The sequence below is a fragment of the Pleurodeles waltl genome, chromosome 7 (assembly GCF_031143425.1).
Source record: "Pleurodeles waltl isolate 20211129_DDA chromosome 7, aPleWal1.hap1.20221129, whole genome shotgun sequence".
In the NCBI taxonomy this organism is placed as follows: domain Eukaryota; kingdom Metazoa; phylum Chordata; class Amphibia; order Caudata; family Salamandridae; genus Pleurodeles; species Pleurodeles waltl.
The window spans coordinates 655,316,789-655,460,967 of record NC_090446.1 but is presented as its reverse complement, the minus strand read 5'-3'; positions in this window follow the sequence as shown (position 1 = coordinate 655,460,967).

The following is a 144,179-nucleotide window of genomic DNA, read 5'->3' as shown; positions in this document are numbered from 1 at the left end:
ACCCTTAAATCTAATACCAATCTGGAGTCAGTCTGATGATTCACAAATGTTTTATTACAACATTAGTAAAGCATTGCAAGGTATATGTTCAATTACTCATACCAATGTATGACAGTTGTTGGGCAGCAGTACACATAGCAGAAGCCAAAATGGGTACACAGATCTGAAAAAAATGAAACCCAAAGGGAACAGTCAATGTCCATAGACAGAGTTTAGGAGGCTGCCATGTACAATGTCCTAAAGTATACTGAAATGTGAAGAGGAACTACAGTATCTTACCTGTGTGTCACTGTAAGTACTGCAGGATAATGTTTGTTCTGTTGTCAACATCTTCTTCCTCTGCCTCCTCTTCCTCACTGTCCAAAGGCTCCACCGCTGCCACAAGACCATCACCAGGCTCATCCTCCAGCAGAAAAGGCACCTGGCGTCTAAATGCCAGGTTGTGCAACATACAGCATGCCACGATGATCTGGCACACCTTCTTGGGTGAGTAGTACAGGAAGCCACCTGTCAGAAGAAGGCACCAGAATCAGGCTTTCAGGAGGCCAAATGTCCTCTCATTAATCCGCCTAGTTCGCCCATGTGCCTCATTGTAATATTCCTCTGCTCTTGTCCTGGAATCCCTCACTGGGGTCAGTAGCCATGACAGGTTGGGGTAACCAGAGTCACCTGCAAATATCGAGCGACAATTGTGAGACACACACTAACCCTTCGGAACAACCCCATACCCAGAGCCCTACTCATACTGTGTGGGGACTTTGAGCTCATCTATTAGCCACACCCAGTGCCTCTTGAGCTGGCTCATCACATAAGGGACACTGCTTTTGCGCAAGATATAGGAGTCATGCAGAGAGCCAGGATACTTGGCATTCACATGGGAGATGTACTGGTCCGCCAAACACACCATTTGCACCATTCATCGAATGGTAGCTTTTTCCATTTCTGTACACCTGTTCATTTCTGCGGGGGGGACAAATGCCACATGTGTCCCATCAATGGTACCAATGATGTTGGGGATATGTCCCAGGGCATAGAAGTCAGCTTTCACTGTGGCCAAATCCTTCACCTGGGGGAACACGATGTAGCTGCACATATGTTTAAGCAGGGCAGACAACACCCTGCTCAACACGGTTGAGAACATTGGCTTAGACATCCCTGATGCCATGGCCATTGTAGTTTGGAAGGAGCCACTTGCCAGTAAATGGAGCACTGACAGGACCTGCACAAGAGGGGGAATACCTGTGGGCTGGCAGATAGCTGACATCAGGTCTAGCTCCAATTGGGCACACAGTTCTTGGATTGTGGCACGATCAAGTCTGTATGTGATTATAATGTGTCTGTCCTCCATTGTCGACAGGTCCACCAGGGGTCTGTACACCGGAGGATGCCACCATCTCATATGCTGCCTCAGCGGTTGGCACCTATGGAGGAGAACGGTGAGCAGAATTTCGTTTACCACATAGAGAGCACAAATGTGTCTGAATTAATGTTACAGAAGCCGTGTGTTAAATCGTGAGTCAGAAAATGTGCCAATATGTGCTTTGACGCAGTTAGGTGCCATTCCTTGTGCTCCCTGAAATGGGAACTGGTGGGCAATGAATATGACGGTCTGGACGGGTGAGTAATTACATTTTTCCCCTGTCTTTACCCTCTAGGTCAGCGCCCACCAGAAGAAGGGTATTTAGTGTGCCATCGCCAAGGAGGTGCGGACTCTGGGGGTCTATCACAGGTGGAGCACCCACTGCCACAAGAGATGGGAGGACCTGCGCCGCTGGACCAAGAAGATGGCGGAGGCCAAGCTGGGGTTGGCCTCCCAACTTGAAAGGGGTGCCCGTCACACCATGACTCCCCTGATGTTCCACATCCTGGCGGTGGCCTCTCCGGAGTTGGATGGGTGCTTGAGGGCATCACAGCAGCCACAAGGGGGTGAGTACAGTTTCAGAAATCTGACATTGCGGGCTTTAGGATCTAGCTGGTTGGGGGATGTGGGCTGTTGGTGCCCCCAGGCCAGGGCAATCATGCCAGGGTAGGTCCCTTGTTTGCAGGCTCTGAGGCACCTCTACCTCAATGGTACAAGTGGGCAACTACTAGTGTGCAGGGTCCTGTGGGTGTCAGGTGTGCAGGTGATGGTGTTAGGTATTGTACCCCATGGGCTGGTGACTACCTTAGTGAGTGTTTGGGCAAGGCTAGTGCATAGGGCAGCTCAGTCTGTCCGCCAACGTTAGTGGTGTTGCTGGCATTGACCATGTGCGTCCTCTGTCTTTCCCCCTTCTTGTTTTGTCACCCTGTCCTTGTGTGCATTAGCATCATCTGGCAGAGGAGCAGAGGCACCGGCGACGGAGGGAGCTGCATCCCACATGGCCCATGAGGGTGAATCCAAGAAGGGTGAACTCACCAGTGGGATGGAGGGCGAGGGGAGCTCCACCTCTAATGGAAGTTACCTGGCGGTGGTGGACACATCTGTTCCCACCCCAACAACAGGTACAGCCGCCACCCCCCCTACCAGCACCACCCTCCCAGCAGCCCCTCAGCATGTTTCCCGTGCATGCTCACCCAGGAGGGTGGGCATCTGCTTTGCCCCAGGCACCTCAGGCCCTGCCCCAGTCAGCCCTGCTACCCTCAGTGAGGCGGCTATGGACCTCCAGAGATCCCTCACTTTTGGGCAGTCAACCATTCTGAATGCCATCCAGGGTGTCGAGAGGCATTTGCAACAAACAAATGCATCCCTGGAGGCCATTCATTCTGGCGTAGTGACCCAACAAAGAGCATTTCAGGCTCTGGCCTCAGCTCTGATGGCAGCTATTGTCCCTGTGTCCAGCTTCCCCCCTCCAACTTCCACTACCTCGACCCAATCCCCTCTACCTCAGCCTATCCCAAGCACACCTTCAGGCCAGCATGCACACACATCAACACACAAAAGTGGCTCAGGAAAACATAAGCACCACACATCATCCCACAGGCACTCACACAAGCACTATACCCATGCGCACATACGAACATCCACTGCCTCCACTGTGTCCCCCCCTCCTCCACCGCCCTCCCAGTATCGTCTCCACTCACACCTGCCTGCACTACATCATCAGCCACTGCCTCCAACACCAGCACACCCATCACAGCACCCCGCTCACAAGTGATCACCACCCCCACAACCATTCACACGTCTCCTGTGTCCTCTCCCAGTGTGTCTGTGAGCCCTCCTCCCAAAGTACACAAATGCAGGCACACACCGACTCAACAGCCATCCACCTCACAACAGTCTCCAGCCCATGCACCTTCACCCAAACTCAGCAGACGTACACCTCCTACAACCACTACTGGTTCCTCCACTCCCACACACCCTCCATCTTCCCGTCCCAGTGTGTCAAAAAAACTTTTCCTAGCTGACATTAACCTCTTCCCTACACCTCCCCCCATCCTTCCCCTAGGGCCAGGATGTCTATATCACAGCACCTCAGCCACCAAATCGGCGTCCGCTGTGGTCCCTGCAAGTCCAGGAGGATCAAAGGAGGCACCCGTCAGAGCTGCCAGTGTGCCACCTACAGATGGGAAGGACCACCCGATTCCTCCACCTGCCAAGGTCAAGAAGGTGCCGGATGCAGCAGGGGAAAGTCGCACCACCCACCCAGCAAGGCCTCATCCCAACACAAAGAGGACAGTGACAAGGTCCCAGCAGTGACTACCAAGATGGGGAAGGGACACAAGAGCAAAGCCAAGTCACCTCAGGGCACGAAGCCTCCTGGTGAGGGGCTGGTGACCACCATTTCCCCAGACAAGCCAGTGACCTGTACCATGGTCACCACCGCCACAACGACCGCCACCTGCACCGCCACGTGCCCAGCCGGTGCCACTACATTGGATGTCAGCAGCATTCCCAGTGGGCATCCGTCCGAGGCTGCAGGTGACGTCCTGGACCCTGGCCACACCACATGAGGCACCCCCACCAGCACTGGCACTGCCAGCAGTTTGCAGCCTAAGTCACCCTAGTATTGAGTGTGGCTCTGCCTCCATGGAGTATAATGCTACCTGTTCCCTGCACATCTTGTGGCTCAGACACCCAGGTGAGAGAATGTGGACTGCCAAACCCCAGGTGCAGCATCACTGGGCACAATGCCCCCTCCAGAACCAGTGAAGAGATACATCCACTCCCCCAATCCTTGGCAGGATGTAGCAGACTGGTCACAGTGCCCCTCCCAGAACCAGTGGAGAGATGCATCCACTCCCCCAATCCGTGGCAGGATGAAGCAGACTGGGCACAATGCCCCCTCCAGAACCAGTTGAAGACGCCATCCACTAGAGAGACTGTGGTTTGGCACTCCCCAGGACCAAGCAGTGGGCAAACCACCCACGTGAGAGACTGCCGCTTTGCACTCCCCAGGACCAAGCAGTGGGCAAACCACCCAATTGAGAGACTGTGGCTTTGCACTCCCCAGGACGTCGCTGTGGGCAGAGCACCCACTTCAGAGACTGTGGCTTTGCACTCACCAGGAAATCGCTGTGGGCATGGAGCCCCCTCGAGGAGCAGTGGTGTAGTACCATCTTCCAGCTGAGGTGCCCCCCTCCCCTTCCCCCTGAGGTGCCTGTGTTTTTTCGACCTGATGCCCCTGCAGTGTTCTCTCCGTTTTGAGGCAGGTGTCATGTGTGGGCTTTGCCCATGATTTTTGGGACCACTGGTCCACAGACTTTACAAGGGACAGTGTACGGCTTTCTGTGCATAATGTAAATATTTGTATATACTGATTATTTTAAATTCAATTGCTATTTCTGAATGTTCCAATATATCACTGGTTAAACTAATTTCCTTTTGTCCCTGCGATCTTCCAGGAGGTGACGGGGTGTATCTGTAATGTTGTTGGATGTGTTAGTGTGTATGGTGTTGTGGGTTAGGGTGGGTGGTGGGGGTGTTGCGTGCCACGTGTGCGCGTCTCTCTCTTTTACCTTCCACCTCTCGGGTGTGCTAGGTGCAGTACTCACTGTCGTCGTCGCCGCCGCCTTCTTTCTACTTCCTGCTGTATGAGAAGATACACCAACAAGGAAAGGATCTGCAATTCGGGCCCATGGCGTACTGGTTCTTCGAGGAGTGTTGAAAGGTGAGTGGTTCCCCTTAGGTGTACTGTTTCCGCCATGCTTTTGATGTTGTTGGTACCGCCACGGAAACGCTGGCGGATTGGCCTCTCATGATAGGGTGGGCCGTACATTGTCTTCCGCCTGTCTATTGGTGGTGACCGCCACGGTGTTTGTTGCTACCGCCCTGGCAGTCGGAGTGTTAAAGTGGCTGGCTATGATGGTGGTTTCCACCGTGGTCATAATCCCATTTTTTTTACTGCCGGCCTGTGGGCGGTGTTACCGCCACTTTAACACCGACCGCCAGGGTTGGAATGAGGGCCTTAGCCTGCAATGGCAGGGCTGAGTGCACTTGGATGTGAAATCCCTGAGGGTGGCACAATCAGTGCTGCTGCACTCAGGGGCCCTAACCCTAGTGCCTCATGCCCTTGGTACCTAAGTGCCATTTATTATGGACTTATAATGGCCACTAAAGGTATTGTCAGTTGTGCCAAGTAATCACAACAGTCTCTTGGAAAGATATCTGGCCCTGGGAACCTGTTTAGCAGGGGCCCAGGGCACTCACAACTTTGAAACCACATCATGTACCAGGAAAAAAGTGGGGGGCTAACCTGTCTCTCAAACGCAAGTGCTAGGATATTGTGTACTGCGTTTCTAGCATTGAACAGAATATACTGATTACATGTCGAGAAAAGACTAAGACAAGCAACTTGTGCAATATATTCCTAGAAGAATATCATGCAAGCAAAGTGAAGTGAGTAAAATGTCATTGCTAAATGCTATGCTAAAAGCAATGTAACTAAAATGAGCAAAATATAAAATATACCATGCAGCAATGAAACCAGGGAAACAACTCGGGTCCAAGAGGTCCTCATGACACTGCCATGAAGACAGACGGTGGAGAGAAGAGGTCAGCACTACTGGAAAAAGCACTGGAATCAAACATCCTTCCTTTATTCCAAAGTATAAAATGGGTTGTACCTGCAGAATCCTCTCCTGGGCAAGAAAATGTTGACATCACCCTTGGATTAATGATGGTACACTACCGCCACAACAAAAGCATATGTCCCCTGGTTTTTCAATGACTGCAGTCATGGCTGAGACCAGGGAGTCAAAAATGGTACTGTTCCTGTATGCAAATCTTCCAGACATACTGAACAGGAACAAAGGGCAGCTAAGCATGATCTTCCCAAGGAGAAGGAAGTTGTGCTTGCAGCATAGCAGGTCATTTTTGCCTGTTCTTACATCGGACACGTCAAAATTACCATCTTCTCTTCAAAGTAAAAGAAGGACAACTACTCCACTTTCTCCACCCCCCCTTCAAATAAAGGTGACTTGGAGTTAACCCATGAGCCCTGCCATCTCCTGAAAATACCAAGCACAAGCATCCCCACCATAATCCCAGCCTACGCTAAACAAACACAAACCCTGCTTAGCTACAGCACATGTTCTTCAGTCTTTGGCTTTATAAGGAAGCTCTCCTTCTTGGTTTACGACTTCCTTATGCTTGGAATGAGGAATACATTGCAGATTGGCTGACATGAAAAATTGACACCCATTTCTATGGGAACAGTACCTGATAAATGAGTGTCCAAGAGACAGAAGACCCTGAACTGATCTAAAGAGGTGGTGTTTGTGGAAAGGAAAACATAGTCACAGTCTCTGTTTGTGGGTGTTAATGGGGGTGGGCGGCATGTGGGGCAGCTAGGGGGTGGCAGGTGGGAGACAGTATTAGTAAAAAGTTAAAAAAGAAAAAACACTTACCTGAACTCCGCGCCCCTCTCCTCTGATGGCTCAGGCAGGCACCGGCTCCCAGCCTGTCCTTCAGCAATCCTGATGCTGCTCAGAAAAGCATCAGGATTGGCTTCCAGCGCCCAGCAAGTACGCTCGCTCCCCTTGCATCTGGGAGCCTGTGCAGGCTCTCTCAGGCTGGAGAGAGCCCTGTGCGCATGTGTGTTTGGCCGGCCCGATATGGCCAGCAAAACACACATGCGCTCTGAGGGGGAGTGCCGTGGGCCCTCCCCTTTCAAAGAAAAGGATGATAAATAAAAACTTATTATCCTTTTCTTTGAAAGGTTTTGCAGCTGCCGGCAGGGAGGGGAACGCTCCTCCGCCCTCCTGGAGGAGACACCCCTGCATGACTGATTCTCTTCACGTGCACTCAGTCCCATCAGGAACTTATGTTTAGCACAAAGAAGTGTGGATATAACGGTCACTCCAAAGCATACAAGCAGTCTACCACTTAAACCCTACGGTGCCTTGGACGAGGTGATCTCGTACAAGGCACCGGTTCCCGACCCACCCCCATGGGCTCCCCACCCACCACCCAGTGGTGGATGGAAGGGGAAGCCCTTCCACCCCAGACCCCCGCACCACCCCCGTGACGTCAGCGCACGATTTTAGGTCAATCTGCCCCCAAGGGGCAGAAACCACTAGGCACCGGGGATTTTTTTTTAGTGACAATGTCACGCAAGGGGAGCGACCCCGTAGGCAAGGGTTGCTCCGGGGGGGGGGTTGGTGGGGTGGGGGGCAAATTGATTTTAGGCCATTTCTGCCCCCCCGGGGGCAAATTGGCCTATTGTTATTAGGCCGATCTGCCCCCAGGGGGGGCAGAAACCTCTAGGCGCCAAGGCAATTTTTTTTTGTGTGTGGTTTTTTTTTTGTATGTTTGTTTTTTTAGAGATGGGGAGCGACCCATTTGGCAAGGCTCGCTCCCCTGGGGGCCAAATTGTATTTAAACCATTTCTGCCCTCCTTGGGGGCAGATCGGCCGATTTTAGGTCAATCTGCCCCCAAGGGGGGCAGAAACCACTAGGCACTGGGGATTTTTTTTGCGCCAATGTCACGCATGGGGAGCAACCCCGTAGGCAAGGGTCGCTCCCGGGGGGACTGGGGGGGCATATTTATTTTAGGCCATTTCTGTCCCCCGGGGCCGGCTGAGCTAGAGGCCAAAATCCACAGGTAGGCACTTTGTAAAAAACACCTTTATTTTCTGTGAAAAAATGTGATGTGTCCACGTTATGTTTTGGGCCATTTCATTTCATGGGCGTTAGGCCTACCCACACAAGTGAGGTATCATTTTTATCGGGAAACTTAGGGGAATGCAGGGTGGAAGGAAATTTGTGGCTCCTCTCAGATTCCAGAACTTTCTGTCACCAAAATGTGAGCAAAACGTGTTTTGTCAGCCAAATTTTGAGGTTTGCAAAGGATTCTGGGTAACAGAACCTGGTCAGAGCCCCACAAGTCACCCCATTTTGGATTCCCCTAGGTCTCTAGTTTGAAAAAATGCACAGGTTTGGTAGGTTTCCCTAGGTGCCGGCTGAGCTAGAGGCCAAAATCTACAGGTAGGCACTTTGCAAAAAACTCCTCTGTTTTCTGTCAAAAATTGTGATGTCTCCACGTTGTGTTTTGGGGCATTTCCTGTCGCGGGCGCTAGGCCTACCCACACAAGTGAGGTATCATTTTTATCGGGAGACTTGGGGTAACATAGAATAGTAAAACAAGTGTTATTGCCCCTTGTCTTTCTCTACATTTTTTCCTTCCAAATGTAAGAGAGTGAATAAAAAATACGTCTATTTGAGAAATGCCCTGTAATTCACATGCTAGTATGGGCACCCCAGAATTCAGAGATGTGCAAATAACCACTGCTCCTCAACACCTTATCTTGTGCCCATTTTGGAAATACAAAGGTTTTCTTGATAGCTATATTGCACTCTTTATATTTCAGCAAATGAATTGCTGTATACCCGGTACAGAATGAAAACCCAATGCAGGGTGCAGCTCATTTATTGGCTCTGGGTACCTAGGGTTCTTGATGAACCTACAAGCCCTATATATCCCGCAACCAGAAGAGTCCAGCAGACGTAACGGTATGTTGCTTTAAAAAATCTGACATTGCGGGAAAAACTTACAGAGTAAAACGTAGAGAAAAATTGCTGTTTTTTTCACCTCAATTTCAATATTATTTGTTTTCAGTTGTTATTTTCTGTAGGAAACCCTTGTAGGATCTACACAAATTACCCCTTGCTGAATTCAGAATTTTGTCTACTTTCCAGAAATGTTTAGGTTTCTGGGATCCAGCATTGGTTTCACACCCATTTCTGTCAATGACTGGAAGGAGGGTGAAAGCACAAAAAATCGTAAAAATGGGGTATGTCCCAGTAAAATGCCAAATTTGTGTTGAAAAATTGGGTTTTCTGATTCAAGTCTGCTGGTTCCTCAAAGCTGGGAAGCTGGTGATTTCAGCACCTCAAACCCTTTGTTGATGCCATTTTCAGGGAAAAAACACAAGCCTTCTTCTGCAGCCACTTTTTCCCATTTTGTTGAAAAAAACTAAATTTTCAATGTATTTTGGCTTATTTCTTGGCCTCCTTCAGGGGGACCCACAAAGTCTGGGTACCTCTAGAATCCCTAGGATGTTGGAAAAAAAGGACGCAAATTTGGCTTGGCTAGCTTATGTGGACAAAAAGTTATGAGGGCCTAAGCACGAACTGCCCCAAATAGCCAAAAAAAGGCCTGGCACAGGAGGGGGAAAATCCCTGGCAGCGAAGGGGTTAAAGTAACATCATAGTCATTGTCAGCTTTGCGGTGGGAAAAAAAGAGAAAGTGCTCTTATGGGTATGTTCTGCAGTGATGTACAAATCCTTCAAGCACATGATCTGGTCCATTTAAATAATGGAAAACGGGGCAAAATGTTGACGATTGACCGCCTTCCCTTTTCTGTGATGAGAGGTGAGGGGGTGCTGGAATTTTGTGTTAAAAATGTATGGCTCCAAGAGAGACCTGTTTTACAGCAGTTGCTGCACTAGAGCTACACTATGAAGGGCATGGCATGTTTGCTATGACAGTGAAAGAGAACACTATGTAGGACATCCATTCACTACAGACACAAGGATCGGATGTTAAAATACAGACTATGTGCCAGGTGAACAAAATATGATAGAAGTTGCAAATCCTGGGAGTCACTGAATCTGTGGGTTTGCGACTGCTGATACAATTTTCCTTGTGTACTAAGCCGATTTCAGAAGTCAGTAAAGTTTTATTTACTCATAAAATGAGTTTGCAAATGGTTTACCTGCGCTATTTGGAAGGAGGTGTTGTCAGCATCCCTTCCAAATAGATATTCATTACTCCATGTATCAATAGTTTGCGCCCGGCATTTCAGTCACAAAACATTGATAAGTTACTGACTTCCAAATGTAGGTAGTAACTTTATTGCTCAAGGCCCCTTTGGGCCCATTTCCCTATGAGAGTTGTGGTACATGTGTCGGGGGACTAGGCATTGGCAACTCTCATTGAAACTGTTCAAAAACTGTTTTTTTATTGTTTTAAAAAAGCAGTCCTCTTTCCTTTAAGTCAAAGCAGACATAGGTATAATGGTTTTCTAACCCTTGCAGGCTGCCACCCTGTTATGGTGACCAATTGTAGAGTCATAAATTGTGACTTGCCTATTGAACATTGATTTGGCAGGGAGGTCTGTGACTCATAACAGTTCCCTATTTTGTGAATCAACCTATAAGAGTACATACGCAGCTTTGCAAAATAGTAACAAAAGGTCAGTACACAATCTGTGACCACTTTTTGCAACCAGTTGTTCAGTACATCTTGCCCTATAAGAGCATCACTGCAAGATTGCTAAGAAAATATTATTACTCGCTGCCACGAAGGCTGATGTTTTTAAAGGTGCCTGCGACTTAGGCTGCTTAGGTAGGGACTGATGGCACTATTGACGCCCATCTTAAAACGGTTAAAAAAAACTTAACGTGGTGAAAAGTGTATTCTCAGAATGGTAGAACGGTAGCAAATCACAACTGTCAGGCCCTCCTAAACTTTTTTTTAAACTTTCAATTAAAAAAAGAACATTAGAGAGGGGGGGACAATGAAGTGGGGTGGGGGTAATTAGGGAAACAGCAGGTTTGAGCTAGGGAAGGGGAGACGTGTACTAAAATAAAAAGCACAACTATTGAGTGCTAAACTTAAAAGGAAATAAGCAAGCATTGGCAAAGCCAATTGGGTGTACTGAAGTGCCAACACATAGAAAGACTGGCATGCATATATACGGTGCACATCCATTATTACATTAAAGGCCAGTATTGATTTATCTGAAGCATTTTTTATATGTTTAAATTGGTGTGCGGCTGAGCGTGTCTACCACCCCATCCTCCACCTAAGTAGCCTTATTGAGAGTCAGCTGTTTTGGCATATTCCAAAGATGTAGCTGGATCCTAGAAACCTATTGCCACAGTGCCACAGTATGATGTAGAACCCAGTTCGCGAATTAACTGCCTTGTTAATAAACTATATTTACCATAATGCATGTCGGGGAATGGTTAACTCTCTGACCTGGCTCATATGGTGCACCATGGAGCATTGATGCTTGTGCAGTTTCAGAGGTGTGGTGTATTACTACTTTACATTCTACTACCATTCTCTACAAAGTTTCTAAAGTGATTTTATTTGCAGCTCATGTGCTGGCTACTGGATTTTTTTAATTAAAACCTGGTAAGAGTATTACAATGACACTACTTACAATTTCGTGAGTGTCATTGCTCTTATTGCATTGCCTTCGTTAAATAAAGAGTATCAACACCTACAAGAAAATCATATTTGTAATAGCTGCTCTGCGTCTTCAGCATAGTAATACTTGTAGTTCCTCGTAAATGGCATCAGCAGAATACTGATTTAGTTATTGTGCTTACATTTCGTCACGTCTTGACAGCACCTGAAGCACAGGCTGTATAACAATGTTTTGCCTTTTCTGAATGGATTTCATGCACAGGTATTGAAGAATTATGCTGCATTTCATTGTTATATTACCAAGCATCGGACTAAAAACATTTCCGTCAATTATATAAATGGAAGAACATTATCTTTCGAATCCAGAGAGATCTTTTCGAAGTGGTCCCAGCTTTTTCATCTAGTATTGCCACTGTATTTGCAGAATGTACGTGGTCTCAAAGTTTAGTCCTCACATTTTCACCACTGTCACTGGTTTCTGTCTTTAAATACATTTCACACTTTCTTTTCTTATGTTTCTTCCCTTCGTTTGCAGGCTCTTACACCTACAAAATACTATTTTGCACAAGGAAATGTTTTGTAAATGCCACTCTGTTTGTGTAATGTTGCTGGAGAGCGCAATAGGTCTGTTAGATCGTTGTCTGATTCAATCATCCTGCCACCATCAGTTTAAAAAAGCTTTTGTTTTCCTCGTACATCCCCGTGCTGAAAAATAAAAAATCAAGCTTCATGGAGAAGATTAATACTCGTGAACCGCTAATGAGGGTCATCAATGAGAAATGGACAAGCACAGGTCGCCTAAGTGCAAGTTGTCTCTCTGTGCTCGCTACAAATACAAGGGAGATATGTTAATTCAAACATCAAGGATGCATATACATGCTCGGTGTTCATCCTAAAGCAACATTGCAACTGTAAATGAGCAACGAAGAAGAAAGTCGCATGGATAAAATCTAAATGCTTTCAGTCGCTCTGGAGCTGTCAGATTGTCTTAAAGCCTCACATTGAGGTCTGACCTAAGGCTAACCTCCTGTACTGTGTGCAGAACATCTGATCTAATTTCATCTCGGGGACACAGCCAAAAAAGTTCATATTCTTCCAGGGGCGGCTCTAAAGGTTGTTGTTTCCTGGCTGAGCCAGCAGCAGAAAAATAAAACGATAGTTTAATATAGTCTTATGTTTCTGCTGCTGGCTCAGCCAGCAGTGCAGGGAGAGGAGGAACTGGGCCATGGGAGGTGGGAGAGGCCAGGAGGAGAGAGTGTGCACCTAGGTGCTTATGTGTAGTTTGGCGGCTGTCTTAAGTCAGCCATGTGGGTGCACCTAGGCTTCTACTCTATCATTATCCACAGACTATAATGAATGTCCAAGGACGAGTTTCAAACCAGTAGTCCAAATTTGCCCCTGGGGTGGCAATCTTTTACTATCACTTTGCCACCCACTTGCAGGTGTCAATGCCGGATTCGTCTTCACTTGCTGGCAATAGCCTTCTATTTTGTTTGACTTTTGAAAAGACATTTGCAGTGGACGCACTCTTCTGCCTAACCAAAGCATGCTTGGGAGTACAGCAGTGATCATGTGGAGGGTCAGCCGATAACCCCTCAAAGAACACATAGATGTGGCTCCTTCTACATTCAGTCTCTGTGTTGGTGCAATGCTGATTACTTTTGCTAAGGCTCTATTGGAACATTCCACTTCACATTTGGCTTAGGGCCACTATGGACTGATCTTCCAGAGTTTACTATGGTTGGACAGGGGGTACTCTTCTAGCTCCTGCCCATTAACTGGAGGCCTGTTGGCGGTGAGAAGCTCCTGGATGAGGCCATGGGTTGCCATGATTTTCTGCAGCTTCAGTATTATCTCTCCTTCTGCTGTCAGCGAGACAGCCTCCTGCTCTGGATATTTTGAATGGTCATCAATGACAAGTTACATTTGTCGGCTTTCAGGTAAGCTGCCAAAACTGATGCTTACTTCATGTCAGGGGATGCTGGGTATCTCATTGATAATGATTGGAGCTGGTGCCTCAGGGCTCCCAGTTACCAGATATGGTTCTCATCTTTTGACTGCATGTACCACCAGTTCATCCAAAATGGGGAACTATACATTTCTCCAGAGCTAACTCTGTTTTTACCATGCCTTGGTGTGAGTTGTCAGTTGTATGTATTACTCACTGGGCTAAACATGTGGAATCACCAGATGGGCCACTCTCATGAGAAAACCCTCAGCAGTAACAGCCAACTCGTGCCGCACAAGATACAGTGAAGTCAAGACATGCTGGACTTCCTCTGTCCTGTGGGTTATGTTGAGAGGTCTCCAATTTCCAGACTGCACTGCTGTCCATTGCTAGTTGCAGACAATTGTCAGGTCGAGTGGCCTCAGTCATCTCTGCTAGAGACACTGGCAGGTTCTTGCCCCATTCCATGACTATGCACATATACCTTTACATTTCCAGTGCAGTCTTCTTATTCGATAGAAGCTGTTGGCTGCCTTGACAGGTAATCAGTTGCATTTGGCATCCCTGGCTTGTTTTCCACGCCTCTCTGTATAGCACCAAACCTGCTATCCAGGGGCCTGTGTAATACTGCAGGTGGGTGAGGTGATCATCCAGGGTCTGGAAGTTCATCAGTATGTCATCACTGACATTCAGCACCCCATGTAGGCCAGCTAAAAGCACTTGAAGAATTTCTTGGAATAGTTCAGGAATGCCTGAAATGCCAAAGTAGGTGTGCTTATAGAGCCTTAGCCCCTCGATATGTTGAGAAAGTGGTAACGTAATTCTGGCACCAGTAGTATTTGATGGCAGCAGGATCTCCGTCCCTTTTTATAAACCAGTTTGACCTGTGATTTCTCTCACAATCTCATCCACCATCAGGATCAAGTGCCTTTCTCTTTTTACTTTTAGGTTCAGAACGTGCACGTCAACACATATCCAGACTTCCATGGGTTCTTTCAATTTTTAGAATACATCTTAGGGCTACTCGGAGTATGGGCCATCAACTTTCTCAAGTATGTGCACCACCTCAAGCCTGCAGGGTTCTTCCTGCACTTGTGATCAGAGATGAAAGGCCACTCTCCTGTGGTGTAGTGTGAGCGGTTGGATGGGCTGGTCAATGCAGAGATGCATCACCTTCCCTTTTAAGCACCCATGTCCTGAATTAGCAGCATGAACTCCTCTATCAATGTCTCAATCCTAGTTGTGTGCATGCTGAATGAAAACTGCAACAGTTGGAGTATCTCTGATGTTTGGCAGCTCAGCAGCATGCCTGTTTCCTCTTCTGTGACATACACTTTGGCACATGTTGAGTTCTTATGGTGTCTGAAGCTTGCTGTGAATCCCCCGCTAGGGGGAGGTATGTGGCATTTTCAAAGACATAAACCCTGACTCGGCTCAGTTAGAGTTCTGCCTTCACTGTCACAGTCTCATACATTCTTGTACCATAATTTTGATGCATGACTGTGTCAACGAGAGCAGTCATTATTTACACTCCCATGTGCACTTGGCTCCACTGCCTGGATATTCCAGGGCACTCATTTCTTTCTTTTGGTGAGTTTGAAAGTTGGAACAGAATGGCATGCCTTCAAAAAATTGTTTTCCTTTCCACAAGTTTAGCATTTCTTCCCTAAGGCTAGGCACTCTCCCGTGTTGGGAAAGGTGCACCGCACCATTGAAAGGTCTTGCTGGTCACCTGAGATTTTTTCTGTCCTCCTACCTTACCAGGAACATTTGGGACACTAGCCAGGTTCTGACTTGAGTGGACACTTTAGTGCTGCATCCTTGTGGGATGCTCTGGCATTCAACAACCTGTTAGAGCACCCCTACATGAGGACAGCATCCTCCATAGTCTTATTTGTTTCTTGCATTATTTGTTCTTTGGGCTTCATGAAGACACTGCCATGGATGAACTGCACCTTGATTTCATTCTATTTGTCTGGGAGGATGCAGTGTTATCCATTTCTCGGAGTCCTGCGTAGATCACATTCACTTCTGGACTTTGGTGGGCATGGCATAGTAGAAACCTCTCATAATTTCAGCCTGACATTGGTAAAGGTTGTCACTAAAGAAAAATGTACTGTCCCTTTAAAAAATAATGAAAGTTAACACCATTTGTGAACCATATTGATTGTCAGGTTTGACAGAATATTGAAAATATCGGCACAAGAGGCCTCACCTACCCATAGAGGTGACATGCTTCATCATCGGGTTAGCTCCTCATTGGGCTGCCGCTGCAATGCCCAAGGGACCCATAAGTAGGGGCTGTTTGTTGGAGATCTTTTCCCAGTATGTGCAGCCTGAGTTTGAAGAATCTCTCAGAAACCCAATGTTGACTGGTAAACCAAAGATTAAAATTAACTAGGGTATCCCCCTGAAATTACATAATTGCAAAGGTCCATTAAAAGTTAAAAACAAAGTGAGAGTATTATAGAAAATAATGTTCTCATTTATTCACGTAAAGGGTCAACATGCTTCTTGCCTTATTTGTCTCAACAGATTTATGGCAATTCTTCAAGACCAGATCACCTAATCTACAAAGAGCGGGGTCCTATACCAAATACATATAGGGGGTGATTCTAAGTCTGGCGGGCGGCGGAGGCCGCCCGCCAGACTTCCCCCTCCAAAATACCGCTCCGCGGTCGGAAGACCGCTGAGGGTATTCTGGGTTTTGCACTGGGCTGGCGGGTGACCGCCAAAAGGCCGCCCGCCAGCCCAGTGCAAAACTACCTTCCCACGAGGACGCCGGCTCCGAATGGAGCCGGCGGAGTGGGAAGGTGCGACGGGTGCAGTGGCACCCGTCGCGAATTTCACTGTCTGCAATGCAGACAGTGAAATTCTTTGTGGGGCCCTCTTACGGGGGCCCCACGACAACCCATACCGCCATCCTGTTCTTGGCGGGCGAACCGCCAGGAACAGGATGGCGGTATGGGCTGTCAGAATCCCCATGGCGGCGCAGAGAGCTGCGCCGCCATGGAGGATTCAAATGGGCAGCGGAAAACCGGCGGGACACCGCCGGTTTTCCACTTCTGACCGCGGTCAAACCGCCCCGGTCAGAATGCCCAGCGGGGCACCGCCAGCCTGTTGGCGGTGCCCCCGTCATTTTAGCCCTGGCGGTCTTGGACCGCCAGGGTTAGAATGACCCCCATAGTGTCCCCACATATCACTTGAACCTAATTAGTGAGTAATATGGCATATGAATTTATAACTCTTGCATGTTGTTGGGAATTATTGCACCCTATTTGAATGGGGTCCCTTGGTACTCGTGGGATCTTCAGCCACTTGTAGCTCTTTGTCTACTGCGCTCAGATGTTGCTTGTGACCTGACCTGTCTTCACGATTCCATATGTTGAAGTTGTCCTGCTTCTGTAATATTTTTGTACAGTTGATGTTTGGGCAGGCGACACACAACTCTGAGCTTCTCTACCTGACATCCCCTGGCTTCCAAGCTCCACTATTTCTCAAAGCAGCAAGCACATGACTTTGACAAGTAAACTAACTAATAGTTAGGAATGGACAGGCTCTAAGCCCACTGTCATTATTTGGTATTTTCCACAAGAGATCTGCAAACTGTAGGAAAGACCTAAAGTGAAATCCTGCAATATCAAAATGGCCTGGATACAAGTAACTTAGATGAATTTATGAATGGCAATTGGTGTGCTCAATTTTTGACTTCATGCTTCAGTTCCAAGATCCCTCATGTTTCCTGACTCTAACTATGTCCTTGTTCAGCATAAAATAAAATCTGCACGTCTGGTGTCAACATATGGAACAAGTTTTTTCATTGCAACGGGGCTTGCATTTGCTCGAGTTGGAACTATTTGCGTTGTAAACTCCCAACCTAACTTTTCTTGCCTGACAAATTAAAAGAAAAAAAAACACAGCGCGATCGCGCTATGTAAAATGCAGCGTGATCGTGCTGAAATTGAAAACAAAAAAACGGAGCGCAATCGTGCTATGTAAACCCCAGAGCGATCGCGCTGAGGGGAAAATTAACAGATAAAGTAGCCCAGAAACTAGGCTCAAAACATCGAGCCTCGTATGTTTCTAGTAGTTTACCAGTGCTGCGTAGGTGGGCTAAACACCGGAAAAGGCATGACGTATGCATGCCTTTCACAAATTAAAGCAAGCAGATTTTAAAGAGCAAGCCCAGGAACCAATGAAAGAGACTGACGTGACCTAGGCGTGGTTTGAAGCCCAAAGAGAGATTACTTTATGGACGGATTGCTTTGCGCTCGCCCACTTGCTATATTGTCACATATGAAAAAAATAAAAGAGCCTCATCATTGTGGATCGGTCATTAAGGGCACATTTAGCTGGTTGCCTGAGAGTAGAACTAGAATGTTCTTTAGTTTCTTGTTATGTCATCTCCTGCTCCTCAGTTATAGAGCTCATGCACATTGATGTTCTAAATGTTATCTTTTCGTTTCTTGTTCAACAGGGATTCGATTCTGCAAGGAAACTCAATGGCACTCTGTAGGAGGCTGGACTGGCTTATAGAGAGTACCAAGGGGTACTTGCACCTTGCACCAGGCCCAGTTATCCCTTATTAGTGTATAGGGTGTCTAGCAGCATAGGCTGATAGATAATGGTAGCTTAGCAGAGCAGCTTAGGCTGAACTAGGAGACTAGTGAAGCTCCTACAGTACCACAAGTGTCACTTGCACAATATCATAAGAAAACACAATACACAGTTATACTAAAAATAAAGGTACTTTATTTTTATGACAATATGCCAAAGTATCTTAGAGTGTACCCTCAGTGAGAGGATAGGAAATATACACAAGATATATGTACACAATACCAAAAATATGCAGTATAGTCTTAGAAAACAGTGCAAACAATGTATAGTTACAATAGGATGCAATGGGGACACATAGGGATAGGGGCAACACAAACCATATACTCCAAAAGTGGAATGCGAACCACGAATGGACCCCAAACCTATGTGACCTTGTAGAAGGTAGCTGGGACTATTAGAAAATAGTGAGAGTTAGAAAAATAACCCTCCCCAAGACCCTGAAAAGTGAGTGCAAAGTGCACTAAAGTTCCCCAAAGGACAAAGAAGTCGTGATAGGGGAATAATGCAGGGAAGACACAAACCAACAATGCAACAATGATGGATTTCCAATCTAGGGTACCTGTGGAACAAGGGGACCAAGTCCAAAAGTCACAAGCAAGTCGGAGATGGGCATATGCCCAGGAAATGCCAGCTGTGGGTGCAAAGAAGCTTCTACTGGACAGAAGAAGCTGAGGTTTCTGCAAGAACAACAAGGGCTAGAGACTTCCCCTTTGGAGGACGGATCCCTCACGCCGTGGAGAGTTGTGCAGAAGTGCTTTCCCGCCGAAAGACCGCCAACAAGCCTTGCTAGCTGCAAATTGTGCGGTAAGCATTTTTGGATGCTGCTATGGCCCAGAAGGGACCAGGATGTCGCAAATTGCGTCAAGAGAGAGAGGGGACATCGAGCAAGACAAGGAGCCCTCTCAGCAGCAGCTAGCACCCAGAGAAGTGCCATAAACAGGCACTACAAGGATGCGTGAAACGGTGCTCACCCGAAGTTACACAAAGGAGTCCCACGTCGCCGGAGACCAACTTAGAAAGTCGTGCAATGCAGGTTAGAGTGCCGTGGACCTAGGCTTGGCTGTGCACAAAGGATTTCCGCCGGAAGTACACAGGGGCCGGAGTAGCTGCAAAAGTCGCGGTTCCCAGCAATGCAGTCCAGCGAGGTGAGGCAAGGACTTACCTCCACCAAACTTGGACTGAAGAGTCACTAGTCCATAATCCCTCTACCCATCCATTTAAAACCTAACCCCAGTCTCCCCAGATGTGAGATCCATTGTGCTGCAATCTATTTTCATCAATAACAAATCTCAAACTTTGAGCGCAGATGTAATGTAAAAAATGCATAATCTATGCGGGAAGTGGTCAAAACACATTACCACTAATATCACCCCTCCACCCTGTCCATGAGACATGCTAATGTTGAAAGTGATACTCACTGATAGGCTGAGGCTAGATAGCCTGTACATTTCTTTTTATAATGCATGGCCCACATAGAATCTAGCTGCAGAAAAAACTTTCTGTCTTGTTTGTGGGTATCTACCAATATTTTTCTCACAACAGATACATTTGTTATATTAAATACTTAGAATATTTGTGATGAAACATATAGAATTCATTCTTGGTTTAGTAAATGACTGTCTACTGTATTGAGTTATTCTTTGCTCTGTTTTGGATTTACCCCTGAGTCTCTCTTCATTTATGTTTCAGAATCCTTTTCTCTGTTTCACTTGCTCCGCTCGAAACAAGAAATCTAATTTCCTGTGGTCTTCCCTGTTAATGCCTATTACTGCAGCTACTTAGGGCCAGATGTATGAAGCATTTTTCAAGTCACACAGGGCGAATCGGGCCATTTGTGACTTGAAAAATGCTATTTGTTACTGAATCGCTGTTTGGGTTTTGTGATTTGGTACTAGGAAGGGGCATGACAAGGGTGTCCCTTCCTGCTACCGAATGTAGATGGTATGCATGCTTATTTTGTGACTGCGAATGCAGTCGCAAAACAATCCCAGTTAGCACCAGTTTCAAACTTAGCAAAAGGGAATGGGTCACCATGGGACCCCTTCCCCTTTGTGAATGGCAGCAAAAATGAAAAGAAAACTTTTTATTTTTGATCTTGAAATGCATCTCGTTTTCCTTTAAGGAAAACGGGGTGTATGTAAAACAATAACTGCTTTATTTAAAAGCAGTCACAGACATGGTGGTCTGCTGTCCCCAGCAGGTCGCCATCCCTGTGAGGGTGGCCATTCCCAATGGGGTCGCAAATGGTGACCTACCTCATGAATATTCATAAGGTAGGTCATTTACGACCCCATTGAGAATCGCAAACTGTGTAATTGACACTGTTGTACATCAGGTTTTGCAACTTGCAAATTGCGAGTCGCTTTGAATCACAATTTGCGGCTCTCAAAATCTGAATTTCGTACATGTGACCCCCAGTCTCTTGGGTAAAACACCTGCACCATTGCAACTCACAGGCAACTGGGAGTGGTGAAAAACATCCCTGTTCGGGTGAGAAGGAAGTAGAGGTTTGGGTTCAGGAATGGGGCGTAATGTAGCACCTCTTCTATTGATCCTAGTACTCATTGATGATTTCAGAGCGGGCGGCAGTACACAGCAATTTCAAAAAGAAGGGGTTGAGATCATCATTGATATAATTTGAGATGTCATTAGTGATGTCATCAATGATGTAACTTAACACATCATAAGTGATGTAATATGTGATCATAATGCATGGTGGTGTTGCAAGTTATAGTTAGCTCAGTAAACTATTACTAGTGAATTTCATTTTTGTTTTAAAATATTAGTTTTTATATTATTACAGCATGTAACTATAAAATCACTTTAATATTTACTTTCTTCTCTGAATTCTTACTTTTTTAAACATAAGCTAAAATGGTATTACCTTATCTAACTTTAAAGTCCCTCTAGCTTGTGTTTTGTTCCATTAATTTCTGAGTTTTTTTTCAATGTGAAGTTATACCTAATTGTAACATCATTTACACCTTTCGGTTTTTCAGGAAATTTCTAGGATTTTTAACATAAAATCAGGTCTTATTATTATACCTAACTATAAGGTTACTTGAACCCTTATTTTCAAGTGATTATCTGTTTTACTTTAATTATATTCAAGGCAGATGATGGATTATGCGGCAAATGCGGCCAATCTATAAATCGCCACAGTAACACAATCGCATAATTCCAGAGGCCATGATTATATTCACCGAATTTCCTAGTTGAGCATGGCTTTGGGCAATTCATGGGTGTGGTTGGCAGTGCAGATAGCCAACACACCACAGACCCTCTCCCCATACTTTTCTTGTTTTTTATTATTTTGTTTTGCGGTACTGCAGCACTCCACTTGTACAACAGCTCAAGCTTCTACAGCAATATTTCGAGATTGCACAAGCTTCAATTCTGAAAACTTGCACTGTCCCTGGTCCCACAGCTCCCATAAGAGTTCCACAATACTTAACCAGGGGTCCTGCAGGAGTACTGCAGCAGTAAAAAGCATTATTTATTTTATTTTTTAGGTCCCTCTGCATCCCATCAGAAGTGCCAGGGGTTCAGGGTACCCCAACCCTGCCCTATTATATGGAATTTTAAATGGGGTCCTGGAATTGGTTTACTGAATCAGCCAATGGGGAAAAAGGTATCTCTCTTAGTAAGATTGCACTGTTTTTTTAATTGGCAACACCACAGGAGTCCCTCCCCAAGTTTCCATATATCACTCTAATTTAAACCCATTTTGTTTAAAGAGTTGAACGGATTTTCACCAAATAATAAAAAACACCCTTTTGGCTTAAAGGTCTAACTTTTTACCAAATTTAATTTCATGCTATCCTGTTCAGCTGTATTTTACTTTATTGCTTCTCAACATTTCCTTTGGAAATTAACAGGGGAAACCATCCTTGACACTTGGCTTGCAAGGAGCAGAAGCTCACTTCACCTATGCCTATGCCTGTCCAAAATACTAAGGGCCAGATTTACAAGAATATGGTGCATCGGTCCTGATGCACCACTTTTCTTGCATCACTTCTGCCCCAACTATCAACACCATGGCTGTGTCCTGTTTACAATATGGAACACCATGGTGGTCATTTCCACAATAGCGTCAGAATTAATGACACTACTGTGGTGCTTTGCTGAATTAGCACCATAAATTATGGCACTAGTGCAGCAAAGCACTAGGGAGGCCCATAGGTAAGTATGGGCGTGTCATTTTAATGCCTGCGTTAAAAATGAAGGAAAGAAATTGCAGTGAAATCTTGTAAATTTCTCTGTGCCATTTTTTGCGGCATCCCTGCATGGGAACGCCCCCCCCTGCATACATTATGCTTGGCACAGGCATAATGTGGCGCACAGGGTTACAAAGTGGAGCAACGCAAGCATTGTGCCACTATAAATATGGCTCATGGAAATGGCCTCCTTAATGCCACATTAGCATTTTAGGCTAGTGTGCACAAGGAGGTGCCAGGGCCCTGTAAATCTGGCCGTAACTATACTCCATTTCATGGCTACTGGATAGATACTGGAGACACTGTGGGCATCTTACAGGCAAGCAAATCTCGCTCCTTGCAACAGGTGCTGAAATGCTTCACTAACCAACACCAGTTTCTTACCATGTTAGACTATCTGGCAGAAAAGTGATGGGGCAATGGAATTCCATGCAATTGATAACTTCCCTTGGGTATTGTCATTGATTGCAACCATGTGGCTCTTCAAACTCCAAGTTACAGGAAACACCATTACCGAAATAGACACTGCTGACACTCCATCAACATAAAAACTGTCTCCGATGCTAGAGACTGCCTCAATGATGTATGCTGCCTTTTTCTTAAGTACATATGACACCAAAATCTTCCATCAGTCATGCATGTCGGTATTTTGCAGGGCATTTTGGTTCTATGAAGCTAATTAGTAAGTTAAAATAACTCACAATTCACCTGCATGTGTATCTGGACGATTGTTGGATATTTGCCCTTTCTGCAAGGCCACCCTGTTTTTATGGCCTTTAAGTCCAACCCTATTTTTGTTGGTTTGTAGAACTGTGCACTTTACCTCAAGTACCAATGATAAAGTGCCGGTGATCTCCCTTTCAACATGATAAAATTGTTATACCCCTAATTTGCATGTTTGACTTACTTATGAGGCCCTTGTATATGGTACAGAGTGTACCCCCGGACTGGAAGTTCAATGTCACTTGTGGACTGCAGCACCTAGTTTGCTATCCACTCCAGTTACAATACAAACATGACTGTAGGCCTACTATGTGTGACCTAGCAGTTGCAGTTTAAAAACTGCAAATTCAACCTGTCAAAGTTTCTATAATTTTTAATATTTGTCAACCCTAAGTAGACCTTTTGCACATAAAACAGGATGCATGATATTTAAAAGTAGTTGTTGAAAATTACCCTCTCTACTGGGTCACCCCAAATGTTTTGCCATCGTACTCAGACTCTCTGCTGGATTTTTGTTTGTTGGACTTAGGACTCTCTGTGCTTTACCACTGCTACCCAGTACTAAAGTGCTTGTGCTCTCTCCCTAAACATGGTTGGATTGGCATATACCAGATGAGCATATTTAATTTACATTTAAGCCACTTGTAAAATGGTATACCCTATACCCAGGGCCTATAAATTAAATGCTACCAGTGGGCCTGCAGCACTTATTGTACCACCCACTTAAGAAGCTCTTTAAAACGTGTCCCAGGCCTGCCATTGCAGCCTGAAGGCAGTGTCCCACTACCATGCCACTTGGCAGTTAAAACCCCTTGCCAAGTCTTAAACTCCTCTTTTAAAACATATAAGTCACCCCTACGGTTAGGACCTAGTTAGCCCATAGGGCAGGCTGCTGTGTAATTAAAAGGTAGGATATGTATTTTTAAGTATTACAAGTTCAAGTAGTGAAAAACTCCAATATTCATTTTTCACTGGTGTGAGGGTTTCCCCTCCCATCAGATAAGAAAGGGGATGCCTTATTAAATTTAATAAGCTGCAATTCCTAAACTAGAGATGGTAGATATATCATGTTTGGCATCTATGAACTTGTAATGATAAACCCTCTTTAATGGATTTATCATTACAACTTTGAAAATGCCACTTTTAGAAAGTTGGCATCTTCCTGCCCTATTGTGCCCGCAACCTAGCTTAGGTCACATGACTGAGTGTAACTGACAGTTGAGACTTTATGATTTCACCCCAGAGATTCACACAATAGTGGGATTAGCAGAGCCTGGACGGGCCTTTAACTGACTTAATGGAGGCAGGTTTATGCACAGCCCCATTTCACCTGAATAGGTCGAGCTTTACCACCACACAGTAGGCTTAATAACCCTGTGTTGTCAGTGCAGCTAGCTAAGAGCCAGAGTGGGGAGGCAGTAAACTCCTAGAACTTCAAAGAACCCTCTTCGAACCTTCTCCCAACTTCTAGAAGCAGGGCGCCCAGGTATAGAAATGGGGCTGCCAGACCCACTGTTCAGTTCACTACTGGACCTGTGGAAGGACTCTCAGAACACTGTCCACTGGTGTGTCTTGCTGTGCATTCTACCAGAGTGCTGCTGTACCTGGAAGGACTCCTTTGCTGCCTGGCACCTGCCTTGAACCTTCAGAGGGCAGCAGTGTTGTGGAGCCCTGCATCTTCACCTGCACCCAGTACTTCAAAAATGACTCCAAGGGCTAGTTTAGCTGGCCTCCTGTTCAGAGCCACATGGACATAAAAAGCTCCCACCTTCTCGAACCCACGCCTATAGCTAGCCTGAGTGGGTCCTGATCCCCCAAGTGGTCTCCATCCACTCCTGGCAACTTGGTTGCAGCGCTAAAGGTGCCTAGGTGGCCATTTTCTAGAACTTAGGACATGCTGTTTTGAACCCTAAACTTTAAAAAGTAATTACTCCGGTTCTATTAATTGGATTTTGGTATTTCTGATGTTACATAATTTATTAAAATTGACTCTATTTTTCTAAATTGGTTTGGGATTTTTATTGTGTTGTGTTTTCTCTGTGTTGCTGTTTGTGTACTGCATAAATACTTAACACATTGCCTCTAACTTTAGCCTGACTGCTTTTTGTGCCAACCTACTCAAGGTTAAGCACAAGTTAAACTAGTGACTTTTTGTGCTTCACCCTGCAACGGATTATGGCTGTTGCTTGACCAGGGCTCACACCTCAGTCAACCAACAACCCAATTTCTCAAAGTAGGGCATGGAAAAATGTAATGGTAATCATGCCCTTACATTGAAAAAAAACACAAAAGGCTACTTTCATCATATCTGGTTGTTCCATAGGATAATACTGGGTTATATTATTACATTTAATACACCCTCCTTTCTATCTTGGATAAAGGAGCTGGAGAAATGGGCAGAATGTGAAGGGACCACTCTGCAAAGAGAGGCAAATGAGGGAATAGGCACATTGGATAATGCGAAGGCTTGGGAATCACTAGTCCTGGCATTGAAGAACCCCCAAGAGGAATAGTAATGAGATGAAAGGCCCACGGGACATAACTGGGAGCCGACAGAGGAAAAGAATGGCGGTCACAGGACAGCTGCTCACCCCCAAGAGTTCAAACGACACACTATACCTACTATCGTACCACACCGGCAGGGGGAGGGTGGTGGGAAAAAGGGTTAGTTGTTCTGCCCTCAGCAATAGATAATTCTGCATCCAAAGTAATGGTGTTGATCATCGATGTAAATGATGCAAAATTGTGGTTAAACTGCTGATGATCTGTGCATTGCTAGTCGGGTATAAATGTCAAATTATGGCATCAGGGATAAGGGGGAATTCGTTGTCAGCTTGCATGATGTTTTGCAAAATCTAAAAAAATATGTTGAAAAAATATTATTACATTTAATAATTATGAAATTTTATATAACTATTAAGGAAAAGGAACTTTTAAAAAGTTGTCATATTCCAGCTAAAAGCCTCTGTCGACCCATTTGAAGTTGTTTTCTGTTGAATATGGCCCTTCCTAAGTGATTTCCCTGAAACCTTTCACTTTTTACTCCCAATTTTTTTGCTGACTCTCTTTACATGGCCTGAGGACTCTGAGCATTTATCCACTGTACTGCAGTGGGAAATGTGCATGCCCTTCCGATCCATACCCATGAGTGCCCTATAAAAAGGTACACCACATGCCCAGGACAGGTACGGCCCTCGCCACTAATGGGACGCTGCACTGATTACCACCCACCAGAGTAGCCTGATCAAAATGTATTAGCCCTGATAGTGCAGGCCTGTGGAGGCACAGGTGCGCCTCTGCTCAGGGTGGCATTTCCCCAACCTTAGCCAACCTTGAGTAGTCCTTCTGCTACCCCCTAGAGAACCCCCTAGAGGGTGGAGCAGGTGGTAGGCAGAATACAGGGCAGGTACACAAGGGCGTCCCATGCCCTGGGAGGGAAGAACCCCCATGTGGGTTTCTCTACCTGGGAGGTCGGCTCTTCCCTGAGGTTTTGCTGACCCTCTTTGAGTGGCTTTAGAGTCCTGGAAGCTTTCCCACTGTAAATACAGTGTGAAAGTGTGAGCGCCCATCCTACATATGTCATTCTCGAGTGGTACCTACCAGTAAGTGCACACTTGAGCCTGGCCCCGCTTACCAGGATGTGCACACTTGCACAATGGTGTTTTCATGTATATTGAGCCTGGCACAGATTGCCGGCATGTGCACATTTGCACACTGGTGTTTTCATATATATACTGAGCTTCGCACAGCTTACCACTATTTACATACTTTCACACTGATGTTTTCATATGTATACTGAGCCTGTCCCAGCAGGCCTGTATGGGTGCTCTTGCATACCAGCATACAGTGTTCCTAAAATTTGTGTCTGGCCTGCCCCTGCAGGCTCGTGCATGTGCCAGGGCACATGTGCCCAGGGACTGAAGAACACCCATGTGTGTTTTCACTACCTTTGAGAGTTGCTTTTCCCTTAGGTTAATATGAGGGACAGTTTACATTAATCCTAGCTGCAATAGAGGATTGCATTGGATCAGCCTCATAATGGGCCTGATTACAACTTTGGAGGACGGTGTTAAACCGTCCCAAAAGTGACGGATATACCACCTACCGTATTACGAGTTCCATAGGAAATAATGGACTCGTAATACGGTAGGTGGTATATCCGCCACTTTTGGGACGGTTTAACACCGTCCTCCAAAGTTGTAATCAGGCCCAATGTTTCTTATGATTGGATTCACAATGACAAACCCTTTCTAGTGGTAAATGTGGCTTTGTCAGTAACGCCATGGAAATGCCACTTCTAGAAAGTGGGCATTCCTATATTCTAAAAATCCTTTTGTGTGCCTTTTTAATTCAGCTTCATTCCTCTGGTGGCTGGGGGAAAACAGATCCGTGCACACCCCAGCTACAACAATAAAACTTGGGCAACTGAAACAATAGACCTCTGCCACTGAGGGCTTGGCTGGATAGATTGGAGGGAGACGTTTTGACACTCGGCCTCTTGGAGCCAGATCATGGCCCCATTAAGGATTAAGATCTACATTCCATGGCCCCATGACAGACAGGACTAAAATTTAGGGTAGACATCAGTGGATCAAAGGGGAACTCTTTGAACTACCCTCAACTTGAAAGACAGACTTCAGTATAACTAGGGGTTTCACACTTTAACAACTTGGAGATACACTTGCAGGAATATGGGCCAAGACCCAATGTGGTGCACTCTGCTAGATGAATCTTTTGTGCACAGGAGTATTTACCGCCCTGGGAAGGGACTGCGCACCCTTCCTGCATCAGGGCTGGCCTGAGCAAACTGCTTGCTGCAGTGTGGCACTCTGAAGTGTGATCTCCAAGGGCTTGTTGGCTTGCCCCCTGTTATTTGTGAAGGTCTCAGGGACATCAAAGACCTCCTGCAAGGGACCTACACCTTCAACCTGTGTTATCTGGAGAGCAGTACCCACCTATACGTCTATGTCATTTGCTGGATTCCAACGGATAGCAGCGGTGTGAACGTAGAACAAAGTATTGCACCCTAGAGACCAGATTTGCCTGGTATGAAGCCTTCAAAGTATTGCCCTAATTCAAGGAGTGTGGCCCTTTATCGTGGGGCCATGACACACATAAGCATCTTGTTGGTAGTGAGCAGATTCACAGGTTTTGGGACCCTGCATGGTTCGCATTTGTTTGAGCCTGCTGTATTTCTTTCATGCAACACCCAACTGCATGTTCATTGTGTGTAGTGTCCATGTTTCTTGTTGTGACCCTCAGATATGGGTGGCATATTTGGAGCAGTGCCGCTTTCTACCTCGTGTGGCACTGCTGAACTTGCATCTGTGAGTTTGAATGGATTTGTCTGGTGCGGCTCAAGTCATTGCCCACCAAACATTGTACCTCATTCGAGGGAGATACGGGATTGGAACTAATTGCGTGTTCGGAAATGTCTGGTGCGACTCAAGTCATCATACACCACATGTTGTGCCTCATTCCAGGGAGGCGCTGCATTGATAACTTTTCATGTGCAAGCATAATTATCTGGTGTGACTCAAGACATCTCGCACCAAACGTTGTGCCTCATTTCAGGGAGGCACTGCATTGGTAACTCTTTGTGGGTGATCAGAATCATCTGGTGTGACTCAAGTCTTCGAACACCTGATGTTGTGCTTACATGCAGGGAGGTGCAGATTTGGTAAATCTTTGTGTGCAACTGGGATGCCAGGGGTGGCCCAAGTCTTTGCACCCAGATGTGGTGGCTCCGTTCCAGGGAACCACAGAAGTGAGTACTATTAGTGGATTGAAGTATCTGGCTTGGCTGGGTTCCACTGTGAACGGCGTGTGTCCTAAGGGGACACTCCCCTCGTGCTTTGCAGACCAGGGCCTGTGCCAGAAGGCCTGTGTAGAGACCCCTGGAGTGAACTTCCCGAGTTGTGGTCAAAGTTCCACTTGTCAACTGTTGCCTGATCAGCCATTATTTCTTTCTTTCCCCTTCTTTGCCCCGGGATCCTGAATAAGTGTAACCATCTGAAGTGGATCCTATTTAGTTTTAATGGGAATCAGGAGTTTAGCTTAGCCTTCTGGCTTGCAGGCTTGTGCCTCCATCACCTACTGACTTTTACTTAGATTTCTATGTTTTAGCACATTTATTTAATAATATCTTACAAGATGACTACATGTTTATAGTTAGGAAGATATTTTAGTTTCACGTTATCAGTGCCACTCTGTAAAGGCATCACTATCAGCGCCAAAGATAAATGAGATACAAAGGTAGTCACACCATGTACTTTCCCACTTTTGTGTGACAGTAACATAATGTACCTTTTCAGAGAATTGTTTATATAATTTATATATTTAGAAATGTATTTGTTTGTATAATTGCCACCCCAAGCATGCCCTCTTATCTATTGTTTGGGAACATACCTGCATCAGGGGTCCTACAAGATCTGCATACATTCGTCTCACACAGATAAAAATACCAGAGGGATTATCTATGCTACACATCGCTTTGATGCAGACCCAGCCTTCGAGTCACCAAGGAGTCTGATCTAGAGACCTCATTCCAAGGTAATGAGGGTTGGGGGGCTCTTCTCATGGACATGGTTCTGGCAAATTAGGTTTAACACACCTAGCTCTCTTCTAGGTTAGAGATTAGGATCATCATGCTAGGATATTAGGGTTTATTTCACACCTGCTTTACATCTCATGTCATTGCAAGATGGTAGGGGCCTTTGTATTCATGACTCTCGTTTTTAAAATTGTGTTTCTTGCATTGTTGATTATCTTAATCATTGCAGCCCACGCAATTTATAGTAGACTGCAGTCATGTTAGTAAAACCTACTGAAAACGTCACTGTATCTCTTTTATGGCCTGTGTGTGACTGAGACATGTTACTCATGTGAGAAAACGGCACCCTCCGTTTAGCCACGACTCCCCTGAGATGTCGTACTCTCAAGTCGATGCATAAAGTCTACCACAAATCACCTTTTACTGTTTGTGTTTTGGTGAGTTACCACTTGTGAGCCAGGAGGGTTGGGCTGACATTTGCATCTTGTTGTAGGATTGGCCTAGCCACCTACATACAAAAATGCTGCCAACCCCAAACCAGCAGACTTGCCTAGAGCAAGAGTCAAACTACGACACACCGGCCGCGAGCAGCCTAGTATCCTGAAAAAGATTACAACAGCTTGGGGCAGGAATTGGTTGAAGGGTGGGTGAAGGTTTGGGTCCAAGAGGAGATCTATGAACTCGTAGATAACTCACCTGACGGTGCTGGAAGCGTGTATGTGCAAGTACATGTATACTAGCCTGTCTGATATCTGTGGCACCGCGTAGTGGTGCAGAGTATATGGGAGTGATTGCCTGGGATCGAATACACTGCAGGGGTTCTGTGCACGTTGTTAACTATTATGGTTGACATTAAAGTTTACCTGTGCAGTTTAGGCCACAAAGCTATTTAAAAAGGGCTGAGATTCTCTGTATGTACACATTGTTGGGAACCAGGATGCATCCTATAACTGTTTCATATTGAATTGGGGTGATCGCTGGGGTGGGACTCATGCTGCCAATGTGGTTGCACCACATAAGGGTGCTGGGAGGAAAAGTATTATTTTTTCTCTTGTGTTCATACTGCTAATGTTGTATTAACACAGCTGGGCCTAAAGCTACTAGTTATATTTCTCAATGTGATTGATGCCCAGATTTCCATGATGTTCATGTTGTGTTAATTAATGTGTGCATTGAACACAAACTTTATTTATGTACACCACATATGAAGTCTCTTTTGTGACGCTCAGTGTAATTGTTGTGTGGTAGTGCTATGCCAATGCCCCTGTGATAAGCCTGAGTGCTCAGTGCCAGGCTGCCCAAGCATGAGTGCAGGCTTTGCAGTGTAATCCCTCACCCCTGACGTGAGTGGTAGATTCTGCCTGCCCTGGGCCTCGTCTCAGCAAACCAGAACATGCCGCCTCCAGCTTTCTGCCACAGATGAAAGCCAGTAATTAGCTTTTATATAAGTGTGAACTGGTGTGAAATGCCTCCACGAGCAAAAATAGGCTGACCTGAATTGCTTCAATGTCCCATCCTGTTTGGCAAGTTTGCTGGTGTTTTTTATATGGCACTGGGTGCGCACTTCAAGGGAAGGAAACAGGATGCCAAAACAGTTCTTGGGTACATACAACCTGGTTTCTGATAACTCAGCTTTGCTTTTGTTTTGCCGGACTATGTCTCTGAGGTTGTGGTGGGTACAGGACCGGTCTTAGACTGGATTTTAGTGTTAGATGTGGGAGAACACTAGGATTACCATAGTACACTCCCCACACACACACACACACACACAGCCTTTTTGCCATTTTGAAACTGCCCAAAGCGGGTAGAGTTAGCCCCCCAGGTACCTTTATCTCATTGTTTAGGTGACCCCTGAGGGTCACTTCCACCAATAGCCCATGTCAAGCATAAATGTGGCATCTCTAGGCTTCCACTTCAGAACACTTGTGGACCTGTGGAAGAACTGAAGAGATCCAAAGAGGACTGAAGCTGCTATCTGACACTTGAGAAGAGCCTAAAAACTGGATCTGATCTCGCGATGATGCCGAGGAAAAAACAGTGAATTCCGAAGGTCATTAGGCTGTTCTTCTGTTAAAGGTACTGAGACACACAAGCTACAAGAAACTTTTCCTTGCAACTGCCCTGGACTGGACCATCCATGGGGCCTATTTTTTGCCTCCCTGTGAGTCTCTAAGTGCCTCCCCTGAGGTATTGGGGGCATTAGAAATGTACTTCTGTGGTGGCTTGGGACAGGGAATCTTTGACCAGGAAAAACCTAGTGTATCCACCCTGTGCTCCATCATGGTCATCGTCAAAATGCCCCTTGGCCCACTGTAACCACTACACATCATTAATACTTTGTTCTTTTTGGCGCTATTTCTTCTTAACTTTAAAACAAATCATATCTCAGGTTCCTCCTATTGGATTTGTTTCACTTTGATGTTTATTAAAACTTTCTCTCTTTTTCTAATTCATTTTGGAAATCGTTATGCAGTTTGACTTGATTATTGTTTAGTACTGCACGAGTTCTTTACACATTGCCTTGTATGTTAAACCTGTCTGCTCTGTGCTGTAGCTACAAGTGGCTTGAGCTCATTTTAATTTAGTGAATTTGGTGATTCACCCTCACAAGGATTGTGGTTATTACATGAGGTTGGCGCATACTCCACTCAACAAACACACCAATTTCTTACATAGGATGGTTTCTCAAACATTTCAACTCATTACCTCACTATAACATAATAGTATCCCTCAGACATTATTGTGCAGATACTAGTAGACTGTTGCATGTTGCACAACATTGCTATGCATCAGGGTTTAGTTAAAGCATAATCCCTGATCGGCAGCCACATTGTGATTGCTGCAGCGGGGCTCAGAAAAGATTTGCAAATGATAATGAGTGATTAGTTAGTGGCTTCTTGTTTCATCCCCATCCACATGCTCCGTTCTGAGACACTGCTGTTGGACTACCATAGTGTCACAATCAAACATATAGGGGGTTATTACAACTTTGGAGGAGGTGTTAATCTGTCCCAAATGTGACGGATATACCACCAGCCGTATTACGAGTTGCATAGGATATAATGGACTCGTAATACGGCTGGTGGTATATCCATCACTTTACCGTCACTTTTGGGACGGATTAACACCTCCTCCAAAGTTGTAATAACCCCCATAATCCTCCGTTCATTTCTACATGTATGCTTGATTTATACATTCATTCAGTCACCTTTAGATATCTAACAAAATTAAATTTATTAACATACTTTACACAAGTATGTACTTGTTTTAGCCTTTAATAATATATAACAACTCACTCTAATCTGCAACGTCTCCCATATGTTTATGGAGACCTACACATGTGTGACAGAGACCTTCAAACTGGGAATGGAAACTGTGGGGGTCATTCCAACCCTGGTGGTCAGTGTTAAAGCGGCGGCTAACCCGCCAACAGGCTGGTGGTAAAAAAAATTGAATTCCGACCCTGGCGGAAACCGCCAACAGAGACCGCCACTTCAACACACCGCCCGCCACGGCGGGACAAACAAACAGCGCGGCGGTCACCGCCAACAGACATGCGGGAGTAAATGTACCGCCTACCCTATCACAACCCAGCAATCCACCACCTTTTCCGGGGCGGTAGCCCCGCCGATAAAAACACGGCAGAAACAGCCATTTCGAATGGAAAACGCTCACCTCCATACACCCCACGAGGAATCTGGACATCATGGAACCCGAACTCCACATCCTCCCAGCGATTGTCTTCCTGTTCCTCTACCAGGAGCACGAACGCTGGCGCAGAAGACAACGGTGAGTACTGCACCTACGACACAGGGGAGGGGGGAGGGAAAAAATTACGGGGACACACATACGCGACACACCCACCCCCACCCTCACCCACTACAACACACACATCAATGCATAGCAATACATCACAGTTACCCCCCCCCAAACCCCCCGGAAGAATGCAAAGACAAAAGGAAATGAATATAAACATTGGAATATATTCTATTACTGGCTTAAAAAGATATCACACATCTAAAACTTTTATATACATAAATTGTCAAGTCCGATATTTGTAGCAGGCATTGTTTGTGGACCACTGGGCCCAAATCACATGGGCAAAGCCCACACAGGATAGCTGACTCCAACGGAGAGAACACTGCAGGGGCATCAGATAACAAAACTACAGGCACCTCAGGGGGAAGGGAAGGGGGGGCACCTCAGCCAGATGAGTCCACGACGTCAAATCCACGAAGGGCCTCCATGGCCACTGTTCCATCCTGGGGAGTGCAAAGCCACAGTCTCTCAAGTCTCTACAGTGGGTGGGTTGCCCACTGTTCCATCCTGGGGAGTGCAAAGCCACAGTCTCTCAAGTCGCTACAGTGGGTGGCTTGCCCACTGTTCCATCCTGGGGAGTGCAAAGCCACAGTCTCTCAAGTCTCTACAGTGGGTGGCTTGCCCACTGTTCCATCCTGGGGAGTGCAAAGCCACAGTCTCTCAAGTCTCTACAGTGGGTGGCTTGCCCACTGTTCCATCCGGGGAGTGCAAAGCCACAGTCTCTCAAGTCTCTACAGAGGGTGGGTTGCCCACTGTTCCATCCTGGGGAGTGCAAAGCCACAGTCTCTCAAGTCTCTACAGTGGGTGGGTTGCCCACTGTTCCATCCTGGGGAGTGCAAAGCCACAGTCTCTCAAGTGGATAACAGTCTCCATTGGTACTGGAGGGGGACTGGTGCCCAGAGTGCTTCGTGCAGCCCTGCCCGACACAGATGCGGGCCTGCCCCTTCCGCCAATGGGCCAGCGGTGCTTGAGACGGCGGTGCCCAGTTCAGCGGTGCTTGAGACGGCGGTGCCCAGTTCAGCAGTGCTTGAGATGAAGGGCCCAGTTCAGCGGTGCTTGAGATGAAGGGCCCAGTGCAGCGGTGCTTGAGACGGCGGTGCCCAGTTCAGTGGTGCTTGAGATGAAGGGGCCAGTGCAGCGGTGCTTGAGATGAAGGGCCCAGTTCAGCGGTGCTTGAGATGAAGGGCCCAGTGCAGCGGTGCTTGAGACGGCAGTGCCCAGTTCAGCGGTGCTTGAGACGGTGGTGCCCAGTTCAGCAGTGCTTGAGACGGCGGTGCCCAGTTCAGCGGTGCTTGAGACGGTGGTGCCCAGTGCAGCGGTGCTTCGGATGAGTGCCCAGTTCAGCGGATCCGCCCATGGCATGGAGGTCATTCGCCACCTGACCTGCGGCTGGCTGCGCCTTCCTGCCCACCTGGGATGGGGCTGGCGGGGCCCTCCTGGGCTGCAGTACCGGGCCTGTTGGTGTCCTCCTGACCACCTGGGATGGGGCTTGCGGGGCCCTCTTGCACAGCTGGGCTGCTGGCGGTCTTGTCGGGCGTGCTGCCCTTCCCAGCCTTCCCTGTTCGCCTGTGGCCCTTCCCCACCTTTGGCGGTGTGCCAGCTGGCACCACACTTCCTGCCGGAGCCATGGTAGGGATTTTGGTCCCTGGTGTTTTAGGCCTCTCGCGCCGGCCACTGGCAATCTTCGCATGTTTTTGCGGGGGTGGGCTGGCCGTGCCTTGGCTCCCTACTGAACTGGCTGCCCTTGAGGGTGGGGGACTCCACAGTCCATGGTAGACTGTCTTCACCGGGCCCGCTTTTGTGTTGGCTGAGGTGCTTGCTGGAGTCCTATGAGATGGACGGGGTGGGGGAGTTGTGGGAAAGAGGTCAAGTTTTGATAGGAAAATAATTTTGGGAAGAGAGGGACGGGTAGGTGTAGTAGGAATGGGAGTGGAGGAAGAGGTTGTGGTTGTAGGAGTTTGAAGTCTGGTGTCTTTGGGTGCAGGTGCTTGGGCTGGAGGCTGTCGTGAGGTGGATGGCTGTTGGGTGGGTGGCTGCCTGCGTTTGTGTAGCTTGGAAGAGGGGGTGACAGACACACTGGGAGAGGACACAGGGGATGTGTGAATGGTAGTGGGGATGGTGACTGCACGTGTGCGGGGGTTCTGGTGGGTGTGCTGGTGATGGACGTAGTGGCTGAAGATGTTGTGCATGCAGGTGTGAGTGGAGACGTGACAGGGAGGGAGGAGGGAGACGAGGAGGAGGGGGACACAGTGGAGGCAGTGGGTGTTGGTATGTCTGCATGTGGATGTTGCTTGTGTGAATGCCTGTGTGATGTGTGGTGCTTATGTCTTGCTGAGCTTCCCTTGGGTGTTGAGGTGTGTGCAGGCTCGTCTGATGGTGTGTCTGGGATAGGCAGAGGTACAGGGGATTGGGTATGGGTGGAGGAAGTTGGAGGGGGGAGGCTAGAGACAGGGACAATGGCTGCCGTCAGTGCTGAGGCCAGAGTGTTGAACGATCGCTGATGGGCCGCCTGACCAGAATGAATGCCCTCCAGGTATGCATTACTCTGGTGCACCTCCCTTTCTACACCCTGGATGGCATTCAAAATGGTAGACTGCCCAACAGTGATCTTCCTCAGGAGGTCAATGACCTCCTCACTGAGGGCAGCAGGGGTGGCAGGGCCTGGGGTGCCTGGGGCGAAGGAGATGCCCACCTTCCTGGGTGAGCGGGCACGGGGCAGACGCTGAGGGGCTGCTGGGAGGGCGGTGCTGGTGCGCTGGGTGGCGGCTGTACCTGTTGTTGCGGGGGGCACAGATGTTGCCGCCACCACAAGGGAGCTCCCTTCAGAGGACGAGTCGCTGTCACTGACATCCGCACGAGTCCCCGCTGTGGAGCTCACCTCGCCCTCCATCTCACTGGTGAATTCAGTTTCCGTTGCATGGCCTGCCATGGCCATGTGAGATGCAGCTCCCTCGTGCTCCGATGCCACTTCTCCTCCGCCTGATGATGCTAATGCACACATGAACAGGAAGACAACAAAAAAGGGAGGTGGGGAAAAATAAAGAAATGTTGAGTGCATGCATTGGCGACACCGTTGGCGGACAGGACAGACACAGAAGACCCCTGCACTACGCCGCGCACTTGGGGTCGACTACGCAATCCGTGGGACATGGCCTACAAGCCTATGGACGACATCTGCACACATAGATGACACAGGGCAATGAATAGCTGTACTTGGCACCCTACAGAGGTGGGGGGCAGGGGCACAGGGCCATGCCTTACGGAGGGGCCTAGCCTACAGATATCGCCCTGGCCTAGGGATACCCACAGCCCTCCTCCCCCACCCAGACACCTCTACTGCGCGCAAAGTCACCAGGATTTGAGTGTACTCACCCCCTTGTGTCTGCTGTGATGTCCTCACGGGCCCATCCAAATTGGGGTAGGCCACCGCCAGGATCCGGGACATCAGGGGGGTCAAAGTCCGACTGGCACCCCTCCCACGTTGGGAGGCCATCCCCAGCTGAGCCTCCGCCGTCTTCCTGCTCCAGTGTCGGATGTCCTCCCATCTCTTCCGGCAGTGGGTGCCCCGTCTGTTGTGGACCCCCAGGGTCCGGACGTCCTTGGCGATGGCACGCCAAATATCGATTTTCTGGTGGGCGCTGACCTATGTGACATGTACAGGGAGAGAAGAATAATCATCACCTTCTGCATGCTCGATGTGAGTGGCCCCCCATCCCCACCCTTGCCATGTGGCACATGCTCTCATCTGTCGTTTGATGCATGCCTCAATCGCTCCCCTCCCCACCATCTTTCATCCACCCCACTCAACACAGGCATTGCCCACAAAGCATGGTCCCAGTGTACTTACCTGTTGGTCTGGAGGACCGTAGAGTAGCGCATACAGGGGGAGGACCCCATCCACAAGTTTCTCCAATTCCTGTGCAGTGAAGGCAGGGGCCCTTTCCCCAGTCGCATGAGCCATTGTCTCTTCCAGACTGAGGTCACAGCAGCACTTGCAGTGTAGGTCCTCTCCTGTGGAAGATCAGGTATCGAGTGATTAAGCAGATAGAAAATGGCGCTCACGCCTGCGGCGGTGCGTACCGCGGCGGTGCGTAGCGCGACCGCCGGCGCACATCGTCATTGGCTCCTGAGACCCATAGGGTTCAATGTTAACCAATGCTGCTTTGCGCCGCGGTCTTCGACTGCCTACCGCCATGGTGTGCCACGCCAGCGCATTGACCTCACATCCCATTGTCGCACTTCACAGGTCAGGCAGCCGCCATTTCAAGGGCCCACATGGCTTAATTTCTACTGCGTCACACATACCTAGGCCTTGCATCGACACTCATAAAAGCCATACAATGCATTGGGAATCGTGTTATGTGCAAGGTGTGGGAACGTACCTGTGGGTTGATTGACTCTGTGCTCGCTGTTGTCCTTCAAAGGCAACGTCCGCTGGGACATGCGAGGAGATGGAGGAATCTTCCCGTGTACAGACCGCTGGTGGACCTGTCGACAATGGAGGAAAGACATGTCATACTGACATACAGGCTTGACCGAGCCACTATACAGGAACTGTGTGCCCAGCTGGAGCCAGACCTGATGTCACCCATCCGCCAACCCACAGGGATCCCCCCTCTAGTGCAGGTTCTGTCAGTACTCCATTTCTTTGCAACTGGGTCATTTCAAACAACAGTGGCCATATCATCAGGGATGTCCCAGCCCATGTTTTCCAAGGTGTTGTCCAGTGTTCTCTGCCCTGCTCAAACACATGCGGAGCTACATCGTGTTCCCTGAGGTGGGGGATTTGCCTACAGTGAAGGGTGATTTCTATGCCCTTGGACATATTCCCAACATCATTGGTGCCATTGATGGGACACATGTTGCTTTGGTCCCCCCCAGCAGGAGTGAACAGGTGTACAGGAACAGGAAGAGTTATCATTCCATGAATGTCCAGATGGTCTGTTTGGCTGACCAGTACATCTCCCATGTTAATGCCAAGTTCCCTGGGTCAGTGCATGACGCGTACATCATGCGGAATAGCAGCATGCCTTATGTGATGGGTCAACTCCAGAGGCACCGTGTGTGGCTAATTGGTGACTCTCGTTACCCCAACCTGTCATGGCTACTGACCCCAGTGAGGAATCCCAGGACAAGGGCAGAGGAACGCTACAATGAGGCCCATGGGCGTACTAGGAGGGTGATCAAGCGGACCTTCGGCCTCCTGAAGGCCAGGTTTAGGTGCCTCCATATGACAGGTGGATCCCTAATGTACTCACCAAAGAAGGTGTGCCAGATCATCGTGGCCTGCTGTATGCTTCTCAACCTGGTTTTGCGACGCCAGGTGCCTTTTCTGCAGGAGGATGGTCCAGATGGTGGTGTTGTAGCAGCTGTGGAGCCTGTGGAGAGTGAAGAGGAGGAAGGCGAAGAGGACGACATAGAGAACAGGAACACAGTAATACAGCAGTATTTCCAATGACACACAGGTAAGAATCCACACCAGCATATTACATTAACTTAAAGACTACTACCTCTCTACTGTCTGACCTTTTCCCCCAGTTTATGGTAACTGTGTTGTGACTTTCCCTTCCAATTTCAGAGATGTGGGCCCCACTGCGTGACATCTGCTTTGTTTCCCCATGGACTACAGCTGTTTGACAGTGGTATGTTGGCATCACAATGTAAATAAACATTTTGGCACGGTCATGTCTAATACATTTGTTCAAAATCACAGCCAGACTCCAGATTGTTTTGTGCAATAAGTGTGTTTATTACAGTGCTCTAAATTGGTGGGTGGTTGCAAATCGGTGAGGGGTGATGGTGGAGGATTGTCCATGGCAGAGTCCAGACTATCAGTATCACAGGTGCATTGTCCAAATGCCTGTGGAAAGTGGAGCGGGCAGTTTAAGGTTGGACAGGGTGTCAATGTGGGACAGTGGGATGACAATCAGGGAGGTATCCTTTCCTGGCGGGGGTCTTGGCATCTTACTCTGTCTTCTTCCTGGATCTCAGGGCTCGCTTGCGGGGTGGTTCTCCTTCTGCAGGGCGTGGGGTTCTGGTGGCCTGTTGGTCTTGTGTCGGGGCCTCCTGTCCACTAGCGCCGGCGGAGGTGGTAGGCAGTTCTTGGTCCATGCTAGTAACAGGGGCCCTTTGTGGTGCCACAGTGTCCCGCAATGTGGTGACTACCTGATTCAGAGCCACTACGATGGTGCCCATGGCGGAACTGATGTTTCTTAGTTCCTCACTGAACCCCATATACTGTTCCTCCTGCAGAAGCTGGATCTCCTGAAACCTGCCCAGGACCGTCACCATCGTCTCCTGGGAGTGGTGGTAGGCTCCCATGATGAAGAAGAGGGCCTCGTGGAGAGTGGGTTCCCTGGGCCTGTCCCCCCCCTGTCGCACAGCAGCCCTGGATACCATGGAACGCACCTTCCCCCGTAGGTCGTTCCACCGCTTCCTGATGTGGTCCCGATTTCTTGGGTGCTGTCCCACAGCGTTGACCCTGTCTGCTATTCTGCTCCATAGCTCCATCTTCCTGGCAATGGTGGTGTGCTGCACCGGTGTCCCGAAGAGGTGTGGCTCTACCCGTACAATTTCCTCCACCATGACCCTGAGTTCAGCCTCCGAAAACCTGGGGTGTCTCTGCTGTGCCATGGGGTGGTGTGGGTGATTTGTGGGGTGGATTGTGTGGTGCTAAGTGTGGTGATGTGTATTGTTGTGTTGTGTGAAGTGCGTGCTAATATTGCTGGGTGACAGTGAATTGCGCGTCTGGGTGCTCGGATCTCTTTTCTCTGTGCGTGTTCACGAATCTCTAGGAGTGGGGGTTTGTGGGTGATGTGGGTGTGTGTTTTATATTGTATTGGGTGTGTGGGAGTGTTGTTTGTATGTGTATCAGGTGTGTGTATTTTGAATTGTCCAATGTGGCTGTGTTTTGTATATGTGTGTGTATTTTGAGCGCATCGGTGTGTACCACCAATGGTATACCGCGGTTGAAAGACCGCCGCGGAGATTCGTGGGTCGTGATGGCATGGGCGTATTTCTGTTGGCGTGACGGTGGAGGTTTGGTCATCGCCAGTTTCTCGCTGGCCTTTGGTGTGGCGGACTTTTGTGGATGTCTGTATTTTGGCGGTTTGCCTGTTGTGGGTCAGAATGACCGTGGCGGTATACCGCGGCCGCGGCGGTGTAATGGCGGTCTTCTGCACGGCGGTAAGCGCCTTTTAACGCTGAGGTTGGAATGACCGCCTGTGTGCCAGGCAGACCTCTTTTCTAAAGCTACCTACTACTATGAAGAGGAAATGAAATACAGAAATAGAAATTCAGCCATCTTCTGTGCTTTTCTGTTCTATCCTTTCATTACAACAGCATCCTCCTTCATCCTGCTGTTCCTTTGTGAGAAAGTAGCCTCTTTCTAGCATGGTTACCCCCACTTTTGGCCTGCTTGTGAGTGTGTGTCAGTGTGTTTTTACTGTGACTCTTGGATCCTGCTATCTAGGACCCCAGTGCTCATAGTGAAAGCCCTATATGTCAGTGTGCTTTGTCTGTCTCACTGGGATCCTGCTTACCAGGACCCAAGTGCTCATAGTTTGTGGCCTAATGTGTGTGTGGTGCCAGTAGTGCTTAACCGTGTCACTGAAGTTCTGCTTACCAGATCTTCAGTGTTTATGCTCTCTCTGCTTCCAAATTAGTCACTATAGTTTAGTGACTTCATTTAACAATTCCATTTGGCACACTGGACCCACTCATAGGTTCCTAGTAGATGGTACATAGGTACACAGGGCATTGGGGTTCCAGGAGATCCTTATGGGCTGCAGCATTTCTTTTGTCACCCATAAGGAACTCAGACAAAACCTTTCACAGGACTGCCACTGCAGCCTGCGTGAAATAGTACACACACTATTTCACAGCCATTTTCACTGCACTTAAGTAACTTATAAGTCACCTATATGTCTAACCTTCATTTACTGAAGGTTGGTTGCAAAGTTACTAAGTGTGAGGGCACCCTTGCACTAGCAAAGGTGCTCCCCGCTGTCCAGGGCCAATTCCCCGGACTTCGTGAGCGCGGGGATATCATTATAAGCATGCACTACATATAGGTCAATACCTATATGTAGGTTCACAATGGTAACTCTGAATATGGCCATGCAAGGTGTCTAAGATCATGGAATTGTCTCCCCATTCCAAATATGGTATTGGGGGACCAATACCATGCATTCTGGGGGCTCCACTGTGGACCTGCAGTACTGCCAAAATAGCTCTCTGAGGCTACAGCTGCTGCCACCTCACAGACAAGGTTCTACCCTCCTGGGGTCTGAGCAGCTCAGTCCCAGGAAGGCAGAACAAAGCATTTCCTTTTGCACGAGGATGTTACACCCTCTCCCTTTGGAAATAGGTGTTACTGGCTTGGAAGGGGTAGCCTCCCAGAGCCTCTGGAAATGTTTTGAGGGGCACAGATGGTGCCCTCCTTGCATACCTAGTCTACACCGGTTCAGGTACCCCCAGTTCCTGCTCTGGCGCGAAACTGGAGAAAGGAAAGGGGAGTGACCACTCTGCTGTCCATCACCACACCAGGGGTGGTGCCCAGAGCTCCTCCAGTGTGTCCCAGGCATCAGCCATCTTGTTTTCCAAGGTGTGGGGATACTCTGGAGGCCTCTGAGTTGCCAGGGCCAGCAGGTGACGTCAGAGACCCCTCCTGATAGGTGCATACCTGGTTAGGTAGCCAATCCCCCTCTCAGGGCTATTTAGGGTCTCTCTTCAAATTCTGCTAGCAAGTTTCCATCAGAAATCCTCTACAACTACTGCTTCATCCTCTGACCTCAGATCAACTGCAGACTGCTCCAGCAACTGCTGTAACTGCAACAAAGTATCCAGAAGGGCTACGTCGACTATGCAACTTCAGCTCTAGCCAGCAACTGCAAGAGTTTCCATGGTGTGCACGCTCTGGGGACTCCCTGTCTTCACCCTGCACCAGAAGGACCGAAGAAATCTCCCATGGAGTGACGGAGTCACTTCCCTGCTCCAGCAGGCACCTTCTAAGACGACGACTGGTTCTCTTGGACTCCTGTCCTGGTGACAAGCGTGCTCCTTGGAACACAGGTGGTGGACCCCTTCGACACGGACTGTCCTAAGGTCCAGCTTTCCAAATTTGGAGGAGGTAAGAGCTTGCCTTTGCCGTTTGCGATAGTACCCCTGTGCACCATGTCACCTTCACCTCTTGAGGCCTCTGTGCACTATGCAAGAATCCTTCATGCACGGCCTGGCCCAGGTCCCCAGTACTCTATCCTGTGACGCTCAACTCGCTGAGTTGTTCTCCGGCAGTGTGGGACCTTTTTTTGTTGTGCTGCAGCAACTGCAATTTGCACCTTCATTGTCCCGGTGTATTGGGTGTCCTCCGTGGGTGCTGCCTGGTCATCTGTGGGTTCCCTCTAGTGTTGGGAGCCCCCTCTGCCTCCTCAGTCCGAGTTGAGACCCCAGGTCCCTCCAGGGTCTAGGCAGCGCTATTTTGACCCAATCGGCAACATTGCTTGAACCAAGGCTTGTTGGACGAATCCAGCGCTGCAACTCGCCTGCATCCAACATCTCTGCGTGGGACATCCTTTGCATCATGCAGGAACCCGCAGCCATCTTCTTTGGTACTCTTCTGCAGACTTCTTCCAACTGGAGAATCCTCTTTTGCACCATCTTCTATGTTGGCAGGGGCTCCTGTCCTTCCTGGAATCTTCTTTGACTTCTGGACTTGGTCTCCTCTCTTTACAGGTCTTCAGGTCCAGGAATCCACCACTTGTTGCTTGCAGTCTTGCTCGGTTCTTTCAATAACTCTAATCACAACTTGTCATGTGGCCTAAGGAAACGTGCATTGCTTTACTCCAACTTTCCTGGGCTCTGGGGTGGGGTATTTTACTCACCTTTGTGGTTTTCTTACTCTCCCAGCAATTCTCTACACACTACACTTGTCTAGGGGGAATTCATGATTCGCATTCCACTTTCTTAGTATATGGTCTGTGCTGCCCCTGGACCTATTTCTTCCTATTGCATTCTATGGTATTTTCTATTGTTTGCACTATCCCATGACTAATTACTTACCTGATTTTGGTGTCCAGTGTACATATTGTGTATAATACTTACCTCTAAAAGGAGTATTGCGACTAAAATGTTGTTGGGCTTGTGTTACTAAAATAAAGTACCTTTATTTTTGGTAACACTAAGTATTGTCTTTTATTGTGTATAAGTTATTTGTAACTATAGTAGTGTTGCAGGAGCTTTGCATGTCTCCTAGTTCAGCCTAAGCTGCTCTGCTACAGCTACCTCTATCAGCCTAAGCTGCTAGAACACTACTACATTTCACTAATAAGGGATAACTGGACCTGGTATAAGGTGTAAGTACCCAAGGTACCCACTAAAAACCTGGCCAGCCTCCTACATCCTTTCACCACCAAACCATCAAGAGTAATAAGGAACAAGAAGTGAGAGCTCTGAGCATCACTGATGAAGAGCTTGAGATCATTTGAGGGTGAGATCCAACACTACAATTGGTTCTTTAAGGTCCAGAGACCCAGTTCTGGTATGTAGCATTGGTGATCCACAGCAAGAGAACAAAGAATTGCTGCCTGCACTCAGAAGACCTCTGGCACTTGACACATTTCAAGATATGGGATGTGCAGGGGGATTCCTGACAGCCATATATAAGGTCCATGGAACAGCCTGGTCTTCCCTCCATGCTCAACTGGAAGCGTTTGAGCAGCTGAAAGCTGATTGTAGGAAAATGCCTCTTTTGACATGGTCATTCCCCACACACTTTTTGCCTGGTTTCTGGTGTAAGTTCAACAGACAGAGCACTGGGTTCCTGCCAACCAGGTCCCCAGTGCCAGATCTCTTTCCTCCAAAACTGCACAGTCATGTTTCTCAATTGGTAACCCCTTTAGCACCCAGTGTGAGTCCCTAGTAAATGGTAACCCTGGTACCTAGGGCATGGGGTACTAAGGAGTGTCCCTAAGGGCTGCAGCATGAATTGTGCCACCCTAATGGACCTCTCACCAAGCACATTTCAGGCGGCTATTGGAGGCTGAGTGTCTTGATGCAGACAAAAGTGAAAACATGACATGGTGCACAGCCTGTATGCCATGTCCCCTAAACACTGCATGCAATATATGTAAGTCACCCCACTAGCAGGCCTTACAGCCCTAAGGCAGGGTACATTATGCTACATGTGAGGGCATATCTGCAGGAGCAGCTATGTCCCTGCTATGTCTTTACTGATTCTCAGGCATAGTAAGTGACGAGGGAAGCCATTTTAAATGCTGAACACTGGTCACTACGAGTTTCCCAACTACATGATGGCTTCTCTGAATATAGGCATGGTCGGTAACAAACATCTCAGATTAATAAATGCTCACTGATGTGTGGGATTTGTTAATAACTCTACCCAGAGGGCTTCTTAGAGATGCCCCCTGAAAACCTGCCAGCTACTAGTGTGTTGACTGACTGGTCCTGACCATTTGAGCACCTAAGACATGTTTTTAGCCCCCCAAGGTGAGAACCAGCACTCTTGAGGACCAGAGACAAAAACCTGCACTGGGCAGGAGTGCTAGCACCTTCACCAGGCAGAATAGACATTCCAAGGCAGGGAGCGTGTAATGCGACCTAGGTCTCTCCAGATGGGGGAGATGACCGACCCCCCTGTCCTGCTCCCACATTTGGCGGCAGCACAGGTGGGAAAATTAGTCAGATCGGGAGGTGTGCCCACTTCATGCCAGTCACACTCCTATTGTGGATGAGCTGAAGTGAACACCACTTTTCAAATTCCTCCATCTTGTTTGGAAGGAATTAGACCACTAGGGTTAAGGTTATGACCACTTCCCAGCGGAAGTGGTCATAGAAAGGGTGTAGTCACCCTAAAGGTGGACTGCCCATTGGCTACCACCTGGCACTCCTTGTAACACACCTAAATCGATTATTTAAGTGCATCCCTGAACCCTAGAACTCAGATCCTGATGACCTAAGAAGAAAATGACCCAGATGAGTTGCACCTGCAGTAGAGGAAAAGAAGAAGCAACTGGCTTGGTAACAGCCCCGCCAACCTGCCTGCTGACCTTGATGAACTTTGCTCAAAAAGATGACTCGTCGTGCAGCTGAGCCTCCAAGAAACCCAGGAGAAGTGCCTGCCTTCCACAAAGACTCAGACTCCTGTGAGCAGTGGATCTGCTCTGCAACAAAGTCTCAAGAAAGGTCTCTCCAGCTAGCAGAGAAGCAAAGACCTGACACCCGAAGTAACCTCTGCACCCGACGTCCATGACCCAAGGTGAAGCCTTCAAATGGTGCCAGCAGGGTTCCCCAGCTGTCCAGAGCCCGAGCCCACTCAGGTTTCAACCCTCTTGGACTCCCCCAAGTTGCCTGCAGCCTCTGCATGCAGGCCCTCTCTCTTGCGGCTTTGTGGTGAGAGAAAACTTGACACCTTCAGCAACCACTGCACCAGTCACCCACAACACAATCTGTGATGGATCACTGGTGCCAATGATATCTCCCAGCTCCTTTGAGCTCTAGTCCACCCTGGTTTCACCCCTACTGGAGTTCCCAACGAAACCTGCAGACTCAACACACAGGACCCCCAAAACGCAAGTGCTCCCGGATGTAGAAACCTGATGCCTAAGGACACCCCTACATCCATCGCCCCTGGGCCCCGGAGAAAAGGACCAAAGGTGCAACTACATCCCCAAGTACTCACGTCTTCAACCTACCTGTTTGTTGTCCCCGACTGGCTTACTAGCCAGAGCCTGCCGCCTGTCTTCATGAAGACCAACTCTCAGAAATAACCATTGGGCACCAGGTGCCTTACTACACCCCTGCACCCGGCCACCACAGTGATGCCTGGAGTGACCTGCTGGTGTGGTTCTGATCAGTGCCCAGTACTTACCTTTACTGTCTGAGATTGGCCTCATAAGTCGCTATTAGCCCTGTGTATGCTGGCCATTGTTTTCTTCCATAGGTTAACAGTGAAAAACTCTGAAATTGCATTGTGTCCATTTTTAAAACTAAAACGTATTTATGCTTGCAAAGTTACTTACCTTGTAACAAAGTTCTTGGGTTTAAAGTATATATAAACAAAAGTACTATGTTTCTAAATTAGTCTTGGATTTATTCTTTAAGTCTGTGTCTCATTTATTGCCTCTGTGAGTACAACAAATGCCTAGCACTATGCTCTGATAAGCTTAACTGATCGCCCACACTACCACAAAATAGAGCATTAGTCCTATCTACTTTTGCCTCTGCAAACCAATTGGGGATCCACAGGACCCTGTAGGCACTGTGCGTTTTTTTATTGTACCATATAAAAAGCCAGCTTTTTGCACTGATTTATTTAATATGTATGTAATGATAACAAAGCTTTCATATGTTGAAACTGTTGCTCATTCATCTTTCAAGTTCAGTGTCTTAATATAATGTCCATGCTACATGTTTCTAATGTTATCCTATCAATCAAATGGACCGAACAGTTGTTTCATTTTTCTTAGCCACATACAAATTAATGAACCTGGCTTTTCTTTGCACTATGGTGCAATAAATAGCTTTGTACTGAACAGGCTTTTTTTGCCCAAAGTAAACCAAAAGCATCAACGGTATGTGACTCTTTATATGGTGCTGTGGAATATTATGCCATTTGCCCTATGCAGCACTGCAGATTTTCACGCAATACTGTGTTGCCTCCCTCCAGTAACTTTGGGCCTCAATATTTAGGTTCTTAGACCCAATACGTTTTTCATTGCAACGTAGTAGCAAGAGGGTTTACCACAGTGGCATACCAACTAGCTTTTAGTATGTGTTTTACTAGTGATTAGCTGATCATGTTTTTAGGCCGGTATGAAGACAATCGTTTATTTTCCCTAAAAGTAATGTTCCATATTTAAAAAATACACAATTCTTATTAATGTGTGCTCCTATGTTTCCGAAGACCAAATTCATCATCATAGCATATGAAATTACAGTCTTTAATATTGACTATAACAGATTACCAAAGTGTGAAATTCGAAATTGAGGGGATTTTTTTAAATTTGAATACATTTGATGATTTTCTCATCTTCCTCTTGTAAATCCTGTATTAAATAAAAAAGTATTCCGAGAAGTTGAATATCGGAAATGTATCTGAACTACTACTCAATTCACATTGGAAGCCAAAATTCTAGTTTACATGCAAAGACCATCCTTAGCTTCCTGAAAACGAGGCCATCGTCTCAGAAATGTGTTCTGTGTCAGTGCATTTTTTTCTTCTTATTGCAAATTGGGATTAAGAGCATTTTCATTTCTGGCATTTGAAGTCTGTAGAAGTAGTTAAATGTGTTGAATTCCTTCTGTTAACATCTTTCTGAAACATTTAGGGACTTATTTATTAAGGGTTTTGTGTACCACGCTTGGGGGCGCAGGGTGAAGCAAAATCTATAATGAGATTTTCCAAGTCATGCAAGGCCACCTTGTGTGGCCCTGTGTAGCTTCGTAATGGTGGGGGTACCAAGGCAATGCAAGTCCCTGCCTTGCATAACTCTGCCCCAGAGAGGCATTCCATGGGTGGAGTGTGGCTTTTCCCACACATTCACTCATGGATTCTAAAGCATTTCAAATTGACCAATACTGGCAGACTGGAAAATGTGTCAGAATGTCCTTTCAATGGCAGGTGTAACAAGGAGAAATATCTTCCACACAGGTAGAAAAAGGAAAAAGCCTTAGATCAGTGGTTCCCAACTTGTGGGCCGGGGACCCCTGGGGGTCCGTGAAGACTCCTCAAGGGGTCCGTGACTGCTCAGAAAATGTCATAATATTAGGTTCCTATCAGTAATGGCTCAGTGGGGGTCCCCGGATTCCAATAATGATTCAGTGGGGGTCCCCGGGCTCCAGTATTGATAAAATGGGGGTCCACAGAAGTCAAAAGGTTGGGAACCACTGCCTTAGATGATTGCTTTGGTGCAGGAAGGTGCTCCTTTCTTCACAAAAACAATCCTGTCCAGAACGCAGACAACCTTGCACCATGCTGCAAGGGTGCCTGCATTGGAGCAGGACAGCAGTTGTGCGCCAGTGGAGGCAGAGAGCAGGAGTGTGCGTGTGCGAAATCCTGATATATATGACGCTTTCCTGCCCTCTCCCTTTCACACAACACAGCAAGATGTATTGCTGCATTGCGTGAAATAATTATATATGTGGCCCTAATTATATATGTGGCAAGGCCAACCCAGTTGTGCATCCTTCTGAAGTTGATAAAATGTGTTGCATTTGAGTACTAGTAATTTCAGTTCTCCTGTATGTACCCCTGTACCGAAAATGTCATTTATTTTCAAATGTTTGCTCATTCTGTAGTTAATTTCCTTCACATCTGAAAAACAAATCTTCTAGCCTCAAATATCTGTTTCTTTATTTTTGTGCTGCCATTTGACTCCATAGGTACAGTGAATGATTAGCTACCCACTTTGGTGGATTCAACCCGGGGTCCATAAGATCTCCAAATGGGCAACCACTGCTACAGTTAACATACAAATTTGGACCAAAGTTCAAAAATAAAATTATACAAATAATAATGGCACATGCAAAACTAAAATCAGCTGCTAAGCAGGCTTCTAATCCTCTCACACGCCCTATCCATAACACGGTGAAGCTGTGTTCCACGACAAGATATGAGCACCTCTCACGTCACTAACGCATGACATCAAAACGCTTCCCACATAGGCTCAAAACTAACAGAACACATTTCGAGAGACACGCCATAGACTGAAGCGACCTACCGTTTGGGTGAGCGCTTCAGCACCCCACATAAAGGTAGTACACGCTGTATAAATACTGGAATACAATGCACGCGAATTAAAACAATTATGTCTATTGCCTTAAGGCCCATACTTCCTTAAATATATCTTTATGTTAATATGACTATCCCACAGTAGAGCCTGTAGCACAATAAAAATCGTCGGACGTGTAGTTTTTTTTCTCCGATCCTTGGAGGGATTGGGAATTTCCATCCATCAGCAAGAATAAAAGGCTGGTTCTGCAGGGTGTGTCAGGCGTGCAACCCTGGAGCTGGAGCAGGGCGCAGACGAAGAACTAATGTTGCAGCCCTCCCAAGCCGCGGGCCAGCTCCGAGAATCAGGCAGCAGGCGCGAGATGATAAATAGGCTTCCCTCCATAGTTACCACGGCTTCAGGCGGACACGCACATCTGCTGTGGTAAAGGAAATCTCAATTCAAGATTCTTCAGAGGATTGTTAGGTTAAGAAAGCTATTTATGTATGCGGCTTATGAGAACTCACACCGCCGGATTCATAAATCATTTTCCCACTCACCACGTGCAGATCAAGACGAAATACAGATTGCGCATGTCTTTATTCACAGAAAAGTTGTGCGTGTGCAAATTGCTCTGTATGTATACACATTGAAATGCGTGCATTCTTTTGACTGCGGGCAAAAGTCCACTTTTGAGGGGTGCAATGCATGTGGCAAATGCATAACAGAGAAAGCTTCATCACAGAGGGGTGTTAGGCTCCAGTGGGGAAGGGGCTATGCTTGCCATCGGCGAGGTGGGGCAGCTTCCTTCTGGTGCAGCCAAGAGAGGCCAATAAAGAGGAGTTCAGCTCAGCAGAGACTGTATTAACTAAGCTGAGAACTTCTAATGAGCGTCTTTTGAATGAGAAGGCAGTGAGCGCCAGACGCGAAAATAAAATGTAGTTTTCCCACGGCTAGGACAAATCCGTCCTTTGTCACTAGGTTCAGGTTTCCATATTCCTTTACTCCTGTCCTGACACACATGAAGATTACATGCAGTCAGGGAACACTCGTTCTCTCTTGCAATGGCTAAGCGCGGACACCGACTGTCATGCCTTTTTTAATGGTGTATTTTCTCGAAATATTTTAGATTTATTGAAAAATGTATAGAAGAGACTGTGAACTTATGAGCAGGTAATGTGTGGGTGATGACGAGGCCTGTGCGTAATAATTATCACCAAAGTATGAGTTTGTGTATATCCTGATTATTGAACTATTCATAGATTGTAATGTTCTGTTTTCCTTATGCTTATACCGACCTCATAATGTTTTCTAGCGAAAGAGGTGGCTTGAGCAGAAATGTATTTAGTAATTAGATGTATTTAGTCATTAGATTTATGCTGCACGCGCTACGCTAGCAAAGTTCACCTCGCAATTTAAAGAAACTGAAAGTAGAACATGACAAGGGAACGGTAAAGAGAATCATTTATGCTCAAAAACATGTGAAAGGCGATCTCGTAAGAAAAAGCATAAAAAAAAATCCAGATTTTGACTCGGACACCCACCTACTTATGACATGCTAAACTACTACTTCTACTTGTGAGATTTATTAGTTTCTCAGAGAAGGAAAAAAAAAAACTTTACCTGGCCATAGTGAAAAGACATGGGGCATATTTATAAGTCCCTTGCGCCTTCTGGTGCCAAAGTAGCATTAGATTTCCTCGCTAATGTGGTTGTAAGGAGGCAATTTTCCCACGCCATATTTACAAAGTGTTGCAATGCATGCAATGTGCCACTTTGTAAATACTTGCACCACATTATGCCTGGGCTAGGCAGAATGTATGCAAGGGAGGCGTTCCCACGCAGGGAAGCCCAAAAAATGGCACAGTGAAATTTACTAGATTTCACTGTGCATGTTTGGCGTCATTTTTAACGCCTGCTCAGGGCAGGCATTAAAATGACACACCCATAATCTCCTATTGGCCTCCCTGTGCTTTGCTGGACTATTGTCAACATGTATGGCACTATTGCAGCAAAGTGCTACAAAAAATGTTGCCACCATTGAGGTATTGTGTACCATGATGCGCCATTAGGGGGACACAGGGTGCACAAGAAGTAGTTCACCAATGCTGATGCACCACTTTCTTGTAAATATGCTCCACAGGCTCCGAGACTACATTAGGCATATTTATCACATATAGTCACGGAGATTTACATTTTAAGATTGTTGTGACTGTTAGGGTAGATTTTGGGGTGCCACGATTGATTTGGATTGAACAAGTGAAAGGAGAAATGGTGACAAGTGGTCAGAGAAGGGTTTATGGATTTATCATGTGACTGAGCTCTTGGATGCCAGGTTGTACATTTTATGAGTTCAACTAAACTCCAAGAGGAAGGAGAAAGCTTTAGGTTGGCATGGAGGGTATTCCAGAGGAGCGACCAAACAGCCCAAAAGATCTGAAATGTGAGGAGGCATATAGGACCTGAGTATGAATAGAAGTAAACATTGACCGAGAATAGGCAGGGTGTTGGGGGGATGGTGCCATGAAAAACTAGTAAAGATAAATAACGTGGTGCTGTCCCAAGAAGTACTACAAACACTGGGGTGAGCAGGTTGCACAGTACAATGTTTGGCCTATCGGTATCCCGTTTTCCACCACCATAGAGATGATAGGGTGTTCAGGAGGACAGTGAGATTGTAATTGTTTGAGCTGGCAAGGCAAATAAGCAGTTGATATTTCGTCCTTTAAAATATGAGCATTACAAAGTTGAGAATCATTCAATGGCTAATAGATCTGAACCAGTGACAGATTTAATTGTGAAGTAGGCACATGCAGGAAGAAAAATATATCATCTGAGAGGCTACAAGAAACCAGAGGGTTAGATAACAGCAAAAACGTAAGTGGTGTGGTGAGAAAGCAGGGGACTTAGCATAGGCATCTGAAGAGACAGAACAGATCTATTTTAATGCTTTACTCATGATGCTCAGGTTAGGGAATTATTACAAGACAGTTGGGGGACAACTATCAAAAACTACAGACCAATCCAGAACAACAAGAATGGAGGAACTCTGAACATGGTGAGCAAAGTTGGAAAAGCTGGTGAAAGCTGGTGAAAGCTTGCAAAATCTGTTTATATGTCTAGGTCGGTTCTGTAGTTTGGAATTGATCAAGATCTTAATGTGGTGGATTACAAAGGATGAAAGATGAGTGTTAGCAGATGAGTTGTAGAACACAGTAATTGACAGGCTTTGGAAAAGAAGATAAGTTGCGATACTATGTGGAAGTTTGTTAGATATAGCGATCCAGCTGTTGTGTTTTGTAGCAAGGGTATGACACTACATATTTAATGTATTCAATGAAGAAGTCAGAAAGGAAAGGCCAGTTAAAGATGGAGGACAAATAGGTCAAGACGTGAAACAATAGGGAACGTTTTTCAATAACTGTGTGATTAAGTAGTTAGACGAGGTGCACAGTGGGTTGGTTCTTTGCAATTGAGTCATTACTTCTGTTAGAAATGCTACAGCAAAGTAGTTGGGTTGAGTGGAGTGGGTGCCAGGTTAGGTGGACGGGCAGTGGAAAGTGTATAAAAAGAGCTTCTTAAATTAAAGATTATAGGGGGGATACATCACTAACATTGAGGAAGATCGAGTTATAGTGAAGTATGAGGGAATAAAGTTAGCCCTCTAACTATCACTCATGACTTGGCAGAATGAACAAACTACCTCAACCTCATATACTTTCTTAAATTCCTGTACAGCTGTAAAACAGGATCTTTATTCTCAGTGTAATGTTCAAGAGAGCGGATGAGTGTAGACGTTTTATTTGATGTTATCAAGTTTTGGGGGCAGTTAGAAAAAAAAACATAAATTTAGGTGCTGTCCCACGTTCTGAGCCTGCACACGCCTCAGCAAATATTTGGGACCCCACCTGCAGTGTTTCCCAACCTGTCCTGATGGCACCCTGTGTGACTGCCTGCCAGCACTTTCCAATCGTGGTGTTTCACACCATGAGTGTGTTCCCACCAGCTCATCCCAACACCTACTGGCATTTGTCTGAGGGTTTGACCATCTGCAGCACCATCTTCTGTTCCAAACTTTCCCAGTAAGGGACATCCTGAAGCGCTGGAAATTATAATGGGAGGGGTGAATGTATAAAACTCCAGTTACTACCCATACCTGGAGTTTTCAAATATTTGCCAGTTGTTCAAGCATTCCTTTACTTTATGTACTAAGCGAAAGAGAACTTTGGATACACTCTTAATCTAAACTGCCTTTCACAATAGGTGTAACATGCAAGAAGCCTGTGTATAGTAACTTTATAGACCTATGAAGCAATTTTCCAAGTTAGGAGCCTGAGGGTTTTCATTGTAATAATAATAATACTAATAATAAGAAGAAGAAGTGGAACAATAGAACATAAAAGCAATAATTAAAAGTAGTAGAAGATGTAGAAGAAGAATATGACTTTAATGTCACAGAGAGTTCGGAAGCTATTAGAATATTTTACCCACTTATGGCACAATTACCTAAGAATAAGCATTACAATTTGGAGCAAAAAATATTCTCTCTCTACAACAGTATTGCCTTCAAGAGAGCTTCCAAAATTCCAAGATATTGATAAGTATTTGTTTACGTAGGCATGTGGTATTTTTTACAGCTCAAACCTACCCCACATCAGCGCTGTGGATAATTATTATAATATTGGTAATAAAATAAATTGTGTTACGTTCTTTGTCGGATAATTCAAGAATGAAGATAATGCAAAGCCGTTGGTGGCGTGTCCTGAAATCACGCTGGACAACCACAGCTTCCGAGTTGTGTTTATTGTCACCTTGTCAGCGCCTGGTCCGAGGAAGCTGTGATAATTGGAAAGGGTTTGCAGAATAGCACTTTGCGCCATTCAATTCCCTACTGACATCATAACACCTAAGCTGAGTATTATCAACGGGTGAGTGTAAAAAGCTCCTTGTATATTCCTTGTGCCAGGGTTCATTAGAAGCTTTTACTGAAACCTTTTATTTTATTGACTTTTTAAAGATTTTTTTTGAGTTCGTAGCATGGTAACACTGGGTGAAACCAATTCCACTGACCGTCAGACTGAACGCTTAGACGGAATCTCCTATGCTAACTTGAAACATGCAGTAAACAGTATCTACTAATATTCAAAAGACTGAGTTTGGTATTTCAGATCACAAATTAAACATTTTGTGCACCTGAAAGATGTCTGTAAAACACTCTTTCATCTTCATATCAGTTTCTTCAATGTAATTTCGACTCGTTTTCACAGATCATCTGTGCTACAATTTGAATGCATTCTGGCCAATCACTATGACTTCTTCTCTGTCTATGCATCCAATGCAACTCTCCTTCTGAATGTCCACAAATACTGATATATCAAATCTATCATATAAATCCTTACATATGCACACTCTATGTATCTGAAAAATTGGAAAGTGTTGTGGATCTTTTCAGTGGCAGGCTTTGCCCCCTAGGTATTTCTGCTGTTATCCATCAAATGGCAGGAGAATCACGTGGCCTTTCACAGGTAAATAAAAAACATGGCAGATCCCTATTAACTTTAACTCTGTCTGTTTCAGCCAATTGCTAGTTAGATAGTGCTTGAAGGATTTGCAGGTGATAACAGTAAACACTCTTCAAACTCCTAAATAATTCAAACATATTATAGGTTAAAGTGCCATGTAGCTCGCTCTTCAATAACATTGACTCTCGTTATTATAACGTATCCAATCCGTAGTAGCTATCTCATGTAGACATCACCCTTCAAATACAATTCAAATATCACATTGCTAGATATCATACTCATATCTACAAGAAAAATAAGTCAGGGTAATTCATTCTCCCATTGTTCTTCATCAGCTTACTGTTCCCCCACTGTACGTTTTCTTCTGTGATTTAATTTAGAAGAATCGTTAACATTAAGAATCCGCATATTTTCACTGCAAATCTTTCTCATTTTCCTACCACACTCAAAATTGTTTTACTAGGTCATTAAATTATCATGCACACTCCTTATGTAATATCTGCATTTGTACTTTGAACAGGGGCAGACATAGTTATTATAGGGTGTTCCCTAAGGCCTGAGGTTTATCTCTACACACTACCACTACATAAGATGATACAGGATCATCTTCCGTTTATTTCCACTCACACAAATGCAAACGTAGTATTGAATTCCTTTCGTGAAACTCTACTCTAGCGTTGTGCAATCAATGAATCAATCAATATATCAATCAAAAAAATCATCCCACAACAATTACTATGATTCCCAAGCAAACTCCATAAAGCAGGCCTGGTGGATACATTTAAATAACAATGCCACAACAATAGAACATGCTACTTTCACGTCGACATTTATAAAGTTACTGGAACAGGGTCTCCAGTGGAATCATCAACCTAATTTCCTCTGGTTACAGCTACTTTCCTAAAAAAAAGATCTACCAAACATCTGGACATATTAACGCTGATTGCATTCCAGAATATAACAGCTTGCTGAAAATCCACTGAGCCCCTTTTCTATGCTTAAGGGTGACATCCAGGGAATAGTAAGCTAAATCTCTGACAACAACCTGATACTAGTAGATTTCTTAAGCCACCTACACATAACCACCACAAGTTAAAAAAGGAGCCCTCCGCAACAAAGCAGAAGAAGTTCAGAAGCTATCACAAAGAATCTTCACAAAATGAACTGTGGTCGAACCCTTGCCATCTATGTCCTTGTCACATTTTCCTTTGCATATGTAAGAGATGCCCTTTTACTGTGAAACCCAGACTAACTTTTGCACAAATGCCACCTAGACCTTCGTCACCACTGTTCCAACTGGAACTGTGAATCGGATAACTCTTCCAGGTCCCCACCAGTAACTGCCTGTATGCACTCATGTCCCATTAATATATCTGTGACCCATCAAGCATAGTAAGATTCGTTTGTCCAGCCATGTCACTCCTGACTCCTAGTTTTCTTTTACCTTCTCCTGTGTTGGTTTATATTACTTTAACCATTTGAATTGTCAAAAATCTATTTAAATTAAAAAACATTAAAATGATCTTGCTATTTCAGAAAATGATCTTGTAATATGAAAAAATACTTTGAGGGAGGCACTGCCTAATTTATAAAAGAATGACTGCTGGTGGCAAAAGCTGTGGCCAGAAGCACACGGACAACTCTAGTAAATGTCAGCACACCGAATAACAAGGCTGTGTAGTCTGTAATCCACCTGATGCCTCTTTAATTCCCTACCAGATGGCCCTTTCCCCTTTTCTCACTCGTGCAGGTCCCTGTTTTGTCCCTTTGTGACGGTTTTGCCGTCTTTCTCTTTCTCCTTATTCCACGTGTGTGTGTTTTTTTCTTTCTTATTCTCAGGAAATGTCTGATTCAGGAAAAATAAGTGACAGTCCCCCAAACTGAGTGTGGTAGGCCCCACAGGAAAATGGGAAACTGTTCAAATTTTGTGAAGAGCAAAAATAAGGACCTTTGTAAAACTTTCTTGGTGACAAAAAACTGCATACGCTAGTGACTCATCTCTTCTGTTCATAGATTTTCCAAGTCATTTCTCTTTTACAATTTTTGTTTCTACAGAACTAAATTTTTGGGGAGTGGGTAATCTAGTTCACAGCTCCTGAAAGAGGCAGGAATGTTCACTGGTCCATCTTATTTAAAAAATCACCGTGGTTGTCTTTTAGTCGAGATGCTTCTTTATGAGTGTAAATCATCAATTGTTTTCAAAGTTCAATATGAGGAAACATAATCTTTTGATAACAGTCTGCCACTGGGTAACAGGAGATTATTTTTTTTAAATACATTTTTGTTTTAATGAAGAAACCGAAGTCTCAGAAAGTGCAAACTTTAGAAAGAATCAAGCAGTGCTGTCCACCAGTTAATCCTTTCTGTCTACTCCTTGAAAATTAGAACAGATGATGATTTTTTTTAGGTCCATGCCTATTTCTTGAATTCTTCGCATGTAATTTCACATGGAATTGATAGCAAGCAGGATTGGTCCTGTTCTGAAGTTGCCTGCTCCATTACATTATTGAAGCACCTGGCCTGTCAGTGCTCTAGGCGCTAGGTTTTAGAAAAACATTCTCAAGCTATCCCTATGTCTTGCAGGATCCTGCCCTAATGCTGATAAATATCACTAGGTCTATTGGCCATAATGTTTAGGCCCAAAGGTATGTCTTCTCGGTTCAAATCGTATTCGGGTCACAACACTGTCAGAATTTCGGCACTCCGTGGGCACTTAAGAGAGAGGCCAGGGTTGAATCCCTCCTTCCTATCCATTCTAAGCTTTTCCCTGGCTGGTCCCCTATGACCAGGTCAGTATGTGTCATGTGTGACTTACAATATTTTGTAAATATCCTAAATGAATGGAGGTCAATGCCTGCGCCGTGTTGCCATTTCCAGCATTACCTGTGGATATACGTGGATGGGAACTGGATTCCGAGGGCTAGCCAAACTCACTTTGCAGTGAAGTCTACAGCTTCATGGCAGAAGGGCAGAGGTGCAAGGGACGACTTGGGAGAGATGCTATTCAATCACACACATCCTACAACTCAGATGGTTGGAAACGAGGATATTTGTCTCGGGTGTCCATCTAAAACGAGGTTTCCAAATAAGACATTTGTAAATTGCTTACTATTTTTTAAAGCTAGAAAATCAATTTACTATGGTTAGCACAATTGTATTGAAAACACATGCAAAAAAGAAGAGTAAAGCAGAAACGGACTTTTCAATTTGTTTGTGTATGAATAAATCTTGAAAAAGAGTCCTTAACTTCACCTTCCTCTCATCCATCCATGAGGGCAAGTTCTCTTGGTAGACGGTAAATGAGTCTTTGTTAGGGTCCGGTGGTCACTATCTTTTCACTGCCTATGAGGCAACCCCTGGTAAAAGCAAATGTCTGACAAATTACAAGGCACCCATGTTTGGAAACAAGAATATGTTTGCCAGTGTTACTTACTGATAATGCACCACTTTGTGATGAACAGTGCATCATCCCGATTGCTTGGTGTTACTAATTTAAGTGCTCTTCTGAAGATTGACAGGTTTACTCGGGCATAGCACTGCCATGATTGTCTTCGGGTCCAATTCCTCTTAACAATTTTCATGTTTGAGTAGCAATTTAACTGGTTTGTGCAAACGAGCTAACTAATTGGAACCATGCATTTTCATACTTTGTCTGCTGCCACCAATTACCACCTTACATCCAATTTTTCATATTCACTGGAGCTCTTAGTTTATTGGCCTTTTCCCAGTCTTCTTCCTGCAACTCTTTTCTTTTGTAGACCTGTGCAAAGCCTCGTGCAAAGTTAGACCTGGGAAAAGTTACCAACACAAAAAGATGATGGAGAGAGTACTGAAACTTTTCAAACACTCACCCCCACTCATAGCTCTCGGTTAAATCCATACTTTTTTACCCACCATGCCACCCCAGTTTCGACCCAGCCACATGCAAATCAGCTTTAACTCTGCTCTCAGTGGGAACAGTCCAGCCCGAACTGGACTGCCAGGTCCTCCCTGGACTGGAAATAGGCATCCTGGGACTGGTTTCGGGGATATCACCCCTCATAGGTCAGGCTAGCTTAAATTCAGTGGCACAGGAGCAAGGGACCCACATCTGGGCATACTCTGGCCACTTAGGGTGACTTTAGCCATGCAAAAAGATGACAGATGGAATGCTGACATTTTTCAAACACTCACCCCAGTCACAGATCTGGGTTGAATCTATCATTCTTTTGCTCACCATGCCACCCCAGTTTGGACCCAGACATTTGCAAATCAGTCTTGACCCTGCTCCCCGTGGGAACAGTCCAGCCGAACTGCCCCGGCAAGGTCCTTCCTAGACTTGAAACTCTAAGTGATCCTAAGTGGCCAGGGTATGCAAGACATGGGTCCCTTGCTCACTGTGCCACTGAATTCAAGCTAGCCTGGCTGATGAGGGTGATACCCCAAAACCAGTGTGGCACGATACGCAAATTAAACAATGGATTTAAGCCAGATCTGTGATTGGGAGTGAGTGATTGAAAAGTTTCAGCAGTCCGTCCAACATCTTTTTGTGTTGCTACAGTTGCCCTAAGTGGCCAGGGTGTGTCCAGGTGTGGCAGTTCAGGCTGGACTGGGCTGATTTAGCCCAGATATGTGACTGCGATGAGTGTCCGAAAAGCTTCAGTACTTTGTCCATCATTGGTCTGGATTGCTAAAGTTGCTCTAGGCTGCCAGGGAATGCCAAGACATGGGTCCCTTGCTTGCTGTGCCACTAGATGTAAGCTAGCCTGGCTGATGAAGTGTGATACCCAAAACCAGTCCCAGGATGCTTATTTCCAGTCCCGGGAGGACCTGGCCAGGCAGGTCAGGCTGGACTAAACCCCTGAGGAGCAGCATCAAGGCTGATTTTTAAATTGCATAGTGAGCAAAAAGCAATGAATTAGACCGAGATCTGTTCAGTTTGAAAATTTTCAGCACTCTGTCATCACCTTTTTGTAGTGCTATTGTCACCTTTTGCAAAGTGGCATAAACACTACACATATTTGCCATTGTACACTCAGCTTTAAGGTCTCAACAAAAGTAAATTATCTATCTTACTCAAGTTTATTTAATTCAATATTGAATGCAATTATAGGTGTATAAAATTAAATGTATTACATCCTGAATTCACCTTTCTCAGTAGAAAATATCTTATCCCTGTTAAACCTGTAAACCTTAGGGTGGTCTTCCCCCAAACTTTATGCCTGATTTGCCTCACTTTCGCTGATCTGTTTTGTTGGCCTAAGGGCTATGGGTACTTTACCAATGTAAACCAGTGCTAAAGTTTGTGTGCTCACTTCCCTAAAGCATGGTAACATTGGTGTGTCCAAAATTGGCATATTGAATTTACTTGTAAGTCCCCAATTAGGTGCACTATATGTGTCCAGGGCCTGTAAATTAAATGCTACTGTTAGGCCTCCAGCACTGATTGTGGCACCAACTTAAGTAGCCCTTTAAACATGTCTCGAGCTGGTCACTGCAGAGCCTGTGTGTGCAGCTTTACTGCCATGTCAACATGGCATTTAAAACCCCTTGTCAAACATTAAATCCTCCTTTTATTGAAAGTAAGTCACCCCTAAGGTAGGCCCTAAGTAGCCCACAGGACAGGATGCTATGTAATTAAAAGGCAAGACATACCTTTAAGTTTTACATGTCCTGGTAGTGAAAACCAAAATCATTACTGTGAGGCCTACCCCGCTCATAGGTTAACAGGAAGGATTCCTTATTACATTTAACAAAGTGTAATTCCTGATTGAGATACCGTAGACCTGTCATATTTAGTACATATGGAATTGTAATGATAGATCCTCTTTAATGGTAAAGTTGGATTCACTATTACAATTTTAGAAATTCCACTTTTAGAAAGTTGGCATTTTTCTGCTCTTAGCCTCATGTCCGTGCAGTCTGTCTCCAATACATGTCTGGGCTGGGTAACAACTGTTTTTCTGCATTTCCTCTAGACAGCCTCAGACAAAGTAAGAGTAGGAATAACTGAGTGGCCATCTGCATGTTTATGAGTCAACCTGGGCAGGATGGGAGGGAATAGCTGACATTTACACCTTAATAGGCTGTACCAAGCTCACACACAAGGACTGCTTCACCCCCTTTTGTAAGTCTGGAGCCAGGGCAGGAATGGAGAACATCAGTGCACTTCAAATAACCCTCTTTAAAGTCACCCCACTTCAAAGGCACCACTGGATAGAAGAACTGGTCATCCGGCCCTACCAAATCAGTACACTTCTGGACCTGTGGATACTCTACCAGGAAGAAGGACCCTTGTGCTGCTGCAGTGCTAGAGTGTTGCTCTTATAGAACTGCTTTTCTTGTGTGCAGGCATGCCTGGTGCTTTCTCTGCCTGGGTGAGAAGGGCTGTACCATCACCACTTGAACGCAAAGTGACTTCATTGTCATGTCTGCTTGCCTCCCGTTCTGAAGTCTTAGGGACATCAAAAGACTTACAACAACTCTACAATAGCACCTGAGCTGTGCCAAATGAGAATCCTCCCTTCCAAGTGGTGGCAATCCTTTTCTGGGCACTTCGAAGTGGGTTTCCCTGTGCTGAACCAGAAGAATTCAAGCATCGCTGCTGTTGAGCCAGTCAGAAGCAGTTGCATCACCAGCTGCGCAGCTTGACGATGACGCATCACCTCCATCCCCAAAGGACTCTCAGACAATGCATCCTTAACTGCGCGGATCGGAATTGACGCTTCACCGGCTCATTGGCCCCTCTGCTCCACACGTCAGGTCTCCGATTTCTTCCATCCATAGGTACTTTTGCAGAAGGACAAGGTTAGTCCCTGTATCCAACCCACGCTCCATCACAGCAAGCTTGACTTTGTCGATTTGACCAGGTCTACAGTGACCAGATTGCCCAGTTGCCGCTTTAAGCTTCTAACCAATATATTGGCAGATTGTTTTAAAAAATCATATCTCTACTTCTACTTATCGAATGTTTGTAATTTTGGTCTTGTTTTGCTCATTAAAATATGATCTGTTTTTCTAACTTGGTGAGGAGTCTTTTTTGTGGTGTTATCACTGTGTTACTGTTTCAAGTGTTGCACACATTCTTTACACATTGTCTCCTAAATTAAGCCTGCCTGGTCTGTGCCAAGCTACCAGCGTGTGAGCACAGGTTAATTTATAGTGTGTAACTGACTTACCCTGACTAGGATTGTGGTCCCTACTTGGTCAGGGTGCATACCTCTGCCAACTAGAGACCCAATTTCTAAAAATCCCCAAATCGAAATGAGTAGTCAAAAGTAGAAATTAATTTCTATTACAATCAACTGAGTCTTCATGTTATTTTAATCTGAGGTGACTAATGAAGCAAATGAAAACAATCCATGGTGTTTTCACAAAATATCCAAACTGTGCAGCAGAAGGAGAAATAATCCACCTCATATTTTAGAAAGCCAGTGTACAATGCAAAGCAGTGTAATTTACACATTTGAAACGATGATTGTTGACACATTCTGTGTGTATTTTAAAAACACATAGTACATAGTTTTCAAATTAATTGAGGTCCAATGTTGCAATATCTACTCTTTTAGACACATAAAGTTAAGGAACAGTAGAAAAACGTGTGCTCATACACAAGGGAGCTTTAGAAACCCATTTACTTAGATTCTTCCATAAAGCAGGCCATGTAGTTTAGTTCACCGCAAAATAATGTAAAATGCATTGATTCGTGACCAATTAAATCAACTTCTAAGTGCCTTGTATCTGGTAATTAGCAATGTACAGCATAACAAGGTTCACTGAAGAGTGATACCATTGACCAATCACTCATATTACAGGACGCACCATGTGGAAGGCATGTATTCTTAGACACTTACTTTCTATGCATAAGGTTCCAATGTTCTAATGATGCCATAATTAGTTATAAAAGGAAATGACAACTTTCTTTTAATGCATGTCAACCAGTGCTGTTGAGAGCCCATGTACTGTCTTTAATGAAGAGGTTGTATGGATACCCGTAAAGGAGAGCCTGTCAAACGTCTGAGTAACAATAACATCGAGGCCTTGCAGTTATTTATGGCAGTTATTTATGGCAAAGGAGCTTCGCCCCACTGGCTAAGAGACAGGGGCTGGAAAATAAAACAATATTATACTATTGTTTTATTTTTCCGCTGCTGACTCAGCCAGCATGTGCAGGGACGGGTGGGGCTGGGCCTTGGGAGGGGTAAGAGGGGAGGGTGAGTGGAGTCACTGAGTGCACTAAGTGAGCAGGTAAGTTTAGTCAGCCTTTACAGGCCATGCAAACTGACATGAGTATTTAGGTTTCTCCAACCCGGCTGTGTTGTACAGCCAGGTTGGAGAAACTGCACAGACTTCCATGCAGTGTCTGAGCGGCAGAACAAGCTGTTCAGACCAATCCTGATGCTGCTCTCATACTAGATATAGCATTAGAGCAGTGCCAGGATTGCATAGGAAGCCTGTGCTGGTGTCCCAGACCTGCTGAGGCACCATTAGAAGAGGAGCAGGGCGGCTGGCAGTGGCAGGAGCAGTTATGTTTTATTTTATTATTATTCTTTGTTATTATCCCCCCCCATGCCGTCCCCTCCCCTTATCATTAGTGGCAGCCACCGCTGTATTATTATTTTTTTTTTACAAATTAACCACTTGTGGTGTGCTTTCACACCTTCCAAGCAGCTTTATGTAAAAGTATCAGAGTTCTTTCCATCGCAGCTGACCTTTTTAGCTCTGCTTATGATTCCAGCTTCCACACTACGGTAGAACCTTTAGCAAAGATCCTTTCCCTGGCTGCTATACCTCTCATTGCACGTAGTATCTTTCTGATCCCCCAAAGGACTTCACGCGCAGCAAACTGAACTCCATCAAATCCCATCCTTCCCCAGATCCTTATCCGTGGAACCCACAGTGCCAGTGTGCCAATTTATATATTTCCTCGCAGCTCTGAAACATTCTTCTGATCTTAGGACTTAAGACAATCTTTTGGGTTTATCATAAACCTGTCTAGTCACTACCACGTTTGTACTTTTGCCAAACCGGTATAACCTCAGTATCATAGTGAACCTTTGGTTTTCATTTTGGCCTTTATAAATTTCTAATTGATGTCTTCAATTACTCCTCATGCAATCATCTCCGCCTCAACACAAACCTTAATGTCCTTTTTCTCCACAAAACATTCCCATCTGGTTGGATGTTCTCATTCTCTTATGGTATATCTTTTCCCATGGTAATTGCTGTATTACTGCTTGCCTACAAATTCCTGAAAGGAAGTGTGTGCCTCAATTTAGACAAATGTCACCAGAGTCTCTCATGTCAAAGTTTAACAACAAGCATTTACGCCTCTTCTGTATCTGTACAGTTTATTGTCAGTTTCTTGTCAATGGTGTCTCTCTCACATTGCCTATCCCAACAGTGTCTCCTGTGGTACTTTACAAGTGTAATTTCTGAAGCGAGTTCTTGAAATGTGTACATGAAGTGTGTACTGAATATAGTGTTTGTGTTTCCTGCTTCCCCGAGTGGTTGCTGCACCATTTTCAATGTATGGCCACCTCTTTATTAGTTCCGCTTATGTAATTTGATAAAGGTCTTTCACCCACCTTCTAATTCCATTTCAGGATGGTACAATGAGGATTATGCATGCACCCTAATGGATTCCCAGGGCACCCACTGGGGCAGCTGTTTGCAATTTATAAAACACAATGATTCATTCATTTATTCATTTCCCACCCTCTCATCTACTAGTAATGAGAGTCCTTTCATGAAGCAGCTGAAACTTGTGTGTCTTCCACTCTTTAATCTTGTCAGTGGTCATGATACTTTTCATCTCAGGTTAGTGCCTGGTTGCCCTGATAGGCAGCGGTTTGAGCTCTTTAAGATTCATTCAGTCATTCATTTCGACTTTTCATTGGAAAGGAACTGCCAAGGTCTGCTACTGCAGTATGTCACTATAATGCTATACACTTCTTCCCATGTATTGTTTTCTTGGTTGAGTTGTCTGCAAATTACTTCTTCTGATGCTATCCTTACATGCCCTTTGCTACATATCCCATCAAAATTCAATATCCCAGGACCTGCTCTTCCCTCTGAAGCAAGTAATCACTTGACACATATATACGTTTTAGTTTTTTTTGAGATTGGAGACTGAATCTCGTAAAGGTCATAAGATATTTTATTTATCGTTAGGAGTGTCTTGGCGGGAAACGCGTCAAATACCCTTATTCCTAATAATGTTGGACAGATATATCATGTTGTCATGGGCTCTCTTTATCACCTAAAGCGGAAAACAATAATTTTCCTCACATATTTCCCACAAGCCCTCCATGACTATAGTATCCAGTATTTCTCTGACACCTTAGATCTTGTGCCCGCTGGTTTAACAAAATGTATCAGGCACATTTCTCCTGTCCATTTCGTTACAATTTCCAGCGAAAACGCGTGATCCGCCGATAAACACTGAAATGGCTGCTTTCAGGTAAAATCGTTTCATGGAATCCCAGGTAGTTTACCACTGGACTCAAAGAAAACCAAGGTCTGTTGTGGCGGAGGAGCGTCGCCCCACTGTTGGAACCAGCAGATGAAAACATAAAGTAAAATGATACTAAATCAATAAATAAAACTGCTTTATTATCATTTTATTGTATTTGTAGGAGCCACAGCCGAGTCTTGAGGTTGGGGCCATCAGCAGCAGGAGGGGTGGTGGGCACAGGGCACTGCTAGTACACATGTTAATTTGGCTGGCCATTTTAGGATGGCCAAACCATCATGCACACTTGGATATCTCCAGGCTGTTGCTTGGAGATATCAACAGGGCTCAGGAGCACATACTCCAAGTCCCTGTGGAGCGTGAAACTAGCCTGCTCCGCCCAATATCAGCACTTCTCTCATGCTGGATAATATGAGCTGAGAGTAGCATATGGATTGGCGCAGGGGAGTGAGGGAGCCTGTGTGCATCGGGATTTGTGAGCTGAAGAGTGCAGTGAGGTGGCAAGTAAGTAGTATTTTTATTTTTTGCCTCCCACTCTGCCCACCACTTTTCCCTGCTAGCAACTGCCAGTGACCAAGGAGCTGTCGGTATGTTTTCTGTTGCACAGCTATGATAGTCATCAGAAAGCTACCTACCTCCCCTTTGTGCTTGTCATATGTACCTTATTTCATGTTCTCTGAAGAATGGAGTCTTAACTGTTGGCCTTGTTAACAGATGTCTTTCTTCCGTCCACAGCAGGTTTCACTAAATTAAAAAAATTCTGTCACCGTTCACTCATGTCTTAACCTTCAGATAATACTTGGAGGCCACCACAACACATTAAATGTGAACCAGACCTTCACTCGTGGGTGCTTTCTATATATTTCTGGTGCCTATATTCTACCTTGTGCTATTTTTCCAAACTACGAGACTGGTACTATCATTTTATTTACTAATTGTCGTATGATTATCACGTGTGTCGATTCTCAAGACTGTCATTGGTAGCAGAAGTGACATCACATTCCATTTGTCCTTAATGACATCACAGAAAGTGACATCATATGACCCCCTGACCCTGATCTTTTCCAGGAAGGCTTATTACATGACCTTAACATCACACTCTCTTCCACCACTTACACTGATTCATATTCATTCTCACTCGCATTGACGCTTAATCTCAGTCATACTCACTCGTAATTAGGGAGACACACCCAGGTTTATTAACATTTTGCACCCTATTTGCTTCACTTTTGTTTTAGCGTGGGATTTACTAGCTAAGATAAGCATTTATCTCTTAAATGGTATCCTAAAATAACGCAAAATTGTGATGTACACTGCTTTGCATTATTTTTCTTCAAGTGGGTGGTCCATATGTAGTGCATGGGCACTCTCATGCAACCACCCATGGGACTTGATGCCAATCCCTATCCCTACATTGGTAGAGAAGAATTTGTGGCAAAATCTTATGACTCCTCTACTGAGGCATAATGAGGAGAAATGTTTTAAATTCTCCTTGTTTTCCAACTTTGCACGTGTGCTGCATTTTATGGCATACATACATGAAAAGCCTCAAAGCATAGTTTTTGTACTGGAAAGGAACCCATCCAGAACAAACCTATGCTTCAGAGAATGCACACACACTTGCACTATGGCACAAGGGTGTGTGCATTGGTGTGTGGTTGCCAAAAGTTCAGAGCGCACAGGGAAAGAAGCAATGCACTATAACTTAGTACATATGGTGCATTTTTTTCTTTCCCTTTGATGCAAGGAAGCACAGCATCTTTGGTGCAGCATTGGCTTGCTTTAAAGCATAGTAAATGTAGGACTGAGTCTCACACAATCTCACTCACTACTTGTCACTGACTCTCACTGACTTTTACTCGCACATGCATGCTTACACATAGACACATGCTCACATATACACACACTATACCTCACATAAACACACTCTCATCCGCCAGCACACACACAACATACATTTAAAACATTTGTACTTACCACGGCTGCCACCAAACACCTCGTTCGATCTATGTGTGCTCGTCTTTTACTGTTACACTAATAGTGAAGAATATTATTCACTATTAGCATAAATAAAAATTGGGCTAGAATTAAGGCATGCAGAGCCACAACTGTGTTCTTGGCACAGATTTTACCAACTTTTAGGCAAGGAGTCGCAAAGGCAGTACCTGGGGTCACAAGGGGCAAGCCACGGGTCACAGTTGTGAACACCAGCAACCGATAATGGTGATTATTGCCTTTGATTGCTTTCATTTTGAATATGAATACAATATCAGAAACATGTTCAAGATCACATGGCTGATTGTAATCCGTTTTTGGCCCAGAACGTCCTTTGTTATCCAAATTCTTGTGTGCCCTCAGTGCACAGTCCACCATAAGAATTTAGATGACTAAAGAGATCACTGTGACTTGAGATTTTATGTAACAGGATGGGATCAGGTGCGGCTCCTCCATAAAGGTGGAGGAGCGTCGCCCCCTTGGCCAAGAGCCAGGAGATAAAAAAGAAAACGATAGTTGACCATTTTTTTATTTTCATCTGCTGGACTCAGCCAGCAGTGCAGGGAGGGAAGGGGCTGGGTCATGGAGGGTGGGACGGGGAGAAGGAGAGAGTGCACCTAAGTGCACATGTGTGTTTGGCAAGCTGTCTCAGGACGGCCAAACACACATGCACACTTAGGTTTCTCCAGCCCACTGTGTTGAACAGCCGGGCTTGAGAAACTGCACAGACCCCAGGGCTGTGTCTGTGTGGCAGTCGGAGCTGCTCAGGCCAATTCTGGTGCTGCTTTCCTGCTAGGTTTAGCTTGAAAGTAGTGCCAGGATTGCTGGGGAGCCTGTGCTGGTGTCTCAGTGAATGCTGGGACACCACAAGAAGAGGAATGACGAGCGCGGCTGCAGGAGTTGGTGGGAACAGCGGGAAAGGTACGTTATAGTTTTTTTTTTTTCATTGTTTCCCCCCTCCCTATCTCGCCCCAACCCCAACACCCCTTTGACATTTTCACCAGCCGCAGCTGGATGCGATTCTGCACAGGTTGCCCTGCCTGTGTTTCATCTTCACTGGTTATTAGCAGTTGTGCAGTCTTCTTGGTATCTGGTCTCACACAGCCCTTCAATGTGTAGGACATTTCAACCTCTGCATTTGACTCAAACCTCACAACACCTTATATTACATCTAACAAAACCTAGTCCTTGCTCCTTGATGCATCCATGCAATTGCACACATTCTGAGAATATGGCCCAGTTGATGTTGTGCACACATTTCTTTTTTATCAAGCAAATCCATAGTTAGGTGGACTACATAAAATGTGTTGGATGCAACAATCTTCACCACTTTCACTGAGTCAAATATTCCCAGTATGCCAAGTTGTGTGCGGTGGTAGTTACATTTTCTGTATTTAAATTAAGGCGTTTAAAATAGTGCTACTCTACCTTAGGCTGTCAATACACCTACAACTAACAAACAAGACCCATGTGGAAATACAACAGTTATGGATCCATTTCTGTCAGGGAATGGTGCACTGGCAGTGCCAACTTTCCTCTACCTGCTTGTACAGCTGCTTTGTATTTTGTACCTCTGTGTCGCCGTACTCTACCGCAGCGTCCCTTCTGTATACCGCGGTTGGGCCGCCGCTCTGAGTATCGGAGCGCCGGCATCGCAGCAGCCTGCGTTTCTGCATGTCTTTTTTCACGGCGCAACCGGGTAAACACATTTCATGCTCCCGGTCGCGCCGCTCTTCCGGCCTGCCTACCTGATACTTGCCCTTCCTTACCTGGTGGGAACTTTATTCTTTATTCCCTTTTTCTTCTTATTGTTTTCCACCTTTACTTCTTTTCTTGTTCTGGTGTCCATGTTGTATTCTTCTTGGTGTTCCTTTTTCCCAGCATGCCTTCTTTCTTTTTACTTTTATACCGCTACCTTTTTCCTATTCTTTCCTATGTGGCTTTCCCAATTCAAGATGGTGTAGCTCTTTCTTCCTGTTTGTTACTTCCTGTCTCCTGGTATTTAAGGCTTTCAGTTCTGATATTCTTTGTGTTGCAAACACTTCCTCTTGGTGGTGATCCTCGCTCCTGATCGTCATGTTTTCTCCAGTTCCTGTTGCTCTGATTGAGATTTTTTCCAATTTTTCCTTTTTTCAATCTTGTTTTTTCCTCTTTTTTTGGAGTTCCTGTGTTGAGGTTATTCCCACATTTTTTGGGTCTTTTCCTCTGGGACTCCTTCTTGAGGGTACGGTCTGCTTAGGCGTTTCCTGTCAAGCAGCACTGTGGCTACCTTAAGGGTCATCCTTATCTTGGTCAGTCCAGAACCAGCAGAAGACCGGGTGCTTTTTCAAATTCTTCATCCAAAGGTGAGAAGCATTGTGTAGATCGTGACAGCCTCAGGTGGTCTTCTCTCCTCTGCCTCATACTGTCTTCATACTGTTATTTTCCGAACAATTTTTTCACTTTTTCCTTCCAAGGATTCTTTTGTTCCATCAGATATTTCTTTACCTCTAGAGTGCTTTGAGTCCACTAGGCAGGTCACACCACCTTTGTCCCTTCGTTTAGCAACTTCCAGGTTGCCCTTCTTTCCACCCTTACTTTCTTTTCTATCCTCCATTCAGACTCGTTCAATACTAATTTCCCACCTTGGAGGAAAGTGCTGCTGGATGCCCATTCCCAGTCACCCTTTTGCTCTTCCTTTGCTTTGTTATCTTTGACTTTCTTTTTTAAACATTTTACATCATTTTATAGCAAAACATTAAAAACACCATAAAGAAAATACAATCCAATTTAGAAGCTGCATGGTTGATGTTCGTATACACACACTTCAAGGCCAGTAATAGCCCATTGTTGACTTACATAAGACAACAGTAGCCGACGCAGCCACAAGAACAAACCAAATCAAGGGTGAAAACATGGTCATTAGAGAATTTTGATTTGTCAAAGCCTAACCATCGCAATTCAATTGTTCATCCTCCACAGATGAAATTTCTAACACAGAAATTCATAAAATCCCTTAGTTAGAAACTGGATTTCTGGTTGGAAGAGGTGAGCACCCTATCCAAGCAGGAACCATAATCCAAGTCAATCTAAGTCACAAATACACCCTAAATTAACCTGTGCTCACCCCTGGGTAGCTTGGCACAGAGCAGTCCGGCTTAATTTAGGAAGCAATGTGCGAGGTATTTGTGCAATAATCCTCACCAGTTTAGACAAATAGGGCTTAATTTAATGGACAAAACAAGCCCAAACGGTAAAATTCCAATATGTAGAACACGATTCATGAAATTGCAAAGGTTAAAATGCAATATACTGCTTAGAAACATAAAACACAAAACAGGTATAAATGGTCGCTCTAGACCGGGTTAAATCCAAATGTTCAGGCTGACCGTGATGGAGCATGGGTAGGATACAGTCCAAGGTAAGTCCCGCTGAAGTTTTAGTTTCTTAAGAACTGGGTCAAGAGTCCCGTTCGGGGGGAAGAAGATCGCCGGGAGCAATGAGAGCATCACTGGCGGTGGTCTGCAGGTGCGAAGGGTCGGTCAGTTGTCACAGATGGGTAGGCTTGAGTCTCACAGTCGTGAGCAGCAATGCTTGCTGTGCGAAAAGATGAGATTGTGGGGGCTCATGCTGATTCTTCGGGTGAGCGGTGCGGTTCAGGTGCGAGCGGGTCCATTCACAAAGAGCCCAAAGGCTTGATTTCAGGAGCCAAAAACCACTTCCAAGAGCCTAGAACCTGAAAGGTGCCTCTTGGGGGTCAGGAGCCTGTTGAAGACTGGTCAAGGAGCTTTGGGGAGCCTGTTATGTTCCTAGGGCTCAGACCAGGGAGCCAGCAAACTAGCCCTTGGAGTCACTCTGTGATCCTGGGTTCGAGATGGAGGTTGCAGGTCCTGTTCTTCCTCTGGCAAGAGGACAGCAGGCAGCGGGGCAGCTCTACAAAGCATTAGCAGCTCAGTATAGTGGCAGTTCTAGTGGCAATACAGCAGTCCTTCTCCCTGACAGAGTGTTCACAGGTCCAGAAGTGTACTGAGTTGGTAATGTCAGAGGTACAGTACTTATACCCAGTTGTGCCTTTGAAGTGACAGAGACTTCAAAGAAAGGTATTTGAAGTGCATAGAGGTCCTCCTATCCTGCCAATAATGGCCCATCAGGCTATGAATGGCCCATCAGTCACACCTAAGCTCCCTTTGGATGTGGTTGTTTAAAGGGAATGCAAAAGGCCAACTGTCACCATACCCAGATGTATATCGGAGACAGGCAAATGCCAACTTTCTAAAAGCTGCATTTTCAGGCCTGCAATTTCAAATCCAACTCCACCAACAGTTGTGATTTTGAATTGTAAGTCCGGAAACACCAAACTTGAAAAGTCTATCTCTTTGCAATTTGGAATCACCCTTAAAATATGTATTAAAGTAATCCTAAGTGTATCCTATGGGAGAGATAGGCCATGCAGTAGTGAATAAAAATGTAAGAGTTTTTCACTACCAGGACATGTAAAGTTTAAAGGTACATGTCCTATGTGTTTTAAATATACTGCACCCTGCCCCTGGGCTGACCAGGGTCTAACTTAGGGGTGACCTATATGTATTGAAAAGGATTGGTTTAGGCCTCCAAGAGGTTTAACTTCTCAGTGCAACATTGCAACCAGGATTTAAGGTATTTTGTGCAGCAGGCCTAACTGGACCTCTGTAGATGGCCTGTGCTCCATTGCACTCGGCCTGAATTTGTGACTTTGTCCAGGTCTAGTGCGAACAGATAACCACAGTTGGAACTTTGTGTTTTTTGGAGCCATTTTTCCCTTCATCTTTAAAGTTGCATATCTCCAGTTCTACTGATTGGATTTTTATCATTTGGTCTCAAATAATGTATTAAAGTTTACTCTGTTTTTCTAAGTTGGTGTGGGATTTTGCTTGTGTTGTGTTTTCACTTCAATACTGTTTGAAGTGTTGCATAAATATTTTACACATTGCCTCAAAGTTAAGCCTGACTGCTTTATTCCAAGTTTCCAGAGGGTTAAGGTTAATTTGGGGTTTGTGTTTCACCATGACAGCGTTTGTGGTTGGTGCTTCAGTAAGGTTTCATCCACACCCATCACCAGGAGCCCAATTTCCAACAATGCCCATCTCAGCCAGATATGATGCCACCATGCCAACATGACAGTTGCCACTGGAATACACAAGTCTGGTAAATGTATGCTGTAATTGCATTGTCAAACAATATTTAAGGTAGTCAGAAACTTTGCTAGGCTTCATTTGCGTGCCCATTGATCCTCAGGGTTTTCCCCACGGAAACCAGTCTACTAGCACGTCTGTGCATGTCACAAAAAAAAGAAGGCATAGGTATTACTAACAATATACTAAAGTTTGGGTAGAATAGTTATTTCACCTTGTGCGATCTTCTCTGCCTCAGAAATCTAAATATTCACTCACTTACACATTCTAAATTTAAAACAGGTCTAAATCATTATGAAGGCAATTGGTCAAATTATTATTTATAGCCTTATATATGATTGTTCACACACATTTAGGGCCTTATTGGAAGCACTCCCTCAAGATACTGATTCCGGAGGCATTGGTAACTCTGGTGAATGTAGTTATATGGATTTTATGAGTGAAACAAAAAAAGAACCTACTGAAGAATAAAGAATTTTAGGTGAAATTAGCAATGACAGTCCTGATTCCCTTGGTTATTCACAATTTACTCATGCAGTGTCAGAAGAACATGCCACCAGCTTTAGTTGGTGAGGTGTCTGGTTGAAACACAACAGATCCTCTTAGTTACATGGGATCTCAGCATTCTGAAGAGCCAGTAAGTCCCGCTACCAGCTCCTCAAAACTAAGGGAATATTTACAAGAAGTGATGCATCGCTGCATTGTGGCAGGGATGCATCACAATAGCTTGTACTTCAGTACGACAATTTCTTACACCATGGATGCATCATATTTACAACACAACACACCATGGCGTAAAGTCCCAGGCTGGGTCAAAATAAAAATTATGCATCAATTGAAGGGATGTTGCATATGCTGCAAAAGTGTTGCACAGCTGATTTGCAGCACATAAAGCAAGGCAATTACAGAAATTCATCACTTTTGAATGTGTAATACTATTCAAAACCTTCAAAGAGTGACACATCTAAAAAAAAGGTTTTCCCCAGTCACAGAAAAGAAAATATGGGGCAGGCAGAAAGCCCAAGCAGCCAAGGTAAGAGCGCCAACAACCCCATCCCCAGCCAGGATGTCCAGGCAGAGTCCCTGGGGAAGCGGAAGGTTAATTTTAGTGAGAAGGAAAATTAAATACTCATAACCGAATTGGCAAAGCGTGAACATCAATTCTTTGTCACATCAAAATTGCCACTAGGGAAGAAAGAGGCCAAATAGAACTCCATAGTCAATAAAATCAACAGTGTAGGGCAAGTCAAAAGGACAGTGATAGGCTGCAAGAAGTGTTGGCATGGCTACAAGAGTAGGACTAAGGAAAAGCTGGTCAGCAACTTGCAGGCAGACATGCGCACCGGAGGAGGAGGACCTGAGGTACCAGAGGAGCTGACGTCCTTGAAGGAGCAGGTAGCATCAGTCCTTTCCAGCCGAGTTGGTGGTAGGAGTGAAAGGACATCACAGTGCGGCCTATGAGGACCAACAAGACACACAGGGTAAGAGGCAGCAAGGGCAATATGAACAAATATGTCAGGTTCAGCAGCACAGCATGCTACATTTCTGCACTGCACTGCGCTGAGTGTAAGGAGTCCTGCTTCACTGTGGCAAATGTAGAACATCAGGACTAGAAGTCTCACAATACCAAGCAAAAGATCTGGACCGGAACACCACAACATGTCAGGAAGAAGGAACCCTATCTACCCTGACTTGGATAATGCATGCCCCTTCCACCACGAGGCTAGTGGGTTTCTAGTGGGGCCTTCAGCCTAATCTCGACTGCAAAGCACATGAATGAAATGTGGGTGTCAGAGGATCAATTCCTCACCTGAAAGGGAGTCCGGTATTGGGAATGTGAAGTACCACCACATAGGACCATGTACAAAACCATGTCCAGAAGGGCACAAGTACAACAACAGTGGCCCAGGGCAGCATAGCGATTGACCATGCTGTGCTGCCCTATGCCACAGGGAAAGGACAGAAATGCTATGTATGTTATAAAAACAGTGCATTCCTGGTCCTTCCCCCAGCACTGGCACACTTATGGCTGCCTATCGTCAATGCATGCACTCTTGCAACATGTTGCAAGGGTGCCTGCGTTGCATGCAGTTTTGTCTTTGTGCAGAAAGGCATACCTTCATGCACAATGACAATCCATGGAGGCATTTATCTCTTCCCATCTGTGCAGCAGAATGCAGCACACATGGAAAGAGTCAAAAAGGAGGAGAAATAGTTATTTCTCCTGGGTAGGTGTTGGACTTTTTTCCTTATGCAGGGTCATCCCCAATCTTTTTGCCTCCTGACTCCTATTTTTTCTGACCTGTCACTGTTAGCAGTAGGACTCTGAGCACTTTATCACTGCTGACCAGTGCTGAAGTGCAGGCGCTCGCCCATCTAAAGTTGGTATGATTGGTTTATACCTAATTGGCATATTTAATTTACCTGTAAGTCCCTTGTACAGTGATATCTCTACACCCAGGGCCTGTAAATTAAATGCTACTAGTGGGCCTGCAGCGCTGCTTGTGCCATCCACTGAAGTAGACGTTCAAACCTCTTCTCAGGCCTGCTGGCGGAAGGCCTGTGTGCGCAGGTTTCTGCCACAGGGACCTGGCATCTAAATTTACTTGCCAGGCCCAGAAGTCCCCTTTTACTACATGTAAGTCACCCCTAAGGTACGCCCTAGCTAGCCCTATGGAAAGGGTGCCATGTATGTAGAAGGCAGAGCATGTGCCATGTTGTGTGGCCTGTCCTGGTAGTGAGAAACAGCCTAACTTGGTGTCTCACTGCTGTGAGTGCTGCCTTCTCATAGGATTGCATTAGAAATGCCCTGCCTTATGTGTAAGGGGTATTGTCTGATTTATGAGGGGTAGCGTAGGCATGTTTGGTATGGTTATAATGGTGATAATAAATGCTGCTTACTGGCATAAGTGTATTTTTTATTACTATTACAGAAATGTCACTTCTAGAAAGTGTGCATTTCTCTGTGCTTATGACTCTGGTGTTTTGCAGCTTGACTCCAATCCACATCTGGGCAGAGTGACAGTTTTGGCTTTGTGCATACTTTTCAGACAGCCTGTACACAGAGAAGGTGGAAGTGTCACAGAGGTGCATATGCATACTGAATAGTCTTCCTGGGCTGAGAGAAGGGAGAGGCGTGGCACACCTACATTTGTAAAGGCTGTGCCCTGGCCTCACACAATAGGGTTGTTTACCCCTAATTGATGTTTGGAGCCTGTGCTAGAGGAGAGGGGGGAACTCCCAGAACCAGCTGTAACTGGTTGGAACCTCCTCTCCCCTTTCATTGTAAAACACTTGAAAGGACTGTGTTAGACCTGACAGCCTTAGGGTGGTCACCCCAAACTTTTTACCTGCCTCCCTTCACTTTTTGGACAAACAGAGGGGAAATCCCTATTACCCCACTGGATCAGGGACAAAAACCATACTGAAATCAAGATATCCAGCAGGGATAAATATGTAACCAAATATCTAAGTGAAAACCTCAATTTTTCACTGAGACATAATTTCTTTATTACAATTAAATCAATACAGTCATAGTGTCAACAAATTACCTGTTCACCTACAGAACTAATGAACAATATATGTAACAAAAACACACAATATCTAATTATATACAAGTACTGCACATAAATGAAACAAATCAACCAACGATTCCTTCAGGGCACCGTAGTACATACAAACTAGGCTGTTTGGCCATCCAGTGGCGAGCAGTCACATTGGAAGGTAGTGACAGTTGTCCAGGGAAAGTATCTTCCATCAGTGAGTGAAGACAATAACTGGAATAAGTGTCCGATACAGTCCAAAAATTATTAAATCCAATAGTTGAGAAATTCCAACAGTCACTCCTTTGAAATTACAGTTGACGCGTTTCGGACGTAACAAATCCGGCCTCCTCAGGACAATGGATGCAGTGCCTGTATTTACAACATAACAGGTTACCTAGACAATTGTGACGCATTACAACTATACACACCGCCAGGTGTAGAGAACCCACACCTGTTCACCAAGATGAATACAAATGTGCACATAGAAAAAAGTTAATTAAATATGAAAAAATTAGAAATTAGAAAAATAAAAGATGAAAAATGAAAAAATTAGACTGAACCAACTAGAGAGCCCATTTGGTTAATTATAGAGATGTATTTGAGAAAAGCTAAATCCGAAAAGTATAGTGAAGAAGAATAGAAATTGTTAGAGGAAAATCTGTTAACAAAATGAGACAGATCAATTTGACACAATAATATAGGTTTAATCGATTTTCAGCTGGGAACAACAGGCAGTCTCAACATAGAGGCCATGACTGAAGTTCAAAGTTCTGGTTCAAACACCAGTAGCATTTATACTGTAAAAACCACAAAAAACTGTGGTGAAGAGTTCACCATTGACGTAAGCAACTACAAGCAGTACAGATAAGATAATGAGGTGCCTCTGGGAAGAAGTGCATGCACTTGTTGGCCTCATGGGTGGGTAAGTTACACTGACGTAATTCACCATATCTATCTTTCTGCACAACAAGAGATTATGGGGGTTATTCCAACTTTGGAGGAGGTGGTAATCCGTCCCAAATGTGATGAATTTACCACCAGATGTATTACGAGTTCCATAGGATATAATGGACTCGTAATACGGCTGGTGGTATATCCGTCACTTTACCGTCACTTTTGGGACGGATTACCACTTCCTCCAAAGTTGGAATAACCCCCAAAATGTTGCGTGCTGCTCATGGTAGCCCTGCCTTGCAAATACTTATCTGACCCTTTACACAATTCCCCTTAACACGATATGAATGACTTGTGGTTTTTAGGACCCCTGTGCTAAGGAAGGATACACCCTTCTGTTCCACCCTGTTCATGCTGAGTGAACATTATGAAAGCAACAGTTGGTGCAGCTTTAAAGAAAAACTCTCATTCTAATGTGGCTGGGGCCTCTTGTGTGTTTCAGCACAGCTAACTTAACAATGCAGCATGTATATATGTTTCCTAACTAATAAGTGTTTGTTTGTCCTAAATATGACCTGCCTTTTCTATTGAACCCACAGTCTGTCTTTTTTTAACATGTCATGTATTAAGCCTTTCACTACTTACATTGGTTTACAACTATCTAGCCTAAAATGCTTGTATTGGGATTTGGGAATTTATGTTTGTTTGTATGTGATGTATTCCTATTCTTCCTACATCAAAATGATATACTAAAAATAAATAAAAAGCTGATAGTGCCACTGTTGTTGCAGAAACCTTTAAAGGTTAATCATTATACTGCAGTGTGTGAAAAATTACATCAAAGGTGAGCGTAGCCAAAGGGATTAACCTGAAGGCAGGTGGATGCATAGGCTGCAGTGGCACTGTATAATCAATAACATAGTGCAGCAAGACTAATACTGTGTGAAACAGAAACATCAAGAAGCTTAATGTAAAAATCTCGGGAAATGAGGCGCGCGCTAGAAATCTCGAGCGCAAAAGTCATAAGAGCGCCTACCTCAAAGGGAGCAAGACCAGCCAACTACATTCCTGGCATGGAGCTTTTCAAGACACCGCGCTAGCAAAGAGCGCGTTTAAATAAACAGACATGCCGTCTGGAAGCCACTTTCGCTACGTTCACTAATAGTAAACATGGAAAAGGTGACTTAACGTGTATCCACACATAAAGCAATAATATGGGGGCCATTTTGAAATGTCATAAAGACATTTAACAAGCTTTGACAAGGACAAAATAACAAATGTAAATGTAACTCACGCAACTTGAAAAGCATTCATTACATGAAGGCACATAAAGGGCTTTAAATAAACACATCCTGTTAGCATATTATTATTAACCATATGTGGGCCAATCACAGATCTACTAAAATAACGAATGAGTAAATTTAGCGAAACTCCTAATCGCTGCAAATAAATTATGCAGAAACAACAATACATAAAAGAAAAGTACAAGAAAAATAGTTACAGAAACTCATAATAAATACATAGGTGGTCATTACAACCCTGGCGGACGGTGTTAAAGCTGCGGTAATACCGCAAACAGGCCGGTGGAAAAAAAAAGGGAATTATGACCGCAGCGGAAACCGCCAACATAGACAGCCACTTTAACACTCCGACCGCCACGGCAGTACAGACAAGCAGCGCGGCGGTCACCGCCAACAGACAGGCGGAAGACAAAGTACCGCCCATAGTATCACAACCCACCAATCCGCCACCTTTTCCGTGGCGGATTCACCGTGGATAAAAACACAGCGGAAACAGCTTTTACAATGGGAAAATGCTCACCTTAGGAAGGAGGCCACCATGGAGCCGGAACTACAAATACTCCCTGCCCTTGTCTTCCTGCTCGTCTACGAACACCAGCAACGGCGGCGCTGAAGACAACGGTGAGTACTGCACCTACGACATAGGGAAGAGGGGAGGCAAAAGTCAGGGGGACACACACGCAACACCCCCACCCCCACTCCGACCCTCGCACATTACAACACATACACCAATGCATTTCCAAACATCATAGTAACAACCCACACCCCCCCCCCCGGAAGAATGCAAAGACAAAAGGAAATGAGTTCAACCATTGTAATATATCAAAATACAGTAAGCTAATATATACAGATATATATATATATACATTCTAGAATTTATACATTACAATTAGTGGTGCAGGTATGCACATATCAATGTCTGTGGACCACTGGGCCCACAAAGCATGGGCGACACCCACACTAGATACCTGTCCACAAACGGAGAGAACACTGCAGGGGTATCAGATAGAAATACAACAGGCACCTCAGGGTAAGGGAACGGGGGGCACCTCAGCCGAATGACAGCACCACGCCAGATCCACGACGGGGCTCAATGCCCATTGATGTATCCTGGGGAGTGCAAAGCCACAGTCTCACAAGTCTTTGCAGTGGGTGGTTTGCCCACTGTAAAAATCCTGGGGAGTGCAAAGCCACAGAATCTCAAGTCTCTGCAGTGGGTGGTGTGCCCACTGTACCATCCTGGGGAGTGCAAAGCCACAGTCTCTCAAGTCTCTACAGTGGGTGGTTTGCCGACTGTTCCATCCTGGGGAGTGCAAAGCCACAGTCTCTCAAGTCTCTACAATGGGTGGTTTGCCCACTGTTCCATCCTGGGGAGTGCAAAGCCACAGTCTCTCAAGTCTCTACAATGGGTGGTTTGCCCACTGTTCCATCCTGGGGAGTGCAAAGCCACAGTCTCTCAAGTCTCTACAGTGGGTGGTTTGCCCACTGTTCCATCCTAGGGAGTGCAAAGCCACAGTCTCTCAAGTCGATAACATTCTCCACTGGTTCTGGAGGGGGACTGGTGCCCAGAGTGCTTCATCCTGTGCAGGGCAGAGGTAGTGGATGCATGTCTCCACTGGTTCTGGAGGGGGACTGGTGCCCAGAGTGCTTCATCCTGTGCAGGACAGAGGTAGTGGATGCTGTTCTCCACTGGTTCTGGAGGGGGACTGGTGCCCAGAGTGCTTCATCCTGTGCTGGACAGAGGTAGTGGATGCATGTCTCCACTGGTTCTCGAGGGGGACTGGTGCCCAGATTGCTTCTTCCTGTGCAGGACAGAGGTAGTGGATGCATGTCTCCACTGGTTCTGGAGGGGGACTGGTGCCAGAGTGAATCACGCTCCCTGTGACGGTCCCAGTTCCGTCACTGTCCCAGCTGCACATGGCCTAACGATGCTTGAGTTGGCGTTCTTTGCCCTGTTCAGCGGTGCTTTGCCATGGCGGTCTTTGCCCTGTTCAGCGGTGCTTGACTTTGCTGTCTCTGACCTGTTCAGCTGTGCTTTGCCATGGCGGTCTTTGCCCTGTTCAGCGTTCTTTACCATGGCGGTCTTTGCCCTGTTCAGCGGTGCTTGACTTTGCTGTCTCTGACCTGTTCAGCAGTGCTTTGCCATGGCGGTCTTTACCATGGCGGTCTTTGCCCTGTTCAGCGGTGCTTGACTTTGCTGTCTCTGACCTGTTCAGCGGTGCTTTGCCATGGCGGTCTTTGCCCTGTTCAGCGGTCTTTACCATGGCGGTCTTTGCCCTGTTCAGCGGTGCTTCACTTTGCTGTCTGTGACCTGTTCAGCGGTGCTTTGCCATGGCGGTCTTTGCCCTGTTCAGCGGTCTTTACCATGGCGGTCTTTGCCCTGTTCAGCGGTGCTTCACTTTGCTGTCTCTGACCTGTGCATTGGTGTGTGGCATGACCGTACCTCAGTGCCCAGCTGGGCTGTGGCTGCCGGGGCCCTCCAGGGCACTGACGCTGGCGGTGGTCTCCGGACCAGTGACAATACTGGTGCCCTCCAGGGCACTGACTCTGGTGGTGGTCTCTGGACCAGTGACGATACTGGTGCCCTCCAGGCCGCTGACTCTGGCGGTGGTCTCCGGACCAGTGACGATACTGGTGCCCTCCAGGGCGCTGACTCTGGCGGTGGCCTCCAGACCAGTGACGATAGTGCTGGCGGTGGCATCCTGGCCAGCGGGAAGGATGGCGGCTTTCCCCGCCGTGCTGCTCCTACCAGACTTTGGAGACTTCTTCTGCCCCTTCACCACCTTGGGAGGAGTCACAGCTGACTCGGCACTCCCCCCGGGACCCTTGTGAGCTGTTTTGCCGGCAGGAGTCTTCCCTCCCTCCCGTCTGGCACTGTCCAACTTAAGGTGCTTTACAGGGGGTGGACTGGCAGTGCTTTGGTTTCGTGTCACACTAGCTACCCTGGTGGCCGGTGCACTCCACAGACCTCTAACACGCACCACTGGTACCAGACTTTTCTTGGCTGAGGTGCTACTACGGGACAAATGAATTGGAGGGGTGGGGGTGGTGGCCCAGAGGTCAACGTTGCTCAGGAAAAGTTTCTGACGAACTCTGGGATGGGTAGCTGGAGGGGGTCTGGGAGTGGAGGAAGAGGAGGTGGTTGTAGGAGGTGTGACTTTAGGTGATTTAGGTGCAGGTGAAGGTACTGGAGGCTGTTGTGAGGTGGATGGATGTTGGGTGTGTGGGTGCCCGTGTTTGTGTACTTTGGGAAGGGGCGTCACAGACACACTGGGAGTGGACACAGGGGATGTGTAAATGGTAGTGGGGGTGGTGAGTGCAGGTGAGCGGGGTGTGGTGCTGGGTGTTCTGGTGCGAGTCCTAGTGCCTGTAGATGTAGTGCATGCAGGTGAGAGTGTAGACGACACTGGGAGGGATGAGGGAAACGAAGAGGAGGGGGACACAGTGGAGGCCGTGGATGTTTTTGTGTCTGTATGTGGGGGATGCTTGTGTGAGTGCCTGTGGGTTGTGTGGTGCCTATGTTTGCCTGAGCTACTTTTGTGTGTTGAGGTGTGTGCATGCTTGTCTGATGGTGTGCTTGGGATAGGCTGGGGTACAGGGGATTGGGTCTGGGTGGAGGAAGTTGGAGGGGGGGAGGCTAGACACAGGGACAATGGCTGCCATCAGTGCTGAGGCCAGAGATTGCAGGGTTCGATGATGGGCAGCCTGACCAGAATGAATGCCCTCCAGGAATGCATTAGTGTGTTGCATCTCCTTTCTACACCCTGGATGACATTCACAATGGTAGACTGCCCAACAGTGAGTGACCTGAGGAGGTCAATGGCCTCCTCACTGAGGGCAGCAGGGGTGACTGGGGCAGGGGCTGAGGTGCCTGGGGCGAAGGTGATGCCCACCCTCCTGGGTGAGCGGGCACGGAGCGAAGGCTGAGGGGCTGCTGGGAGGGCGGTGCTGGTAGGGGGGGGTGGCAGCTGTACCTGTAGAAGTGGGGGGCACAGATGGTGTCGCCACCACAAGGGAGCTCCCATCGGAGGACGAGTCTGTGTCGCTGTTTGCTGATCCGGTGACCGACGTGAAGCTTCCCTCGCCCTCCGTCCCACTGGTGTATTCAGAGTCCGTGGTGTGGCCCTCCATGGCCATGAGGGATGCAGCTCCCTCGTGCTCCGGTGCCACTGTACCTCCGCCTGATGATGCTGATGCACAAAAGAACAGGGAGAGCAGAAAAAGGGGGGGGGGGGACGACAGAAGAAAGACAGGTTGAGTGCATGGCGGACAATACAGACACAGCAGCCCCCTGCACTATGCCGTGCTCTTGGCCTCTACAGATGCAATTCCTGGGATATGGCCTACATGGCTATGGGTGTCATCTGCCCACATAGATGACACAGGGGCATGTCTACCTGTACTTGGCACTCTACAGAGGTGGGGTGGAGTGGCACATGGCCTGCATTAGGGAGGGGCCAGCCTACGGAACTCGCACTGGCCTAGGGAACCCCACAGCCCTCCTCCCCCACCCACACCCCTCCACTGCGCGCAAAGTCCCCAGAATGAGAGTGTACTCACCCCCTTGTGTCTGCTGTGATGCCCTCAAGCGCCCATCCAACTCAGGGTAGGCCACCGCCAGGATCTGGAACATCAGGGGGGTCATGGTGCGACGGGCACCCCTCCCACATTGGGAGGCCATCCCCAGATGAGCCTCCGCCGTCTTCTTGCTCCAGCGGCGAATGTCCTCCCATCTTTTCCGGCAGTGGGTGTCCCATCTCTGGTGGACCCCCAGGGTCCGGACGTCCTTGGCGATGGCACGCCAAATGTCCTTCTTCTGGTGGGCGCTGACCTACATGACATGTACAGGGGAAGAAGAGAAGTCATTACCAACTGCACTGTCGAAGTGAGTGGCCCACATCCCTACCCTTGCCATGTGGCACATGCATTCACAGTCCTTCATGCTCGCAGAACTCTGCCCCATTCCTACTGACATCCAGCCCTCTCCACCCAGCATAGCCCATACAACGTGCTCCCTGTGTACTTACCCGTTGGTCTGGAAGACCGTAGAGTAGCGTGTACTGGGGGAGGACCCCGTCAACGAGCTTCTCCAACTCCTGAGCAGTGAAGGCAGGGGCCCTTTCCCCAGACGCAGTAGCCATTGTCTCTTCCAGACCGAGGTCACGGCAGCACTTGCAGTGTAGGTCCTCTCCTGTCGAAGATCAGGTATCGAGTGATTGAACAGATAGAAAATGGCGGTGACGTCCGCGGCGGTGACGTCCGCGGCAGTGCGTATCATCACCGCCGGCGCACTTCATCATTGGCTCCTGGGACCCATAGGGTCCAATGTTAACCAATGCAGCATTGCGCCGCGGTCTACGACTGCCTACCGCGACGGTGTACAACACCAGCGCAGTTACCTCACATCCCATTGTCCCAGTTTAGAGGTCAGGCAGCCGCCATTTCAGGGGCCCACATGGCTTCATTTACTACTGCGTCACACATACCTAGGCCTACACTCAACACACATACAGGAAGAGTTTTGTAATTGGTGTTGTGTTCTGTGTAGCTGTGGGTACATACCTGAGATTTTGTTGACTCTGTGATTGCTGTTGTCCTTCTTAGGCACCGTCAGCTTGGAAATGTGAGGAGATGGAGAAATCCTCCGGTGTACCGACCGCTGGTGGACCTGTTAACAATGGAGGAGTGACATTTGATCAACACCTACAGGTTTGACCGTGCCACAATCCAGGAACTATGTACCCAGTTGGAGCCAGACCTGATGTCACCAATCCGCCATCCCACAGGAATCCCCCCTGAAGTGCAGGTGCTGTCAGTGCTACATTTCCTTGCAAGTGGGTCATTTCAAACAACAGTGGCGATGGCATCAGGGATGTCCCAGCCTATGTTTTCCAGCGTGTTGTCCAGAGTGTTGTCTGCCCTGCTGAAACACGTGAGGAGCTACATCGTTTTCCCTCAGGTGGAGGATTTGGCTACTGTTAAAGGTGACTTCTATGCCCTGGGACATATACCTAACATCATAGGTGCCATTGATGGGACCCATGTAGCTCTGGTCCCCCCCCGCAGGAGTGAACAGGTGTACAGGAACCGGAAGAGTTATCATTCGATGAATGTACAGATGGTATGTTTTGCAGACCAGTACATCTCCAAGGTAAATGCAATGTTCCCTGGCTCAGTGCATGATGCCTACATCCTGAGAAATAGCAGCATCCCTTATGTGATTGGTCAACTCCAGAGGCACTGGGTGTGGCTATTAGGGGACTCTGGTTACCCCAACCTGTCATGGCTACTGACCCCAGTGAGGAATCCCAGGACCAGGGCAGAGGAACGCTACAATGAGGCTCCTGGGCGGACTAGGAGGGTGATCGAACGCACCTTCGGCCTCCTGAAGGCCAGGTTCAGGTGCCTCCATATGACAGGTGGTTCCCTATTCTACTCACCAAGGAAGGTGTGCCAGATCATCATCGCCTGCTCGATGCTTCACAATCTTGCTTTGCGACGCCAGGTGCCTTTTCTGCAGGAGGATGGTCCAGATGACAGTGTTGTGGCAGCTGTGGAGCCTGTGGACAGTGATGAGGATGAAGCTGAGGAAGAAGACATTGACAACAGGGAGTCAGTCATACAGCAATATTTCCAGTGACACACAGGTGAGAAAATGTGTTTACTATTATATTCACTTTCACACTTCTACCTCTATCCTGTCTGTCAATTTGAAGCAGTATTTGGTGACTGAGTTGTACACTTCTATTGCGGTTTCACAGGTGTGGTTACCAACGTGTGTCATCTGCTTGCTTCCTTCATGGACTTGTGCTGTGTGACATAGGTATGTTGACATTAAAAATTTGAACGGATTTTGTCATAGTCATAGGTAATACACATTTTCAAAATCACAGACTGACTCCAGATTGTTTTGTGCTTCAAGGGTGTTTATTTAAGTGCTCAAAAATGGAGGGGGGTAGTAAAATGGTGATGGCTGATGGTGGAGGAATGTCCATGGCAGAGTCCAGTCTATTAGTCTCACAGATGCACTGCCCATATGGTTTGTGTTATTAGTACATTAGTGAGGAGTTGGAGTGATAGGGGAGGGGGTGAGGGTGTGTGATGGCATGCAGGTAGGGTGGGGGATATGATAGTTAAGATTTAACTTACCAGTGTCCATTCCTCCACCGACTCCTCCGACTCCCTCAGGATACATGATGGTCAAGACTTGCTCCTCCCATGTTGTTAGTTGTGGGGGAGGAGGTGGTGGTCCGCCGCCAGTCCGCTGAATCGCGATGTTGTGCCTGGTGACCACTGAACGCACCTTCCCCCGTAGGTCATTCCACCTCTTCCTGATGTCCTCCCGATTTCTTGGATGCTGTTCCACAGCGTTGACCCTGTCCACGATTCTTCGCCATAGCGCCATCATCCTGGCTATGGAGGTGTGCTGCACCTGTGATCCAAATAGCTGCGGCTCTACCCGGATGATTTCCTCCACCATAACCCTGAGCTCCTCCTCAGAAAACCTGGGGTGCCCTTGGCGTGCCATGGGGTGGTGTAGGTGATGTGTGGGGTGGTGTATGTGTTGATGAGTGTGGTGATGTGTAGTGGTGTGTGTTGTTTTGTGTGTGGAATGTTGTATGGGTGATGGTGTTGTGTGCCTCAGTGTGGTGGGGTTCTCTATTTGCTGTGCTCTCTGTCTGTCGCCTTCGTCTCTGATTTTTGGTCATAGGGATTTGTGGGTGATGTCGGTGTGTGTTTTATATTGTGTTGGGTGTGTGGGAGTGGTGTTTGTATGTTTATCAGGTGTGTGTATTTCGAATTGTCCAATGTGGCGGTGTTTTGGAGATGTGTGTGTATTTTGAGCACGGCGGTGTGTACCGCCAATGGAATACCGTGTTTGAAAGACCGCCGCGTGGATTCGTGGGTCGTGATAGCATGGGTGTGTTTCTGTTGGTGTGACGGTGGAGGTTTTGTTTTCGCCAGTTTAACACTGACCTTTGGTGTGGCAGACTTGTGTGGGTCTCTGATTTTCGGCGGATTCCGATATGTGGGTCATAATAGCTGTGGCGGAATTCCGCGGCCGCGGCGGTGTATTGGTGGTCTTCTGCACGGCGGTAATCGGCTTTTACCACCAATGTTGTAATGACCCCCATAGTCTAAAAAAGCCTCTGCACATATTATTAACAGTACATAACCCATTAGTACCTACTCAAGTTTCATGTATGCACTTTTGAAAAAGCTCGTAATCGCCACATATATGGTACACAAAACCAACAGTAAACAAACACAGTGAGATTAATCAAATAATTATATACATCCCTAGAACTGATTCCAGCCAGCACCGTCTTCTAGAGAGGAGCTATACACATAAAGCAGGTATTAAACCCCAGTTACAACTTAATTAGGGCCCACATTTCAGACAAATCATTTAAGCCCCTCTTGGCCGTCCCAAATTTTTCTATCAAGCGTGCTTCCATTCTATCCAAAACGGAAGCTGTCATACTGCCTGTTTTTGTTTTGTCAACTACATACAGAATAGACCATCTGATATCTTCTGGTCGATGATCCTGTTCAATGTGGTGGTCAACCAGTTGCACCGCACCGCACATCTAATCCTAGACATGTGTTGGAGAATGCGCATTTTCACGGGTTGTATCGTCTGACCAATGTAGGTAAGCGAACAGGGACATGTGATACAATATGTCACATGACGTGTGTTGCAATTTGAAAAACAACGTTGGTGGTGTATTTTGCCATTCAACTGTAACTGCCTACTCTTCTCTGTATACTGGGAAGCGAGGCAATTCTTGCATTGGAAATGCCCAGTGATTGGAGGAAGAGCTAACATGCTTCTTAAATCTGAACTTTTCTTGGTATTAGAACTGAACGGGGCATGTACTAAAGAGTCATAGATGTTGCAACCTCTTTTAAATGCAAACAAGGGTTTATCTAACCCTAAAGGAAGAAGTAACTTCCAGTTTTTTTCAATAATGGCTCTAATACGGTTCGCTTTGGGGTTAAATGTCAGTACACATGTCAGAGGGCAGTACTTGTTTTTTGGTTTGGGGACTAACAGATGTTCACGTGGAGTATACCATGCGCGTTTACAAGCCCCTTTGACTATTTTCTTGGGGTAGTCCCTATTCATCAATCTAGATATCAAAGATTCTGCATTTTGAAAATAGTCTTCTTTAGTGGTACAATTTCGATTTATCCGAAGGAATTGGCCAAAAGGTAAATTCTCCTTAAGAGACCGAGGATGATTACTTGAAAAATGAAGTAAGGTATTTCTATCGGTAGGTTTTTTCTATAGACTCACAGAAATATAGCCTTCATTAGATGGAATCCATAGGTCCAAGAAATTGATCCGTTTACAATCGGAAGACAACATAAAATTTAGATCAGGTGTTAAATGATTGATCCATTGATGGAAGTTAGTGAGAACCTGCAGAACACCTTCCCAGATCATGAAGATGTCATCAATATATCGTAGCCACATTTTAATGTGGTTGTGAAAAGGATTATTTGTATCAAAAATCCATTTATCTTCAAAAACTGTCATCACTAGATTCGCGATTTCAGGAGCGAAATTGCACCCCATTGCTACACCCTTGATTTGCAGGTACATCTCATTGTCAAATGTAAAAACATTGTTTTTTAAACACAACGTAGCCAGGGTAGCCAAAAAAGAAGAGGGGACCTTATGCGGAAGAGTTCTCTGATCTAAATAGATGTTCATTATTTGTAGTGCCTCATTTTGTGGGATGTTAGTGTATAGTGCCTCTATATCTAAGGTAACTAATAGTTGTGTTCTTTCATTGAAAGCACTACCTTCGAGTTTATTGATCATGTGCATAGAATCCTGCACATATGCTTTAGTATTGTACACTAGTGGTTTAAGAAAGAAATCCACATATTGGGCCAAAGGTTCTAGTAAAGATCCGCAAGCGGCGATGATTGGTCTGCCCGGGGGTTTATTGGCGCCTTTATGAATCTTGGGAAGGATGTAGAGGAGGGGAATGCGTGACTGACTTTGGTTTAAAAAATCATATTCTTTCTTACATATCCATCCTTCTCTAAGTGCTTCATCAGTAATGGTTGTAATAGTAGCTTTCAATCTAGGTGTGGGATCCTCTGTTATCAAACAATAATGGTCCCTATTGTTTAGTTGGCAACTTACTTCCGTACTATATTTATCCTTATCTAGTATGACTATACCTCCACCTTTATCAGCTGGCTTAATGATGATGTTGTCATTTTGTGACAAGGAGAGGATAGCATTTTTTTTCTTCCTTAGAGCAGTTAGACTTAAAGGAGATTTTAGTATTGTTGAGTAAATCAATTTCACGGAGAACCACATCTTCAAAAATCTGTACTTCACATGGCATATTAATAGTGTCAGGGCAAAATGTGGATTTTATATGTAGCCCACTGACATTATCTTCAGTGGAAGTCATATCCCTAGTGTTGTCTCGAAAGAAGGCCCATAGCCTTACTTTACGCAAGAACCGTAATACTTCAGTTTTAGTGTCAACAGGGTCTTGAAGTTTAGTGGGGACAAAAGAGAGACCTTTATTTAATACTTCATGCTCTATATCTGAAAGAGCATGGGTAGACAAATTATAGACAGGTATCATGTCTGAACCCTTGTCATTTATCGACTTTTTGGTCACTGATTTTGCTGGTTTTCAGACTCTGCGCACTTTACCACTGCTAACCAGTGCTAAAGTGCATATGCTCCCTCCCTTTAAAAATGGTAACATTGGATCATACCCAATTGGACTATTTAATGTACTTATAAGTCCCTAGTACTGTGCACTATATGTGCCCAGGGCCTGTAGATTAAATGCTCCTAGTGGGCCTGCAGCACTGGTTGTGCTACCCACTTAAGTAGCCCCTTAACCTTGTCTCAGGCCTGCCATTGCAAGGCCTGTGTGTGCAGTTTCACTGCCAATTCGACTTCGCATTTAAAAGTACTTGCCAAGCCTAAAACTCCCTTTTTTCTACATAGAAGACACCCCTAAGGTATGCCCTAGGTAACCCATAGGACAGGGTGCTGTGTAGGCAAAAGGCAGGACATGTACCTTTGTAGTTTACATGTCCTGGTAGTGTAAAACTCCCAAATTCGTTTTCACACTGCTGTGAGGCCTGCTCCCTTCATAGGCTAACATTGGGGCTGTCCTCATATATTGTTTGAGCGGTAGCTGCTGATCTGAAAGGAGTAGGAAGGTCATATTTAGTATGGCTAAAATGGTGATATAAAATCCTGCTGACTGGTGAAGTTGGATTTAATATTACTATTTTAGAAATGAGCATTTCTCTGCACTTCCAATCCACGTCTGGCTGGGTTTAGTTACAGCTCTTTGTGCATTCACTCAGACACACCCCAAGCACAGGATACTCAGCCTTACTTGCATACATCTGCATTTTGAATGGGCCTTCCTGGGCTGGGAGGGTGAGGGCCTGCTCTCACGTAAAGGACTGCCACACCCCCTACTGGGACCCTGGCAGACAGGATTGAACTGAAAGGAGACCTGGTGCACTTCTAAGCCACTCTTTGAAGTCTCCCCCACTTCAAAGGCACATTTGGGTATATAAACAGGGCCTCTGCCCCTTCCAACTCAGCCACTTCCTGGAGAAGAAATGTGTAACCAGAACCTGCATCCTGCCAAGAACTGCCTGGCTGCCCAAAGGACTCACCTGACTGCTTTCTGTGAAGGACTGTTGCCTTGCTGTTGCCCTGATGCCTTGCTGCTCCCTGGCTGTGGTGAAGTAGTGCTCTCCAAGGGCTTGGATAGAGCTTGCCTCCTGTTCCCTGAAGTCTCAGGACCAAAAAGACTTCTTTCTTGCAACTGGACTCATTGGTCGCGAAAATTCGATACACAGCTTGCTAAAAATGACACACAGCCTGCCCCGCGGTGAAAAATTCACCGCACACTGAACTGGTACGATGCAGCCCTTGTGACTTCGTTCCACAAGCCCAGGATTCCACGCACAGACCCCGGGGCGTCGGAAAACCGCACAACCCAAAGAGGATCCACGACAGAGCGCCGTAAATCTACGTACTGCCGTCCTAGCGTGGAAACTAAACTTCCACTCTTTTCCTCCTCTGCGGCCCATCGCAGAGATTTTTCACGCGAACCAGGTACTTTGTACTAAAAGAGACTTTGGCGGAACATGATCAGAATGACCGCCTTTGTTTGCTTTAAAAAAGACTTAAGACACTTTGGGGGTCATTCCGACCCTGGCGGTCCATGACCGCCAGGGCCGGGGACCACGGAAGCACCGCCAACAGGCTGGCGGTGCTTCCAGGGCCATTCTGACCGCGGCGGTAAAGCCACGGTCAGGAAAGGGGAACCGGCGGTTTCCCGCCGGTTTTCCCCTGGCCCAGGGAATCCACCATGGCGGCGCTGCTTGCAGCGCTGCAATGGGGATTCCGACCCCCTTCCCGCCAGCCTGTTTCTGGCGGTTTACACCGCCAGAACCAGGATGGCGGGAACTGGTGTCGTGGGGCCCCTGGGGGCCCCTGCACAGCCCATGCCACTGGCATGGGCAGTGCAGGGGCCCCCTAACAGGGCCCCATGAAGATTTTCACTGTCTGCTTTTCAGACAGTGAAAATCGCGACGGGTGCTACTGCACCCGTCGCACCCCTGCAACACCGCAGGCTCCATTCGGAGCCGGCTTCTATGTTGCAGGGGCTTCCCCGCTGGGCCGGCGGGCGGCCTTTTGGCGGTCGCCCGCCGGCCCAGCGGGAAAGCCAGAATGGCATCCGCGGTCTCCTGACCGCGGAGCGGCCATTTGGCGGTGACCGCCCGCCGCGGTCAGAATGACCGCCTTTATATCACTTTTCAGTGTTATCTCTACATTTACTTTTTGCATCTTTGATTGTTTTGACCTGCAAATATCCAGATAAATATTATATATTTTTCTAAACACTGTGTGGTGTATTTTTGTGGTGCTATATTGTGTTATTGTATGATTTATTGCACAAATACTTTACACATTGCCTTCTAAGTTAAGCCTGACTGCTCAGTGCCAAGCTACCAGAGAGTGGGCACAGGATAATTTGGATTGTTTGTGACTTTCCCTGACTCGAGTGAGGGTCCTTGCTTGGACAGGGGGTAACCTGACTGCCAACCAAAGACCCTATTTCTAACAGACTGAAAATAAGTACAGGGGAATTTTCCCCCACAATTTGGAGACTCTTGGAATCATCTTGGAACTGGACACAAAAGGCTGGAAGGTCTCACCAGGAACCGCCATGGACTGCTGCTGTGCTGAACTGTGACCTGCTTGGTCACAGAAAGGACTTGCCACCTGCTTGCACCCTCTGTGTGCTGGCCTGTTGCTGGGCCCCTCATCCTGCGAGCCTGTTCCTCGGACTCTTGTCCCCCAGGGGCAGGGTGCTGTGGTCCCTGACCCCTGTAACCATCCAAAGCATGAGGAGTGTTCTAATATATGACAATGACTAGCGCTTTGGAAAGCGCTTCACATTTTATGTCCCAGGCGCTTGAGGGGAAGTGCTGCTTCTTGTATCTTGGTGCTTGAGGGGAAGCGCTTTGAAAAGCGATTTACTGCCAGGAAAGACATCACCACCGTGACCCGGGCTGTATTAAAATGCTGCGCCAGAGTCGCACTGTTATTTGTGCCCCCAGGGCACCAAGCAACCTGCAAAATTGAATTTGGAGCAAGCATGCTCCTAGCGGTGCCCCGGAGCGAGGATCGCTCTGAGTTGCGCCCCTGGGACACAAGAAGGCCATTACTTGGGCCCCACACTTCCGTGAGCCGGGAGGAGAGACGAGGACACTCGCGCACCAGACAGGGTGCAGGCGAGTGCCTACCGGCGGCCCTAGGAGGAATGAAGACCTCATCGGAAGTCTCCCTTTGGATCCCAGAGCTGCTCTGGAAGCAGGACACAGGAGGCGAGGGAGAATCCCTCTTCCCTATGCCCTGCATTAGGAGCGTATTCGCTCCTGAGATACAAAAGAGTTTCCCTGACTTTGGCACCCCTCGTGAGGGCCAGTGGAGGCCAGGGGGGCCCTCAGTGATCGCAGGCCCTAGGAGGGGCCTGTCCTGAAAACGGAGGGGGTGTGTGGCACCCCCCCCTCCTGTACAAAGAGTAATGGCTGACCTTGACCCCTCTCATAAGGGCTGGTGGAGGCCCAGGGGGGCCCCCAGCGATCGTAGGCCCCCTGAGGGGTCCTCAATAGTACAGAGGGGGTGCGTGCTGCCCCTCCCTACCTCAGAGCTCACAAGAGGCCCCCGTTTTGCACAGAGGAGCGCCGGGGGCCCCATTTTTCATTCTGCAGGCACTAGAGGTGCCTACGTCTAACCAGGTACTACCCAATGACAATGTATATACAACATAAGTTATTTTTAAAGACTTGATTGATTTATATGTTGCCTACCTGTTTGATGATGTTTCATATGTTTATGCAAATGTTCCTTTTATGGGCATAACATTCTAATATGTTTTTCTGAATTGCCATATGTTTTATAATGTTCCTGCTATGGACGTTATTCATATTTCTATAACAAGTGCTTTGATGTAATAACGTGTTTCCTGACTACTGCTTATATTGCAGAATACTGAGTAACCTGTGTGTTATATGTGACTGCTGCTAGTTTGCAGAGTAACTAATGTGTAACGTTCTGACAACTGCTAAGGTAGCAGGAAACTACTGATAAGCGATGTTTGGTCTTTGCGTTGTGTACAATACAGTATATTTTCACATAACTTGGTGTTGTGTTTCCTTTGTGGTGGGGATAGTGCGTAACATGTGCTGTGTGTGTTGTGCAAACGCTTTACATTGCCTCCGGGTTAGGCCTGACTGCTCATGCAAAGCTACCAAGGGGGTGAGCAGGGGTTATCTTGGACGTGTAACTCCCTTGCCATGACTGGAGTGTGTGGGTTCTGTCTGGCTTAGGTGCATACCATAGCCAACCAGAAACCCCATTTCGAACAGTAGGCAAATGGTTTTCATGCATGTCCATGTTTACCTGTTTTGGAAAGTCTGGAATTAGTCAAAAGCCAGGGGGGTTGCACTGGAAAACCCACCACAATGCCCATGGAATGACTCCCTGACGCAGACCAAGGCAACATAGCTATTTTTCAATGACTTGACTATCACCATATCTATGAGGCCATTTAAAGGCACACAAATAGCCTTTCAGTGGCCTCATAGATATGAGCCTGTCATCTGCGTCGCTGGTGTATCAACATAAGTGTTGCACTGGCGATGCATGTGGCTCATAAATATGCCCCTAGTCACTAGTATTAAACTACATTGCACACAGCTGCACTGATGTGTGGCAGGTAAGCACACAGGTGTAGCCTGCCATGGTAGCCAACACCCTAACTTCTGGTATGTAAAAAACTTAGAGGGTGTGATGCCAGATGCCAGATGCCAGAGAGGTATACAAAGTGAGCTCTGTGTTTTCTCAAACAATAGATGGTGTGTGAGACAGATTGTCCCCTGGCAGTGCTCTTTAATGCAAGTGTGGCTATGCACATTGAACTGTCACTGTGTTTGAATGGTGAGTACATTGCAAAGCAAGGAGGTGAGAAGTGGTGTGTGTACTGCATGGTAGCCTGAGATATACACATGCATTGCTGGGTTTGACCGTGTCACACATCTGTTGCACTTGCGAAGGAATGACATAGAAGAGGTCATAGGTGTACTACATTCAACATCTGATGGGCATGGGGGAAAATGTAGCACATGCCAGGAGGGGAATTGCAGAAGACAAATTGTACTACAATACATATTTCAAAGCAGGAGGATGACAAATAGTAAATTCCGAAGTGGCAGGATGAGCTGGGTTGCCATAACCATGGGCATGAATCTGTAATGGTTTCAGGATGTGAAGTATGGGTAAAGTAGTGTGGCAAACCAGAGTAGGCACCTGTCATGTCATGTATTATCAAAAATACTAGCATGGGTGTATCCAGCCTGAAACATAGCTCGCAAATGCACACAGCCACGTTAGGCAATCAGAAGCGGTGCATTTAAATGTGGCCTCTGGCGTCACATGTTAGTCAATGTTTGATCAGGCTTAGGTCTGTGAAGGACAGTAAGTGGAGTCACTAAGCCTTAATGAGGATTATCAGAGGAGTCATTTACACATTCCACATTCTGGTGAGTGGAGATGCATTGAACAATGTGCGATACTCAGCAGATAATCATTTCTGGCAATGATGAAATAGGTTGAGCGTCAGTGCTAGCTAGCTATATTCCTAGTTTTACTGTGTACATCCCCACAGAGTTCGCACACGCTGGCCACTGCAGAGTAGCAGGTTGCTAGCTGGGTATAGTAGTGACCAATATGAACCTTGGCCACACGAAAGCACAATGTGCATGTCAGACGAAGCAACAAGTCAGACTGACATGATGTAGTGTGTGTATGCTGGCATCAGGATCAAATTGAATACATCAACAAACTTTGTTCACTTTCACAGGCTCTGTGGCCTGAGTAGTGGCCACAGGGAATGCTATGTACACTGGTGACTTTGGGACAGTTTTGGTGCAGTGTGCTTAGTACTGCTGGGAGTACATGGAAAAATGTTAGACATAGCCACCACGAAAGGAAGTGCCAATCAACAAGCTGAATGTGTACCTCAACTCAACACTGGCAGGGCAGGCCAGAAATCTGTGTAATTGTGTTGTAATGTGTGGTATGACACAAACAAACACCCTTGTGAACAATGCACAGATACTCCCATCTTAAAGTCATCTACATTGACACTTCCCCTCAATACATACAAGTAACATAAGTACCACACATCAATGTTGAGTTGAAAACGAATGAGGGATAATACCATATGTGAGCTATATAAATACTGTCAACATCTAGCATTGATCAACATTGACATATATCCATTTTATTGCAGGGAGAGAAATCCTCCTGACCAGCTTCCTGCCCCAGTAGACCAACCTGCTGCTGCTGACATCCTGCCCCCATGAACAATGACACCTTCCAGCAAATTCTGGAATATATTGTCTCACCTTCTCTGGGACTGGGAGGGGCTGACAGCATCATTGAGTCTCCAGAGGAAATGCCAAGCACTAACCTGTTTATCCCACAGAGACACAATGGTGTCTCATGTTGCTTGTCGGGTCTGGTGGTTTAGTGGACTAATGCGTCCACTGGAGGGGCCTGTGTTTGATCTCATGGTCACAGGTGCAGATCCACTCAGTCTTTCATCCAAAATTCTGAGGTCAATAAAATGAGTACCATTGAGTTGGGTAACATTTATTATTCAGCACCAAGAGGCCTACGGGTGAAAGTGCGCTTTACAAATACACGTCATGTTTGTTCCGACCTCCACCTAGAGGTTGCGTGCCTCCCACTTGCTTGCACATGATCAGCACGGGGACGTTCCGGGGAAAGGGGATGAATGATGGAGAGAGAAACACGGACGTCACCTGGTAGGATCAGGATGGCTAGCGGTGGTCTACAAAGAACAGATATCTCCTATGATGAATTAAACATTTAGTCAAATAACACTTTTCATGTAACCGATATACTAAAGCTTCTCTTTGCCAAACCCACAAACTAGGTGTACCTATCAAGTCCCCCTTTCCTACTTTTGATGGCTCTCCCCTCTCCCTAGGAAACAGTATGGAACCTGCAACCAGATATAGGCCCTCATTATGACATTGGCGGTCTTTCCCGAAGACCGCCGTGCTGGCAGCTGCCAAAAGACTGCAGTGGCGGCATGATCCGTCCGTCCAATTATGATACACAAAAACAAAATTACAGAACACAGCCACAATTCTGACACCGTCAGGTCCGAATGTTGGCGGCAGAGAGGTGGTCCCACCACCCACACCACCATGGCAGAAAAAGACTGCACTCCCAAGTATGACCCGCAAATCAGCACAGCGTTCATAGCGCGGTGGTAATCCTTTGGGGGTCGGGACCGCGGCAGCCAAAGTAGACCCTCCACTACAACACAACACCACATTGACCAATTCGAATACCCCACACCTGAAACACATACAGACATCACACACCCACACTATAAAATACACACACACAACCCCTTGCTGTGACAAACAACTGACATACATTACCTGGCCACTCTGAAGATCGCGCTGCACACAGACATCACAGACACCTGCACAGCTCTCACGTATCACACTTCACTTAAAATATTTTCCACTCACATACACATCACACTCACAATGTCCCAACAAAAGCACCCCTGTTTCACCAATGATGAATTAAGGACCATAGTGGAGGAAATCATCAGGGTAGAGCCAGAGATGTTCAAGTTACGAGTCCAGCAAACATCCATGGCAAAGAAGATGGAGTTATGGCAGAGGATCATCAACAAGGTGAACTCAGTGGGAAGCCACCCACTTACAAAGGATGACATACGGAAGAGGTGGAATGACCTAAGGGGGAAGGTCCGGTCCATGGCATCCAGATACCAAATAGCCCTCACTAAGACTGGTAAAGGGCCCCCACCTCCTCACCTGGAGATCACATTATGGGAGGAGAAGGTGTTGCCGAACCTGCACCCTGAGGGTCTCACAGGAATCCCCAGAGGGCTGGAAACTGGTAATTCACCTACCCCTTGTATCAAGTATACCTGTAATACATGCATCCCCATCCCCTGCATGGCCACCCTACCCGACTAACACCATCCCTACATATACACACCCAAATGAACCCAATGCATGAAGCACTACAACTCCCACAATCTGTCACTCTTTAGCCACCTAACAATGCACATTCCCCTAGCATAACTACACCTGAGTACTGGGGCATGGCATATAGCACTCACCTCGCAGCCCTTGTTCAGTACACTAGGCAAATGTGAATAGCACTCCCTGTTATCCACAGGTGCCACTGATAATGTTGTCAGACAACCAGTGCCACGTACATCCAGTTCTCCACCAGATGAAGACCCCAGTGATGACAGCAACACAGGATGTCTGCAACTGAAAGACCTACCTGGCCCATCTGGGCTCTCTGGGCAATCAATCTCCACCAGCCTCACCCAGGACACCATAGAGCCCCCCACAACCTCTGCCACCACAACACCTGTCGCCCACCGTCCCCAAACCAGTGTTTCCAGGCCATGTCAATCCATTGTGTGCCCACCTGTACAGGGACTTGAGTCAGCACCCACCACACTAGGCAATGAAGGTCCTGGTGTAAGTGGGAGTGGGCACGCTGTGCTGGAAACACAGGAACACTTGGCTAGGGCCAGTGGAAGGCACCTAGGGGCCACAGGAGGGGGCAACCCAGAAATCCACCTGCCCATGAGGCAACAGCACACGTCCTGGGAGCATACAACCTATTCCAGGACAAGATGAACCAGATCTTAGACATGCTGGGGGAAAACCTGAGGCTACAGAGGGAGTACCACCAGGAGGCCATGCAGGAGTGGCATGCCCTTAATGCCACCATGGCCTCTATGAAAGGCTTGATGCAGGAGCTCACCACAGTCCTGCGTGAGTCCTCCACCCACCACCAGGCCCTATCCACTAGCCAACCTACTGACCAGCCCTCTACATCTGCTGCAGCTAGTGGGATGGTGGCCAGGCCTGATGACTCACAAGCCACTACTGAGCCACCCCCTGTAGCTGAGGAATCCCCACGCAAACGTAGTCGCAGAGCCAGACATCCTGCAGGGACTGAAGCCAAGACCAACCCCACTGCCACAAAATGAGCCTCTCCAGAACTGTCTCCCTTGTGTGCCACTGAGACACCTTGTTGACTCTCTACTACTATAACCCTATTTTCAAATGCCACATCGATACTGGACCTGTGCTATCAACTGCTTGGTCTTACAGACTGATGTTATTGAACACCATGGTCCCACTGCTTTGCACCCTATCCACCCTTTGGTATACAGAATAAATGCACTTTCACACAAGTTGTGGTGTTTTGTGTTTACTCATTGTAATAGTGCAACAAATGTGTGGAGTGTCACAGAAATTGAGTATTAATACAAAGTGAAGATGTGAATGTATCATACTGACATCCAGTTCCCTGCAGCAAAGTCGGGCCCATATTTATACTTTTTGACGTAAAACTGTGAAAATGCAGTTTTGAGTCAAGAAGGATAGTGCCGGCTTGCGTTATTCCAGAGCGCCAGCCGGACCCCAAATTTATAGAATCCCACAAGCCTATGCAAAAGGTTGGGCAAGCGCATAGAAAAATGACGTTAGCCAGGTGGGGGTGGCGGTACGGGGGAAGAGGGTTTTGCCTCAAAAATGAGGCTAGGCAGTTTAGATGCCTTAAACCAGTCTAGTGTCATTTGCTGATGCAAAACCATCCATACCACATGACTTCTGTATTATAGAAGACAGGAGTCATGTCCACCACCCCACTGGCCAGCACAGGAGACAAGAGTCCCCTGGGTATGGCCATTGCATCCAGCAGGCCCATTTCAGGGCCCCCAATGGCACTTTAATTTTTTTTTTAATACTTACATCTACTTATCCTACTTACCTGGGATGGGGTCCCCCATCTTCTGGTGTCCCTCTGGTGTGGGCGGGCTGTTCCTAGAGCCTGGGTTGGGCACCTGTGGACTCTTTCCCTAGTATTTGACTAAGGAAATGGGTCCACAGGTCCCCTAACGCCTGCCCTGACCCAGGTGTTAAATAATGGCGCTAAGCAGGCTTGGTGCCATTATTTAGGCCCGCCTCCCCTCAGTGCACCATTTTTTGCACCGGAGGATAAATAAGGCGTTAGGGGCTTAGTGTCATTTTTTGGATGGGAATGCCTACCTTGCACCTCATTGATGCAAGGAGGTTTCACGCATCTTAAAAATGACGTTAACTCCAATATTTTGAGGCTAGATGGTTCTAGTGTCAAAATATAAACATGGAGTTAAGTTTGCTCTGAATTTGTGTCAAAATAAATTACGCAAATTCAGCACAAACAGACAATAAATATGCCTCTCAGTGTCCACACATCCCTGGGTCCTCAGGTAGTAGAGAAGGAAGAGAAGTCAAACACCATCAACAGCACTTCTGCAATTGATAGCACAGAAGGTACATCACATATAAATTGCACTGTTGTCAACAGTATTTACCTGCATATCATGAAGGTTAAACAATTTTCAATGCAGGTTTACACATTGATGGACAATCCACTGCTATTGCACACATGACCACAACCCTGTTCAGGTACTATGTGTTGTGCCGCGGCGCGCGGCACGAACCAAACATTCAGCTCGGGCCGCAGCGCGCAGCGCAGAGACACGCCACGCCCCCCAGCCTGTTGTGCACTTTACGAGGCCCCAAATTGGGCATGGGGCCTCGTTACTTTATAGCGCGGCGTGCTTTCAGGAAGGTCTAACCATCCCCCACTCACCTGTTATTGTTGCTTTCTTCTTTTTCTTTCCCTCTCATTGTCCCTCCCTTTATGTTTTTCCTTCTTCCCATATTACCCCTCTCTTCCCAGCATGCCTTAGTTTCCTACTCTCTATGGCTCCTTGTCCATTACGTTCTATGTGTTTTTCCCTATCTAAAATGGTTTCCTTGCACTTCCTGTTGGTCGCTTCCAGTTTTTGGTGTTTAAGGGCTGTGATTCTTTCCCTCCTTGCGCTGCAACACTTTCTGTTTGGATGGTGTCTTCGCTCCTGCTTCCTTGTGTCAGATACTGGTTCACGTCTGTTCCAGTGTTTTTCCTGTTCTTTTTTGAGCTTGTATTAACTTATTATTTTTGCTCCTGTTTCAATAAACTTTCCTTTCTGTAGGTTTTTTCCCCTTTTAGGTTTTTTTTCCCTCTGGCACTATTTCTTAAGGACAAGGCCTGCCCTTGGTGTTTCCATCGCCTGCAGCACCATGGCTACCAGAAAGAGTTGCCCCTACGTGGGCCAAGGCCGAACATTCAGGAACAAGATCCTCGCCACTCGTTCTGCGGACTCTAGGTTAAAGCAGCACGTAAGTCGTGACAGATTGCAGCACCAAATACACCCGACGTCGTCTAACACCATGGATGATTCAGTGGCAGCTGCTGCAGATCCTGATCAATCCCTTCAGGCAACCGGCTCAGGAACTGGAACAATTACGCAACGAGAATGCTGCTGTACGACAGGCTTTCCGCAGTGCAGATGTTCTGATCGTCTCCACCTCAACTCCTCGTTACTCCAGTGAACCAACAAAACTGCGGGAGTTCCTCAATGTATTAACTGTTTACTTTGCCTTCCGACCCACACAATCCTCCCACGACAAGACAAAGGTGGGTTATCTTATCAGTGCTCTATCCGGTCCTGCCTTGGCCTGGGCAACTCCGATGGTATCATCCAATGATCCAGTATTGTCTGATTATCCAGCCTTCGTGAATCGGTTCAAACAGATGTTTAGTCGTCCAGGATTGGAGGCTTCTGCTGAAGAAGCATTATGTGACCTTCAACAAGGCTCTCAAGATGTCCCCCAATATATTAACCGCTTTCGACAGCTTGCGGCCGAGATAACCTGGGTGGAACGAACTCTAATTACTCTATTCCGTAGAGGTCTGAAGGAGGAGATCAAAGATGAGTTAGTACACTCCACCCGAGTTGAAGATCTTCGTTGTCTGATGGATCTAGCTCTTTCCATCGAATATCGTCTCCAAGAACGACATCTGGAGAAAAGAAAGAGCAGAGGATATTCCCAGCCAAGTACTTCACTTGTCTTTTTGCATCGTCAGGAGGAACCTCGCCCTCCCGTCAGAGAAACCGAAGGTGAACCTATGCAGGTGGATACTACTCGTGGCCCACTTTCCGTCAGTGAGCGGTAAGAAAGATGTAAGAAAGGATTGTGCCTGCATTGTGGTGCTGCCGGTCACATGCTTCGTACCTGCCCCGTTCGTCCTCTAAGGCCACCAGGAAATGCCACTTCCCGTCCTCTGTAAGAAGGGAGGGGACGGGATCATCTGCTATACCTTCCATCAGTTCATTCAAGGACAATGCCACTACTTTGTTTATGCTTCCAGTGACTTTACAATTACCTGACGGTCGTGAAGAAAGAACAATGGCCTTACTTGATTGTGGTGCTAGTGGCATATACATGGATAAGTCTTGGGCCACAACACAACAAATACCAACACGACCCAAGAAAGTCCCGGAACAAGTTCATACAGTGGATGGGTCCTTAATATCCTCTGGTCCAGTCGATACTACCACCCTGACTCTAAGTCTACAATTTGGGAACCACCAAGAACACATCTCATTTGACCTACTATCATCTCCCAATCATACTATCATTTTATGAATTCCGTGGTTCATAAGACATAACCCTTATGTAAATTGGGAAACCAGGACTATTTCCTTGTCCTCTCAGTTTTGCCATGAAAATTGTTTTGCATCAGACACATACTGGTCACCCAAGAAGTTGATGCCTACTGAACTCACTACAGGATGTTCTATCAATACAGTTCAAGGAGTCCCTGATCACTATCTAGAATTTCAAGATGTATTCCAAAAACCATCTAGACCTGTGTTATCCCCACATCGAGATTATGACTGTGCAATTCCCCTGGAACCTGGGGCGATTGTTCCCTTTGGGAGAATGTATTCTCACACGGAACCTGAAAAGGAAGTTCTCAAATAGTATCTGCAAGAAGATCTGCACAGCGGTCTTATTGTGCCATCATCCTCTCTGGCGGGGGCTCCTCTCTTTTTTGTACCCAAGACTAAAGATCTTCGTCCCTGTCTGGATTTTCGTGGTTTAAATACGATCACTATAAAAGACCGTTATCCTTTACCCCTCGTCAAGGATATTCTGGAGGCAGTCAGAGGGGCTCAACGATTTACCAAACTAGATCTTCGTGGAGCTTACCACCTTTTGCACATCAAAGAAGGAGATGAGTGGAAGACTGCCTTTCGAACCCCATTTGGTAATTATGAGTATAGAGTTTTGCCTTTTGGTCTCACTAATGCCTTTCAATTTTCCAAAGATTTATGGACTCTGGGCCATATTTATACTTTTTGACGCAAAACTGCACTAACGCAGTTTTGCTTCAAAAAAATTAGCGCCAGCTAACGCCATTCTGAAGCGCCATGCGGGCGCCGTATTTAATCAATGACGTTAGCCGGCGGCGCTGCCTGGTGTGCGTGAAAAAAAATTACGTACACCAGGCAGCGCTGGCATAGGGGGATATGGAGCTTGGGCGCCAAAAAATGGGGTAAGTCAGGCTGAGGCAAATTTTTCGCCTCAACCCGATTTGCACCATTTTTTTCGACTCCCAACCCCCATTGAAATGACTCCTGTCTTAGCAAAGACAGGAGTCATGCCCCCTTGCCCAATGGCCATGCCCAGGGGACTTATGTTCCCTGGGCATGGTCATTGGGCATAGTGGCATGTAGGGGGGCACAAATCAGGCCCCCCTATGCCACACAAAAAATTAAACAAAATACTTACCTGAACTTACCTTAATGTCCCTGGGATGGGTCCCTCCAGCCTTGGGTGTCCTCCTGGGTGGGCAAGGGTGACAGGGGGTGTCCCTGGGGGCATGGGAGGGCACCTCTGGGCTCCTTCCGAGCCCACAGGTCCCTTAACGCCTGCCCTGACCAGGCGCTAAAAAACGGCGCAAAAGCGGCTGGACGTCATTTTTTTTGACCCGCCCACTCCCGGGCGTGAGTTTTGCCCGGGAGTGTAAATACGGCGCACATGCCTCGGAGTCAATTTTTTAGACAGGAACGCCTACCTTGCATATCATTAACGCAAAGTAGGTGTCCACGCTAAAAAATGATGCAAACTCCATGGACTTTGGCGCTAGACGTGTCTAACGCCAAAGTATAAATATGGAGTTAGTTTTGCGTCGGAATTGCGTAAAAAAAAACGACGCAATTCCGGCGCAAACAGAGTATAAATATGCCCCTTTGTGTTTTCTGATCTCTTGAACCATACGGTAGTCATCTACTTAGACAACATCCTTATTTACTCTAGACGTCCTGAACTTCATTCTACTCACGTGAAACAGGTCCTCCAAAGACTCAGGGTACATCAACTGTCCTGTAAACCAGAGAAATGTGAGTTTGATAAGAACAAAGTCAAATATTTGGGTTATCAACTTAGTCCCACTGGAATAGCTATGGACCCGGAAAAGGTACAAGCCATCCTAGACTGGCCTCCCCCTTCCTCTATTAAGGAAACTCAATGTTTTCTAGGACTGGCTAGCTTTTATTGACAGTTTATTTTTGACTTTGCAGAACAAACCAGCCACATTACTCAAACATTAAAGAAGGAGAATTTATGTAAAGGCTTTGTCTGGATAAGGGCGGCTGAAACAGATTTTCAAAGTCTAAAGAAGGCCTTCACTCAGGCACCGATACTGAGACACTCAGATACCAACAAACAATTTGTTGTTGTTACTGATGCTTCTGAAAGAGCTGTCTTACTCCAACAACAAGATGATGCTGGTCTAGAACATCCTGAGTTCTATTTGTCCCATGTACTCTCTGTGTCGGAACAACATTACTCAGTATTAGAAAGGGAGTTATTAGCCCTGAAGACAGCCTGCCTAGAGTGGAGACAATTCCTTATGTGTTCCAAAGAGCCCTTCGAGGTGAGTACGGACCATCGTAACCTACCATGTTTACGTAACTTTCAATGCCAGAACAGTCGTCAGGCTCGTTGGGCCTTTTTCTTCAGTCAATATGACTTTTATGTCACCTACATTCCTGGATCCCAAAACATACAGGCAGATGCTCTATCTCGCCGTTATCCAGATTGTTCTCCTACCCCATCACAATATCTGCTTGAGCCCAGTAAGATCATCGGTGTAGCTCAATCATTCCTGGATGAGGTACAACTGGAATATTCCAACCTTTCTGATCAAGAGTTAGAGAACCTAAACCCCCTAATACGTAAACAGAAGGGGTATTATTATTATAGGAACCTGTTGTTCCTCCCTACTAGCAGAGTAAGAGAAAAGGCGCTACAAATGTACCATGATTCTCTGGTTGCTGGTCATAGAAACATCAAGGCCACTCAGGAATTACTCTCACGATCTTTCTGGTGGCCTACCTGAAAATCGGATGTCGAAAGATAGGTTCAGGCCTGTCCCATATGTGCCCAAGGAAAAATACCCTGTACCAGACCTGCGGGATTACTACAACCATTACCTGTTCCACCTGCTCCCTGGCACACCATTTCTACTGATTTCATGTGTTCACTACCTCCATCAGCAGGACACCGGGTTATCATGGTCACAATAGATTCCTTTACAAGGATGGCTCACTTCACTGCCCTGAAACAATTACCTACCTCTCAAGAACTAAGTCAGATATTTATCCATCATATTTTTCGTCTCCGTGGACTCCCACACAGCATTGTATCAAACAGGGGACCTCAGTACATCTCCCGGTTTTGGAAACATTTCTGTAGGATACTGAATATCAATATAGCATTATCATCTAGTTTCCATCCCCAAACCAATGGACAGACCGAACGTCTCAACCAAGAACTAGAGCAGTACCTTTGCTGCTTTTGTAATTCTTCCCAGAGTAACTGGAACACTTACCTATCGCTGAATTCTCTTACAATAACACTGTCCATAGTGCATCCAAGGTCACCCCCTTTTTCTGTTCTTATGGCTATCATCCTACCTCTTTTCCTACTACTCCTCAGTCTACCTCTTCTCTTTCTGCTGTCACTTCATTTTCCATACGACTTCTACAGATCAATAGATTGATTTGATCTAACTTGCTGAACACTAAGGGATACATGAAGAGAATGGCAGATAAGAAGCACAGGGATGCTCCAGCATATCACATCCAGGATAAAGTCTGGCTTTCTTCAAAATTTCTGCCTTTGCGACTTTCTCAGAACAAGCTTACACCTTGTTACTACGGTCCTTTCCATATTCTTCAGATGATTAATCCTGTCACTGTCCAACTTCACTTTCCTCGTACTTGGAAGATTCATCCGGTCTTTCATGTTTCCCAGCTCAAACCCTATATGCCTGATCCTTACTCTCTGCAGTTTCCTTGTCCTCCTCCCTTGTTAGTGAATGATGTACCAGAATATGAGGTACAGGAAATTTGTGACTCTAGTATCTTTCAAAAACGTCTTCAGTATCTGATTCATTGGAAGGGTTACCCTCTTAGTGAATGCTCTAGGGAAGATGCGACTTCTGTTCACGTCCCTCTTCTGATTCGTCACTTTCACCGCTTGTTTCCGCACAAACCTGGACCTTCGGGGGGACCCACTGTCGCGAGGCGCGAGCCAAACATTCCGCTCGGGCCGCAGCGCGCGGCGCGGAGACACGCCTCGCCCCCAGCTTGTTGTGCACTTTACGAGGCCCCAAATAGGGCATGGGGCTTCGTTCCTTCATAGCGCGGCGCGCTTTCAGGCAGGTCTAACCCTCCCCCACTCACCTGTTATTGTTGTTTTCTTCTTTTGTTTTCCCTCTCATTGTGCCTCCCTTTATGTTTTTCATTCTTCCCATACTACCCCTCTCTTCCCGGCATGCCTTAGTTCCCTACTCTCTATGGCTCCTTGTCCATTACGTTCTATGTTTTTCCCAATCTAAAATGGTCTCCTTGCACTTCCTATTGGTCGCTTCCTGTTTTTTGGTATTTAAGGGCTGTGATTCTTTCCCTCCTTGCACTGCAACACTTTCTGTTTGGATGGTGTCTTCGCTCCTGCTTCCTTGTGTCAGATACTGGTTCATGTCTGTTCCAGTGTTTTTCCTGTTCTTTTTTGAGCTTGTATTTACTTATTATTTTTGCTCCTGTTTCAGGAAATTTTTCTTTCTGGAGGTTTTTTCCCCTTTTAGGGTTTTTTTCCCTCTGGCACTACTTCTGAAGGACATGGCCTGCCCTTGGCATTTCCATTGCCTGCAGCACCGTGGCTACCAGAAAGAGTCGCCCCCTACCTGGGCCAAGGCTGAACATTCAGGAGCAAGATCACTCGTTCTGAGGACTCTAGGTTAAAGCAGCACATAAGCCGTGACACTACGAGACAAGATAATTGTTCCGTCTAACAGTAATTAACTGAGTAATGGATGCTCATTGCAGTTGTACTACACAGCTCACACCCTTGGATGCCAAGTATTTACATCAATTGAAGTCACATGAAGCAGCAAACTATGCCAATGAACATATGATACCAGAATGTAGAAGTCACAAATGTGTGAAGAAGTAGATAGGATGCCTGAAGTATATGCAACACAGACTGATGAACTAGATAATATCACAGTGGGACTGTTGACCTACTTGTCAAACCACTCTTGTATGCACCCATCTAATATCCAAATGAGGTCAATACCTACTCATATCAGGAATGGATAAGGATGTACACCCAACCTGTACTCCAACATGAGAACTGGTAAATGTAGAGATGTACCTATCAGAAGCTTAGCTGAAACACTGCTGGATGAGCTCTGTCCTTGTGCCTACATCTTCCTCATCCCCATCTTCGTCACTTCTATTTCCTCCCTCCTCTGTCACCGGATTGTCCCTAACTCCTTCCTCCTCCAGCAACGGGATATTTGTGCCAGATTGTGGAGCATGCAGCAGGCCAACACAACCTGGCACACCTTCTGTGGTGAGTGCTGCAGGTTACCCCCAGAGATGTGCAAATATCTGAACCTTGCCTTCAACAGTCCGAATGTCCTTTTGATCACCCTTGTCCTAAAAAGGGGCTTAGTTGTACTGTTCATTAGCCCTGGTCCTTGGATTCCTCACCCGGTGGCAGTAGCCAAGAGAGATTGGGATAACCTGAATCACCTGTGGGTAGGGTAAGCTAACATTTACAATCTACAATGTCACATACAGACAGAGTAGGAAGGCTGGGGTAACAGTAATTACGTATACACTCATACACAGTAGGCCCTCACTCTTTGTAGAGGCCCTCACTCTTTGTAGAGGTGCCATCAACCGTGGGACACTGCTATTCCTGAGGATGTACGAATCGTGGACAAACCCTGGAAACCTTCCAGTCACCTGGGAGATGTACTGGTCAGCTAAGCAGACCATCTGCACATTAATTGAGTGAAAGCTTTGACAGTTGCTGTACACTTGCTTATCAGCCCTGGGTGGTATTAATGCAATGTGGGGGCCATCTATGGCCCAAATCACAACAGGGATATGTCCCATTGCATAGAAACCAGCCTTCACACTGGCCAAATCTACAGTATGCTGGAAATGAATGTAGCTTTCCATTTGTTTTACTAAGGCAGAGAAGACATTCCTCAACACATTGCTGAACATTGGTTGAGACATGCCTGTTGCCAATTCCCACTATCCCCTCGAATGAGCCACTGGCCAAGAAGTGGAGGATGAATAGCACAGTTGGAGGAATGGCTGTAGGTTGTCGAATGGCTAGCAGCAGAATCATACTCCAACTGGGTTCACAGCTCCCTAATTGTAGAACGGCTCAGTCGATAGTGGGAGATGATGTGTCATTCTTTCATAGTTGCCAAGTCAACCAGGGGCCGGTACACAGGTGCATGCCTCACCCTCCCCAGTGGTCGGCATCTACACATGGCATACAACACAAGAGTGTCAATTACTTCACTTCATGCTACATGGTCACAAAAGGAGAATCAATATCACACCACTTGTTGCATGCAAAGCACACTTCAAAGTGCCAAGCTGTTGAAATACTCATATTAGTTGCACATACATCTGGGATTTTCAAAGGATGACATGAGTAAGATGTTTGTCTGTCACTGCTAGTCTACAGTAACCATCAATATGTAAGTTTAGCTCCAATCTGTCATGAGGTCATTTTCTGTATCTGTGCAAACTCAATTTATCACATGTCCATGATGAAAATGTGTAGTGACGCATTAAAGCTATGTTTTTGCAAAATGTTACAGTGCAAAATGGCTGCTGCCTGCATGTAGAGGATAGATGTCAGTGAGCTCATTCCACCAGCGTATGCCGTCATGACGGTAGGCAGTCGGAACCGCCGTTATTGATTAACATTAATGTCTATGGCATACAGGGACCAATGACGATTACCACCGGCGGTGACGGTGCAGACCACTGCGGCCATGACCGCCATTTTCTACAGTATATCTCACTTCACTCCTGACTCTCAAGTCACCAAGACCTCCACTGAGTTTGTTGGTGTGTCGTGTTCCTGGAAGCCACAATGGCGCGTGTTATAGGGGATGGGGTCCCCTCCTTCACAATGGAAGAACTGGAGAAACTTGTGGATGGGGGTCTACCCCTGTACTCTAAGCTGTATGGGGCTCCAGAATAGCAGGTAGGTCACATTATGGTTATTTTTGTTGCTACAGGGTGTAAAGGTGTTAGTATATGTATGCAGGATGTTCTAGTGGAGGGTGTAACTACGGATATGATGCTAGGAATGTTGTGGAAGTGTGAAGTCATGTGCAATGCTGATATGTGTACTGTTGGTAGGCCTATGAATGTCGTAGGTTGTTGGATCTATATTAATGTGCCTCTCCTGCTGTGTCTCCCATGCAGGTCAGCGCCTATCAAAAGAAAGGTTTGTGGAAAGCCATCTCCAAGAAAGTGTGGACCCTGGGGGTCCATATCCAGTGAAGCACCCATTGCAGGAAGCAGTGGTAGGACCTGAGACGCTAGGCCCAGAAGAATGCAGAGGCCCAGTTGGGGACGCCCTACTAACAAAGAAGGGGTGCCCATCGGACCATGACCCCCCCTGATGGCCCGCATACTGGTGATGGTTATCGGGAGTTGGATGGGCAAATGAGGGCAACACAGAAGCCACAAGGGGGTGAGATACAGAGTACAATTCCTGTACTGTTTTCTTTAGACTGGAAAGGGTGTGTTAGTCACGGGATAAAGAATGTCTAGTGTAGCTATGACAGTTAATGTAGGTAGGATACAGTTGTGCTGTGAACATGAGTAACTGTGATAGGTGAGTATCTGTGCAACAGGTTGCCATGGCATTTGGACATTGCCAAACTGTAGGATATGACATGGACATACAAGATCTTAAGTTGGTTCCAAAACATATCTTTCCATGTCCATTATGGGTGGCACAGGTAGGTATGACAATGTACAAATGACACTCATGGACTGACTTCTCACTGTAATGATCCTGGATACAAGAGCCATGACAGAGTAGAGTAGTACCTGAGTGTCATTGTTGAGGTTTCATGATTGTGTATGCACGTCAGAGTGTATGCACAGTGGGTGTAAAGAAATGTCTCTTGACGTTGTAGAGAGTGCATTCAGCAATTTTCAAATAGTCATGTTGTTGGCATGTACAAATGTACAATGGGGATTGGTATTGACCCGATGCTCCCATCTTTTTCACCCCTACCCTCCTTTTTGTACTATCCTGTCCATGTGTGTATTAGCATCAGCAGGCGAAGGAGTAGCGGCACCGGTGAGTGGGGAGACTGCTGCCCACGGGTCCCAGAGGCAGAGACCACCGAAGCTGAGGGTACCATTGGGTTGGAGGGTGAGGAGAGCACCATGGGGGAGACTGGAAGCAGATACCACTGATACTGATTCCTCCTCCGATGGAAGGTCTGTGTCAGTGACTGAACCTTCTGGGACCATCCCAGCACCATCCTCATCCGCCACCCCACTTACCAACACCGCCCTCCCAGTAGCTCCCCACCCAGTTGCCTGTGCCCACTCACCCACGAGGGTGGGTGTCTCCTTCGCCACAGGCACCTATGCCCCTGCCCCAGTCAGCCCTGCTGCCCTTAATGCTGAGGCTACCCCTGAGGTCCATCTCTGTAGGGCAGTCAACCATTGTGAATGCCTTCCAGGGCCTGGCATCTCAGATGCAGCAAAGTAATGCCTACCTGGAGGGCATTCACTGTGCCTTGACTGGCCTACAGAAATCACTTCAGGCTCTGGCCTCTTCATTGACGGCAGCCAGTATCCCTAGTACTTCCCTCCTCCCTCCTGCTACCTGTGCCCTATCCCAAAGCCCTTTCCCAGCCAAGCCACACATACAGACATGCACTCACCCAAAGCAACAGTAAAGGTACACAAAGTCAAACACAGGCACCACAAATTACATCACAAGTATGCACACACTCAACACACAAAAGCAGGCACAACATCAGCCACTACCTCCCCTGTCTCCTCCAGCACCTCATCCCTTACAGTCACATCACCACTCACACCAGCCGGCACTGCATCCTTACTCACAGTTCCTGTCACCACTTCTGTGTTGCCCTCAGTCACCACAACAGCAGACACTCATATATGTATCCCATCTGCACTCACCACAACCACCATCACTGACACATGCAGCACACCCACCTTACATGCAGACACCACCATCCACGTGACCTGTCTGACCTCTTCCAGCCTCTCTCCCCCTCCCAAAACACATAAACACCTGCACTCCAACACGCAACATTCCTCCACCTTACACATACATACTCTGCATACATCTGCACCCATATCCAGCACACTTACACGTCCTACAATCACTCCCTCTACCTCCACTCCCAAACCAGTTTCGCAATCCATCCCACTTGATCCTAAGAAGCTTTTCGTTGCCTGCCTTGACCTGTTGTCTGAGCCTTTCCCGCCCTGTGTTGCCTTTTGCCATCATTGTTCCCTCCCCAGGCCAAGTCCCTCCACCTCCAAGTCCTCAAATGACCTCCCATCTACCTCTGCTGCCCCCACACCCACCAAAAAGCCTTTCCCGTCCCCCAAAAAACACCGGCCCCAAAACATAGCCCCAAAGCCCCTGCCCCTCCATCCAGAGCAAAAGTGAAACCCCCACCCCTCCCAAGCCAAAGCCCAAGGACCCCCCTCCCAAACCCAAACCCTCATCCCCACACCAGACCCTTGAGGTGCCTGCCTGCCCATTGATGCCCCTCCCTTGTGGAGGCCAATAGGCTGTCAGGAGTCAAGTTAAGGCCTTTGCTAGGCACCCTTACAACTTTTGGACTTTGGACTGCCCAACAGGCTTTGTTGTGTTTACATTTGTAGAGTCATTTTGTTTACAGGTAAGTTTCCATACATCTATCATGTGCTGTACAATGTGCATTTCTAGGCATTATTTTTTTTTTCAGATTCACTGTTCTTTCTTGTATTTTGGCATTCTATGTATTGTTGTGTATTTGTATTGGTTTGTGTGTGTCTGCTTGTTAGTGATATTGGTGTGGTTATGTACTTTTGATCCGGGGTGTGTGTATGTGACGTGTGTGTTTGGTGTGGCTGTGTTTTGTGTCTGTGTGTGTGTCTCGGTACAGGTGCTGTGTAGCATGTGTGAGCATGTGTGCTTGTTGGAGTCCATGTGTGGTGTGTACGTTGTGTCTGGGCGTGTAACTCTCCACTTCCCCCCTTGTGTGCTCTGCAGGTGTACTCACCAATGGCGTAGGTGTTGGTGGTGGAAGGCGAGGAAGAGAGCTGGAAAGATTTCAAGGTGGCGTTCCATGGCTTCTGCGGAGTCATCTGTGTCCCTGGAGGTGAATGGGTCCTTTTCTACTTGCTGTTTCCGCTAGGCTTTGGGTGGCGGTCATCCCACCCTGGAAATCATGGTGGTTTGTAGTGTTGTAATAGGGTGGGCAGTGCAGTGGCTACTGCCGGCCTGGGATGGCAACCGCACTCAGCGGTGGTCTGGCCACACTGGTGGTACTGTCAGAAAACTGTCTTTGATTAAGTGGGTTGACCACAGTGGTCGTAATATGGCAGTCTGCACCACCGGCCTGGCGGCTGTTCGACAGCCATCACTGGCATGGCAGTACCATTACCGCCAATGTCATAATGAGGGCCATAATGTTTAGCCTTCTATGCGGTCTACTTGTATTTCCACCTTGTTCCCAAGTCAATGTGCCTCCACTGGAAGATCTACCTAAAGTGTTCTAGAAATTCAGTGTACGTCTGGCTCGTTGGGTCTTGGAAAGACTTTCTAAAACACAGTCACACTCACAATCATAGACATATAACAGATGATAAAGAATGAAAATCAATTCTTAATTATTTAGATTTCTCATATCTTCAGGGATTAATCAGCACAGCGTGTTAGTATCGGAAAGAACAGAGTTCAGTGTTTTAACCACACTGACAACACAGGGTTATTATACTAAAGCTCACTTTCATATATAATTGGTGTCATCACAGTTACATCACAGTGACACTTGAATATGGAAATAACAGACCTTTGATACACGTTTTGAAACTATCAAGTGCCTAGCACTGAGTGTTCTTTCTTGTGGGCAATGATTGATATCACAAAAATGCTACATAAAACTCAACTATAACAAACATAACAATTGGCTAACACGCGCTCAAATCTGTACTGTCATTGCAAGCTAACAACAGTGAACATTATTATTTGGCAGACAGCAAGTATTCAAGTAACCAAAAACACTGATAACATGCCCTTCTAGTGTGCGGTTCCCAACTGCAAATTCGGCAATCAACTATCAAAGGTAAACAGTAAGAAGCCTTTCAAGCATGTACACTGCGTTACCACCTTTTATGATGCTAATCTTTTTGATATCTTCTTTTCTAGGATTGGCATCAGTGACATTGAACTGTGTAACAGACCATCCAGGAAGAAGCGTGGAGGAGCAGAGGATCCCTCTCTGTTTCTGAAGACCTCTGACAGCAAGCAATCACCTCAAGACTGGTGTGGCTTTAAATACCTGCTGTACCAGGCCACACCCAGTCTGAGTCACCTGGCCACACCCAATCTGAGTCATATGCTGCTGTACCTGGTCACACCCAGGCTGAGTCATGAGGGTGCCACAAGCTCTGGCAACAAGTTGACAGGTGCCCCAGATTCCTACACGAGTTCTAGAAAAAGCATTGGCTCAAGTAAACATTTCTGAAAGGAAACAACAATAATTGGCCAATGCAAGGGCAGGTGATTTGCTTAGGGGCACACGTTACTAAATGCCAGATATGGGTTCTGGAGCATATTTGGGTTTGCAGGCCTAACAGGAACTGCCAACAACTGACCCTACCCCATTAGCAAGTCCCAGTCCAGCTCTGGACTCTCAGGACCCACAGATTGAAATTTAATGCAAATTGAAAGGAGACCAGCAGCAGATGTTGGATGAGGTGCGAATGGGGGACGAAGACCATTGTGGACTCCCTAGAGGGAGTCTGTAGGTGCCTTAGTCCCAAGAAGGGCACCTCTGATGAAAATAGAGGCAGCTACATTGTGCTCCAGTGATTGGAATAATCCCAGGCTGACATCGCTGATGTTATGAGGCAGAGGCAACAACAACAGCTCTGCCACCAGTGAGGTTGCAACCAAGCTGGGGACTAGACATAACATAATTCAATCCATGGAGCGGATTTGTGTGTGTCTCAGATGCCTCCTGCACAAACACCACCACCCTCAGGGAAGGCACATCACACTTCAGAGGAGGATGAAGTGGATTTCCCAATTGCAGGCAGAGAACTTCCTAGTAGCCCTTGTCTGTAGCCCTTGGCCAGTTTCCCATTGGACCTTTGTTGAGTAACATGCCTTCGCCCATGTCATCTGGCACTGTCTTTTTTGTGTTTACCAATCTGATGCTCTTATCTATTTGTGGACTGGCAATGTGGCCTACCTTCTCTAATGGCGATTTAAATCTCCCCCTCACTGGAACACCCCCCTCCTACACATGTTTCATGACATGTATCCAAAAACAACAAGTGATGGACGGAATTCTGAACATTGTCAAACACTCACCCCCAGCCATGGACTCTGTCTATACATCTTTTAGCTCCAAAACAATGTTGGGGTTGCTGAAATACCTGTGACTGTGGTCCTACACATGTAAATAAATGCATTATCTTCAACCAGTTTGCTATGTGTCTGATGATAATAGTTCTGAGTTGAACATGGTGGATGTTAAGACCCCAAAGACCCTACCTACTACTTAAAGGGAATTGTGTTTCATAGAGTCATGGACAAATCTACACTGGCTAAGAGGAATAGTTTATGTGAACCCTGTGTGCATCTAAACTAGCAAGTAGATACCCAAGGTCACAAGCATGATTTGCAATAATTATCCTTCAGTTAGTAGTAAGGGTGAATCAAGTTACAGCACAGGTGAGGACCACATCCATGGAAACTAGTGAGCAAACTACACTGCTGTGACTATAAAATGGTGTTAGGGTGGGTGTGCAATGGGCTGGCATCAGTGTGTGACCCAAAATATCCTTGAACAGCGACAACGGTTTTACATAATCATCCATTCAATACATGGGGCATAACATATACACACAGTTCAACAGTATGTGAATACCTGTTTAGGGCTGCGCATCCATACACAGCATGAGTGCCACTAACAGTGCACAATCAAGTTTGAAGATCCCTTAAGTAACTCCATGGTAAACTTAACCGGATCTTCTCTGTAGATATTTCACCTAGTTACACATGCATACAAAGACTGCCTGGAAATCCTACAGCATGTGTTTAACACAACCTAAGCATTTATGACAACTCTTATGCAGTAAAATCAGAAAGCAGTTGCATAAGTAGGAAACATTTATTAATGTCATTAGAAAACGTATGAAACCGAAAACTAACTACACTACACAACCTTACTTATCTAATGTAAACTATGTCCAAACTAACCTTTGCTAACTAACCTACTTTACCTTAACTAAAATCTATTTTAACCTACATATCCCTAACCTATACTACTCTACACATATAACACAACAGGCATGTTAAACATCAAACCCCACCCCCCTCAATACACATGTTCACACAATAAACTACACCTATACACAAACTACCTAAACATTGAAAGCTAAACAAATATTGTTTTTTTATTGTTTTGTGTTTTTTATTTTTTATTTCTAAGAACACATCTCCTACACATCAACCTCCACCCAATTCATAACCTACTCCGCCATATCTCCAACTACCAACAATTAACTCATAAAATGTTAATAAATCTAACCTGACTTATGCCTACACCAATACCTATCCTAGTCTATGCTAGAATACTACTCAATAATCACGATATCTAACAAACAGAATAAGGGCATAAAGTCAGAGGGAGGGCGATATCTGTTCAGCAATCCTGTCCACTAACTGCTGGAAAGTCTGGACCATCTGCATAAGAGTGGCTAACTGGAGCTCTAATCACCTCACACATAGTTTTAAGTCTGATAAGGTCTTTCAGGGCCTGTCTCTCAAATTCAGTGGGCTGTCCAGTGGATGTGGACAGGGGCTGTGGTGCTATAACCGGCTGAGCTGTCAGGGGGCCAGGAATGGCAGCCTATCCATCTCCATGGTCCACATGTACATCCTGGCTGGTGCCTGACTTGTCCTGTCCTTGTGGGCCCTGAGGTGTAGACTTCCAGGTCCCAGCTGCCTTCCCTTCAACATACTGATGACCCATGCACCGGTAGGCCCTTGGAACATGCCTGATGTGACAATATCTTTCCAAACTGGTCAGGTGTCATGTTATCTGTTGGAAAGGAAGGAAATATGTATCAGACAAAGTTGAACAAGGACCTGTTTTAATCAATTTTAGACTTAGGTTTATAAAAACATCACATGTGGCATCTCTTCCAAAAATCATTTTTGATAGCAAAGTGACCATCCATCATAATAAATGAATCAAAAACAAGTCAGTGGTGGGACTGATACTGCCAAGATCCAAATCAGGCCCATACGTATCCTAATAAGTGTCTGCCCAAATTAACATAGACCCCTGTTAATACTGAGACTGATTAGGAACTATGCTGTTGTGAAAACATGGAATGGTACAGATGTTCCTTCTAGGGACTCACTGGGGTTTATTATGCAGCAAGCAATGGGGTATATTCCAGGGTCAATAACCTATGTGAAATGAGTAATGTTTAGCAAGCACAGGTACTGTACACCAGCATTGCATATCTGATATGGCAGATACACAAGGCCAAACATAATTCTGCATAGAATGTCTGCCAGGCAATTGAAACATGGATGGGGTGGTTACAGACCTATCAGATACTTCTCCTATATTGACTAATGGAAATACCAGAAAGCCCATTACATGGCTCATTTAATGTAATTCAATCAATAGCATGTGGCCCTTTACATATCCTAGTCTCTGTCCCTTTATGTCAGCAAGTAATGTCACCTTGATGCACATCACCTCCAATCATATCCATGTATAATAAAATAGGATTATGTGCATGTATGCATGCTGTAGATCTCTTATGTACAAGTATCTTGTGCTCTGTCTTGCAGGCTTTTACCAAAATGTAATCAAGGGTGACAGTTTTTTTTTAAACCATTATGAGTAACGCCACCAGTAGGGGGACTGTGTAATGGAATGTAGGCTGACAAAACAGTGCAGACATGCATGTGGTCCTCTACACATTGGCCTTTTTCTTAACAAAACACCAAAAAGGTATGAGCTTGTGTCAAATATGGGACATAGGGTATATGACAGCATGAGTCAGGCCTTTAACTGCATTACCCTGTGTGGCCTGCAGGCATGTGCCCCATCTAGCTATACCTATTCTGTCTGCATTGAGGTAGGAATCCTCACATCCTCTCTACATTTGCCAGACAAAATGTCCATACATTGCCATGTGGACAACTACACTGGCAATGCACATCTAACAGGCAGATTGAAGTAAAACAATCCAAAGCCATGTTGACATAGAGTTCCTCGCCTGCATACTTAAAAGCACCATGGCATTTTGCTAATTGCTCCTCTGTCACCCCATCTCACATGTCGCAGATATGTTGGACTCTGAGGGATGCTCAGGAACCCATGATGCTGGATGACAGTTGCCATACAACAGGATAAATGTGGGATAAGTGGTAAAGCCAAGTAAGATGATTGCTAGGGACAATGTACTTACACACTCACAGCAACACATGGTTGTTAGAAATGGGATCTTTGGTTGACAGTCAGGTTACCTCCTGTTCAAGCAAGGACCCTCACTATAATCAGGGTAAAAGAGAAACACCCTCAGCTAACCCCTGCTTACCCCCTTGGTAGCTTGGCAGAGCAGTAGGCTTGTACCAACACAAACAGTAACTTAATGAAAACACTACAAAAAGACACAACACCAGTTTAGAAAAATAGGAAATATTTATCTAAACAAAACAAGACAAAAACGACAAAAATCCACTATCACCAAGTCAAGTTATCAATAAAAATGCAAAAAGAGTCTTTAAGTAGTTTTAAACACACACTAGCGCTGCTAGCGTGAAAATTGACCTGGTGCGCGTCAAAAATAACCCAGCACGGGCGAGTGTGCGTCAGAAAGGGCTTGCGAGGTGTTGATTCCATTCACGAGTGGGACTGTGCATCGATTCTCCTTTCGCCGGGTCGGGCGCGTCGTTTCTTCTCTCTACAGGAGAGTGATGCATTCATCCGGTCAGCACTCTCGGGTCTGGGCAGGCCTTGCGTTGTTTTTCCACGCACTGCTGTATTAGAGTGAGAAATCCAGCCGCACGATGATCCGAAAAACCGGCAGCCCGCGTTGTGATCTCACAGCCCCCGACAGCGATGCTGAGCATCATTTCTCCTGCTCTGTGAGTCGATTCTTCGGTCGCGTTTCCTGCGAGCATCGTTTCTCAGCTGCGGAGTCGGCGCGCGTCGTTTTTTCAGCTGCAGATCGTAGTTGCGTCAATCTTTTCCCCGCACGGCACTCTGTGCGTGGATTTCCTTGTCTTTAGGCTGCCAGCTTCTCCTTTCAGGGTCCCAGGAAAAGGATGGGCACCACAGGGCAGAGTAGGAGTCTCTCCAGAGACTCCAGGTGCTGGCAGGGAGAAATCTTTGCTGTCCCTGAGACTTCAAACAACAGGAGGCAAGCTCTAGATCAAGCCCTTGGAGATTTCTTCTCAGGATGGAAGGCACACAAAGTCCATTCTTTGCCCTCTTACTCTGTCAGAAGCAGCAACTGCAGGATAGCTCCACAAAGCACAGTCACAGGCAGGGCAGCTCTTCTTCCTCAGCTATTCAGCTCTTCTCCTAGCAGAGGTTCCTCTTGGTTCCAGAAGTGTTTCTCAAGTCTGTGGTTTTGGGTGCCCTTCTTATACCCAATTTCTCCTTTGAAGTAGGCCTACTTTGAAAGTAAAGTCTCTTTTGAATGTGAAATCCTCCCTTGCCCAGGCCAGGCCCCAGACACTCACCAGGGGGTTGGAGACTGCATTGTGTGAGGGCAGGCACAGCTCTTTCAGGTGTGAGTGACCACTTCTCCCCTCCCTCCTATCACAGATGGCTCATCAGGATATGCAGGCTACACCCCAGCTCCCTTTGTGTCACTGTCTAGTGTGAGGTGCAACTAGCCCAACTGTCAAACTGACCCAGACAGGGAATCCACAAACAGGCAGAGTCACAGAAATGGTAGAAGCAAGAAAATGCCCACTTTCTAAAAGTGGCATCTTCAAACAAACAATCTTAAAATCAATTTTACTAAAAGATGTATTTTTAAATTGTGAGCTTAGAGACCCCAAACTCCAGATGTTCATCCGCTCCCAAACGGGAATCTACACTTTAATCAGATTTAAAGGTATCCCCCATGTTAACCTATGAGAGGGACAGGCCTTGCGTCAGTGAAAAACAAATTTAGCAATATTTCACTGTCAGGACATATAAACCACATTACTATATGTCCTACCTTAACCATACACTGCACCCTGCCCTTGGGGCTACCTAGGGCCTACCTTAGGGGTGCTTGACATGTAGGAAAAGGGAAGGTGTAGGCCTGGCTAGAGGGTACACTTGCCAAGTCAAATTTACAGTGAAAACTGCACACACTGACACTGCAGTGGCAGGTCTGAGACATGATTATAGAGCTACTCATGTGGGTGGCACAACCAGTGCTGCAGGCCCACTAGTAGCATTTGATTTACAGGCCCTGGGCACCTCTAGTGCACTGCACTAGGGACTTACTAATAAATCAAATATGCCAATCATGGATAAGCCAATTACATACAGATTTTGTAAAGGAGCACTTGCACTTTAGCACTGGTTAGCAGTGGTAAAGTGCCCAGAGTAACAAAAACAGTAAAATCAGAGTCCAGCACACATCAACAACCTGGGAAACAGAGGCATAAAGTTAAGGGAGACCACGCTAAGGATGAAAAGTCTAACAATGGTGGTATGCCATTTGGCTACTGGTATTACTCTAATAAATGACATTTTAAATTTGCAATCTCACAAATACATATGTAGCATAGATACTAAGAAGCAATGTTGTTTCGTGAGACAAAGACTGCTCACTCACAGCGTCACACAAGTTTATTGATTACCAAGTTTGCTAGATGCCTAGATACTGGTACATGTTTGGATCCCAAAACATTATCTTAGTTGAATGGCATTGATGTCTGCACACGTCTTTAATCCTTCACATTGTACCAATTAGGGTAGCGATGAAATACATATTCTGCATGTACGGGCATAGTATGATGTGAACACACATTAGTGGGACCATGAAATTTGTATAGATGTTCAGAGTACAGTTTCCCATACACATGAAATGTTGACTATTGTTAATGTTATCTGGGATATGTCTTAAACCACAACCATACGTGTCCTGCTCAAATTTGGACTTCGGCAAACTCTCAGCCTAAATCATGCACCTTTCTGTCACATTTTCTTTACATACATTTTTTAGGTTTGGTCCATGGAATGGCTGATAGACATTTAAAGTTATGGCCATCTGTTGGTCTTGGGGCTGGTGTTGGTACATATGTCATAAACATCAACACGACAGTTTGGCAAACATTACCACAGAATATTAAGAGCCATCTTTCATGTGGACCTGTATAGATTTGCAATACTGGCACATTCACATTTCTCCCTAACTATTGCACATGCAACTTTATCCTACTTCATTTTTAATTTAACATGTAAGGAACAATATTTTCAGGTAAATGATGATACCCCTTTCACATGTCTTTGCAACCGGTGTCAGAGATCACACACAATTCTTACAGAACACAGAAAACATTCAGGTGACATTCGCTGGTAGCACAGGGAACCCTGAAGGAGTCCACCTCAGAGTTAATGTAGGGTGCAGATCCACCTACAAGACAAAACATGGTACATTGCTCTGTGATTATTGAACATGTACACTGTGTACATATTAAGCATAGTAGATTTACCTCACAAATGCATGGCATTGTCTGCACATTCAACATGCAGCATATGGCAAGGATGACATGGATTAATGATGAACACATTATTATGGATAACATCAGACAAATCACATTTCAGGTGCACAGAGTGCAGACAAGGTTCAAAACCATCCTTCCTTGCTACATGGTGCAAGGGTGCCTCCCTTTGATACATATGTGAATAGAATACATTGCCAGACCACACTCTGCAAGGTATAAATTTTGCTGGCACTTCCTCAAATTAATACATGTTCAGAAAAAGGCTAGACACATCAGACAGTAGTCGTGCTTATTTTTTTCTTAACTTAGCTCATTACATATTACTACTGCACAGCAAATAACCATCATCCATGTATGCCCTGTACAGGCTCACAAAAGAATTGTGATCATTTTCAAAATAACATGTATGTTAAATTGTTAGGGGTGCACCAAACTGTCTGAACCACCGATGGCATTATGACATGTGGGTATGCTCCTCTGCAACATACATGGTGGCCCCCACAGTTAGAAGTCAGTAATGACCTAGCAGGCCAGGTGACAACACTCCCTGCACAGTACCAGATGGGTCACCAAGCACCTCCTGGCCTCCTCTGACCTACATGGTCTGTTAGTGCTAGTGCCAGGTTACTGTGACCATACCTCTTTGTCATGGACCTTTTTCTTAATAGAGTTAGCCTGTAGCATGGCATACTAATCCAAAAACATATATGACCCTTCGGGTCATAAAAGCAATAACAGATTTATGTTAAAGACACACAACTACGAGCTCATGGTATAAACATACCTACAAATAGGTTCACCAACTTCCAGTCTGAGATGATCAATGAGATATGCCTCCCGGCTGAACAGAACACATTTGTCCATCTGCACTTGAGCTGAGGGACAATCCTTCCTACGCAAAACGCTAATACATGTGTTTTTATTGACACAACTAGCCTATTGTGTTTCATAAAGTGTAGTGTATAGTGCAATGCAGGTAAACACTCCCAGGGATCAGTTATCATGGTCAAATATTCTGCGCTGACATGCTTCAGAACATGGAGTGTGTTGGAATGTGCTGCATTTGTATGTTGACAGTGCACATATGTGTGACTCATTGCATTAATGGTGTGGACACTAGGACACGCAATATATCACTGTGACATTATTTATATGCCTTACAGTTTGTATCATGCTCCGCTAGACATAGATAGCTATGTAGTAGTTTGTTTTTATTACACAGATATTGCAGTCCTATGCAAATGCAATACACATTGTAATACATGATTATGCCAAAGCTTGAGGAACATACTATCTGTCCGCATTCCTGACATAGGATGTGTTATCGACACACTCAGGGAATGACATATCCAGGCCACAGATTGACTGTTTAAATATGTAAGGTATGTGTCTAGGCCTATATGAGACCTGTTAATATGTTCAAGACAACATTTCCCAGATGGAAATACCCAGCAACCACCATATAATGTTGTGGGATACACACATCTGCTTACTGGGCTTGGAGTCAGGAACAATGTGTGGCCCATGCATATTACCCCAGCAGAAAGGTTTTTGCCTAAATTGTTAGCCTATATTTTGGTCTTCGCAAGGCCAGCTTGACTAGTCAAAAAAGTATGACTTCCAACTAGGTATGTGTTTGCCATTACCATGCATCACATTATTTGGCAACAGAGAGGGCTTCTGTGAACTTAGAATGTGGGTAGGCATTCACACGAGATGGTCATCTGTGCATTTTCTAACACATTATGCCACTCTAACCTGGAATGCGTCAGTGCAAGCTACCTTGGCAGAAGTGATATTGCATGTAGTCATACCTTCACATCGATTGATTTTTTAAAATCTCTTTGTGTCCTGTTTTTCCTAACACTCATAGATGGAGCTGTAGGAGTACCAGCATTGTATATTTAAAAGTGAGATACACACCAAGACGGTCAACTACATCCCTGCAGGTAACAGCTGCATCCTTGCCTAGTGGAGCAAGTTTGCCAGCATTGGGCCTAGGTGGCCAATTCAGCACTATCAGAGTTAAGGACTCCACATTTACATGTGTTATGTGAGATACCTTAATGATTTTGCTATGTGCTTACAAACATTGATGTAGCATATGGTGACTATATGGGTTGCACTGTGTGACCATGCCCATCATATGTGCCTCTGTTCACAGTCATCGGACTATGAGTTCGATGTACTGGCCTCCATGAAAATATAAGGCAGTACAAATGGCTCGATGTACAATATGCACACACAGTCATTGCACGCTGTTTACATTTACACTCTCTTTGGCTTGTGATAGGATATCTGATGGTTAGTATGTTGTAGCAGCACACATACTCATAACATGCCCAGACAGTCCCACATTGCTAGCTTTTTTTGGTGTATGTCTTCCCCACGCACACATGTCTGCTACATGGTGAAGATATGCACACTAATTTGGGTCAGGATGATGTTGTGATGGGTGAGTGGTCTTGCCCAGTGCTTGGTTGTAGTCTCGCTGTGCCTCTGTCTGGGGATGTGCATATGAGGTGATGATCCATGGCTGCAGACCATATCCTTCGTCCACTGAAAAGACAGGAAAAGAAACTCAGTCAATAATCATGATGATTGATTGACCCTCATTCAAGTACATGTCTGCATATGTGTACCGAATGACTCATTCACATTTCTGCCAGTATGGAGCCTACATTGACATTGGATGGGACACATGCCCTTTCATATTTGTTATTGTTGACACTGTACTACACATATAAGTTTACTGACATGTGTGATACACTTACTAATTGAAGGATTTATGTTTCGCACTAGCATGAAAATGGTGAGTCTTTACTGATATGGAGAATGAGTATGCCAATGAGGAGAAACGTATCACTTCTCTATTGTGTTGGCATGGGACTATTCTTGGGATTGATTTCTGGCCTACTACATTTATTATTTGTAATTAGTTACCCAGTTTAGGTGATGTAGTCCCATTCATTCACACAGATTTAGATGTGACAGTAGTAATTGTTTAGTAGCTACTGCCATGAATAGATTAGTGAGTGCATGTCAATGTAGGACATCATTGTCTACAAATCGCAGTACATTGGGTCCACTATGTTTACAGGATACAAGGGCCCAAATATTTAGAAATGTTGCACTGTACAGTACAACAAGTACATTTTCAGCACTGCACTGCTTCACTGAGTAAGGGCAGTGTAGAACATATTTTAGTCCATACAGAACAGTCCTGAGTTTTCAAGCTGCATTGGCACACAATAGGCTGAGTAAGGGCAGTGTAGAACATATTTTAGGCCATATAGAACAGTCCTGAGTTTTCAAGCTGAATTGGCACACAATAGGCTGTGTAGCACCAAGTAAAAGCACAATGTGTGTCTGCATTTCCTGTGAGATGTACTTTGTGCATAAGGGGCAACCTTCCTGCACCATGAACACTTGGAAGCCTGATAATGTATGTCTGTGTGCCACGGAATGCACCACATACATGTGGCAAGAATGTTTAGGATGGCTTAAGTAATTTTTCTGTGGTAGACGGCAAGGCCATCGATTTGAGACATTACACAGTTTATCTGATGTTGGATACATGACATGTCTCATGACCGTTGGAATTACATGTGGACAGACAGACAACAGACATAGAAGCTCTTCCTTGCACATAGTGATACAACACTACATTTTTCCAAGCATTGCATTGCTCTGGATCTTTCCACCATTGAAAGACACATACAGTGGTTTAGGGGGTCTTAACACATGTGGCTTGTGAAGTTACATTGCACATGTGCCATGATGTATGGTGCAAGTATGAGGCATACCCCTTCTATATATGCAGTGTCTCAGTCACCAAACACAGAGATGGCTATGTTATCATATATTATTTACTGCATGAAGTATGTCATGTACTTCAAATGTACTTACCAACCAGTAGGCCATTCCCACATCTCTCATTCGGGAAGCGCTCATTGATGATGGAGTGCCTGAAGATGTAGGCATCATGAGCACTCCCAGTGTACTTTACCAGCACATTGACAAACATCCCCATATGGGCCACTATTCTCTGTACGTTTATTGAGAAAGTGTGTCTCCTATTCCAATACAGGTGGGATGTTGAAGCAGGAGGCACCAGTTAAACATGTGCGTAATCCATTCCCACCAAGACGTGGAAAGTCAGCTATGGCAAAAGCCGTGCTTGATGTCCAATTGTTGCTGCTGTGTCTTGGGGAACATGATGCACTGGGGTGTCAAGCTGATGATGGCACCCAGGACGGAGGGAAGGAAAGCCTAAAAAGATGGATGTGAGATTCCTGCCACTTTAGCTGTGATGTGCTGGAATGACCCAGATGCCAGCATGTGGAGGACTGACATCAGCTTGACCTGGGAAGGGATGTTGGTGCACCTTTGTGATGTTGGCTGCAGTCTTGGTGCAAACTGGTTCAGGAGCTAGATGATGGACTCCCTCCTGAGCCTTTAGTAGGTGATGACCTCCTCCTCCCGGAGGTCAATGAGGGTACTCCTTTGGTGGTATATACGCTCCCTTCTCCTGCACTGCCTACGTAGTGGTGGTGGTGGAAGAAGCTGTGGTGGTTGTGGTCTTCTTGCTACCCCTAGCCGAAGTATTAGCACCTCGATGGGTTAGCTGAGCTTGCCAAGGTGATTTGGGTATGATTTGTTTATATAGCAGTCAAATGTGTCATTTCTTATGCCTGGATTGCTGATGAGCAGGAATTGTGATGCTTTTTAGGCTCTGGGCACTGCTTGCTGACAATGCATCACTTTGTAATAAACTCATAAATATCACTGCGTCTGGTTTGCTTTGGATTTTACAAAGGAGGGCCTACTTGCATGTATTTAAAGTTGCATGTTGCATCCACTTCAGGTGCAGGAAAATGTCAATGCAGCTCATACACACTTCCAACAATATAGAAGGCCTGAAGGACCCCTCAAACTCCTTTCTGAGGTACCTCTGTGCCCAGCCACCATTTCAGAGATGTATGCTGAAAGGATGATGTCCTCTGCTAATTCATGCTCAGCATCACAAATGGAGTTCCCACTAATCACTTGCAGAATGGAAGATGCATGGCAAGGCTTCTTTACCCTCAGACTGGCACCAAATGCCATTGGGGCACAAGACAGCTGCCTACCCTTCCAACAAAGGCAGTTAGGGATGCTCTTTATAAGCCACAAATCTGCACGAAAGCACAGTTTATAAAGCACAATCTACCAAAGTAGCACAACATAACACAATGTCTGTGTGTCTCCCATAGCTTCTTTAAAAACGAATGTTTATATTCAGGACCTCTGAAATACTTGTGTTTCTTGTAATCTTGCAACTGTAAGAGTATTTGAAATATAAAGTTGGAGGAAAGGTTAATATGCAGTTGCTACTTATGCCACACCACTGGAGATCTTGGACTTTGCATGACATTGTGTCCCAATTTGGAAAATAAAACTTCCTCTCAATGGAGCCACAAGAGAGTGCAGGAATCCTCCACAACAGTTACCACAGAACCTCTGAAGACCAGACTTGGCACTTGTAAGGTACAAATTGCCTTTAAACCAATATGTTAGGGGTTTGGTATTAAACAGCTCATCATAATTGTGTTAAGTGTGTCCAAGTTAGAACCTCCTAACTGGAAGCTAATAGCCTCCTGTTCTCATTTTCCTGAATTAGGAAACATATACCTGGAGTTCAGGCACAGGGCCGGAGTGATATGTATTTTATGAAAACTGATATGAGGTTTGTGAGAAATTAGATTACTGGTTGACTGGGGTGTGAGACCTTGTCAAGTAGCAACCACAATCCTTGTCACGGTGAAGTCACAAGCAAACCCCAAATTAACCTGTGCTTGACCCTCTCGTAGCTTGGCACAGAGCAGTCAGGCTTAATTTAGAGACAATGTATTTGTGCAACACTTCAAACAGTAAGACAGTGAAAAGACACCCCTAAAGGCTCACACACCAGTGTAGAGGAATCAAGCAGAATGTAATAAATAAAGCAAGACCCAAATGACAAAATTCCAATAAGTAGAACTGTAGATATGATTTTTTTTAAATAACTTAGGCCCTCATTATGACATTGGCGGTATTTTCCGAATACCACCATGATGACGCCCGCCAACATACCGCCGCAGAGGCGAACATCTGCACGCTAGATTGTGACACACACACACAAAACCATCAGAAACCAGCCACAACCACAAATCCGCCAGACCCAAGAAGGAGAAAAACTGTTGGAACTAGCACCGATACCGTTACGCCAGCAAAACAACGCCCTCCAAATAATGACCCACAAATAACCAGGGCGGACATTCAACAGCAGAAAACTATTGGCAGTGCACACCGCTGCAGCGGAAATGGCCACCCAAAACCAAAATAAGCCAACATTGGCCACCCCAAATACCACACCTAAATATCTACCCCTGCATGCCATATCCAATGCAAGCACATCCGTCCCAGCTCTGCATGCAAACCCACCAGCAATGCATGGACAGCATGTAGAACTACCAATCCCACAATCAATCACTATACACTACCAAAGGTGGGAGGACAACACCAACATCATTGGGAAAGGAGGAAATGCAGAATATGTGACAGACAAATACCCTGACAAATCACTTACATCCCCACAGGTGCTCCAGCCAATGTCTGCGGCGAGGAGGTGCCACGGCAAACCAGTCCCCGACCAGGAGATGCCCTCAGTGATGACCACAACTCTGGAGGTCTTGATCTGGATGAACTCCCTGGCCCATCTCGGACCACTCGTCAGTTGGCTACCACACCTCACAGCCAGTCCACCACAGGGCCCCTCCTCAGACTCAAACCCCACAGCAGCCAGCAAACACCCCCAAAACTCTGTCCCCAGGACACGTCAATCAGTAGTGTGCCCACCTGAACAGGGACCCGATTCGACACCACTCAGGCAAGATGATGAAGGTCCTAATGTAAGTGGTAGTGAGCACACCGTTCAGGGGGCACAGGCACAGGGGGCCAGGGACAGTTGGAGGACAGCTGATCACCAGGGGGAGGCCAGGCCCACGGAACCGACTGCTCAGGAGGCACTCACGAATGTCCTGGGCCCATACCAACAATCCCAGGACAGGATGGGTCAGGAGATCAACATCATGCAGGAGCACCAGCGGCTGCAGGAGGAACACTACCAGGAGATCGTGCAACAATTGCAGGCCTTGAATACCATCATGGCCTCCATTGCAAGGTTGCTGAGTGACATGGTAAACATCATGCGTGAGTACACAACACACCACTGGGCCCCTTTCACTAGCCAGTGTACTGACCAGCCCTCCACATCTGCTGCAGCTAGTGGACAGGAGTCCCTGCCACAGGACTCACAGGCCACCAGCATCCCTCCTCCTACAGAAGGTGAATAACCCTGCAAACATTCCCTGCCACCCAGACAGACACCAGAGACAGTTGCCAAGACCAAGACCACCTCCAGGAAATGTGCCCCTCCAGAATGTCCCCCTTGCGTTCCACTGAGTCACCTTGTTCACTTTGGACTGCCATTTCTCCTCTTCCTATGGCCCCATGGACACTGGACCTGTGCTACAAACAGACTGGACCACTACACTGGACTGTTCCCAACCATCACCCCACTCTATTGCACTTTCTATTGTTTTTTGTTATACAAATAAACACCTTTGAACACAACTTGAGTAATAGTGCTTTATGTGAAAGAAATGTGCAATGTATTGAACTGTATTATCCTGTGCAAATGTCTTATTATGTGTGAATCCATCCAACAAATGTATCTCAGCAGTCTGTAGTTATCACATCAGTGCACTGTTGTGACCATACCAACATCTGCAATACGGGAAGGCGTAGGTGACAGTCAATTGTGATGCAAAGGTAGTGACTGGCACAACACAACAGCTACGCAGCACTTTACTAAAATGGAGACATGTATGGATCAACAGTCTTACCTGAGTGTCATTGGAAGTACTGCTGAATGGTATGTGTCCTGTTTTCCACATCATCCTCCTCTTCCTCCTCCTCATTGTCCTTTGTGTACACTGCTGCAACAGGTGCATTGTCACCCTCCTCCTCCTGCAGATAGGGCACATGGCATCTGAGGGCCAGGATGTGCCTCATGCAGCAGACCACCACATTCTGGCATACCTTGCCAGGGGAGTAGCATAGGGATCCACCTGTCAAATGGAGGCACCTGAACCTGGCTTTCAAGAGACCAAAAGTGCATTCCACAATCCTCCTGGTACACCCATGTGCATCATTGTACCGATTTTCAGCCCCTGTTCTCGGATTCCTAACAGGGGTCAACAGCCAGGACAGGTTTGGGTAGCCTGAGTCACCTGGAAGAAGTGAGGGACACACATGAGCCATGCACAATGGCATGGGGTATGACTCCAGTAGGCATACACGGACATACATTGGGAGGGAACTCAAGCTCACCTATAAGCAACACTCTGGGCGTCTGTAGTCATGCTATCACCTGTAGCATGCTGCTATTCTTCAAGACATAGGCATCATGCACAGGTCCAGGATACTTGGCAGTGACGTGGGAGATGTACTGGTCAGAAAGGCACACCATCTTGACATTGAGAGAGTGGAAACTCTTCCGAATCCTGTACACCTGCCTATTTGCCCTGGGAGGGACTAAGGCAATATGGGTCCAGTCAATGGCCCCATTCACATGTGGTATGTGTCCCATTGTGTAGAATCCGGCCTTTACAGTGGGAAAATCATCAAGCTGGTGGAATGCGGTGTAGCTGCTCATGTGTTTGAGCAAGGCAGCCAAAACCCTTCCAAGCACAATCAAGAACATTGGCTGTGACATTCCTGCAGCCAAGCCCACCACCACCTGAAAGAACCAGTTGCCAGGAAATGGATCACTGATAGTACCTGCACAAGAGGGGGAATTGCTGTGGTGCTACGGAAAGCAGGTAGCAGATCAGGATTCAATTGTGCACACAGCTCTGTGATTGTGGCCCTGTCCAGGTGATAGGTGAGTATGATGTGCTGCTACTCCAGTGTAGCCAAGTACACAAGGGGTCTGTTCACGAGTGCTTGCCTCCTCCTCCTATTCCTCCGCAATGGTTGGTATCTAAGTGTGCCAAAAGTAAAATGGTTTTGACAACAGGACCTATGGACACACAACATCATATTACACAGGGCATGTGTGTATGTAGGACACTACAATTGTCTAGATGTGTACAGTCAACACCAATGACGCACACATAATTTCAAAACATGAGTACTAGCAGTAGGAAATGGCAACTGCCTGTCCTGTTTGCAGGGACAGGTGGACGTGACCTCACTCCACTGGCATTAGGCATCATGGTGGAAGGCGGTCTGCACTGCCGTGCAGTTACTCATTGGCTAACATGGGGCTCTATGGAGTACAGGAACCGATGATGATCAATGCCGGTGCTGACGGTGTTCACTGCCACAGACGTGACCGTCATTTTCTTTCTACCACTTCACTTGATTCCTGACTTTCCACTTAATGACATTTCAACTACATGTGCTGCTGTGACCGGTGTCTGGAACCTGCCATGGCCCATGCTACAGGGGAAAGGGCCCCAGCCTTCATGTCAGAGAAGTTGGAGAAGCTTGTATATGGGGTTCTACCCCTGTATGGGCATTTGTATTGGCCTCCAGACCAACAGTTGAGTACATCATGGGTATATTGCATGTGACATGGCTACATCTAGTTGTATGTGTGTGCTAGCAGTGTGTCATTTGGGGGGTATGGCTGTAGGCAATTTGAATGTAGAGGTACGCGTCATGTGTGTGCTTGATGAGGGGGAAATACAGTATGTAAGCCATTTGTGTGTCAGGGTGGATTGAATGGTTCATGGTGTCCTTCTGTCTGTGTTTCCTCTGCAGGTCAGCACCCATCAGAAGAAGGGGTTGTGGTGTGCCATCGCCAAGGACGTGCGAACCCTGGGGGTCTAAAGCCGGCAGAGCACCCACTGCAGGGAATGGTGGGAGGACCTGAGACGCTGGGCCAAGAAGACCGCGAATGCCTAGCTGGGGATGGCCTCCCAAGGAGGGAGGGGAGCCCATCAGAGCCTGAACCCCCCCCAATGGCCTGCATACTGGCGGTGGCCAATCCTGAGTTGGATGGGGCCTTGAGGGCAGCACAGCAACCACAAGGGGGTGAGTACAGACTGTGTAGTATTTTGTATATGTTGCCTGCCAAGGGGGTTTGGGTGCAAGGTTCTAGTCAATGAATGCCCCAATATGCGGGTTAAGCCATTCCTGCATGGTCCTGCTTAGCTATGTAGGGTGGTATGCAGTTTTTGGTATTGCTAGGTAGTTAGCATACCATGGCAGGCAGGGCTTAGTTTGTCCCAGTAGGTGTGCAGATGGTAGTGTTTGGGTTCCTTCCTGCTGTAGTACCTAGGCAATGGTTTGTCACTATGGTCCATACTGCACAATGTAAGTCCCAGGGAGTGATTGTTATGTGTATGCTTTCTGTGCTGTTGGTACTGTGATTGACCCTGCGCTCCCTTTCTTTCTACCCCACCCTCTCTCCTTTTGTCATCCTGTCCATGTGTGCATTAACATCATTTGGCGAAGGAGCAGGGGCACCTGCGAGTGAGCAGGGGCACAGACAGAGTGCACCGATGCCAAGGGGACCAGTGGGTTGGAGGGTGAGGGCAGCATCACTGGGGAGACTGGAGCAACAACTACAGATTCTGAATCCTCCTCCGATGGAAGCTCCCTGGTGGTGGTGGACCCCTCTGGGACCACCCCAGCTACAGGATCTTCCTCCACCCCCTGTACCAGCAAGGCCCTCCCAGTAGCCCCCCACCTAGTGGCTCGTGCCTGCTCACCCAAAGGGTGGGCATCTCCTTTGCCCCAGGCACCTCAGGCCCTGCCCCAGTCAGTCTTGCTGCCCTCACTGAGAAGGCTATTGACCTCCTGAGATCCATCTCTATAGGACCGTCAACCATAGTGAATGCCTCCAGGGGCTGGCCTCCCAGATGCAGCAATGCAATGCATACCTGGATGGCATTCACGGTGGCTTGGCTGGCCTACAGAGATTGTTTCAGGCTCTGGCCTTCTCTCTGACGACAGCCAGTGTCCCTGGTCCTTCCGTCCCCCCTCCAACTACCTGTTCCCAGTCCCATAGCCCTCTTCGCAAACCATCCCGTGCACACAATCAGACAAGCATGCACCCAAAACGACAGACAGGACTCGCACAGACAAGCACAGGCCCCATACTTCACTCCACAAGCACACACACAGCCAACACACAGAAGCACTTACAACAACAGCCACTGCCTCCACTGTCTCCCCCTCCTTCTCCTCCCTCTCAGTCACATCAATGCTCACACCTGCATGCACTGTCCCAGATCCTACCACCTGTACAGCCTTGCCCACAGTCACCACAACAGCAGACGCGCAGACATGCACCCCACACACCACATATTCAGTCACCACCATCACCACCTCATGCAGCACAACCAGCTCACTTGCAGACACAACCACAAAATACATCCAGATGTCCTGCTTATCCTCACCCACCCTGTCTGCCCCCCTCCAAAGACACATAAACGCTTCCACTCAGACATGCAACAGCCATCCACCTCACACATGCACAATGTCCATGCTCCTGCACCCAAATCCAGCACACCTACTCCTCCAACAACCACTCCCTCTACCTCCCACACCCTGCCCCACTGGTCCTAGGAACCTTTTCCTTTCCCACCTTGACCACTTCACTACCCTACCCTACTCCCGTCCTGCCCATAAGAGGAAGGTTTCCCCCAAAGCCCAGTACCTCCAACTCCCATTCAACTCCTGTTCCTCCCCGTAGGAGATCCCCAGCCACTAAGAGGAACAAGAGTGGCACTCCGGCCCCCAGTCCCAACGCCACTCCTTTGCCCCTTACCCATAAGGGTAAGGACCCACCCCCTCCCAGACCCAAGCCCAAGGACCCACCTACCAATAAACCCCCACCTTCTGAGGTGCCTGCCTGCTATCTCCATGATGTCCCTGTCCAGTGGAGTGCCTAGGCTGTCAGGAGTCAGGTTGGGCCTTGGACGTTGCCCTGTGGCCATTGATGACTTTGGACTGGCCAATGGCCCTTTCTGTACATATTTATTTTATCACTATTTTCAATTGAGGTCACTGTTGCCATCTGATTACAGTGGTTGGACAACAGGTAAGTGTCCTGGCTTTCTTTGCTCCAGGGTTATGCTGATGTTGATTTCCTCTGCAGATTGTTCTGGGTGTGTAGCATGTGTGTTTGTTGTGCGTGTTTGTGTGTCAGTCTTCCCTCCCTCCCTTGTGTGCTAAGCTGCTGTACTCACCGTTGTCGTCTTCGTTGGAGGTGGCGCACCTAGATAGCCATCACATGGTACAGCATCGGGAAGACTTCCAGTTTGGGTTCCATGGCTGCCGCGGACTCCTCTGTGTCCTTGGAGGTGAGTGTCTCCTTTTATATGATGTGTTTCCGCCAGGCTTTTGGTGGCGTTGCTAACGCCCCGGAAATCCTGGCGGTCTGCTATGCCATCATATGTTGGGTGGATCCTTGTCTTCCGCTAGCCTGTAGGTGGCTACCGCAGTGGTCAGTGGCCACACTGCACTAACGGTTGGGGTGGTACATTGGCTGTCTATGGGAGAAATCACCGCCCTGGTCATTATTTGATAGTCATTATCCCCAGCCTGGTGATGGTACTACCGCCATCGCCAGTGTGGCGGTCACCTGACCGTCAATGTCATAATGAGGGCCTTAGTGAATATAGCACCCTGAGGCTCAGATCTGGAGCCAGCAGACTAGCCCTTGGTATCCTGGGATCAAGGTGAAATTGCAAGTCCAGTTCTCCCTCCCCAGGCAGGAGAGAAGCAGGCAGCACTTCCTATGGCACAGCAGTCCAGACGAGTGGCAGTCCTTGTGGCAGCACAGCAGTCCTTCTTCCTGACAGAGTATCCACAGGCATGCCTTGAAGTGTACAGATGCCCTGCCTTCCTGGCCAGGCTTCAGAATAATTCAAGGGGGTATGCAGCCCTTTGTGTGGAAACAGGACAGAGCCTTTTCAAGTGCAATTGGGGCTGGGACCAGCTTCTCTCACCCATCCCATCAGTGATGGCCTATTCAGTCACACCTAAGCTCCCCATTAAGTGTGGCTATCTAGGAGGAATACACAAATCCCAACTGTGGGTGACACCCAGTCATGTGACCCAGAGACTGGTTTTCAGGCTCCAAATGGCTAAGGCAGAAAATGCTGAATTTCCAAAAGTGGCACTTTCAGAATTGCAATTTAAAATATGACTTCTCCACAAGTTAGGGTTTTAAATGTTGATTCTAGAGACACCAAACATGAACTGGTAACCCATTTGGTAATTACACATAGAAAATGTAGTAAGGTAACTGCAATAATATCCAATGGGAGAGGTAGGCCAGGCAGCAGTGAAAAACTAAGTTAAAAGTTTTTCACTACCAGAACATGTAAAACCTAAAAGTACATACTTCTTAAATACATTTCACCCTGCCTTCTGGGCCATCCATGACATACCCTGGGGATGACTTATTTGTATTAAAAAGATGGTTTGGGTCTGGCAAAAGGTTTGCTTTACCAGGGCAAACTTACAGTTTAAAACTGCACATCCATAGGCTTCAATGGCAGGCCTGAGAAATGTTTAAAGGGCTATTTAATTGAGTGGCGCAATCAGTGCTACAGATACTCTAGTAGCATGTAATTTATGGGCCGTGAGCACCTGTGATGCCACTTTACTAGGGGCTTATAAGTAAATTAAATATGCTGATTGGGTATAAGTCAATGTTACCATGTTTTAAGGAGCGAACACAATCACTTTAGCACTGGGTAGTAGCGGTATAGTGGACAGAGTCCTAATGCCAGCAAAAACTAATTCAGTAAAAATTTGCAGGACAAAGACAAAAGCTTTGGGAGTGGCCCGACAGAGAGGTCCAACAAGGTTTGTGGAGTCCCTGTGAATTAGCATTCTGTGAGCTATGCTGAGGCAGACTCACAAAGAGGAGATGACACTCTGTGAGACTCAAACACATTTCTTATCAGTGTTGTTTACAGCACTGGCTTCCAGTTTTGACATTTTTACCCAGGGCTGAGGGTTCATCTGACTGTTTTCAATCGGGGGATTGTTCCGCAGCAAGCTACTGCAAATAAATTAAGGTTATAAAATTGTGCTTTTCAACCCTTTCTACCATGAGATACAAATTTTCTACCTGTTTATTTTTTCAGCTATTTGGAGATTCCTTCATACAATGTCAGTTTATCTTTTATGTTGTGGGGTTGGGACACATTGGTCCTTGGTGTATTCCACAGCTGTAATGTTTTTAGAAGCCAGGATGGAGTGGAAATATCCTACATGCCTTCTGATATGTTTATGTTTTAAGAGGCAGTATGTACTGCGCTAGAACCCACATTACATCTGTTCTTTCTTCCCAGGTGACCCTCTTTAGCCAAACATGCCTGACTTCCAGATCTGTGGATTATTTACTGTGTAAATGTTATGCTTCTTTTCTTAATCTAAAGCATCTCTACCATGGGGGAAAGGCTCCTTTTTCTCAGCCAGGAGAATTGATTGAAAAGACAAGTTGCATTGGCCCTGTCTCCCAATTCAAGAAGCTTGTGTTATTGCCATTTTAACTGCACTCAGTTTGATTTTGGCCCTTGCACATATATGTATCATGTATTCTCTGAAAAAACAGGCTACGTGGTGGTTGTAGTTAGATTCACATTTTAGCCACACAAACCCATAGAAATTCAGGTGGTATAGTTCTAGTTAAACTAATGTTAAGCAACTATAACTTGTGGCCTAAAGTTACTTAATGGCATAAAGGTATTGTTTCTTCAGATAAGTTTAACTATAACTGATGAATTTCTATGTTTTTATGTGGGTAAAATGTGAACCTAACTATAACGTCCCTGTAACCGTTGTTTTATTCAGTGAATTTCTATGTTATTTTTAACCTAAAGTAAGATATTTTTACAGTACTTTAATACAACCACTGTCGTGCACATCCTTCTGCCCTGTGCATTGGCAGGTGGCTGCAGGGACTGGCCTGCAGTCAGGCTCTGCGGCAAACACCCTCTGCATGCACCCAACCCAACGCTGTGCACAGCCTCCAGATGTGCGCGGCACGGGTTTGGTGTGTGAGTGCATGTATTTATTTATTTTTATTCTGCTTTGGCTCCCCGGAACCTTTGCAAACTTGTACTGGAGACCACATTGGGCACCACTATGTATCGATAGATGAGACAAAACAATTTGGAGGGCAGTTTTTGCCTGTGGGGGGTCCATCAGAGTCCTGCACAGTCAATATACCTGTAACCTGACAGCTTATCTGTTTTCCCAATTTACTTTTCCCTTCCCGGGACCAAACAAGAAAGAAAATGGCTGCCACAACTTTCCTTTCAGGTGGTGGCCAGCAAATCAGAGCCTTGCTTTTCCCCTGGAACCGTGGATCCCCCTTTGGTGGATTCACATCCCTAGATATGTATATTTCATTTCTTTTAACTACTCTGAAACTACTGAACATATTTACACCAAATTACACAAAATGCCTTTTCTAGCCCAAGATCCAGATTTCTGCCAAATGTGGTGTAAATTCATTAAGCGATTTAGCCTGTAACTGTGTCCAAAATTTGTAAAATCCCCATAGACATTGCTTGGAGAAAAAGTGTTTTGGGATACCCTTTTTCTCAGGTTCTGCTTGACAAATCACCCCGAAACTTTCCAGACAGCAGCTCAACTAACTTGTGTACTAGTTTTGAAAACTTTGTAAAGATTTGTCAAGCAGTGCCAAAGTTATTAGCAGAACAAAAAATGCTTCATCTTTGGGAAACGTTGGTCCTAAATATAACTACCTACTGGTTATGGAAACTAGGTATTAATATTATATATATATATATATATATATATATATATATATATATCCCAATACACATATATATGTATCTACACACAGCCACACACACACGCACAGACACCCACCCACCGACACACACTCACATATTGTTTATGGGATTTATAAAGCACACATTCACCCCCAAAAGGATATCCTGTTTTTAGACAACCAACGGATGGATAGCATAAACTTCCTAATGAACAACACAGAGCAATTTAAAAACGTACAAGAGTTCTAATTACAGCCCGGACAATATGTTTTTACATAACAACACAAACAGTTGGAGATTCTCTTGTTGAGATGCCTTAAGTGTTTGTCACAAACAGACCTATCTCCAGAGCTGGACGTTGGTGGTAAAGAAAATTACACTATATTCTTCAGAGTTTGCATAATGTAATCTGGTTTTAGCCAATAAAGTAAACCAGAATAGCTTCACTATAGCACGTCTTCTTCTTGTGAATTTCTTTGTGTGCAGCCCACAGACTGACTCCTAAATTTGCCTCCTCCATTTGCTCACCCCCTCGGCCCTGGAGGAGTCAGAGAGGCTGTCTTGCACTTGCTTTCCCTGAGCATGGAACAGTATTTGAAATCCAGATGTTAATGATCGGTGTAGTAATGGATGTGGCACAGCCAGAGCTGCCAACTTTAGAACTGAGAAACCAGATTAGAGTTCTTAGTGATGCAAAACATCCTATGACTCTTGAGAAATCGCTTAATCTCCTCGTGCCTGAGAAACAGAACAAAAATGTATCTGGCCTTGTGTAATGTAACCAGTACTCTTGTAAAGCGCTCCAATATCCTTGGTCCCATTTGGCCCATAAACTGCAAAAATTATACAACAGATCTAGGTGTAGCACGAACACAGTGAAAGTACTGAGCAGCAAAGTAATAGAACACCAAAGCCTACAATACACAAAAGGAAGGAAGAGTTGGGATGACTGTAGGGGATTAAGGCAGGCCCCTGTGGTGGGGAGGTGGGGTTGGCAAGAGTTCAAGCCCCTACCCCTCGCTCAGACCTTTACTGCGGTCTCCATTCAGCCTAAGGCTAATGTTTATCAGTGAGAGACGGGAGACAGTGGGCCCCTCACCACATTCTTCAGGAGTAGATTCATGATTTTGTATTACACCAGTGTATGATTAGTGCAAAGAAGGACGAAAAGCTAGGCCTCCTAGTACGGTAATAGGTCGGAAAATGAACCTAAAGAGTAGATGTTTCTGTCATCACCTGCAGTGAATGTATGAAATTAGGAACTGCCTCCGACGCTTGCTAGCGGCGCAGCCCTTTCATAATATACGAATCTGGGGCTAATAACAGATACTTATTAGATTCAAAGGTGTTCAGTTAATTTTCACTTAACTCAATAGCCCACATTTGATCGGATAAAAAATAGATGGGTGAAAGGCAGGGTTGGCTCAACAGGGGTCACAAGGGAAAGCATTAGCCCATTAAACCAAAACAATGGGCAGAAATATATGTCCATCTTTTGTTCCAGTGTTCTTTTTTTACGTTTTTACATTTTTAAAGTGCCCCCAAAAGACTGTCTACTGCTACTACAAAAACACTAGTGGTAAATATTACCATTTTTGCATTTTCTTTTCGAACTCCATTATTAACACTTGCCTCTATAATGTACTTTATTTATTAATAAAGTTGGTTATCTTCGAATGTTTCCAAGGCAGCACATCCGAGGACCTCCCCTGAAATCTCTATGAATCAGGCTTCAAGCAGATGCCGCATTTCCCGAGGCTTATCGTTTATAAATGATTTGTGGGACATGCCTCTGTCCTCAGTGCTGCCTGTTCGAGCTGGGGTCTCATGGGAGCGGCTGCACAGGGCTTTGTTTGTTAGGATACTTACCATCGAAGGCCGGGGCTCGTTACCTTTTTTCACTCTTTAGCGGCATACTCAAAGACTTTGATTGACCCTCTTACACCTGGATAGCATTCCAACAATTTATATAGCTTAACTAACATGATATTTTCTAAAAATCATTTATATAATACACTTACTTATAGGAGGTTCTATCTAGCCCTCTTCCTCCATTGCTCTGTTATTGTGTCATTCGCATTTTTCTCAGTTCACTGCAGCATACAGTATGAGCAGGAGTTCAGCCCACTTCACCATGGATGATGGCGTGGGGGCACATCCAAATATAAAGTGGTTCCCATAAGTGTCGGGGAGTGCTTTGGAAATGTGTGCGTTTTGAGACCTAAATGATATTTTTGCTTTTAGTTATGTTTTTCATTTTTAGGTTGATGAGGGCCAACAGCTTCCCAGTAATACAGTTTTGCCAAAACCATGATGAAATAAAACAAGCATTGACAAACCCATTCTATCAGCTTTGCTAATGCTTGTTTATTTTATCCATCAAGTTGATCTGGAGGGAACCATTCAATTTAAGTAGTTCTACCTTTCGAATCAACACCATTAACAACCGACTGAAGTGGAGAGATTGGTGTATAAGGTGTAGTACCAGAATATTGTAGATTAAATATCATGCTACAAAATATATTGTATCCAAAATATCAAGTATCAAAATATCATCAACATTAAGTATATATTATTAGGTATAGGTTTACAGCATATGCGAACCTTAACTATGTTTATGTTTAATGAAAAAACAAAGATTAAAGGGATGCTACACTTAGCTAGGGTAATAATATCTTACTTTATATTTTTTTAAAAACCTTACAATATCAACGAAAAGAACAAAGATTAAAGTAACATTATAGGTGGGTGACAAAATCAGTTTTGGTGAGTGTGACCTGTATGAGTGATGGCCAAGAGTTTTACTTTAATTCTAGCTACATTCAATAGCCATCGAAGATGTCTTTCCACTGGGGGACACATAGGAGCATATTTACAAGTACTAGCGCCACCAGAGCATTGCTTTTTGTGACGCTCCGGTGGTGCTGTACAATGCGCCATATTTACAAGGCGGCGCTAAGCCTTGTAAATATTGGGCCCAATGTAGTTTTCTGCTGCAGGGAGGCATGCAATGGGTGTTGACATGGGCATTTCACCACAACACCAATTGCTTTTGACACTGGTCCAGATTTACAAGGAAACATAAATCGGAGGCAGCGGCAAAAACTAACGCCACCCCTGGGGTGACATTAGCATGGAGCAAAGAGGAGCAATACTTTTGTTTCTGTTTATTTTAGCTTTTTCCATGTGTGCTGCAGCACACATGTAAAGAGCTAAAGCCCATGAATGATTGTTTATGTGCAGGAAGGCGTCCCTTCCTGCACATAAACAAGCATTCAGTAATGGCGAGTTGCTACTTCTATGCATGCTGCATTCTGCAGCACATATAGAAGTGCCAAATCGCCATTGTAGATTGTTTATGTGCAGGAGGGGACACCTTTCTGCACATAAATAAATATTCCCTTCAACTCAGATACCCTTGCACTTTGGTGCAAGGATGTATGCATAGGCACTGGTAGCTAAATTTGGCAGCAGCACTTGGGGAAACAGAGGGGTGTGCCATATTTTTGTAAATATGTTGCATCCCTGCATTTTAGAACTGACGCAGCGGTGCCAATTTTGTTGCAGTGTAGCGCCGTTGTAAATGTATTAATCAGTTTGTCGTCTTTGGCAAGGAAACCATTGTAAATGCCACTTTTGACTCATACAATTGATCATATTGTGAAGGTTTTGTTCAAGTGAAGTAGCACAGCTGGGACAAACAAGGCTTTAATATGGATTGCCTAAGGGATTCCTGGATAGAAACCTGTCAGTGTAACACTCCAGCCTTCTGACTTTAACCTTCATCCTCACAACACTGTGATCAAAATCACAAGGTGGAATGAAGCTGAAGTGGCATCTTGAAAAATCTGTCTTGTGTGAAATTAAATCCAACAAGTCTGAACATATTCAACTTGTGAGATAGCTCAGTGAGCTAATGATGCAGCGACCTGTAAGGTACTGTTAAAGGTTTAAAAAAAGCCGGGCGAGCTCACCTTCTCATCAAACTGAAAAATGACAAACATGGAACTAGATGGTAGTCCCAACTCCTATGTATACCTCTAAAAAGTTTCAATGCATTAGCTGTGGGTACTTTTGGGATAAGACATTATTTGAATGCATTAAATATTGCTGGCAACCACTATCTATCAAGACTAATGACAGCTTCATCAGCAGCCAAACATTTCATTACCTATGAGTTCTGGCACCTTGAAATAGTACCTGCAAGTGTTGATATCTCTTATTTGTGATAATTTAAATTAGTGAATAGACGTACCCCGTTCTGTGACACTAGATAGATTGTAAAAATATGAAGAAGTGTCCCTATCCGTCTAGTGATTCACTGATGTAGCACCAGTAATTGTCCATTTCTCTGATGTGTGACACACTGAAACAGCAACTACCCTTGTCTCTATGAACAGCAAAACACTGAGATCTATCCATGATCGATGCCAGAGTCAAAACATACATGTCAACAATCTGTATAGTGTGTAATGTTCAACCTCCTGACCCGATTCAAGTGGTCAGGGATCCATTATTGTTTGCAGTGTAAAAAGGCAATAAAAAGTCTCTAAAGTGTACAAAGATTCCTAACGAGAAATCAAAAATTGCATTGAATAACGATTTGCAATTTGCGATCTCTGAGTGGGAATCTACTAAAATTGATTCAAGAAAAGTGGCTGAAATTTGCACACCAATTTCTACTGAATGAATTGGTATTTTGTGACCCACTCTATGTTTTCATAGGTTAGTACACAGAATGTTAAGTCACAATTTAACTTACCTCATTGATATGTAACATAGTTGAGGTAGGTCGAAATTGGGGTCGACTACGATTGATTAGAGTCACAGGCATGATGGCTACCTGCGGGTCAGCAGACCATCATGCCTGTGATTGCCTTTAAAAGAAATGCAGCCGGTTTTCCTTAAAGGAAAATGAGATGCATTTAAAAAAGAAAATGAATAATTATTGACTGCAACCAATTTAATTTGGTTCTAAAATATTAATGTTTTGTTACCTGATTTCGGTATTTGATAGAGACACCCTTTGCACACCCTTACAAATACTGATTCTGCATCTTGTCTGAAACCCAAACTGTGATTCAGTAATGTCTTACTAAATCTCAATTTAGGTTTTGTGCATTTAAAAAAAGCCATTTTGTGGTCACAAATGCTCTAATTTGATCTTTGTGACTGATAAACTGCTGTGTAGATCAGGCATCAAATCTCTCTGGAAAAGCAGAGTAAATTGTTGATGTTTGCTGGAGTGGGCCCACAATATATGTTTGAATTTCAATAGTGAAATCCTTTGGGGTTGCTGACCAAACACAATAGGAGAATTTCCCTCGAACAACCACCTCTTTATGCATCTTACTGTAAAATGTTAACAAGTTTATAAGTGACATTGCTACACTCCTCGAAAGAACTCCAAATAGAGCTAACCACCTATGCAGAGTTTCACTGAAGCAAATTGTGAAGCTATGGATTACCACACGAACAGCTACAATGATCATAATGCATTGGGACCTAAACAAATAGGCTGATAGGCAAAGCATTGGATGAAATTTGCTGCAACTAAAGGCAAAAATATTACTGCAGAGTCCTCCCAACAGTGGTAAACCTTGAAGAGAGAGAAGCAACATATAAAACAAGAAACACACCAGAAAATTATTGAAGCCGATTTGATGGAGTCCACCCATGCTGGGTGTTCTGTATGTGTAAAACATGCTAGTGTTCCTATTCAAGATCATCACAGCTTGAAATATTGTCTACAAGGGTCGTATCAATTATCTCTCAGCTCTTGAGCTAGTGTCATGAAGTCCCATGATTTCTGATCTCCCAATGTTGGAAAAAGAGATCAGCTAAACCAGAATCGGTAATCCTTGACAGTGCCATAGTAAGGGTGTCATAGACCAGATGCAAGCAAGGTTAATGGGCGCCCCTTACCAAACTGTCAGTAAAATACATCCATCATTGGGGTGCAGTGGACTTCTCAGACTCCTGTGCCCTGGTGACACAGAGCTTGCTGCACTATTGATTGCTAGATCACGGATAGCTTCCCTGAAAGTCTTCTCATGCCAGGCAATTTATAAGATAAGAAAAAATTCAGAATTTGTCTTTTTTTATGTTGGTTACTAAGCAGAAATGATACACTTGTGTAGGTAATAGATATGGCGGCACCCCGCGCATTTCGTCTCATACCGTCTAATCTCTATCTGGCTTGATCCGAAGACGCAGTACCAGCTCACTGACTACTTAAATCAATGGTTAAACTGGTCGCATACATTTACTCGGATCTTTGGTTTTAAATTCCCCCGGGGTCCTGTGATTAAAATCTGCCACCTTCAATTAAGACATGAAACTGCCTTAGACGTGTGATTCCTCGTCCGCCGTTATGAGTCTTTTACGTGTCGGAATTACAGCTGCGCAGCATGAAATCCGATTTATGTCGCAGCGGGGAGAAAAAAATGCAATTTCGGTGAGGCCTCGAGACATCCAAAAATGAAGTATTTTTGAAAGATCTCCCGCTCCTGTGTCGCCTTTAGAATTTGCATTGATGCACATTTTAGCGCCGCTGCCTCTTTACAAATGGGCCCGAGATTGCTTCCATTAGATGTTGCTCTTGGAGGGGACACGCTGCATTTACTCCAGGATGGCACCATACATCCTCGTTCGATTGCTGTCTGATAAGGCCAGAGGAGGGGACAGGGTTATTTCACTCACAGAAGGCTGCATTGCCTGTTTATCTTGGCTGGCAATTGTTTGTCCTTTCTTTCCCCGAAATATGGAAATTATAATCTGGCAAGGGATAGTGAGTTGGCCGTGCAGTCGGCCCGTCTGTCTGCCTGCTGTGGAACTGCACTTTCCAAATAAATGACCTGTTACGACCTTTTCCCGGTGTTAAAGTGATGAAGGTTTTGGTGCCAGAGGGGAGAAATGTTCTTCAGATGGCCATTGGTTTAGATGATTTTTCTACTTTGAGAAATTATGCCTATAGCAGTACACCCAGAAGTATAATATATTTGGCTGTTTTGTTTTTATTATACAAAAAGCAGAGAATTCAAAAGAGGTGTTTCAAATTGACACAATTATTTTGCAGCTAGGAATTAATTTCTTTGAATTATAATTTTCAGATTCACTTCAGTTTGGTGTCCACATATTGCCATGCATCCCGATAATGACAGCCCAAACCACTCTGCCAAACTTTGCTATTGCTCTTCATATAAGATTAAAAAGTTTGTCTTTGAAATCAATTTAAGTGCTGAAGGGTCTACCATGCACAACATAGCGGATCAGCTGTCATACTTTATTTCCCCCTAAAACAGAGGTCTTCAATCTGGGGGTCGGGACCCCCAGGGGGGCCGTGGAGACCTGGAAAGGGGGTCACACATTCCCCAGCTGATCCTTAAAATGCCTCAGCTGAACTTTAATTTGAATCTCCTGTGCTGTGAAAGCCGCACAGACAGCAAAGGGGACTTTCAGCCCAGGGCTTCTGCTTCCTGGATGAAAAGCAAATGTGCTCTACGAGCTGATCTGCAAATGTAAAGGGTGCATGGGAGCAGCTTTAAATGATCAAAGCTTTGTGAGGACAAACTTCTTTTTTTTTTTTAGGGGTAGTGCGAAGGGTTAACAACTGAGCTGTGAAGTGCATGCTTTTAGTTGAAATTGTATTTCAACAGTGCTCACTTCACCTGGAGGTGTTGAAGGGACAGCTATTAAAAAAAGAGGTATTGCATATGCTCTGATATAACTTAAATCCACATTTTGGAAGCACCGTTTTATAATAAACCTTTTTGTAGTGGCCTATATTATACTGTGTGCAATGCAAGTATAAAATAATGCCTTTTTATATATTCACAGTGCTTTCTGTCACAGGCTGTGACCTCATGGCACTAAAAATACACAAGTCACTATTCTCAACTGTACTAACAAAGATTTAGGGGGTCATTCCAACCCTGGCGGTCGGTGATAAAGCGGCGGCCAACCCGCCAACAGGCAGGCGTTAAAAAAAAATGAATTCTGACCCTGGCGGGAACCGCCAACACAGCCCGCCACTTTAACACTCCGACCGCCACGGCGGGACAGACAAACATCGCTGCGGTCACCGCCAACAGGCAGGCGGCAGACAACGTACCGCCCACCCTATCACAACACACAAATCCGCCACCTTTTCCGGGGCGGGAGCACCGCCGATAAAAACACGGCGGAAACAGACTACGAACGGGAAAACGCTCACCTCTATACACTCCACGAGGACGGAGGACAGCATGGAGCCCGAATTGAACATCCTACCTGCTCTCGTCTACCTGCTCATCTACCACGAGTACGAACTCCGGCGCAGACGACAACGGTGAATACCGCACCTACGACACAG